Consider the following 124,891-nt stretch of genomic DNA (forward strand, 5'->3'; position numbering starts at 1 on the left):
ACGTGAGGGATTGCACTAGAGTGATGGCCCAGACTGAAAACCAGAAACCACCTTCTGACCAGCTCAGCTGAGGGGGAAGAGGCTGTGCTCAGGAGAGGGCAAGGTAAGGGATGATGCACTCTCTGACCAATAATTGCCACCTTCACTGGCAGAGTCAGCCCTGAGCAGGCACCCTGGGCTGCGCAGCTGTGTAGGTAGGACAGGGCTGCTAAGGGGCATGACAACCTGACTGCAGAGCTCCTCCTCTCTGAGTGTGGGTGAGGTTGCTCTTAAACACTCCATCCCCAAAAGGAAAGTGCTGCTTGCAATAAATCCTAGAAATGTTTGAAGCACCCCCTTCCCCAGGCAGCATGAACCCCTCTCAGACATGGGATCTGCCCTGCTGTGTGCAGCTCAGACACCAGCAGCACACAGATCTCCATAGCTCTCCCCACAGCACACCCTGAGGTGCTTTGCAAAGGAAGGGAAGGCACTATTTGATTTTACAAGCAGGAAAACCAAGACAAGAGGAAGCCCCATTGTTGTGCCCAGGGGTGCACAGGAGGAATGGGAAAGCACAGCTGTCCCACCACATAGAGGTACCCACTCCATCTTCAGCTGCCAGCTCGCTCAGAGCCAGTTGCATGGGTTTCCATCCCCTCCCATCATAAGAGGAGAACTATCCTTGAAGTGACCTGATACCCTCAACCTGCCAGGCCCAGGGTGGCTGGAGACCAGGACTCAGCCTGCTGCACCAGCCTTTGCTCTGATGGATGGGTAACCACAACTTCAGATCTGCCCTGTACCTCCTCAAAGGTCTCCTCCTCCCCAACCTGCTCACCCCCTGCCAGCTGGCAGTGCACCCTTGCCTCCCTTTTCACCTTCTCTTTTCTCATAGCACGTGTTGGTTTTTCCCATTATCTGGGTCTCCCCACCCTTTCCTCCCTTCCAGCCAGCTCTGACATGCCTGCAGAAGAGCCAGCCCAGAGCGGCAGGCTGCCAACCTCAGCCCATGCCAGGGCCACACTCCCTGGCAGCAGCAAGTCCTGGGCCCCACGATGCTTCCCTCACCCCTGAGACAGTGAGATACAAGGATTCAAGCCAAAATGAGTCCATTTCCCCCCCCTCCCCAGTCCAGCTTTTGGGAGAGGTCTGTCAGCATGACACCCTATGGGTGAATCCAAAATGTGCTCCTGCTTTACAAACACCAGAAGCTGCAGAGGCAGTCACTGGGATTTGTGCTGGAGACAGCAAACCCTGCAGCCCTCGCTGCCCAACTGGCTGTGCCACCTACAGGAGAAGCCACCACTGCCCTCACTTGTCCAGACCAATCTCACCTTTTAACACCTTTGCTAACAAAATGGGAGAAATGCTTCCCCCTTGGGCACAACGCCGCTGCCTCTTTGGCCAAGAGCTTGCCTATCCGATTGAGCACTGTTTGCAGAGGATTTCCTCCTAGGCTTTCGTATAATTTATTTTTTATGTTCACAGCTAACTTCTACTTAAGTAAACCTGTGACTTCTGACAGCAGCTCCACCAAAACTAATCACTAGTTAACATGACCAAACAGTCACCGAGACCGAGTTAACGAGACCCCACAGAACCATGAGGAGCTCCAGCTCCAGCAACCACAGCACCGCTCCCTCACCAAGCTCCCAGGGAAGAGGAGGCTGCTAGGAGCCTTCATCTTTGGAGTTACAAGCAGGGTGAGACATCCTCTGTTTCACAACATTCCCAGTGGGGGAGAGGATGAGGCAAGGGCAAATGGCTTAGGAGCCCAGTGCTGGCGATAAAGGTGGTCAGGAGGGAGGACTAGCAATGCTGGGGGAACATCTGTACTCTAACAGCTTCTCTGACTCTCACAGCAGCACTCATTATTGATCAGAGACCAAGGAGGATCACAGTACAAGGGCAGGCAGAGGACACACGGGTATGTGCCTGTTTGCTCCTGCTTTCCCTCCCTGCTTCCTCAGGGCAGCTGAGCCTGGTGCTGTGGGACGTGTGTTGTGACAGCAAACACCTCCAGTGCACAGGGCACAAGGACGGGAAGGACAAGGTCAGCCTGCAGGCACAGAGGAGCACATGCGGCTGCCCAAAATGATGCAACTCTGGGCAGGTCAGATAGAGAAGGGGGTAAGCAAACCACTGGTAACTTCTTAGAAGCAACAGCTTCCTGTCTTTGTGCTCCCACACACATGCTTCCCTTATCTGCATCACGCAGATCCCCATCCCGCAGGCTGCTAACCACGTTAGGAGACAAGGGCTCAGCCAAACGCCCTGCTCCATGGGATATGCTCATTTGCACCAGCCTGCAGGACACACTTAACAGATTACTTGGGGATCTCTGCTTCACAGGATTATGTATCTCATGTGTTAGCATGTTAATCTCACTCTTTTCTCTCCATTTATGCACCATGGCCTGTCTTTTCCCAACACATCCACCTTTCTTGTCACCAAACAGCAACTCACAATACTTAATTTTTCAGCAACCATGGAAAACAGTCTTGTATATATCACTAATGGCAAAAGGAGCAGGACCTCTCAAGGCATCTCTTAAAACATGCTGGGAACCCCAGGAATCAGGATGCTCGCCATGAGACTCATCCTGCTCCCCAGGTCCACAGGTCCGTCCCTGAGTCTCTCCCCTGCCCTATTTGGGCATCCCCATCCCTAGTTAAGGAGGGCTGAGACTTCCCCGGGCACTACTGATGCAAGCATCACAGTATGGGAAAAGCAGAGCCTGGTTTTCACAGACAGATGGATGGAAAGGTCATCCTTTCCAAGCACTAGCAACCAGGGGCAGAATCTCAGGGACAGTTTTATTTTTAGGTGAACTTCTCATCTGAAAAAAAAAAAGGGTCTTTAATCTCATACCCATTATCCAGAAAATAATGGGTTGAATTCTCGGCCTAAGTTGCAGGTTTTGGATTCTGAAGGTGGGAAATTTCCAATTACCACACACTTCATGTCTAAAAGGACATCAGCATCTCCCCAGGTAGAGAAGGTATGAGTAGGTGTAAATTCCACAGACTGCAAGGAATACTGGGCTGATTTTGAACTCAATGAAAATCCCTTTCACCACAATCCAAATCATGAACAATCACCATATGCTGAAATCACTATATTCCAAATTTTACCAAAGTTCCCTCTAACCATGGGGTCTTAAGAAGTACTGTGAAAGATTTCATGTCTGGAAGTTTCAAATATATTAATTTCAGATTTAGTCCATCAACCTTATCAATGAGCAATACAGAATATACTTGATTCATATTTCAAGCCAGGTGTCATAGGTTCTAATACTTTGTCTTAAATTCCTATCAGAAACAAGATATTTATTTAAGAACGTTCATCAAAACCTTTGATCCTCTTGCTTATCCGACCTGTCTAGCTCATCCAAAGCTTTACAGCAACTGGGTCATGTAAGAACACAGGCTTGGGAGGTTTCCTGGCTCATACATAACCAGATCAATAAACCACATGCCCAGCTCACTGGACACCAGGCTATATTGAAACAAAGCAAGTCACAAGGCTTTCAGCAAACTCAAATTTGCCTACATGCAGCCAAGCAGACCTTCTACATCAGCCATATTTTGGAGACAGCTGTGCACAATTACTGTTTTCTATTATAGTAAAAATTTCTTCCCAGTGGGCCAAGCCTCTTATAGATATTACTGGAAAATGAAAGTATAATTGTGTTTAAGGTTAAAATTACATGAATAAAAATATCTGTTGCTGAAGCTTCTAATATGATTCATAAAAAAAAAAAAAGGCAGGAAAAAACTTCTGTATTGAACTCTGTTCTCTCATTTCTGAAAGTAATTTCTGAGAGCCAGTACCATATCCTGTGGTTGTACACACAGCCTTGCAAAGGAACCTGCCCACCTCATACCCCCTGTGGAATATAGGCTGGGAAAAGAGAAAACAGGCTGGAAATGAGCTGAGGTTTCTAAAGCCACTCTAGAAGAGAGCCAGTGAAGCCCCAGAGGAAAACAGGTCAGTGGGCTCTCCCTCCTGGAGGTTAAATCTGCACCACCACAAACCCTCCCAGCAGCAATCCCCTCAGTACTTGGTGCTCGTCAGAGTTTCACAGCCTCCAGGAGCGAAAGTCCATGACTCCTTTCCATCATGGACCTATCTCCCATCTCAGGTTACCAGGCTCCAAGGACACCAAAAAACTGGGGAAAACCAAGCCCGGGAAAACCAAGCCCAAGAAAACCAAACCCAAGAATTTGCCATTGCCTAGAAGTCTAAACCAGCACACAGCCACAGCTGGGGTTCCCTGTCGAAGGCAGATTCTGCAGAGAAAACCTCGACAGGCGACCAGGAAGGGGAGAAAGAGGGATGGCCGGGTCATCGTGACCCAGGGGTCCCATCGTCGCCCAGCCGCGGACCCCATCCCGAGCGGCGGCGGTAGGTGAGGTCCTGGGGCCACCTTGTGGCTAATGGCGTGGATTGCTCTAATTTGCTTTAATTCGCTTTAAGTCGCGTCTTCCTCTGCCCGCGTCACCAGAAGCCTTGGCTGCAGCGTGGTGCCCACCCGTGTCCGTCTGTGCTTCGGGAAGCTGAGCGCCGCCGGCTGCTGGCTCAGCTCTGTCCATGCTCCAGCTTCCTCAGGGTTTCCTGGGAGCCATCCAGCTTCCCAGGGTTGCATGTCCTCTGGCTGCCCTCCTCGGATGCTGGGGCTACAGCACTTAAAACACAAGCTCTTTGATTTTTATGGTTTTTTTACCCAAACAGCCTGGAAACGAGGGGCCCTGTTTGTTGACATAACATGCAGATTCTGTTTCCACCACTCAGCTCTTCTTCCACGCGCAGGAAAACCGAAATGACTGGCCCTAGAGCACCTGGAAGGCAAGTCAGCATAAAAAAGACACAGACCTGAAGAGAGGAGGGAAAGCTTCCCATGATCCCTCACTTGCAAGAAGAAAACACCAATCCATGCTTCTCTCAGACCCCGGGAGTAGCCCAGTGACTCATCACATGGATGACACTTTTGTGTGGGAGCTGGCAAGGGCTCCATCAGAAGATGGCATTGCACTCTTCTCTTCACCTAGGGTACCCCAGGGCTGCCACATACAGGGGCTTACCAAGCTTCCTCTCCTCTGGCCACCCTCCCATTCCACTGTGCCAGTGCAACAGAGACCCAGACCTGAAAGCCCAGCACAGCTCCGTTGACACACATCTCACCTAACATGCCATGGGCAAGGGATGCTGGTGAGACAGAACTGAGACAGAGCGGATCTAGTGGGGAAAAACATGGATTTAATGGAATGAATGGAGAAGCTCCCAAAGTCCACACTGGAGCCATAACTCTGAGGCTCTTTGACACTCTCCATTCCAAGGTCAGTCCTTCCTTTCTGCCCACCAGAAGCCTGGGGATGCTCAGGAACACTGGTGCTTGATCTGCCCCTTCAAAGCCCTCTCCAGGGAGAGGATTAAGGTGCATTGCTAACTCCACACAGACCATCTCCATGGCAGACTGTTCCTCAGCCCTTCAAATCTTCCAGAGAGGGGAGCTCAGCCCAGAAATCCCTCTCTTCTCAGCAAGTGAAGAATCTTTGTGTTATCCAACAGGTGGTAAATGCTGTATAGAAACCATCCTGGGGGAAGGGAGGGAGAGCCACACCAGTCCTAGCAATTAGATTCGAGCTCTGTCAGCGTCAGGAGGCCAGATCTGGTGGCTGGAAGGGGCTGTCCCATGCCCGGCCTGGTAGGCAAGTCCTCAAGTGGGCAGGTGAGTTGGCAGAACCTCTGGAAGGCAAAGACAGGCACTAAACATAGCTGCAAGGACAAAAGGTCATGTGGGTCCTTCCCTTCCAGTCCTGGGTTTCATTCAGCCAGCCAGGCAGGGCTGCAGGTCTGATCCCTATGTGCTCAAGATGTCCAAAACAAGGACAGTCAACACTTCAGAAACTGAGGGGGTAAACTCATCTTCCAACCACTTGTTGCAAGACAAGCACTGAGCAGGTGAGAGATCTGAGACATGGCAGGACAGCTCTGTCCTCCATGTGCTCCAGGACAGAGCTACAAAGCAGTCCAAAGAAAGGCTGGTGACCAAGTACATCCAGGTCAACCCCTCCATCAGTACAGGCTGCAAAGGGTGAGCCTGTGCACACAGGTTTGGCTTTAACTGGGACAGCGACTGCATAAGGGGCTACTCTCATACCACATTACGCTGTGTGGCCCTTGCCAAGCCCCTGTACCTGTATCCACTCCTCCCTGTCTGTGATGGACACAGGGGTCAGAGGCCCATTGCTGTCACAACACATTCTTGAACACTTGCAGGATGCAGAGAATGGGTGGGATCCTGGGAGTTCAGGACTGTTTGTGAAATCTCTCCCTGAAACCATGAGCCATGGCAGGGATGGGATGCCCTTCTGGAGCAAGGTCTGACTTTCCAGATCCCTGCCCTCTCAAAGAGATCTAGTGCAGCCAGCAATGGATCCCAGCAGCTCTGGAAGCAGGGCAGATCCAGGGCACTGAGACTGTGATGGGAACTTCAAACCCTCAGTGATCCCCTCTACTCTGTCCCTATGGCCTCAGCCACAGACTGGTGAACTGAGATGATCACAATGCTCAGGGCATCTGGAGCTTTCTCAGAGCAAGTCCTCAAGCCTCAGTTAAGGACAACATGGAGATCATCTTTATCCTCTCCATCTAATGACCTTTTTCCTATTAGTACTTGCAAAGAGACAGAAGCAATAAAAAAAGGGCATAAAGAGGTAACAGCCAGCTTGGAGCAGCCCTCCAGCAACACAGAACTTAAAAACCCAAGTCTCTTATAGCAATGGACTCATTCAGTAGATTTATTCTGGGCTCCCTGCTAATTAACCAGCAACACACAAATGATCCCCCTGCAAGACTGGACTTCAACATGGAAGCACAGCCCATGCCCTGGTCCCAGAGCACCAACCTCACCTCTCTGAGGGAGCCTTTGATGGTGGAGAGTTTGTAGATGATCCAGAGAGGGATGCACACCATGGAGGAGAGTGCCAGGAGCCAGCCCAGGGTGTCACCCCACCACGGGTACACATACTTCTTGTTGTAAGTCAGCGGGGTGTATTTGATCAAAGAAAACAAGAAGGTTGCCTGGCAAGGTGAAGGAGTAAAAGAAAAAAAGAGAAAGAAAATCAACAGTATGAGCCAAGAGAGGTCTTCCTGGTGAGTACACACCTGCACAGTGTTGTGGTAATAAAGAGCAACCCAGGACAGCAACAGACAAGCTTTGCTGGGACAGCCCCCACAGGCAGCACCAGGCATAGCATCAAGAAGAGCATCCCACCAGCAAACACCTCTATCACAGCTGATTCAGGCCCCTCTCCCCCTTGTTCTGCACCTCACCTCCAAAGCTCCCCAAAGCTCCAAGCATATAGAACAAGAGGTTCCCATAGTACAGGCCGCATAACCCCCTCCATGTGTGCACATCCCTCTGCATGTATGCAGGTGTCTCTCAGAGGCACCCAGCTCTGCCCATCTTCCTCCCCACAGCTCCTCTTCCTGTGGGCCCTCACCATGCAGACAGCTGGGGTGATGAAAAGCCAGCAGTATTTGATGATGGGCCACGGCCGGTAGCCGATCATATCCTCAATGTTGTCGTAGAAACGCTCAGCACCTGCGGAAGAGGGGAAGGATGGGATACCTCACTGCTACCAGGGAAGTAGGGCAGTGGGGTCTGCAAGAGCAGGGCCCTGCTGCACCACTGTTGGGGTGCTCCCCAGAAGATGAGGCAGTAGCCTCAGCATTGCAAGCAGTCCTCTAGGGGAGTTCGTCAGGAGTGTGGCCAGGTTCAGGCTTTGTCCTGGACTAACTTCCTCTCTCCCCAGAACAGCCCAGTGGGTCAGCAGGGCCAGCCTCTCATCATCTCCAAGGCTAGGACCTGAACCCAGGTTTCACCTGTGCCTTGTGAACGTCAAGGCTCTCAAAAGTGTTTGAGGGTCTCTCTATATACAGGCCGGGAAAAGATTTTTCAGACAGTTCCAAGTCTCCAACGAAGGAAGGCCTCAAAAGCAGGAGCACGTAGGAACATGCAGGGGATGTCTGCCGAGCAGATGCCCCAGGGTGTTCCTGTGAGAAAGCCCCCTCAGATTGAGTCCAGGGGCACCAAAGCAAGGGTTTAGATGTCTGCCTTGCACTGCAAAGCAATTACCAAGTTGAGCGAGCTACAGACCAGCATTTTGAGATGAACCAGGCAAGAGCCTGAGAGACCAGAGCTGGGGATCCCCCCCTGGTTCATACTCACCATAGACCCAGGCGATGCAGAGAGTCTCGAAGATGGCCACAAAGAGCAGACACATGCCACTGGCAGCATAGTAATCAAAGAGCTGGAAGACATACATCCCACCCTGGGAAGGGCCAAGTGGGCAGCAAAGTGAGATAGGGAGGGAGAGAGGGAAGAGAAATCAGGCAAAGAGCAAGAGCCAGAGCAGGAAACAAACTCAGCATCTTCCCCAGAGGTGGAGGCATCTTCCTCTCTCTGGGGCAGGGTTTTAGCCAACTGCAAAGGGCATGTCCCTTGTGCTTGAGGCCTGATGGGGACATGCAGCCACCCTGCTCTCAGGAGTCTCTGCAACCCTTCATTTCAGGGCAGGGCAGGGCAACAGACTGCCAGAGATTGTAGGGATATTTTAGGAGAAGTCAAAACCAAAGCAGCTCTTGTAGCTGGAAGTGAGGATGGAAACCCCATTAAGATACACAATCCATCTGATTTACTTTAGACTCCTAATTTGCAGAGGGAAGTAACTGTGAGTGCAGCCTGGCTGTTTCACTGCCCAGGTCTGCAAGGCCACCTACAAAACAGGCAGGTGGGTAAGCCCAGGCAATGATGCTGCAGGTGCAACATCAGAAGCAGCTTTTTCAAAATTATGCCCAAATGAGAACAGAAAGTGCAAAGAGCATCAGGGCAGCATCAATACACACACACATACTGGTAGGCACAGTTAAAGGTTTTAAACCAGAACAGTTTGACTCCAAGGCAATTAATCACAAGGGTAATACAGAGGATATCAGTATAATAGATAAGGGGCATACTCAGGCCCATTGAGTTTCCTTACATCAAATGTTCGTGTAGCTCCGTTCAGAATAAAGACACTCTCCTTACCATGCAACAGGCTAGAGCTATAAAAGGTTTGGCTTGTGTAAAGATAAGTCTATAGCCAAAATATGGGCTGTCCAGAGCTCTAGCTATCAGCCTTGGCAGGAGAAGTGTCAGGACTGTGACTGGCACAAGGGGTGAGGGCTGGAAGGGAAAATGCAAATGGCATGGGCAGGGCAGCCTCCTTCAGACTGTGCAGCAGGGTGGGACTCACCAGCAAGCTCTCGGCCCCAGCATGGACCTCACCACCTGCCAGGACCCCCTCTGCTCTATCAAGTGCCATGCAGGTGGTCTGAGCCCAAAATACCTCTGTGAGCATCAACAATCCAACCAGATAGGAGATGATGGAGACCAGCAGGATGAGGGTCTCCCGGCGGTTCTTCTTGCGGAAGATGGTGGGGTACATGTCCACAAGAGCTGTGACCAGGCTCTCCACACAGACAAACTGCAAAGAGCAGAGATTCCATCTCTGTCAGCCCATCCTTACCAGCCTCCCAGTCCCGGTGGATCCCCCTCAGCCGAGTTGAAGCCTGTCCTGGAAAGACGGCAGCTTTTGTCTGGCAGGGAATCACTCTACACCTGCACCTTTACCTGGCTGTCCAGTCCCAGCAAAACAACCATCAGGAAGAAGAAGCACGCCCAGAGCGGGGAGAAGGGCAGCATGACCACAGCCCGAGGGTAGGCGATGAATGCCAGGCCAGGCCCTGCAGGGAGAAGGGCTTTCAGAGCGGGCAGTGGCAGGGCAGCGGCATGACACAGCTGGGGCAGACCTGCCTGAGCAGCCACCCAGCCAAGGCACAGCTTGTGGCCATGCAGCCTCTCACTCCAGTCACACCTGCATTGTGCATGGAACTCAGACTCCTGGAGGGATGGAGGAAAAGCAGGAAGGGAGCAGGAAGGGGACTGGCTCCATCACTGTCGCAAGGTCTGGGAGCCAGGGGAAGTCTCTGAGCCCAGGAAGCACAGCACAAGCCTGGGCATACGCCATGCAGTCACCTCACCACCCCCCCTACAAGGGACAGCAGTTGCCTAATCCCTTGCCCTTAGAGGCTGCTTAGATTAACCTCAAACCACAGCTGTTGTATCTCACTGTTTCATGAGGGTGCTTTTGTTTCTTCTTGGTTTTTGGAGGCAGAGAGCAAAGCTGCCCACCAAAGATGGGAACCTGCAGCTGTAGCAAGGAGGGTGCCCTGCAGGCATGTCCCTGTCACTGGGGGCTCCAGGGACAGCACCCCCACAGCCCCATCCCACCACAGTCCCCACTCACCCGATTCTGCCACCTCAGCGATGGGCACACCCTGCTCCTCTGCCATGAAGCCCAGGATGGAGAAGATGGCAAAGCCAGCCACGAAGCTGGTGCCACTGTTGAGGAAGCAGAGAGCCACGCAGTCCCTGGGAGAAGGGGGCAGAGCATCAGCCAGGTGGGGGTCCAGGTATGGGCCACACCCCAGGGAAGCCCCACAGCAGCACCCGCTCCTCTGCCCCAGCCACTGTGCCCACAGCAGGGCGTCTCTCCCAGCACACTCACAGCTCAGCTCAGCACCAGGAGCTGCAGGAAGCTGCCCGAGCATGGACAACACATCAGGATTTCCCCAGGGGAAAGTCTCACCCAAGGACAGCAGATGCATTCCACACCTTAGGTCCTTGCTCATGAGATTGTCTGAATCTGAATGCCAGGGGTTTTTTCTTTTTTTTTTCCCCTCTGCCTCCTGTGTACCAGAGTTTATTTTTAACTGAAAAGGGGACATGGTTTTTTTTCCTTAATAGCTTTCTCAGACCAGTTACAATCCTCTTGGTTCTCAGCACAACTAGGTATCTCCTGGTCTTTGCATTATGAGAAAAAGATAAACAGAGCCATCCAATTTATTTTCTCTGATCTATTCCCTTTTGTCTCTGTTTCATCTCATTCTCATCCATCTACTCTTTAAACTAAACAGCTCTTATCTATCCAATTCCTTTTCATGCTCCAGTCTCTCCAGTCCTCCTGCAACTGCAACCCTGGGGACAACAATAACATTTGCAGCATCATTCTGAGATATTCTGAACGTGCTCCTTCTGGCATCTCATGGCCCGCTCTGACTTTATTAAATGCTGCTCTGCAAACCTAGTGCGATTTTCTGTATCAGTCTTTAGGTATCTAGCATTCTTGGGGTTCCCTGCCCCTCCTTGAATGTTGACTGGATCTATTCTTGGTCTGCGACCTTTTCTAGAGAGAAAGTACAATTCATCCAGAGCTTCTACATCGTACAAATTCAGATTATTCCTTCCAAGGCGCAACTCTTTGCATTGTCAAGGACTGCACAGAACCTAACACCATTGCTCTGCCTTGGCATTTGATTTCTAAGGCGGGAGAGACTGAAAGAGGCCAATGAATCTCCAGCTGGAAAGAAGGGTCACACTCCACCAAGCCCAGCTAACCCAATGGGAAGCCATGCCAGAACCTCATTTCTCCAGTTCTATATACTGCCTGGTCTCCACTAAAATTATATTCTGAGTCATTTTTTACAAATTCCCACTTGTTTCAAGTAGTTCCTGTACCTTCCTGGTGTTTCTTTCTCTTTCCCCTGGATGTGTGCATGACAGGTCAAACCCTCCTTGGAAAAGCATGGACTGGAAGGTGTTTTCCAGCCATCCAGCAGGTTGGAAGAGGTGTCAAGACAGAGAGAAACATGCAGGAAATGGCCAGAGAAAAGAGTTCTCTGCAGATTTGCACTTGAAAAAGTGCAGAGCCAGGGAACATTGAAGAATTTCCTAAGGGTCCCAGAAAACAAGAAATGGTTTATGCTGTTCGGTACTTTCTTGGACCACTGCCACTTGAACAATGGTTCCTCCTGCCCACATCCTTTCCTGTTCCAGGTCACTGAAAGTTACCCTGGCCTGGCATAACAGAGTGGGCACTATGCTGCTGTCCCTCTGCCCTTTTATAGCCTGGTTCTGTCTGTCTGCCTATCCAAATCAAGTCTGGAGACCACAGGACTGACTCATTGAAACTGGGTCCATGCCTGGGAATAGGCATGTTCTAAAACTAAGAACAATTTTCCTAGAAAAGCCAAATAGCATAAAAGGTGTCTGCAAACAGACATCCCTCCCCTTACCACAGCATCTCCCAGCTGCAGTTACTGAAGCCCTTTACAACCTCGCTGCTGAGGAGCCCCTGTCATCATCCCCATGCTACACATTAGACTGGAGGTGCAAAGGGCTAATGTCCAAGGACATGTAGCAGGCCAGAGACAGATCCATTATCTCTTCTTTTCCTACAGCTTTTTCTCTCAAAACTGAATCTGGGAGATGGGACATGGAAAGAAAGAGGAGTCCCAGCCCACCTGCTTTTGGAAAGGCACCCCTGCAGCTGGAATCAACTTCTCCTAGGGTGAGGAGAGAGAAAGATGCCAAGCAAGGATCATGTAGCAGTGGTCTGCCTGGACCTTCCATGGCAACAACCACAGTTTTGAGTTTAAAAGATGGGGGGAGAACCCAGCACTGGGAGCAACAGAATCAGCAGAGAAACGGTGGGAGGAGAGGTGGGCAGGTCTATCTAGAGGTGTCCTCTTTCCTCTCACACTACCCTTTTACCCCTGGGGATGCAGCTCCAGGTGCTGAATACACCTACTGCAAAATGAGGGTATTTTCACCTGACCACTTCAACCTGGCAGCCTGATTCTATTTGGCAACCTGCCCATTTCTGTTCGTGCAGCCCAGCATGCAAGAGACAGAAGTCACCTCTGCAGGCTTATATGTAGACCACAGGTAGCGCATAGGAACCCAGAGCACTGACAACTGTGCAAGTCACTGGGTCCAAGTGAACCATGGAGGGATAAATCACAAGGTGAAAGGGCTCCAGTCTACAGCCATTTAAGATCTCACAGCTCTGCCTCCCCTACTGCTACTTGTGCATCCATGTAATAGGGGAGGTTGTCATTTGGGCTGGGGTCACAAAGCTGGCGAAGAAGATCTAACTTTGTTGGGTGTGGAAGAGGGAATTTGTCAAACATGGCACAGACAGAAAAGTCCCTTGGGTAGAAAGCACAGAGAACTGGCTTTGGGGCAAAAACACCTAGAAAGAGTCTTCCTACACCTTGAGTAGGAACAGAAATCATGACACTTCAGAAGGCCGGTAGCCTCCAGCTGTTCACCAGCCTCTGCACACTGGTGTTCAGGGAGGGGAAGGCTCTAGGCAGCAGAGCCATGCTCCAGTTACCTGTAGCAGTTGTTATGGTATTTGTTATAGCTGCCCAGAGCCGTCAGGCATCCCAGACAAATTGCATACGAAAAGAAGATTTGAGTGCCTGCATCCATCCAGACCTGCAAGGGAGATGCAAACAGAGGTGAGAAGACAAGGCCAGCGCAGACACTGCACAGATGCGAAGAGGCAGAGCCTGGAGGCTGCTGTAAGCAGCAGAAAGGCCAGGGATTGGGAGGTCAGCAGTACCCAGCACATAGACAAGCCTTCTCTAGAGGCAGGTTGTGTGCCAGGAGTTACAGTGCTCAGTGAGGCACCCAGGGGGCCTAAGACTGCCAGAGGGAAGGAATGCATCAGGAGCCTTGTCAACCCACATCCCATGTACCTCTTTACCACCTCTTTCTTTCTCTGACAAATCTGCAGAACCCTGCAACTGTGGAGAGCCTTCCAGCAGGGAGAGACTGGATAAACACTTTCCATGAGAGCTGAGGGAGCCCTCTGCTACCAGAGAAGGGGAACTTGATTTGGGTAAGCCTAGTCTCCCTCTGAGCAGCACGGATACAGCTTCTGGTGGTGGCCCTTTTCTCCAAGACCTAATGGAAAGGCTCCAATACTTAAAAGAAAATTAACTGGGGAGGAGAGGAGTACTAGAAATAAACGGAGTTGTTTAGAAAAGACAGCTCCTAAAAGAACATGCAAAACCACTGTTATTCCCATGAGGTGCTTTGCTCTCGCTGTCAATAACACATCCCAGTGCTCCAAGGCTGACATTTGTCAATGCCAGATTTGATCTGAAAGCCTAGCTGTGTGCAGTCACCAATGCAACCACTGTCATTGCCTTCTGCAGAGAACAGCAAAAGCAGGAACCAACAGTGAGGAATGAAGCAATGACAAACATTATTTAATAAACCTCTGTTTTCTAAGGTCTTTTTTTCCCAAGGGGTTTATAAAACAGAGATGAGACAATAATCCAACCACTGTTGAAGGGTAGCCACATTCTTTGGACAAAAGATAAGCTAGTCAGGAAAGAACAGCAGAAGAAAAGTATTACTGCGACAACTTTGAGAAAAGTCTCCATTTGGCTATACTGTCCTCTCCCAGCAGTGCCAGTGAACTATCAGACAAATGCAGGCCTTGCCCCAGGACCCCTCTGAGAAGAACAGGTGTTAATGGAAAGCACCACACTGGTTTTGATGACTTCAAATCACACTTGTATCTGTCAGCCAAGGCTTCATGTCCTGAGGCAATGGTCAACTTGGCAGCACCTGCCCAGCCACCCCTGTTGCTCAGGCCACCCCTACCAATGCACGGTTCTGACTTTCCTCATCCATACTGGCCAAAGTGCGATCGTGTGGCAAGAGGTTTTGTTTCCTATTTATCTCTTCCCCTTCCTGGGCTGATAGGCCTCATGGAGGCATGCTAGGGTACCATTAGCTGTCATTTTTCTGGAGGAAATTCCAGGTTTAGCTCAAGGCACAGACACACAGAATGAATCCTCTCCCTGCCCACTGATGCAAACCCCAGCAGGGCTGTCCATAGGGAGAGAAAGAGAAGCATTGCTAGGGCTGGATTTGGTGAAACTGCTCTCCCTGACTGTCCTGCAAGCAACCTGTCTAATGTTTGACCCCACATCCTCCACTTCGGTCCATGGAAACCCCGGACTTCGGGTTTCAGATCAAACAGGGAGTGAGATCAAATCTCTGACTTGTAGAATGGGATGAGTTGGGACTGGAACAGCTAGTTCAATACTGGGAAGTCAGAAAAGTGACTGACCTCAGTATATTTTACTCTTTTTGGAGGAGATAAATGGGAAGATGTGTTTAGAGAGCAGAGTATTAGTTATGTTTTTCATTTCAAAAATACTAGAAAAAGATCAAAGCCCTTTAAAAAATTGATTCCTAAAGCATCACTGGGCTTGTGGGCAGTAAGGGCACAGCTTTCACTCTGCAGCTACCTTTTAGGCACAGCAAGGCACTGAGGTGAGCTGGACCAGCTGACACCTTTGCATCAATAATTTAAACATCTTTGCACAGACTGGGGTGAAATGTTTTGTTAAGTTTGCTTTTTATTTTGCTCGTTATTGCTAGAGCTCTTGTTTTTCATCAAATTCCAGCTCAAAACACACCCTCTCATGGGGTTTGTAGCTCTTGTAGTTTAATTTGTCAAGATAAGACTTTTGTCATTAAGCTGCCTACCCCATGCTTGTTGTAACATTAGACCCAGCTGACAAGTTTCAACCAGATTTAAGAGTTGTTAGAAACCTCAAGAATATCAACTACCTATGAATTTCACAACAGTTAGGGAACAGGAAAAAGACAGGAACTCAGGGTCCCCACTGAGCAGAAAGCTACAGGGAGGAAGAGTCAACCAGTGTTAAATATCAGATAAATCACACAAACGAGAGACATGAGAAATATCCCTGGGGCAGGAAAAGAACTGCTGCTTTACCGTCCGTGGTAGAAGCCAAATATCAAGACACCAAGCTTCATTAGCTCCGTGGCTTATGAAGTGGTTCATTTCTAAAATCCCCGACTGTGTAGCAGAGACCAGCACGGGGTCTGTTGGCTCCCCACTTTGCTGCACACTCTGCCCAACACCACACCCATGGTATGCACACCGGGCTGTGTGGGAGTCCAGCCCCAAAGGGATAGCTTTAGGGAATACAGGACCTGCCTTAGCATATGCTCCCATTTGAAGCAAAGCAGCCTGTGGCTGAAACTGTAAATAAAGCTAAGCTTGACTTGCAGAGCTTATGATCCTACTTAGTCAGCATGACTGTGAGCACCAGCTCAGGCTGTGTGCACATTATTTCATGTTTTAAAAGATTACTACAGCTCTTGGGCCAAAAACCAAGACACATTTATGACCTTCCCAGCCTCCTTGCAGTTCCCAAATTGCATGGGGGTCAATGGGATGCAACAAGACATGCCACGGGTGCTCCTGACCCACTAGTGATGGAGTTGAGCAGCAGCAGCAATTCCCAGGACTGTAGGAGCAGTGGGGTTGGAAGAGAGTCCAGCCTCCTCCAGCCTCTCACCAAAGGCAGTGCTGCCCATCCAGCCCCATGGGCTCACGGGGGCTACACAGACCACTCACTTCAGCAAACAGCAACCCAAATCCTTCCTCCCCAACCTGCTGCCTCTGCTCATTTCCCTCCCTGCAGTGACTCAGAAAAATGTTTCTTTCAACTGTTCCCAGACCTCTCTGACTAAAGGGGCTCGCTGGGGTCAGACAGGGCTCTCTTTCCACTGCAGATAAAAACATCCTGCTGTTCTCTGGCTGCTGCTCCCAAAGAGACTGGTAAAGTTTATCCTTTTCAGATTTCACTGGCATATTGGCAGCATGGGTATTTTGATTTTATTCTTGTCTGCAGTTTTCTAAGCCATCCAGTTTATTTAATTCATAATTCAATTTCTTTGAACATGTTGTGGAGTTTGTAATAACCTCCTGCTCTCAGTTTTTAGCCAAAACCTTTACACCTGAGCTGCAGTTATCCAAGATGGTTATGGCTATTCCTTCGTCCCTTAATTTTCTCGGCAATATTTGCTTTATTACTTGTACTGAAATTTAATAGCCCCATATACTGAAACAGATCCTTCCTTAGGAAGATCTCAAAGCACTTACAACAGTAAAGACCATTTTCGAGCAAATGTTACTGAACCCCAGTGTATGCCATGCATCAAATACAGGTGCCATGCTGAGAGCATCCCCATCAGCAGGCAGAGATGATACAGCAGAGGGTGGGTACATGCTGTGTGGAGAGTCACACTCAGTGTAATGGAGAGCAGAGAGCAAAAACCACCCAGGTCTTGAGCTACAGTTCAACCAGCATTTCTTTTGCTCACAACACCACAACATCATGGCTCACAAGTCAGCCTGTGGTGCTGGCACTACCCACCAGCCACCCACTGCACCACAAAAACGTATCACCCAAGCCTTAAAAGGGCAGATCGTGATTCCTAAGGTTTTGCTGCAAGACTCCCGGAGCACCATTTCCAGATGATTGCCTTTCCCTCTTCACTCAGGACTAGCCCACAGGCCCCAGCCCCAAGACACAGCCCACACCCCACAGCACTGCAGCAGCACAGAGCTGCGCAGCCCTGGGGCCCTGCTGCACAGGCCAGGCTTTCCCTCATTCCCATTTATCCCAGGAGAGAGGAGGCAAGGAACAAGTCACTGCCATTTCTGTAAAGTGTTCCTGGTCCTTCTGTCCAGCCAACACCCAGCCAAGCATCATGTTCCCAGTCCCAAGCCCCAGCTCTGCTTAGAAAATACATCCTTAGGCTCCTTGGGAATGGGGGACGGGGGCTTTCTTTCCCACTTAATCTCCCTGTGTCAGCACTCAAGGCCCCCACAATCCCCATCGGAGACCACTGACCTCATGTCACTCCCACACTTCAGGGAACTGCAGACCCATAGGGACACTTTACAACCAGCAGGGCCCTTCCACCACTAGGGTTTCTTTAAACACCACAAGAAAACAAATAGGTTTCTGGTTCATCCCCAAAAATGCAGCTGCCTGCCCCAGGGAGGTGTGAAGGGGCAAGGAGTGCTCCGAGGGATGCTCCTTGCTGCCTGGGAAGCTGGGCTTTATGGTCCTCCGTGCCCTGCTGCTTGTGGGCAGACAGACAGACAGCTTTATTCCTTCCTGCTATGTCAGCGCTGAGATCAGACTCAGCAGGGCTGCACGGCTGTGGCCAGACAGCCACCCGGGTCCCATGCTGGCAGGGCTGGGAAGAGGCGTGGGAGGAGGAGGAGGAAGCCCTGCAAGGTAAATACAGCTGTGGTTCACCCCACGTGGATGCATTGCTCCAGCAAGGCAGAGATGATTCCATCCCTGAGCCTCTTTGGCACTGCTGTGCGGGCAACAGGCTCTTCCTCCCCATTGCCCAGTACCTGCCCTCTGTCCCCCAGGAAGAGTGTGAGCAGTGCCTGGTCTTGCAGACCCTCTGCCAGGACATGAGGGCACATGGTGGGAGCAAGAACAGCGTGCCAGGGCAGCCCAGCTGGTGCACGTGTCCACACGCAGGAACAGCGGTTTGTCCTCCGGCAGGAAAACAAACACTCCGGCCGCCAGGAAGGGGAGGCAGGGGGCCGGCAACAGCACAAACCCAGCACACGGGGCCAAGTCAAAGGCCTGCTGGGAAAACAATAAATAAGGGGAACAAATAATATTTAGCAGGCCCATAGTCGCCCTCCCCTCTCGCTGGGAAGCAGCAGCTCTTGCTGGCCACGGAGCAGCATCAGGAAGGGCCTGAATTTGGAGAGGATCTGGGGCTCTGACCCCTTCACCAGTATGGCTACAGGGGCCCTCAGTCACAGCCCTGCAAGATGCACACACCTCTCATCCTCCCTATGGTGGCCTAAGAGGCTTATCCTCAGCACAGCCTCGGCAGTAAGAGCTGCTCCAGTCCAAACCATGACCCAGCCATCAGCATTCTCCCTCTCCAGCCACAGGCAGAGTGGACAGACCCCCCCAAAAAACTGGGGGCATCTTCTTCTCTTGCTTCCCCTTCCTGTCATACTGTTGGGAAGCAAAACCCCTGGGGGAAAACTGCAGGGGCAAATGCTGCTCCAAAAAGGATAGGAAGGATATTTGAAAAGTAATGCACGCTTCTGCTGACCCTTGGCACCTCTGGTGCTTTCTTGCCCCCAGGACTGGGATACAGCCCCCGAATTCAAGGGCCTTCAGCACATCTGGGGCGGTTGGAAAACAGCTTGTCACAGAAAGTTCTTCCTTTATATAAAGACTGGATAAAGTATAAGCACATACAGCAAGGTGGAGGGTTTTCTGGAAATTTCAAGAGGAAAACAAGAGTGGGAGGTTTTGAGAAACATTTGCTTCTTTTCCAGAGACAGATATGCTCAGAGGCTGCTGAGTTTACCTCCTTCTCCATTCTCACTCATTAAATTTAATGAAATTTAGCTAAAATCACTTGAGATTTGATATGAGTGAAAGGAGACTATTACATTTCTTCTCTTAAAAGCAAACCCAAACACCCAGCTGGCACTTTCTGCATCAAGCCCATCAGTCCTCACTTTAAATCTGTCTATTTAAACAGTGCCTGGCAGTGGTATGAAAGCATCAAGCAACAGAGAGCCTGTCAGCATCTGAGAAAAGTTCTTTAAATGACAATTTTCACACACTTAAGCCTTATTCCTCTCTGAGTTCCTCTCATTTTAGCTTATCACTAGTGGATTGCACTGTGCATCCTTCTCCTTAATCATATTCATAAATTTCCAGCATTTTCTACTGAAATAGACAATTGATAAAACTGATAATTGCAAAGGGTAGAGTGAACAAAAGTAGAAATGGTAGATGATCCCATGAGTCCCTTTTGGTTAAAACACAACCTGTTCTATGAAATAAGAAGGAACCTTCTGGAGCATAGAAAATGCAATCAAGGTGGGGGAAAAAACTCTGGACTTAGTTATGCCTGACATGCTATTATCATAATATTAACTATTATACATATAAAAAACTAACTGTGGGGTTGTTTTTCTAGGTTTTTTTTGCTTGGAGGCACACAGTTCAAAATTGATGATCTCTTTGGTGGTTTTGCTGTTATCTGCTTGTATTTGAGTGGAACTGGACTTCATTATTCAAAACTTTTATTTGGTAGTTTCTCTGTATAGTCTGATCTACCTGTCAAATGCAATTCATTTACCATTTTAATTATAAGCATTTCATAGATTCAGAAAATGAAGGTGCAGGAAGATTTAGAGCACTGTAGACTTCATGGCCAGAAGAGACTACCATCAATCAGCTTGCCTGACTCTCATAGGCAGGATTTCCCGGTTCTGTCCAAGGTCACTTGGCAGGTGAAAAGCAATGATTTCCACACAACAGCCTGATACTCTGACACTTAATCACATCTGCTGCTGCTCCCTTGATAGAATCTGATAAATAATTCATCCCCTCTTTTCACCTAGTTTTTCATACAACTTAGAGGAGTTTTGAATTTGTCCCCTTGTATATTGTTTGTCCTTTGTTTAAACCTCTCCTTGAGAAGCCTTTATCATAAGGTTCAGATTGCAGAGGGTGTTCTTAATTTTTTTTTTTTAACTTCCAGAATCCCTTCCCAGGCACTAGAGAATCCTCCATTTTGCCAGGCAGTGCAGGACTGTGGGTAAACAATTACAGTTCACTGTCCTATGAGCACAAATCAATTACAATCGACTTGGTCCCAAGGGGCTGGCAGGACTCACACTGTCCCTGCCACAGACACAGGGGGGCACAGACACACACACGTGGGGCTTGGGGCGCTAAACCTTCCCTCTCTGATGGGAAAATGAAAGAGAAGCCTCAAGCCTTGCTACTCAGTTCAGTAGGGTGGTTAAAGCTCGCTGGAGGAAGGCAACCACTGCTGCCGACTCCCGCTTTTCCCACAGAAGCGAAGCATTCACTGGGGAATGATGGAGCTGCGGAGGGAGGGAGGAGCAAATTTTCCTTCCCTGGTTCATCAGAGTTTTCCTCTTGCTCTGAAGGGTTACTCTGCTTTTCCACCGACACATTAGCATTTTCCAGGCTGGAAGGAAACTGTGCTTCTAAAGCTCAGGCTGTAATTGAAAAAGTTTGCCAGGACAGACCTAATGAGGACACAACTAGCACCAACCGTGCCACGCCTGAGGTGGTTTAATTCAGTCCCCTGGGCAACGCAGCCACAGTAACAACAGGACTTTTCATAAGGGAAGGAGCACCATTTGAAAATATTATTTCATTTCAGAAGCCTCTTGCACCTCATCAGCATGAATGGAGACACAAACGCTGCAAACACAGACCTGTCCTAACCCCCTTCCAAGCCTTGCTGCACCTTCGTGCCGAGGGAACAGCTGTCCTACCCACCTCGGGTCCACAGACAAAATAGAGAAAGAGACGAGCTGGCACTGTAAAACAGGCTTCTCACCCCATGCTCAGGCACAGCCTTGACCAGAGAGCGACTTCCAGAAAGCTGAACAGGAACTCTGAGTCCTTCCCATGATAAAAACCAGACTGCCTGGAGCTGGAAACCGGACACTTGTGTTTACCTCCCCGGACCAGAAGCTGTAAGTCAAATTGACTTGCACGGAGCCACGATGCACCCTGGGCACAGGCAGAGCCCGGGGATGACCTGAAGCCTCTGACACACTGCCATGCCCCCCTGCCCCCAGGGAAGAGGCATCCTCTCTCCTCCATCAGGGAAGGCAGGATCAGCTGGAGCCGTACCTCCTCCAGCACTTATGTTCCCATTCACAAAATTAATAACCAAGGCAACAGTGGTGCTAGACCAGAAAGAGTTAATGAGGTTACCAAGGGTTTTGCTGGCCTATTTTCCAAGCAGGCACCCTTTAATCTCCTTTGGAAACACCTTCACACAAAGGCTGGTACAGCAGCTCAGCTGGAGCCAGGATTTAACGTGGAAGAACTTGTCCCAAAGAGATTAAAAGCAGCAGTCGGGCGCTGACCCTCCTGTCAAACAGGCAGGAATTTCTCACCAGGGATGGGAAGGCAAGGAAGGCAGCCAGATCCCGCGGACTGTTGCTGCAGCATGCCACGGCTCCCACCATCCATGCATCCGGCACGCTTCCCCAGGAGGCTGAAGCAAACCTGTCAGGAGCAGGGCTCAACCCCACAAGCACGGTGCAAAGTGGCGCTCTGTCTGCCTTCACAGCAGAGGAGCCTTCCCAGGAAAGGGGGGGGAAAGCTGGCACCACTTGTGATAGAGGGTTAAATCCCATGCTCCTGAGCAAGTCAGGCTCAACTGAGACAGGAAAATATGGTAACAGCACTGGAGGGCAAGAGAGCAGGGACTATCAGAGTATGCATCAATATCACAGCCCTGCCTTATGGCCACAGAGGGGGAAAAGAGGAGTCAGAAGGAAGAAATGGGAAGAAAGAAAGAGGGAAAACAAGAAGGAGAGAGTGAGGGTAGCCACAGGAATCCATGCAAGCACAGCTTATCCATTCAGTCCCCCCTCCACCTTACCTGGGGGTCCCCAAGGCGACTGATGTCTGGATAGAGGTAAAAGAGGATTCCCTGGAATGCCCCGGGCAGGGAGACTCCCCTGATCAGCAGAACAATCAGCATGATGTATGGGAACGTGGCTGTGAAATACACCACCTGGGAGGGGGATGAAGGGACAAGTGTGAGAGAGCAGCATGAGCCAGAGCACCCAGTGCTGGCAGCACTGCACCAACCCCCAGGCTGGGAGAGATGGCCAGGAGACACATCAGGCTGCTTCACCCAGCACCTTCCTGTCTCCAGCATTTTAAAATGCACCCAGAAAAATTGTGACATGCCATTACGTGTCTGGAGTCAGAGAAAACCTTTCTAGTCCCAAGAGCAATCCAGACCATGAGCCAGACTGTCACCAGGCTAGAGGCAGAGTAGCTCTACTGAAGCCAGGAGTGTGATATCTACATGCATCAGAGAAGGAGCTGCTCCCAGTATCTGTCTGCATATCCCTACTCCAAATAGTCTGAATCACACACAGACAGTCTCTTCTCCACAGGATTTAGTGGCAAGGGTAAAGGGATGTGCAGGTAAGAGATACACCCTGAAATGTGATTGCCACCAAAGGACCACCAGGGACAGTGGGGGGTGCCCAGCTCAGGGCTGGCACCCACCTCTGCCCACTGCAGGGACTCACAGAGGCTGCCTCTGACTGACCCCTGTACAATTACCCAACACGGGTATTTCAGGCAGAGTAGGGCAGCACATCTCAGAATTGCCATCACGGATGCAGACCCAAACAGAACCTCTGACCTGTGTCCTCCTGCTTTTTATGCCACCAGCCCCATGAGCAATGTAGATGTACTCAGGTAGGGTTGAAATTCCTTCCTCTAGCGAAGGAGCCACATCCCTCAGGGGAAAGCTGGAGGCCAGTATCCACTAATTCTTTCAGGGACTTGACCTCTGGTAAATGTAACACTCAATTTGGGGATTACCAGGGTACTTTCAGGACTGTTTAGGCTACTTTCTGTAGCATGCCACCACAACACAATGTTGTAGTCTATGTTTCCCATACAAGCAAACTCATATCAAGGGCTCACGCAGCCTCCCCAGAAATTCAAGTAATGTCATTAATCCCTTCGCATTGCTTCCGCACCTTCAAGAGTTATTGGCCACCCTGAAAAGAGGTCGTTCAGCCCATTGTATCATGCTAGGCCAAAAAAAGAAATGTTGCTCTTTCAGGTTTTTCCTGTGTGGACGTGCTGAGTGAGGACTTGCACCAGCATGCTTCACCTGGACACTACCCCACAGCTCTTTCCTCAGCCTCTGCAGTGGTGCACTGGAGAGCTAAGGCTCATCTCTGGAGGAAGTGCAAAATGTAATGATGTGAAATGATCCATTCATCACACCTGCCCATCCATCCAGAATAAGCTGTTTTGAAATCCACCTAAAGGCCACCATCCCTTAGCAGGAGTTACAGGCTGTGCCGCAGCTGCAGCAGTTTCTGCATTAGAGGAGGTCCTACTAAGAACAAGCGTATGACTTCCCGGGACAGTACGACCACTTTCACTCTGCCCTGAGTAATTTTTATGATCTGAGTGGTGATTCACAAAGATTTTTTCTGGATCCACTCTGATACACTCCGTGTGAATAAAGCAAGGTCCAAAGCTCCTCACTGCAACGTGAGTCCTCCTCTGAGTCAGGATACGCACTCTCCAGTGATTCAGTTTTGTATTGTAGGACAGAAGGATTTGAGAGATAGCCTGTCCTTGAAAAACCACAATACTAGATTATCATCTCTGCCTGCAGCTCCGTGTTTTCTGCACATTTCATGTGCCCTTCTCTATATATCACAGCAGTCTTGGGTAATACCACAGTGGTCAGTGAAAAATACTTCCTTGCTGCAGCTCAGGATTGCCTGAGATGTCTGTGGGAGCAGATCCATCCCCATCTGCACCCTAAACACTGAAGAAACCCAAGGACAGCATCCTTCAACACAGGCAAACACCATCATTCCTTTCATTCTCAAATGTTCAAGGAGCCTCTGATTTAGAGTTCTTCAGTGACAGTTTATCAAATCTGCAGGTCCTGCGAGTTTAACCATCATCACTGTATTTACCACACAACCAAAGGCTTCCGTCAGGAAATAACAGGATGCAAGTTTAATTTTTCTCAGCCTACGAAAGCCAGATTAAAAACAAAAATCATAGAAACAACTCATTGCTTTTGAACCCTAGTGCCCAATTCTTCCAGGTTGCCAGTTGCACATTCTCGCCTGGATCTCTAAATAACATCAATTTTAGGAGCTCAGAGTACAAACTGACATTATTTGGATTTCACATTTTGGTAGCATCTTATGTGCTTTACAGCTTGTGCAAATTAGTGTGTAAAGCTTTTCACTCAACAGTCACTCACATATCTCCACTGAGACCAGAGACCTGAATTTGGAGAATGTTTTGCTGTATTAAGAGTGCCAAACTTCTATCTAACAACAGGAACATCTGGATCCAATGAGATATTAGTCAGTGCTTGGATCAGACTCAATCTTTTTATTTCTTGGGCATTGCTAGCACTAACTACATCACTAGGAACCTTGCAGGGATCAGTGTGATTGTTCTGTCACATGCTGGTCAACAACATCCAGAGTTTTATTTGAATCTGATCCACACGCCTCAGCAAAGTGGTTCCATCTGTGACAACCTCCTGCATCTGTGAGCGCTCCTTGGGGTCAGGCAGGTCCTGCGTTGGAGGATGCAAACTGCTGCTGGTGTTCTGAGTAGGGTGATTTCAGCTTGTGTTGTTTGACCCTCCACAGGCAAATCCACACAAGGAAGGTGTATCTCTTCCCCAGTGGGGTTGTATTCCCACAGTCATCATTTTAGTCAGGTTATTAAATATGTGGAGGGTTGATCAGCCTATGGACACTGTTGCTTCACTGAAAGAAGGTTTCTGTTTTCAAGAAGATCTCACCATCACTAGTACTTCTGTCTGAAATAGATCAAATTTGTTCTCGGCACTTCCCACACTATGTTTGCTGTATCTTAGTATCATATTTGCTGTTATTAGACTGCCTCTGCTTTCTTTTAACAGGTCACCACAGCAAGTGGTTGCTCTTTTCTTCTAATTTTACTCCATGGAAACCAGAAAATATCATCTCTGCAAGATGCTTGATTTCCCTGCCATGTTTCATAACCCAGACTATTCTGGAAGCAGGAGAAACTGCTGACACCCATGCCATCAACTTGATAGAAATGGGTGCAGCTAAAATTTACACCCCATCACACATGATGTCTTGTTCAAGACTTGCAGAGAAGACACCATTTAGGAAACACACTAAACCTTTTCATTTTCATCTGTTCTTGCTGGCCCCAGACAAAGCTGGCTGGGAATGGGGTCAGGAGGCGGTAGCAGAAACTAAGTAATGGGGTCAGTGCAAATGAGAGTGGCACACTTTGTGACAGAGGGAGCATGGAATGGAGCTGGGCAGTCACACCAATCCTTCCTAAAAGCATTTAAATATATAACTCTTTGGTGACTAGTGTGGGGAATAAAAAAGGAAACCTTTATTGCTGGAGAATACGAGCAACTGTATGAAGAGTTGGGGCAAACAAAAAGAATAAAAGACAACCCCCATGGTGACAAGGCAGAGAGGGCTTTGAGGCCATCAGAGTTACCTTTGTTTATACCTAACGAATTTGAAGATTTTCCAGCTGCACTTGCCGTCAGAGGCAAAAACACGCTGCATGCTCACACTGTGGTGGGAGGGAAGTGAACATGCAACCACCTCACACATAGGAAGACTGCAGAGTCTCCTGGGCCTGGTGATGGAGAGGGACCAGATGGGTATATACATCTTGGAAGTTAATGCCCTGAGATGCCTCAGTTCTCCCATCCTTTCCTACCCAAAACACAGGGCCTGGCTCACATTCCTACTGCAAGTTGAGCCCTACAGACTCCTGGCAGCTTACACAGACAGGAGTGGTTCCCAGGGAGTCTCTAGGGCCTCTCTGAACCTGTAAAAGGTGATTAGAACAAGCACTCCAGCTGTGATAAAGGGAAGAGGCTTGACTTGAACCAAGGACTCACCTTGCCTGTGGACTTGACTCCTTTCCAAATGCAGAAGTAACAGATGATCCACGCCAGCAAGAGACACAGAGCCAGCTCCCAGCGGAGACCACCCAGGTGCTGGATGCCATCAGAGATCTTTAGCACTCGCCTCCTGCATTGGGAGGAAGCAAAGGAACATGCAATTGTCACTGATTTTGGCCACTAATGTTCCCAAAACCCCCTGATTCTCAGCACCTGATGGCTCTGGGGAGACAAGAACCTTGTCTTACTAACAGGGTTCAGGTCTGAGCTGCAAGCCTCCAAGGAATCAAGCAGTGGTCTCCCCTGGAAAACAGTCACTGGGACTGTGGAAGATGATGCACAGACACTTGCTTCTACATTCACTCTAGGGCTGACCTGTTGGGCCAAGATATTTCTTCTCCTGTCCTCTCCCACCCTTCATTTGTATTGTCCTCTGTGGTAAGAGCTGTTTCTCTGCAAGATCATGCAGCATTTTGAACACACAAGCTCTGCCCAGGCCTTTTTCATGCACATTACAAAGTTCATCTACACTTCTGACATGCTTCAAACCTCAAAGTGAAGGATACACCACACTTACCATGCAGAATCCATCAGGACCACCAAAGAAGCAATGCTGTCCAACCATTGTACACTTCTTCTGTCTTTAGAAGCAGCTATCTCAGGACACAGAGCAGCACAGCATCCCATTCTGTGACTAAGACCCAACCAAGACTGCCATAATCTCCACTGCACAGTCAGAAGAGGCCACCTTGGGCATCCTCTTTCAACCAGTGTGGAGATAAGGTCCTGGGCTAGACAGACCCTGGTTCAGATGAGGTCAGACAACAGCAGCTTTCCATGTCATGAGTATGTCAAATGTTCCTTATCACTTACAAAACTAAGGACTCACCCTCCTCCATCTCCTGCACCACACAGATGGATCTGAGTGGGAAACACCACAGTGTAGTCCTAAAACCCCAAGCCTGAGACAGCCAGAGAGGGACATGCACTACCTTGAAACCCAGTATCAATGCCCACCCTGCTGCAAAAGACAGTGATTATCCCAAAACGAAGGTCGTGCTGCAGGAGAACCACAGTCAAATACACACTGTTGCCCTTCCTACCCCACAGCCTTTTGGTGGATTGAAAGAATGAGAGAGGGGTTGGAAAAATCACACTGCTCTCCAAGATACATTTCGTCATGTTGCTCTTTGTCTGCTTCTAAGGACATGGACTATGTAACCAGTGGGCAAAGGATGCCAGTGGACCGTAACTAACTGGGAACTGTACTGCAGCCAAAAGAGGCCTCTGGAGCCTGTCAGCCCACTGGACAGGTCAGAGCTTCTTGAAGAAGCCTCCTACCACCCTGCCAAGGGAAGGCAGGAACAGATGCTGCATCGGAAGCGATGGACAGTGGAAATTTCCAATCTCGTGTGCTTATTCCCCAGTAAAACAGGGACGGTTGCAGCAGTGATGGAAACATCAACTTTTCCAGCATCCAACGTCCAGGAAAGTAGTCTAAGGTGGGCCATGTGTGTGCAGCAGGCAGAGGGAGAGCACAGGCTCAGGGAGCATGCAGGAGACAAAGAAAATTTAAAAACTTTAAGAGCAGCATGCCTTAAAGTGCTCAGCCGGGGATGCCCTGGAGGTACTGTGTGTGTGCTCCATGCACCAACAGCAGCCAGCAGTGCTGCTGAGGGCAGCAAGGGCAGAGCTCTCCGTCCAGCTAAACACACAAGGGAAATGCACAGTGGCAGCAGAGGGGTTACTGGCACAGTCCAGCAGCCAGGGCTCAGTGCTTAACTGGGCCTGCTCTCCCAGGGGATGCTGAGGACCATCAGAGATTCCTAGCCAGCAGGCCTATGCCTCTGTGCCAGAAATAAAGTTACTCTGTACCTCAGGGTAACTAACACAAGGGGAGAAATCAATGAAAATGAGGGACCAAATTTCAGTGTGAAATAAGTTGATCCTACAGCTTCATTTTGATTTTGGTGAGTTTTTCTCCTCGGGATAGCTTGCATATTAGTCACTCTATAGTGAAAACATCACTTCTTTTTCTATTTTTAAAATAAGACTAGCTCACATGCAAAAGTCACCACCCACCATGCCAGAGCCTCCTGGGAACATACTGGTATCACATAGCAGTATGGATTCAAAAGAAAGAGGTCAGTGAGACCAAGAAGGCCAAAAGGTCCAGAGGGACAGGAATACAGCATCAGTGAAGGACAAAGTCAGATGGCTCTGAGGCCTGCTAGCACAGTCCCAGATAAGCACCATGAGCCCAGCAAGGTTACCCTTGACTGACAGTGCTGCCCCTGAGAGCCTTCACTCTGACCTGCCCAGCTTCCCCTCGTGTCCTCTTCTGGCAAGGATGGGCTAATAGGATGTGCCGCTGCAGGGTTTGTCCCTTGCCCAGGGAAAATATGTCTGAGAGGAAAGGGGTCTACAGGGCTGTCCTTTACTTACTCCCAGAACTCAATGACAGGGGAGGTGGCATTTTCGCTGGTCACGTTGAGTGTTGAGTTCGCCTTCTGGAGCTCCATGCAGTTCTCTGCGGGAAAGGTCCAGGGAGAGAGAGAGTGTAAGCAGCAGTGCCTGGAGTACCAGAGGATCTGAAAAATCCCTCCCTTTTCATCCACAGTGCTGACACTGATTGACATTGACTCTGGGACAAATTTTGTACAATCCCAAAGATGCACAAAACAAGTCCACTCCAGGGACACTTAAGGTGATTGCATTTAATTTTTCTTCCAGTGGGCACAGTCCCAACCAGCACCGAGTCTGTGGCTAACACACAGAACAGGTTGACTGGAAGATCCAAGAAGGAAGGTGCTCCTGGTGGCTGGAGCCCAGGGAGGTCACCACTGCACTGCACTGGGTAAGTGCTGCAAGTGGCTGGGCAGTGGTGCTCTCTAGCAAAGACCCAGAACAACTGAGCCTCTTCCCCAAAAGTGCCAGCAGCACTTGCAGTGACCCAGCACCCTCCACCCCTATGTCCCACCTACACAGGGGCAAGACACTCTCCTGAGGTTTGGCCGCGGGCAGCAGCAGGTTTCCCTCAGCCAGGATGTGGTGGAGGACTGGGAGGGGGCTCCACACCCACCTGTGTTCCACTCATGGTCACAGCTGCCCCAGGGGAGGTCGATGGTGAACGAACTGAAGAGATAAAACAAGGCCCAGGCCAGGACAATGATGTAGTAGAAGTTCAGCAGTATGACGATGACCTGTGAGGCGTAGCCAATTCCTGCAGAAAGCGAGTCCCAAAGGCAGGTGACCCACATGCCAGAGGACAGGAACAGGACTCCCTTTGGGAGGTGCTCACCCAATGTTTGCATCTGCTGCTCTGCATTTTGAGCACACTGCTGGATGAGTGCCAGCGGGGCGGCCACCAGAGCCATCATCAACTGAGACTTTCAGAGAAATCATGGAAAGTGGCTCGATGCTGGATGACTGTGTTGAAATAGTGCTAGAAATGGAGGATCTGACTGCTAGCCATTTATTAAGAGAGCTGACACCTTTCACCACTAAGGTTTTAAGCCACCTGCAAACTCAGGAAAATGACATAGCATTGACTTAGAAAAAAAACAGCAGAATGTTTCAGGTTCCTCATAACCACCAGAAGCATTTTCCCCATTTAGCTCTTGGAGGACAACCTTGATTAGGCACTAAGCTCCTGGCCAGAGCTCTGGCCATGAAGAAGGAACCTGGGATGCAATGTAACGATGGGAACTGTTTGTTGGAAAAGGTGATCAGTTTTTCCAGGGTGACTTTGGAAAGGGGGCAGCCAGTGGCCCTCCCAGGATGGGGGGCAGGGGTGGGCAGCGTACGCGTGGAGGTGAGTAATGCTCCAGGCTGTGGGGAGAGACACCACCACTCATCTCCCCAGGGTCCAAGAGTCTCCCCACCTCTCCATGCCCTCCCAGGCTCACCCCACTCACCTTCAAAGAGGGGGCAGATCCTGCGCCAGGCCGTCACCCCTCCCTGACTGGTGTACTGTCCCAGCGCTGTCTCCAGGAAGAAGACAGGGATCCCACAGGTGAAGAGGAAGATGAGGTAGGGGATGAAGAAGGCACCTGGCAGATTCAAGTGGCAGATAGAAAAATAAGCCCCATAGGGTAACGGGGATCAGGCTGTCTCCAACCTGTCACCAGGCAGGTTCCTCCTGGGTGGGACAGACTGGGGAGGGATGGGGGCTGTGGGTGCAGGAAGATCATGGAAGGGATGTCAAGAAAAGAGGATTTTCCTCACATTTCATCTCTTGGAATGATGCAATTGCATGAGAAGTTCAATGTTTACAAAAGATCCAGAGGGAAGAAAAGCTTCCAGGCCTGATTTTTGTGTAAAAAGCAAGTTATCAATAGCTGCATGGAAATACAGAAGAACACCCTGTTGTAAAGCCATTGAGACTTTCAATCAAGTTGGTGACTCCTTTCACATTGATTATTCTGAATAAGCTGACAAACCCATGGATGACAACACTAAGGCACTCAGGAGCACAGAGAGACTGACATCTTCACCCAGTCTGTGGGTTTGCTCAGTCTTTGCTCACAGAAAAGCAGCAGACATGCAGACAAAAAGCAAGTAGTTCAGGAAAGTATGTACCTCATGCCAGCAGCCAGGGCTGCCTTCCTGTTCAAACCCTGTCACAAAATGGGCAGGGAGAGATAAAATGCATTAGGCTTTTGATTTCCCCAGGCTCACGTTAAATGCAGCAATGGCCTTTACCCCACAGAGCACAGGAGACAGGCCTGCAAGACGGTCCATAACAACCCTGGTGCACAAGTAGACTCCAAACCCAAGAGATTTCCCTAAGAAGCTTAGCTGGCATGCAGGGGCGGGAAGAGGGAAGAGGGGCCTTAGGGACTGGCCAGGATTCCCATCCTGCTGCTCGTCCCAGCTGGGTTCAGACCCACAGCCCTCCTGTTCTTGCAAAAAGAATACATGAGCAAAATAAATAGGGAAGGCATCTTGGCAGCTCCCTGTGGACAAACAGAAGTTGAAGGGGTGCAGGGTTAACAGATGGACTCCATGACCTTATAGGTCTTTTCCAATCTTAATAGTTCTATGATACCTGCTAGCCCCAGGTAGCATCTGTCCACATGCTGTCCCCCTGCCAATAATTGATGAGGGCAAATGGAAGGGGAAATGGTTGTTTCAACACCATCCCCTTAATTCCCATCTTGCATGAAATCATATCATCATAAAAGTCAAGCCTATTTCCAAGAGACATTGTTGTTCATAAAAAAGTTTGTATTTAACTAAACTGCACCCAGGGTATCCAGGTAGAGGTCTCTGAGATGGCAGGTAGAGCTTTCCAGCCCAGATTTCCCTTATTTGCAGCCTGCAATCTGGCCTGTCACCTTCCTCAGCACCTCTGGTTATCTCAGGTTTCAAGTTTCGGAAGTCTAACTGGAGGGTCCTGATGTGTGGGTCCTGATGTGAAATAATGCAGAATTATGGTGGAGAGAAGGAAGGAATTGCAGAGACAGGTCTGGGCTAAAGTCTGTGATCTGCCCCACTCCCCTCACATTGCAGGTGGAGGGACACCAGAGTGGGATGGCCCCAGCACCAGCCCCAGTGCCCTCCCCATCTCATTTCAGCTGGCAGAGGAGAAAAAGTTGAGGAGAGGAGCCCAGCAGATCTGCCCTGCTCAGTGACTCTGAGGAGGGGGTGACAGGGAGGGCAGCACACCGTGGGGGCTGTGCTGCAGACAGGGGGCCATCAGCGTGCCCAAGCAGCTCCCCAGCGCTGAGCTGACATCTCTCCAGTCCAGCCTTGTCCACCCTCCCTGCAGCTGAACCCCGTTGACAGCAGAAGGGGAAACACTGGCACATGTGTCCTGCACGTCCCCCTCCCCATGTGCAGGGATGGCAGTAGTGGTGGGCCTTGGGAATGTCGGGTTTGGGGAGCTCTGGTGGGGGATGTGGTGCCGGCAGCCACACCACCAGACAGGCTGCCCTGGTATTTCCCAATCAGCCTGCCCAGGGAGGGCCTGACCCCGCCACAGGAGGTGAAAGCAAGAGCAAACAAGAGCAAAAAGAACAATTTTTTGCTCTTCTTTGTCTTTCCTCCACTATGGAGGGCCTTGGTATCAGGTGCTGAGCCCTAAATATGTAAGGGACTCCTCTTTCTTTGTTGTGTGAAAATATCCCTAAAGAGAGGAAAAGTGACTGGCTCTTTGCATAATTCAGATTTTGCAGATACCTTTTTCATGAAGAGGCTCATATTTAGGCAAGCAAAGCAAGAGCTGAGAGCAGTTATCCCCACTGTCTACACGCAGTTCAGCGTGGAGAGAAAGAGTCACCCAGCGGGGCAGACGAAGGGCAGTGCTGGTACAAGAGCTGTAGGCTGGCCATGATTGACTTGGGGCTGGAAATTAAATAAAGGCCCTACACCTTTATCGAAGAATGACAGAAGCAAATGCCTGGACGAGCCTTCTCAAAGGAGTAAAGGACTAAACCTCTGGCAGCTTTTAAAATTAAACTTGAGGTATTACAAGGGATTTGACACAGCAGTGCCTGGGATAGGCTGGGTTCTGTGAGGCAGGAGAGATCCTTGTGTCCTGCACAGCCTTGTCACACTGCTCTGCCCCTGGAGAAGACTTTTAGGAAACTCTTTCCTCTCCGCACAAGAGTCGTGTGCCCCATCCTTGCTCTAATCTCATGGAAAGGGGACTGGAGATGAAAAATCTGCCTGAGACTTCAAACTCCCCATGGTCTCTGCTGCTTTATAGGGCTTTGCTTCAGGCCCATTTCTCCAAGAAAAAAGGCTGAGAAATCCCTTTGTGTCTTGACTCTGCTGTCCAACCACACACAGCAACTCCCCTTTCTGCAGAGCTCTCCCCTGGCACCCAGGGCAACAGGTGCCAGGACAGGATTCCAGGTCCCTCTCCCATTGATGGAATAGTATCCAAGAGGGGTGCAGCAGTGGGAAAAGACATAGCTCAGCAAGCAACCAAGAAACATTTCCCATAGAAAAAGAAAATGAGGAAAACTATCTTTTTTACGACAGGGAAAGAAACTGCCTGACCACCTGGTGAAAAGAAACAAGCACTGAGCAAAGCACGGCGTGAAAGTAGCTGAACAGCGTTTAATCCTCTTTTATGCCACTGGGATGAAAGCAGTTTAGTGAGGCCCATGAGACTACCCCAAGCTCAAGCCAAGGGATTTCAGCCCCAAGTCCCCAGCACTCACTCCCCGCCAGTTCCCAGCCAAGTGCCATTTCCCCTCTCTCCCCTGCCCTTCCGGAGGGCCCAATTAGCAATTAATCACCAGACAGGGAGAGCAGCTCCCTCTCTCTACATTTCACCAAGCCAAATTTGAGAAAGAAGGTTTTTGGTTTTTTAAACAATTTTCTCCCTTAAAGTCAGCCTCAAGCTAAAAGCAGGCACAAAGACCTGTCAAAGCCCACAGCTCACCTGCAAAGTGATCCCAGCTCCACTGCCAAGCTGCAGTACAGCCCAGCATCATGGGGGATCAGCCACTGGTCACTACCAAGCACAGCCTGAGCAGCACTGGTGTGCTGGCACCTTGGTGCCAGCAGCAACGCCCTGTTCCATGTCTGTGCATCAGGTACATCCATCCACACACCTCACAGCCCTGCCATGGGGATCAGAGGCAGGGGTCCCCTCTCTCACACACTTGCATCTCTGGCAGATGCCAATTGGGTACCTTGGGATGCAGGAGGGATGTAATATTTCTCAACTGAGATGGGGAAAACTCCTTCACCCTCCCCTGTCCCTGACACCTGCCTCCAGCACCCCAGGGACACCCCTCTACAGACACAACCAGGACCTGTGACCAAGAGCTCCTTGGAATCCCCAGAGCCTCCTGGAAATGCTGCAGCTCCTCACAGAGCAGGCCTCCAGTGCCCCATGGCCTCCCATACCACTCCCTGGTCTGCCACCAGGACCCACCATCTGATTTGCACAGGATGTCTGGTGCTCCTCAAGGAAGCAGTGCCTGGGGTGAGACACACTGTTTCAGAGAGCCAAGCCCCTTCCCTGCTCTTCCTGCCTCCCTCTGCAGATAGTCACCCACCTCACCAGCAGAACCAGAGCTCCACACACCCCAGAAAAACACGGCTACAGCCATCAGAGACCCTAGAACGTTGCTGCCCAGTTATCCATGTCCCACTGGGTCAAAACAGCCCCCGCTGGGGGCCCGGATGGTGGCACCATGTTGGCAGGTTGGCACCCTCTCTTCAGACTCGTGACTTGGGCATTGCTGAGAAGCTGCTGCCAGCACTGGGCAGGGCCAGACACAGATGTCACAGAGGCAGGAGGGATCGTGGAGAGACGCTGGTGACCAGGTGCCCCTCGGGGCAGTCACGGCCAGGGCTGCACTTACCTCCACCGTTCTTGTAGCAGAGGTAGGGGAAGCGCCAGACATTTCCCAAGCCGATAATCTCCCCAGCCACAGACAGGACATACTCCAGCTTGTTGTTCCATTGACCACGCTCCAGGGTCTGGTCCTCCTCCTCCTCCTCTTCCTCCTTCTCCTTTTCCATGCCAAGGTGTGCGGGCACCATTTCACCATTGCTGACAGCGCCGGGGACTGTGTAATCCATCCCACCTACAGAAGGAGTTTCCTTTGTTACATTCAGCACAAGCCACGCAATAAGGCAGAAATTTGGGCTATGGGAGGCAAGAGATGGGCAAGGACACATGCACAAACACATGTCAAACTGTTCCTTTCTTGCTCCTCATAATGATTCCTGCTGGCACAAGACACTAAGGAGATGTGTACACTTTCACTACTGAGTCCAAAACCAGTTCTTAAAAGCCACTATTAGTTTCCTTATTTTAAATTGACTCATCTCAAAACACTACTGCTTCTGGAACCCCATCCTCTAAGCACAGTATTACACAAAGGACTCAGCAGCTCAGCCAGGGTGAAGCTTCCACCATAGCAAGAATAGAGAACAGACTTAGGGCTGGAGGGGGATGACAGCAGGATAAAATACTTGACAAGGTATTTTATAAGGGTTTATCTTCTCTCCTGTTGCTGCTTACCAAGGTCTAGTTTGACAGACCATTCAATGAAAGCCACAAAACACACAGAAGTCTCAGACACAGGAAGAGGACAAACTGAAATAAGAGAAACTAGTTTCTCTTTTCAGTGGTAGCAACTGTTGCTGACAATCCACGAGGCTGAGTGAAAAGGTGATTTTCAGAATGATGCTATCCTTCTAATAGCAGGAAGAGAAAGGGTGCAGAAGTCATGACCACCTGGGATCTCACCTTTCCCAGGATCTGCTCCTCCAAACATCTGCCCTTTGCCCTTTGCCCGCCAAGGCTCCCCACAGGAGAGCTTCCTGCTCTCAGGAAGCTTTGGCACCATCTCTAAACAGATCTGTGCTGAGAGAAGATCAGCAGAGAGTAGGTGGGCACCACTCCCACTGTCCCACCTTCCCCCAAAAACCTCCAAGAGGACACCTGTCCTCCCAAGAAAGCCAGGGCACAGCCTACATGACTGTTGATGCACAGCTGGTGCCCCAGGTCACAGGTATGGGCAGCACAGGTGGCACCAGCTCTGCTGCAGCCATTTAGTAGGATCAGGAGGTGTTTGAGCCTGTTCCTCCCGGGCAGGATGCCCTGCTGGCCGCCGAGTCCCACGGGACAAAGGGTGAGGATTGTGGTTCCTTACCCATGCCCAGTTGTCAAAGCTGGGATTGCTGAGGACCTCTTGCCAAGGAGGGCACCTTCCTCCACACAGTGCCAGCCCTCGAGCCTGCTCCTGCCCTGCAGAGGCAGCTCCCCCAGCCCCAGCCCTGCGCTGCCATTGATCCCCGCCCGCACCTCCCTCGCCAGGAGAGCAGGAAAAGGCACTGGCAGCAAATGACACTCTCCCCCATCCGGGGAGAATTAAAAAAGGGCAAAGCAGCACTTACAGCCTCTCCCCTCCGTCTGCATAGTCCCCTATAAAACACTTGGAGACATGAAGAGGAGCAAGAAACACTGGCAAGCGTTTGACAGCGGCCGAAAGGAGGGACTGGGAGGACCCCTCCACGCTAGAAAATTATTAAACAGGCAGAAAATGCTCCGTGACCTCTCCTCCACGGCAGCCCCGGGAGGGTGCGGGGCGCAGGGGGAACAGGGCAGAAGGAAGCGGGGGCAGAGGTGTTACCTTGCGGACGGCGCTGTCGGGGCGAGAGCCGACGGGAGAGGCGAGGGCAGGACCGAAAGGTGCTGGCTATTTAAAGTGTTGGAAAGAAAAAATTCAGCGGTGGTGTAATCCTAGACTTCGCCCAACCCACATTCCTTCCCCCACCCCCCAGGGCTGGACAAAAACCTACACATGACTGATTTCATGGCCAGTGCAAAGGGGCTCGTTCCCCCCGCCTGTGAGAAGGGCTCACGCCGCCTCCGTCGGAGCGCTCCCTTCCCGGGCCGGGACCGCTGGGCTCCCGCTCTCCATCGCCTCTCCGCCCAGCACCGTCCCTGGAGAAAGGGGAGACCACCACACACAGGTGCCTCAACAGCACTGTCTGAGGGAGTGCAAGCCCCGAGACCTGCTGGGAAGAGGTAAGAGATGAAACACGAATTCACGGTGAATTCACATCACGGGGTCTTTCCTTGGCAGGGAGGTCATGGGCACAGGGAAAGGTCCTGCACCGCAGCCCGACCCGCAATTTCCAGGGCTGTGCTGTGGCCAGGAGCAGTGGCAGGCAGCAAAGCTGGAAATAAACTCAGCTAAACTCTCTGCTGCTTCTCACTAAGGGCCCAAAACAGCCTCATTCAGAAACTTGGCAGGTTGCAAACTCTCTTCCCTCTCGCGCAGGGATCTCTGCCACTGGTCTTTCCCAGGAGCAGTACTGCCCCATCGCTCCAGAAGCTGCAATGGGAATATGGGCAATCAGGCAGTAGATGAAAAAATCATGCAGCAGGGAGACAACCTGCCCCAGTTGTGCAAACCCAGCACTGGGCTGCAAAATGAGCTGTGTTGGGATTACAGCAGGTAGTTACCTGATGTCATTAGCTCCGTGCTTAGAGGCCATAAAAGAGGCAAAGAGAACAGGACATCGTTCATTGTAGATGTGTTACAGATGTGATGGTCCGAGGATGCATGTGGGGCAAGGTTTTAAAATATTTTTATTACATCTATTGGTAAATATCTGAGGCAAGATAGAACAGGGGGCAAAAAAATAATGCTTTTGGGTTCAGTGTCCTTGCATAAAGCACGTAAAGCAGCAGCAATACCTGAGCTGTGTACAGGCAGTCTGGGAAGGCAGTAGGAGAACAACAGGAATGAACCAGAAAACACTGTGGTGTCACCACATTAATCTATGGTGTAACCACACAGCACTAGAATTCCCACAGGAAAAACAGGGAAATGGAAGAGGGACAGGCAGACATAAGGACTGAATTCAACCAAGGAGTGATCAAATACGCAGTGACTCCTCATTTTGGGAACAGATGCCTTGGATGAAAACAGGGTGACAACAGAGGTCTAGGAAAAAGGAAAAGACAGAGAAGATGAATATATTGTTCACTACAGCGTAACAATTAATGTCATTCAATTAATAACTCAGATTTAAAACAAAATGAAATACTTTTTCCTCCCACTGTGCATAATTAACTAAACATTATACCTGTGGCCATTACCACAGAATATCATCTGGAAAGGAACTAATCAAGTTCACACAGATCTGCTCCTCTTCTGCAGCGATTAAACAGGATGGTCCAACAAAACCAGCTCCAGTCCTCAAATCGGTCATTCTTGAAAACCAGGGAAGATATTCCAGAGGAGGAATTACACGGTACAGGGAGAAATGGAGAACAACCCTGTGCAGAAACCATCTCACAGTGAATAGTGTAGCTGTTAAATAGTTATGGTAAGAATGTAGGGATTAAAAACAACAGCAAAAACAAATAATATCTTGCCTTGTGCAACAGATTGGTGCAAGGAGAGAGGAGATTGATTAAGGAAACATTTCTAGATATTCTCAAAACTATTGTGCTCAACAGCATCGCTGCATGAATATCCCTGGGTAAGCAGAATTACTACAGCATACAGATAGCAATAATCTTATCAACAAGGAGACAAGCTAATTGGCAGGAACTAATAGACTATGATAGGAAAATGTGCAATCAATTACAAACTATTTGGCTTCCACCCAGTGAGATAAGACTGCACTGAACACAACAATAACTTGAAAATGAAAACAAATGTTCAGTGTAAACATAAGCAGCGAGGGGAAATATTAAATCTACAAGTGCAAAAGCAAGCCGGAAAACCCTGAGGAAAGCATTTTTAAAGTAAAACATCACTTTATATATCTTCTAGAGTAAAATAAGAAGAAGTCTATGTGGTTTTGGGAGATTTTACCTGAGAGATGCAAAAAAAAAAAAAAAAAAGTAGAAAGAGAAAAAAACAACGAATACCATAAAGAATCAGTTAAGACTACAGAAAAAAAACAAGATGCTTTCAATACATATTTTTTGAAATAGCAGAAGGCAAAGAATCTGAGAAGGACTTTAATAACCCATCAGAGACAATTAAAAAAAATCTAAAGGGAAAAATGCAAAGGATGAAATCTCAATGTCTAAGATTTTGAGTCTATAACCATATCTAAAGCAAGTGGAAGAATGGGGACAGGCAGAAACAAGGCCTTAGCAAACAGATTTTCGAAGAAATAAGAGAAATGGAAGAATGTGAATCTAAAAAAAAAAAAAGGAACAAGCCTAGATAACATGCACTCTATAGTAACAGGAAAACAACCTTAACCACAGATCTACCAAGGTAATGCCATTTAAAAATATTTGGATAGATACACACACAAATATTTATATGAATAAGGAGAACACCAGGGAAGAGCTTTTGTTGCAGTGTGTCTCACCTGGAATTGTGCAAGCTGAACCTCTCTGGAAGGCTGCAGAGCACCTTCCTCCCAATGCTACAAGTGCTGGCAAGTGGCAGCCCCGATGCTGTGCCTGTCCCACGTGCATTGCTCTCATGCCACCCCCCAGGAAGGCACAGGGGGGTTATTCTGTGGGTGGCCTGCCCTGAAAGAGGTGTGAAATGAGAGGCTGCCCATTCAGTAACCCCCTCAGAGCACAGGGCTGACAATGGCACCAGCCAGAGCAGCCACACTCCTCCCAGTCCCATCTCAGGAAGCCAGGCCATCACCCACTGTTTACTGGGACAGCCCATGCTGGAGTGATGCCTCCTGGAGCGGGTCCTGAAGCAGCTTCCAGGTCCAGGCAGGCTGCCAAGGGGCAGAGCAGCACAATGCTGGTACATGGGGCATGAGTGGGGCACAGCTGGCTTAGCCACCTCTCCCCAACACCCACTTTTGGAGAAGAGCCAGAGCACCGGGCCAGGGGTGTCACTGTTAGCGTGCCTCACACCTCAGGCAGGACAAGGGCTGGAAAATCCTGATCCTAAAGGCTGTTGATTTATGTTGCATTTTTCTTATATCTTTCTCTTTATCTTAAAACATTTGCCAAGATTTCTGACTTCAGCTTGATCCCAGTCTTCCACCAGCAGCTGAGGCGGCGCTCCCGGGGAAGTGCTTACAGCCCGAACAACATAAAGCTGGAACAAGCTTCCTCTGGAGATAATAAGGCACTTTGACATTCTCTGGGTCAGACGTGCATAAGAACTGGCCCCAACCCACCGCATTGTGCACGGCTCACACACAGGAGTGCTGGCCCTGCGTGCTGTGGTAGGAACCACAGAACCTACTCTCCCAGGTCTGGTCTTGCTTCATGTCTATGTCCAGCTTAGCAGAGGATGACTGTTAATTAGATTTCTCTCCTTGAGTGCACCAAGCCACTTCCAGCCACCTGGAGAGGTAGTTCAAACCTAAAAGGAGGAGGATTTCAAAAGGCACCCACTTAGAGGAATGATGACGGGGAAAGAGGAAAGGGAAATATTTAATAGGAGACAAGCTTACTGCTTACTGCTCTCCAAGTAGCAGCTACTCTCCAATGAATTATGCTCCAAACCCACCAAACTCCATTTAGGAGAGTGGCCTGGGAACAACTGCTGCTGCTTCTCACTCCCAGTGTGAAAAAGCCACCAGCCACATCTGGCCTTTGCCGAGCACTGAGATCAACTGTGCTCCCCTCTTCCACCTCCCCCTCCACTGCTCTGTCACATGTGACAAACTGCCTTCATGTGTTTTGAGGCCATGTAATCTTGCAAGCCACCTCCCAGCTTCCAGGAACACAATTTGCCGTTATATTATCTGGGAACCAAAGGCCAGAGCAAATACGATGCATTTCCTCTATCTGATAACCACCCTGCTACTGGCCTGCTCAGCCTGAAAATGTTATTCAGCTTAAGCGACCGTGGCTGTACCAAGCAAAATTGTCACAAATATGCACAGAAAGGGGATAAATAGAGGCTGATACCGGCTGGCACATTACAGGAACCTGGAGACTGCTCAGCGGAGAAAGAAGCCAAAGTAAGCACAAAGGAGTGACTCCTGCCTGAGCCACTAAGCTCTCTCCCAGAAAGGCACATATATTTTGAAACTACAGTGGCAGAAACCAAAAGCCATTGCAAGAGCCTGCAGTTCCCACATGACGGAAGATCCTGCTGCAGCCATTTGGACAGCCTCCATCAGACACAGCCTCCCTAGCGAATAACTGCTTCCAAATAATGACTTGGAAGACCAGAATCCTGAGGCGAGAAAACTCCTGTCCTCCCCAGATGCTTGCAGAGGAGCAGAGGCCTCACTTTTGTGCCCAGGTTTGTGGTACAAGATATGTCTGTCTGTGGACACCGTGCTCTGCACACTGGAGATAAACAGGTGACACTCTGGGGCAAGCCAGAGCTCAGGGACCAGTCTGAATGTGGGATGGCACACTCACAGCACTGGAGAACCCTCTCCTGCAGATAGCACTGCCATACCCTCTGCTCCTCTGCAGGCAGGAGCTGTGGGCGAACTGTGCTTGGCATGTAGGCTGATGGGGTGCTGGTGAGTCCCTCTCCAGGCATCTCTGACCAAAAGCTGTAGAGCACAGGAGGAGGTAAGTTGAGACCAAAAGAACTGTGCTCCTAGACCTGCTTTGGCTGTAACATGAATTCCCAGCAGAAACAGAGCTGCAGATTCCTGTCACCACTGTCTCGGCTATGTCCAGTGCCAGTGGTTTCCCTCCAGAGCAGAAAGAAAACAGCAGTGCTCTTTGGGTGTGCACTTGCCTGTCAGGGACACAAAAGAAGGAATACACAGATATTTGTATGGCATGCACAAGCACAGGCACAGCAGGAGTGCCCAGGCAGGCAGATCCACTTCACATCTCACCTCTGCTTTGACTTCTCCCTTGTACCTCGTCTCTGTTAAACACTCTGGCCCTTTGCACAGTTGAGCAGAGAACAGTGTTTTTTCTGCTCAGGATTCAAAAGTATCCTCATTTCGTTTATGGGCCAAAATAAAAGCACTACAAGGTTATACAGTTATAAACACATGTATAGATACCTATGTATATGCTTATAATATAATAAAATACAGTATAATACAAACAAGAGCTGAGCAGCAAGCAAATGCTCCAGGGCCTGGAGACTTCAATCTTTTTTAGCATCTCCTTCTACTTTCCCTTCAATTCCATCAGGTAACTCCAGTTCCTCAGGGCTCTTCCCTGGTTACAGTTTGCCAGCAGCTGGGCAACCTGAACAATCCCAGGCAGAGTAACTGTGGCAACAGAACCTGAGCACATTTTAGGGACAGGGCAGGAGACACCGCCCTTCTAAAGTCTAGTCATGGACCTCCTGATGTGAAAATTGATAGCTGCATCAAGAAATTAAGTCACCAGTTCGTTGTTGCAGCCAAGGAACCAACTGGAGGACATTTTCATATCAAGAACCATATGCCAAAGTGTCCTGGTTAGAACGGCTGGGACCAATTCATCACTGGATGGGTGTAACCCAAAACTGTGTATTCTATAGCCTTCCGTGCCATTTCCCAAAAACTGTTGTCAGTAGAGGCCTGCGAGGTGGGAAGGTGTTCCTGTCCTCATACCCTTTTATGGAATTCCCCTCTCTGAGGGAGGGACTGAGCACTCCTCATGCCCTTTTATGGAATTCCCCGCTCTGAGGGAGGGACTGAGCACTCCCGCCTGAACTGGAGAATATATAAACTGGGAGTTTCGGAACCTTGGCACCACTCGTGGGATCCAGAGGAAGACTGCAGACCACCGCTCTCAACCAGACTGAGACCACCACCCTCGACTGGACTGCAATCACCACTCTCTGACCAGACTGCAGCAGCTCTCCCACCAGCAGGTTTTTTCCCCTCTCCCTTTACTTTGGACTCGGGGGGAGCCAAGGAACACCACTTTTGTTCATACCCCAGGGTGCTGGGTTATACATTTGGGTTTTGTGGGTTAAAACCAATTGTCTGTCTGTATAATTGTACTTACTGTATTATTTTAATAAATTGTTATTCTGACTTATAATCTCCCTTTTGAGTTGAGTTCATTTCCCCTGCTGGTTAACTTTTAAACCAGCACACAAAGGAAATCATAACTTTAGGCTAGTAATGATAGGAGTGTTGCTTAAGTGGCCCAGAAGTGAGAAGCATAGGATCAGCAGATTGATTATGTACAGGGTAAACTGGGGGGTAGAGAAGGACATGTATATTGGGACCATTGGGATGATGGTCTTTCCTTATGCTCTGCACATCCTACTCCTCTGAGGTGAAGGTCTAAGTCTGTAACCGACTGTCTGCAGAAAGAATGACATCAAAACCATTGATAGTGTTGGGATTTGCATGCCCCTGCACCCTGTCTGCCTGCAAGGGGGATGTTCTGGTAGGAAATAGGGAAAACTTTTCTCAGAGGCGAGACTGGGTTGTACCCGCTTAACTGACTCCTCCCCAGAAAACCCATAATCTGGTTTTAAACAAGCAAGATTTGGGCAGAGTTCTCAGGGCATCTGTTCATACTTATTTAAACACTCTAACAGAAAAACCCAAAAAACAAAACAAAAAAAACCCCACCCAAACAAACAAACAAAAAAACCTTTTTCATTCAGGAGTACTGGGCTGGTAACAGCCAAGTTTCCGTTCTGGGAGAAAATCCAATAATCAGCTAGTCACCAATGGACAGAATGAGAGAAGGTTTTTAGAAGTTTCTCAAAAAGAAAGCTCTCTATGCAAGAGTTGACAAAGTGAAAACTTGGGCATTTCAAAAACGGTCAATAAGAAATAAAGTACAGGTTCAGTTTTTCCAGCTTCCAAATATTAGAATTACAGCAGATTTTAGAAAGCCCCTGCAGTGTTTCTCTTAAAAACATCCCAGGCAGCCCTCACATCAGCACAAGGAGTGCCTGGCTGAGCTCCTGGGCCACTGAGCCCAGCACCCAGGGATGTTGGGCTTGGAGAAGCATCACTGGGGAGTCCAAAGCCCATCCCTGAAATGCTGCCTGGTCACAAGCCCCCCTGCAAGGCTCTGCAGAGTGTGCCAGCTCCTGGCCACTGCTCATCAGAAGCAGTTTGTGTCTCTTGCTTTGCTCCTCTGGTCACCAGCAGCCCAAGGCAGGGCAGGAGGAAGCAGAGGGACTTGGTCTTCTCTACCCTTCCCCTGGGCTGCCCTGCTGAGGTCCCTGCAAGGTAGTGTAGCCAGACACTCAGAGCTTAGAGTAACCTCTGCAGACAGAGAAAAAAGGAGCTCACACACTGGAGATGCATTCCCTATCACTCACCTGCTGAACTGGCTCACTGCCTAGTGGGGTTTTGAGACATAACATGAGCCAGACCTAGAGCTTTTAGCTTCCCTGGTAGATTGAATTCTGCCTGAAGCAAGAATCACAAGGCTTCACACCAAGGCTGATCTTCTGTCTACAGGTCATTCCTGTTCTGGTAGTCAGTTGCAACATATGGCACAAAACCTCTCTCTCTCAGGCTTAAGATATTTTCTGTCCAAAAAGAAAAGGAAAGAAAAAAGTAATTTGTGAGTTTTGATAACTTAAAGCAATCTTATTCTTCTGTTGATGAGCCCCGGAGATGAAAATGCTAAGCTTCAAATTAGGTGCAGCTGATGTCTGAAGAAAGCTAACCCTTCCAGCCGAGAGGAGGAGTGGCAGTGGATCAGGGGCTTGGTGTCCAGGCACTAGGCATATAGGTTTTAGCAAAACCACATGTGGATTGGGTCTACCCCAGTCAACCCACCACACACATGGTAAATGGAGAAGGTAGCTTCTTGGCACTGCTTGAGACCAGCCTTCTCCAGAGGGAACAAAAGGGCTGCTCATGTGCTTCACTCTTTGTCATTTTTGAATGTCAAATTCCAAGCCACATTACCCTTTTGCCACCATGAATTCAAACACTGATGCTCACCTGAAATAAAACATGCAGGGGCTGACCTGACCAAGAGGTCAGAGGGAGAAATACACCCAAGCACAAGGTATTTCCATCATGAACACTAATTTACTACTTTCCTTTAGCCAGACAGGCTCAGAGCACTACTGCTCTTTTTGATAAGGACACTTCATTCTTGGCCCCTGCAAGCTAAGGCAGAGGGTCAGGAACTGCTTGCCATTCATCTGACAAGTGCTGGGAATGTGCTTTCATTAAGTCTCTCACAGCCCAGATCTGAAGGTTTCATGGTGATCAGGTGGGGGCAGGAGGGGGGGAAGACATGGTGGTATGTTCAGATTGGGGAAATAATTAAAAACATGGAGCCAATAAAACCTTTAATCTTGGTATTCATCATAACTGAGATCTAGGGGAAAAAGGAGAATGGCCTTTGATATCCTTGTTTACCCTAAAAGTTTCTTACCACAAGGTTGGAACTGCGTAGCAGTACCAGCATCCACCCTACTGCTAGAACAGAACCTGTGGATTTACACCAGAGCAAACCAGGAAGCAGCCCTTTTTCATTGCTGTCCAAATCTGATCCTAATGATGCCAATGGGCATGGACACTTGGCTCACTGTGGAGGAAAGATAGAGGCTAATGGGACTTCAGGAGGGAGGAACTTGCTGGAAAGGTAAGACCAAACTTGGTCCGTGCAGCCACAGTGAGGAACCCAAGCAATGCCCCACACAGCCACACAGGCAACAGCTCAGAGACTGTCAAAAGTAGTCTGAAGATGCACATGCCCTCAGCACCATTTCCACACTCAGCCCGGGGCTTCCTGGAAGGCTGAGCCGCAGAGCCTCTCTGCTTCCAGCAACTGGCTGGTGGAAAAGCTGAGGGATCAGCCAGGGCTGAGAGGACAGCATCAAAGTGCCAACTTGTGTGGAGGACGCTCCATGTTGGAGGTAGGGAATGGCAGCTCCATGCTTCCTGCAGTTTGCAGTCTCACAGCTCCTCTGGAAGTAGTCAGGCAGCCCTAGAGGGGTGGGAGGCAAGGCCTCCACTGCTGGGAAGGGAAAGCGGTTTGGGAAGAGCAAAAAGGAGTCTGCAAAGACAATTTGTCCTGATTTCCTTTGGCCACACTTTCCCGAGAGCAGGGATTGCCCAAGGTGTAACGGGAGGGATGAAAGCAAAAAGCACGGGAAACAATTGTGTTTCTTTGAGATCACCAGAGCTGAGAGAGAAACAGGGATGTAGAACAGCTGCTTTTAAGGACAAAGCAAAGCAAGTTCCTTTTTGCAGAAATCTCAGGTGTTGCTTTGTGCAGCAGCAGTCCCTGCACACTTTGTAAATGGGAGTTACACAAAGATCACGTCTGCTTTTTGTTCCAAACAGGAATCTGACCCATCAGCTTCCTAGAATTGCCTTAGCAAGAAGAAACCCAACCTCTAAGTTTTGGACAGTTTTTCTGTTGCTGTGTACTCTTCCATTATTTATTTGTTCAGCTTTGTGTACTGTCTAACACGCCTAAATCCTGGGGTTTGATCATTCCAAGCGTATTCATACCAGAAGCCAGGGGAAACCAGTGCCATGACATATGGTGAGGCCCAGAAAGCCAGCGACCCCAGCTGTTTTCAAACCTCACCAGTATGGATACAAACCTGGATAATGGCTTGCAGCTGCACCAGTAGATCACCTCCTTCCAGCAACAGGTGAAGAGCAGAAGCACCACACACTCACCTGGGGGTTGGTTCATCAGCACTAGGCAGGGTTGCTACCAGGTGATCCCACTTCTTCACCAGGTGTTCTCAGACACTGGTGTGCAGCAATTGTCTCTCCCAAGACTGTTCCTAGGGAAAGCTAAAGCATCAAACTCCTGCCTCTCTCCTGTTTGAGAGACTGTCCAGAAAGAAAATAACAGGATGCAACACTACCAATGCACTGGAAATGTCTAGATTTTGATCTCTGCAATGGCATTATCAGAGCAAAATACTGTAGAGACACACACAAGACCTGGCTAACTAAATTTCCAGCTCTATAAAGGGAAAAGTTAAATCATTAGCTGACAGAATTAAACAGAATATGTTCACCTGAGCTGTTTCTCAAATTCATAGTACAGATTTGCGTGGGCCCCACTGCTATCGCAGAACAGCAGTTGCAAACACCTCATTTCTCTGGGGAGCAACAAGTGTGCCCACTGCCCGGGGGGTGAGCTGAGCTGCTGCAAGGCTGAGCACAGACTGCATCAACCTGGAAAAGGAAGCAGCAGTTCGATCAGCTGGCACATCACCCATTCATTAAAAACAGATGCCAGGCTGGCTAGAGACATCAACCATCATCTCAGGACCTGTGTGTTCAGAGGTGGTTGCTCTCCTCGGGTATTAACACCCATAGCAGTTCCCTCTGGCACTTGTCTTTAAATGACTTTTGGGAGGAGGTGTGGGGTGATGCACACGCACAGACTGCCAAAAATTGACCTCTGGAAAGCCTCCAATTAAGACACAATGCCCCACCTAGGATTACAACTATTCACTGCAGAAGGGCTTTTGTTTCAAAGGCATTCAATGCATGTCTCCTTACAGGTATCTCTGTTTTTCAATAAACCCTTGCTGCTTTTATTTCCTTTACCTTGCAACTTAACACTCATTTGTACTGAGCCGTCTCATTACATAAGGCTCGATGCTCTCAATGTCTTGCTGTGCAGTTTCCAGCTGTCCTACGCATTTATCACCCTCCCAAAGCCAGCATGGCTAGAATTCCAATAAGGTCTGGATTTATAGCACCTCCCCCCTGCCTTGGTGCTCCAAGTAGAGTTCCTGTTTGGTTCAGGCAGGCTGACCAAACACATTCTCAGGGACCACAGCTGGAGAGGATGTGAAGTTCTCTGCTTTTCATTTTCATCTAACCAGAGTAAGGCTCAAATCTTGCTTTTAGCAGACCAGTTCTCAACATCTTACAGGGGTTTTGAGAAGTTATTTCGGGAATGACTGTAAGAAACTTTTTCCACCCTTTTAAAACCTTCCGTTTCCAACACACAAAATGACTGCTATTGTACAGCAGTTCTCTCAATCAGTCATTATTTCTAAAGATATGCAAAATGTACCTAGGATGACAGCAAGACATGTCTTAAAAGCAACTAGTGAATATCTGATTACTTTTTGCTTTCTTTTGCTACAACTCTATGTTGTGTTTACTCTAATAAGTGTTATTAGAACAACAGAAAAATGAAAGTGATAGCTCTCCTCAGACACCTGCCTAGTACACACACTACTGTTGAATGAAGGCTGCAGATCGTGTTGTTTCTCCTAGAAGAGGAGACGCCCCTGTTCATGATCCTTGTATTATGTCTTTCTTCCAGTGCAAAAAACTGCGTAAAAAAGGACCATGCATCAGTAACACTGAGAAACTTCAACCAGAGCAGCTTGGACGTGTATCTACATGTAAGGGACTGACATACCTGCTCACAGGCCCACATGGAGTTAGGTATGAGCAGCCCACTGAGAAACCTCTGGTTCTGCCACTTAGTTTTCCATGCATCTTAAAAACTGCAGTTCAGATAGGCTGTAGTTTTTTTCTTCAAATTTGATAAGCCACAATGATGAATGAAGCCTAGGAAAACATCTGTATGGAAGATCATTTTATTGATGGATTGTGATGAACCCTTCTGTACATCGTGCCCATTCAATGAAGGGGAGAAAGATTATGGAATCCTCCTCAAAGCCACATCCCGGCCCACAAGGGTTAAGGTGACTGGTAACAGTCACCAGTATAACCCCAGCCAAATCTGGGTGTCTTCTGTGATGAACTATAAGGACAAGGGGAAAGCAGTGGGCATTTACCCAGACTTACTGCAAAAACGTACCTGTGGAATGAATGGACAACATACAATGGGGGTGGAAAATGGGGTGGACTTCTGTGCTTAGACTTCAGTAGTCAACAATTTGAAATCTAGGAGGTGGCCAGCTGCAAGTGCAGTACCTCATGAGTTGGTACTGGAGACTACTGGTTTATGTCTTACCCACCTGGGTGGTGGGATAGAGCACGCTCATGTTTGCACATGACACAAAACAATGCTGGTGGAGGACAGAAGCAGGACACCCCAAAACATGGGAGGAGAGAACTCCCATTCAATTGGATCTTGACTGGCTGAAGTGATGTGCTGATGGAAAGTTTGTTAAGTCCATTAGCCCTGCACATAAGAAATAAGAAACCAAAAGACCTGGGGCTAACAGTGGCCACAATGATAAGAGTCAGCAGTACTTGCAGCTATAAAGGGCAGCACTGTACCAGCCTGCACAGTAAAAGCACGGGCAGCAAATTCAAAGAAGTTATTTTCCCCACATATTCAACACTTGTAAGATGCACCTGGAATATGATTATCCAGTCTGGGGCTCCTCATTACAAAACCAGACATGACCAACCTGTAGGAAGTCCAGTTGAGGACCACCAAGTCTGTTAGAAGGCTGCAGCTCATGACACGGCTCAAGGCAGCTGAGCTGGGTTTGTTCAGCTTGGAAATTACGGCTGCAGGACCTGCAGTCTTCAACTACCTAATGCATGGTTGAAGAAAATATGGAGCCAGACTCTTTTAAGTGGCAACAGGCGAGCTACAGCAAGGGAGACTCTGTACATTAGATAAAAGTTTGCGCTGAAGATACTACAAAACCAAACAGGAAGTCAGAGGTTGTTAAATGCTCATTTCTGGAAATACTCAAAATTTTATTGGACACAGCCCTGAAAAACTTCACCCCCTTTCAAAGTCAGCACTGCTCTAGTCAGGAGGTTGACCCATATGACCTCCAGAAGTACCCTCCAACCTAAATTTACTCTGTGGTTCTAAAAACTGAAAAGATCAATGCAAGCTTCACAGTGTGGCTAATGTAACAGACAACTGTCTGTTATCTTATGTTGTGTGACTGTATTCCAATCCCTCAAGATAATTTCCATAATATCATCAATATTACCTTAAGCCCTCATTATCAAATAGTCCAGGCTGCACAAGCATTCAGCTACAGATGATCTGTCAAACCAATAAATCCTAAAAGCAATGGTACTGAAGGTCAGGAGTGACATTTCTCTCTCTGCAAGTAAAGCTGCCAAATTCCAGGCTCTGGGTTTTACAAAGAAAGCTTGAAACCACACAGTTTGTATAAGACACACAACTCAAGTCCTGACCATTTTCAGCCCCTCACAACACCTTAGGTGATTTTTTTGACCTTATGTGTCAGACACATGGAAAAAAACAACATAAACAGTGGCTAGTAGCCTTTGTAGGCATTAAGACGTACCTTTCTATATACACACAAGCTAATGTTTTTTATATACTGAGATTTTGTCCCCAAAGCGTGAGAGATTTTTTTCTACAGCAGTAGTAGACCTGTAAGAACATTATTACCTTAGCTCAAGTTTGGGTTGCTTCTTTACATATGTTTCTATAAAAATTCAAACCCCTAAGATCTGGAGACAATACCACAGCTGTAGCTTTAGGTTTTTCAACCACTAACTACATATCTACAGATTTTTCCAAAAGTTAACATTTATTCATAAGTTCATACTATCAGCAATCCTTTGATAGGAATTATGCTCTTAAAAAACAAGCTTAAAACAATAAGATGTGAAGCTAATAATGGTCTTCAATTTATGAACACCTTATCCAAAATCAGACGAGACACCTGTAACAAGAAAAAGTGTGGCAACCTCCTTTCAACAGCGAAATAGAGGCTCTATGAAAAGGCTATACGAAAAACAGCTACTAAAAATGTGACTTTTGCACATGATTTGCACATTTCTTTCTGTTGTTTACTCCTTTCTATGCTTGTTACAAGCAGAATGAGGACAGTTGCATCATACAGCTGTTTGTTTCCATCTTGTTGTAACCGGTGCTACTGTTAACATTCTCCACCACACCTTCTACGCAGAGAAACAGGAACATGCAATGCAGATTTACTCAAAAGATCTCTTTTCCAGTTGATGGTGATTACACATAACAACGACTTTATCGCGACAGAGAATGCAGGAATGGTTAAGAGGATATGCTCAGTGGCTAACAGGATATGCTAACCATATTTTCCCTGTTGTGTCACGGATTCTAGGAGTCAGGAAAGAATACAGAACACTGGGATTCCTTAAGAAATCTTGTACTAGTCTACTTCTGGAACGATTAAACATCTGTGACAGATAGTCTATCCACTCCATATAGGGAAACATTTATGTAGTACCATCAGTTAAAGCTTGAAGGAAAGTAACAACTGTTTAAACCAGTTTACCAAAACTAAGTGTACATTGAGAAGAAAAAAATTTAACTGGAGGCAAAAAGAGGGTATGTCTAGCTATAGCATAGACTCCTTCATAAATAAGTAAACAAATAATACTCTTAAGTTTGCTAGGGTGCCCGTTCAGCCACATGCTTAACCAGAGCTTGCTTTTGCTTTTAACACCATTTTAGTCTTTAAGGAGCAGGAATTAAAAGTCTGTGCCCAATTTGCACTTAAAGCCCCCAAGACCCCATATCTTCTGCCCTCCATCTTATTTTTCTTTTGCACATCTTCCTCTTCTCAGGTAGCAGGCACAAAGAAAAGAAAGCAATAAAGTTCCATCTACCTGAGCTGAGTATTTTTTTTTTGGATGGATAATTCTGCCAGATAAATAAACTTCCAAATATTAGAGAACAAGAGAAGGGACACAGAATAGTCAAGACAGCACACTTTTGTTTTTGTCAATATTTCTTTAAATCCCAATCCAGCTCCTAGTAAGACTGGACACTACTTACAACACTCCTAGAACTGCAGAAGAATGGAAACACAATAGGGAGCGAGTGGAGGGGGGAGACAGCTCAGTGGCTGACTTCAGACATTCACATACACAAAGCCAGCATCCACTGGACTCCTTAAGGCCCAGATGCCCCACTAATAGGAACAAACCCAAACACAAAGGTAGCACATGAAATGTATTTACCTATTTAAACACAGGCAGCTGGTCAAGCTACAATGGGGAAGGTAACTGCTAATTCCTTGTACTACAAGGAAGGAATGGAGTAAAAAAACCCAAGCCCACGGGCAGGTTTTTGCTTTGTGAACCTCTGTCTGTGCTGCTGGTTAACAGTGGTAAGTATAAAAAAATCAAAGAAAAATAATCTATTTATAGAACAAGTCAGTAGTCTGAGACATTTAGAAAAAAGTAAAAACAAGTCCTTCTTTAAAAATGGATTTACTAAAACAACTGTCACCCAGGATGACCCCAAGCCCCTCTGGTCCTCTGGCAAAGCCAGGGGCGACTTCAAACAAGAACTGTTGCTGATTGTACACTGGTGCACATCCAGCAAAGCCAGCAGGGAGGGGGATTTGCACTGTGAACAGTATCTGCAGACTGCTTGTGGTATCACAGGAGGCCATGCCCGTAGCCTGGTGATACTGGAAATAGTTGTGAGTGAAACTTTTCACAGAAGCACATGTGCTCAAGCCCTCTGAGGTAAGTGGGCTGTCTTCTTTCCTTCCCATCCCTGGGTACAGATCTCAGAAGCTGGTGCCCTGGGTGCTGTACCTCCTCGCCAGCTCCATCCTGCGCGAGACAACTTTAATGTGCAGGAGTGCAGAACTCTAAGCAAAGCCTAGAAAAGGAGAGGGCATCCCCACGGAAAGGGAAGCACTCTGCTCTTCCCAAGTTCTGGTCTAGCTAGACATTATCAATGTTTTCTGGCCCTCCTCAGGACAGGAAGATCGACTGTTTCCCACCGAGGAAAAAGTTTTGCCTAGTGGAGTAGAGTTGGGTTTCTTTTTTGGTAAACACAACCTTTGCTGATTTCTGAGATTATGAGCTCCTGTGCCCTTTAGCTACAAAAGAGAAATGAAAAGAAATTCATCCACTTGCTCCCATCCTTATAGTGTAGTGTTAGCTGCCTGGATATGGAGGCAATTTAACTCTCCCAATACATTACTCAGTGCTCTGGGCTGGCATGGAGAGGCAAAAGATAACTTCTGAAGTCACCTCCTTAGGATAACCTGATAGGCCCAAAAGCTCCAGCCTGTGCCCACCAATTCCAGGCCAGCTCCACTGCCAACATGTACTTCTAACACCCTGAAGTGTCTAATCTAACAGCCTTGAGTTTGCTCAGTCTCTAAGAGCAACAGCCACACTCAAAGATGGAAACACTCAAGTCAGAAAACACTGGCTGGAGCTCCTAATCAGGCGGTGTCTGCATAGATGAGTCGGTACCACTGTGCCTTGACATTCCCATTGTATGAAGGAAGCCAGCTGTAAGGAACGGACCAACTCTGCTGCAGGTCTGTACATCCTTGGAAGTGAAGCTCAGTGGCTACATTAGCTTCAAACCCTCTCTTCCTGTAGGGTTTCAGTGGTCCATTTCCCAACAAGTTCTGGGCATCGAGTAGTTGCTAACTTGTCTCCTTAAGATCTTCCATTGGTAGTTTGTAGCTCAACAAGAAGGGAGGAGGTGGTGCGTGAGCAGGGCTGCTCGGTCCCTGCATGGGTTTCTTTGCACAGTTTATACAGATGTAATCCTCATTCTCAGCCATTTCGGGAGAGACACCGACACAGACTTGATGGAACCACTCATCGCAGCCACCGTCACACTGCACCCAGTCCACCTGCAAGAGAGCACAGCAGCAACACGTGGCACGTTACAAGGAAGGACAGACAGGCACAGTTTACATGGAGAAAATACCTTCCATTAAACCCAACTGAGGTGCCTACACATAACAGCTTTTGGGCACAAATTAATGCCCTACAGAGCTTGTTTTAATAACTGCTTCAGTTTAATAAAAAATAACTCTTCCAACAAACCTCTTGCATCCTTAGACCACAACAATACAAATATACACTGCTACTATTGAGGAAGATGACTCAGCTCTCCTCAAATGAAAGCAGGTGTGCTAGAACACATTTAAAACAAGAGGACGCTCAGGGACGTTACTTCAGCATAGATGAAAGTCTACAAATACACATTCTAAATTATATACATCCCCTTAGATGCATTATCAAATGGCAGCTTTTGAAGCCTAAAAATTACAGAAAACAAAAGGATTGATGATTTTTGGGGGGAGAGAAATAGCCATGTGACATCAATAGCTTTAATACTTTTCTACCAGCTAGATATTGGGTATACAGCTGGCTACCAAATGCCAAAAAATGCACACACAACTCCAGCTCCTAAACATCATAACATCTAACCTAGAATATTTCAGACTTTGAGTTGAACTTGCTATAGAACAATTGGGAAAAACATAAAAAAGTAAATTAAAACTTAGGAAGGAAAAAAGATTCATTATTTGATTTCTGCAATTCCCTGAATAAAAGTCCATGTTCATTTGAGCCAGTGGGTGGAAACTGTGATCTGCAGGATAAGAAACACAGATTCTCCATTCTAATGGCATGCATTGGTACAGCTATAAAAATGGCTACTGCTGTAGTTCTGCTTTCACCTCACAGAGGAACGTGAGGTGAAAATTATTCTATTTTCGTATATTAGCAAAACAGCACTAGTGCCAACCTATCAAAATGAAGAAACATTATCATCTCAAGATTTTTACTTTAGTTTGTAGCAAACTACTCCTGAACATATTTTCAAAGTGACTAGTAATGGTCACCAACAGCTGCGGCTTCAGTCATTATATTCCTGTATCTGCCATGTTTCAACTTGTCACACAAGTACGTATGTATGGTGTTCACCTGCCAAATGTACTAAAGTACATCCAACCTTATGGCAAGGTGGTCATTCCATTAAAAACTTCGATTATACAATCAGGAATTTTACTCAGTTTCATTCATGGAAGTTTGACAAATTTAGTACAACCTTATTTATAATAGGAGCTTAAAGGCACTCTCCTCCTGCTTACAATCTCAATTTCCATAAAAATGTACTAATATGAGGTACATATCACCTGTGAAGTAAAGAGAATAAAAAGACTATTGTATTTTGAGTGACTGAGTGTAATTTCTAACCTTGATCTAAGTTTAAGACTTCAAAACTGGTCTTTTAACTGGTCTTTTTGACTGTTCCAATGAAGACTTGAACTCAACGTTTCAATTCTGCACAACAAGAAATAAGTTCTTTCTATTTGCACTTACTCCTACTCTCCCTTGTGCAGGTCAGTGCAGTATAATCTCAATTCCACAGTTATTTGGGGTGTGTTTTTTCTACTTTCTAGAAAGCAGAAAAAAACATTTTGAAAAACATTTATCTGATCATCAATTAGTCAGTGTTAAAAGCTGACAATTAGGATAGGCAGTACCACAGAGACAAGCAGATCAAGTTTCTTTTGTAATAATCCAATCAGGTCTAAAATCACTGATTATTCATCTCCAACAAGAAAAACGAAGCACTGAAGTTGGTAGATCACTCAGCCTGCAACATCACTGTTCCCAGACTGTATGCAAGAAATACAGAAAATTTACTCCATTTAGGAACATCGCACATCCCACTCCTGCTCAGAAACACAGGAACATTTCTATCTGAGTCAAAGAATTAATCCTTTGAATCAGCCAATGCATGTTGCACATAGTCAACAAAATATTACACAGCTTGAAGAAGTTAAACTTCCCAACCAAGACCTTTACCCGGATTCTGATTTTCCATCTTTTCCTGTTTTAAAGTACCCAAGAGAGGAAGGAAGATCCACAGTTTAATCTGCTACATCTACACCTGTGTACCTACCCAAGTACTACTCCATCCTCTCTTATTTCTAATCACACCACTTTGGTTTCTCATGCTGTTCAACCTAAATAAGGCACAGAGGGGGTTTGACTTTGCATGGAATTGCCTGTGACAGAACTAAAGGAAAACTCACTTTGTCCTTGCAGGGCCTTTGGCAGTTCTGTGCAGCACACACGGCATTCTCGTCATCCGACTCTTCTGCTCCTGACCAGTCGTACTTAGAAGGAATATCTAGAATCTTCTTCTCTCTTTTTTTCTCTGTGCTCTCCTTTACTAGTTCTACCTTGGCAACAACTGCCTTCTCTCTCTTCTTCTTCCGCTCCTCTTCCTTAGCCAGTTTCTTCGCCAGCTTGTTCAGCTCCTTTGTCTTATCCATGGTGAGTTTTAGCTTCTTCTTCTTAGGTTTTTCCAGTTTTTTCAGCTCTTTAGATTTTTGCTTCATATCTCCAAAGAATTGCTCTGCTCTCTCCAGTTTTCGTTTCCGCTTCCTCTCAGAAGAGTCTCTCCCTCTCATTTTCAGCGGTTTTTCATCCATGCTGTCATCCTTCATGGAAAGAGTGAAGAGAGATTTTTATTCAAATGCAAATTTCCTGCAAACCTGACATCTGAGAGATGTACTTACCTCTACCATTATGCTGACATAGTATGAAGAAACCTATTCAACAACATACAGTTACAAATTCTAAGTAAAAAGGCACTTAACTTTATTTTCACCATATTTGAAAAAATTCAGTGTTATCAACTGTGTCAAAGTACAATCAATCAAAAATACCCAGCGGAAAAAGTAAATCATCAGCAAGAGTAAGGAGGCAAAATAAGCAATAATTACAACTCCCTTCTCACATTGTTTTTTAACAGAAGTTGAGAAGATTAATAATTTGTTAGATGCTCTTGCTTATTTTTCATCCGAGGTCAGTCTTGCCTGTAATTATTTTTGAGAGAAAGCAACTGCTATTTTGGAGATTAACATAGCATAATTGGTGAATTCTTAAAATGGATCATCAACTCAAGCAAGAGAAAAAAGTAACATCAGTTATTTGAAAAGCTTCCAAACTGGCAGACATTGTAAATATCCTGGCGTCATCGACAGCTCTTAAATAACAGATTCAGATCAGAAGTGAGGCTTAAAACTGGCCAACTCTGTCCCTGCAGGTAGCATTCACAGTGACAAGTCCTATTTATATCTGAAAGATTCACATGTATAGCTCCTCTGTAGAAACAGGATTGACTCAATTTCAGTTAATCCAGCTATACACTTAAATAATTATTAATAGATTAAGAACATACTACAGGTGAGTAAAGACACTCTGTTTACTGTACATTACTTAATATAGCTACTCCACCCAAAACCAAATCCTCTCAAGATTATTTTACAAAAGTCTGCTTATTTTGTATGTAAACGGACATGGAAAATATTCAATTCAAAATGAGTAGTTCTGGTCAAACAAGTATTCATAAGGGTTAACCAGAAAGTGTCATAACACATACACATCCCACACCCCTTATCCCACTCCCCTGAAAAAAAGCTTTGCTTAACTATTAATATAACAGTCTGGAATACTATTTATAAATTGTTATTTACTGGCATTCAAACTGTTCCTCAATCAACTCCATGCCAAAACTATTATATTAAAAGAACATTAAGCTTAGGAAGTACTCAGGTTGAAAAGTGGTAAAGCAGCAGTACTTGGGAGGCAGGGTCAGTTTTATACTACTGCCCTAACTGATGGCAGTTTGGCAACACTTTTAACTCATCCATTGTATATGGAAGGCACTCAGAAAATGAGACACCAATTAACGTGCTCATCTGACCTTCACAGCATGCAACCTTCCATCTTGTATTACTGTACACCACCAAGAAATCAAGAAAGAGCCATCTTCCATGTGCTTCCTGTGCATAACCCAAAAAGCAATCACATACTCCATAGCCACACATGGTCAAACTAACCCCTAACTGCTGCTGGCAGATGATAAAGAATGGTTTCCAGTCGAGTTCTTCAACACAAGAGTTGACCTCTTCCAGCACACACCCCTTGCCCACTGCACAAACGTGGCCAAGTCATTTTGACTCGACCTCAGAATCAGCAGATAAACCCATCTGATTCACTGTCAGCTGAGCAAAGCTATCAGGACATCTTCAAAGTATATGAATAAAAAAATTTCTATGTCTATGTTATTCTGAGGAAGGACAGGAATCTTATTACCTGCACGACCAAACCACGTTTTACTAAAAAATAAATGTTCTTTCCCCAGTAACAAAGTCCAGTAACATTTAAGTATAAAGTTATATAAGCTATGTGTAGACTTTCTATCTTTCTAAATGTTTTTTTGTAACTCTTTTGCAGATTAGTTCTGTTTCCAAGCATAATCAAGAACAGTGTTTCCTTTCCTAACCCCATATTTTCTAAAATAAGGTTTGCATATGGAACTGCTTGAGAGAACTGTTCTAAATATGGTTAATTGTGGAGGACAGTGCTACGGCATGAGTGAACAAGAAATAAAATTCTGGGTTTCTTATTCTGTTATTTTCTGGAATCTACTACTCCCCCGAGTTGAAATCCAAACATGTCAAGAAAGTAAGCACGCAACTACCCAAGACTATATTAAAAAAAACCCAGCAACATAATGTGGTGGGATTTTTGTTCCACACCAGAGTATTTCTTCAAGTTCCATACCTCCATGACATGAAGAAACCTCTCCTCAGAGGGTGGGTGAGTCGCCTGTAAAATCCGCCAGATGTGCTGAGTTTCATCCAGCGATACCTCCAGTAGATCTCCCACCATCATTAGATCTTCCAGCTGAGCTTTTGCTCCAGGTGACAGCTCCAATACAGGGGGCTCCAAACTGCGAGGTACCAGTGGACTCTTCCGAGGCTGCTTCCTTGGAGTGCTAGAACCTTTCAGACAGGAGGCAGATCATAGAATCATTAAGGCTGGAAAACACCTCTAAGACCATTGAATCCAACTGTTAACCTGGCACTGCCAAGCCCACCACTAAACCATGTCCCCAAGTGCCACACCCGCATGTTTTTCGAATGCTTCCAGGGATGGTGATTGCACCATTTCCCTGGGCAGTCTGTTCCAATGTCTGACTGCCCTTCCAGCAAAGAAATTTTTCCTAAAAGCCAATCTAAACCTCCCCTTGGCAAAGTCATATAAAATAAAAGGAAGAGATGAAAACTAAAAGAAATTATATACTTTTTACAACACTGTAAAGAGGCAGACAATCCCAAGCAAAACGCATTGACACAGGTCTATATATGAGACATCAGGAAACTAACTGCAATGTAACTCTACTGTACCTTTTTACAGATATATTCTGTACAACTAGCAGGGGTAACAGAGCAGTTCCCTTCCTTACTGACTGCTCATCCCAGTTACCTATTTTATTTTATCTCAACGTGCACAAAAGGGAATACCTTGAGAGCAGCTTTTAGAAGCAGACGAATACGCGTGTTCGGCACAGAAGGAGGGAGCAGTCCACATGTGTGTCACCACTTCCTCTGATTTAATAGGGATTTCCTCATCACAAAACAAATTAGGTTCCAAGCTGCTAGAAGATTTTACACTGGCATTGTCCTGAAAGAGACCCACAGAAAACATGCAACATCTGGATCCAGAAAATACCTACTTCAAAGGAAATTCTACTAAGACTGAGCTGTTCCTAAAACCCGACTCTGAAACACCCCACCAGAGACACCGAGACCATGTGCAAAAGCTACAAATTATATCCCTACTTAAAAAATGGAGGAATACAGGAACTATGGAGATAGGTCAGTAGATTTATAGTTACTGCAAGAGAAACACTTGACAAGTTTCCTCACTCAGCAGTCCCTCCAGTATGATCTTCAGAAGTCAACATAACCAAAGGATGCTTACTCTTAGCCTACATAATTTATTATTTTGCTTGAAAAAACTGACTGCAAAACCACAAAGACAGGCATCTGTAGTAAAGCAGGGGTGTGCTGAGTGACTGTAGAAAGATCTTACAGGTGAGGTCCAGCACAGTCACAAATATCAAAATCCAGTGTTGTCCTAGGATTGGGACTTCTATGTCAGTCTCGAATCATTTTAAGACAGGACCAAACACTGAAAGAAGAGGGCTGTAATAGCTAAGACTGTTGTGAATATTTCCACAAACAGAGAACTTGGCTTGTGTTCAGCAAAATGAGTTATGTAAGATGCTGAACGCATTCAAGGTATTGGGTAAGATGGATGTTTGACTGTTTAGATACATCACACTGAATTGGGACATACGCCTTCAGGTGCAGCTGGACCCATCAGGACAAGAGACATTAGGAATCTCTTGGCAGTGGGAGCAGCTTTGTTTGGCTCCGCATTACATGAGGCAGAGAAACCAGAGAAGCACTAGCCCACCTGAGTAGATTCCCTGATGCTCCCTAGCACTAATTTATCCCTCTTCTTACTCGCCCCTGGAGGTGAAATTAGCTAGGACAATCTCCTCAACCAACCATTTATTTTCACAGCACTTTCCAGAATTCAGCTGTTTCATCATGTGTGTGATGAAACTGGACAACAGGTTTAACATTCTTAGCATACAACTGAAATCTTTCAGAAAACATTAAAAACAAGAAGCTGGCTTAAAAAAAGAGAAAGGCTACAGAGGAGTTATTGACAATATTTACCTGAAGATTAGTTGTGTGGGTCCCAAAATGGCCAACTCAGGAAATTGTAACACCCAGACACTGTCATTTCATGACATAAAAAGGGAGTTTAAGAATGGTAATCTCTCTCTCTGGCTTTCAGTTACAAGTTTAAAAGGAAGTGAAGTGCACACTAATGATTTCTGTACAGAACTACAAGTGGGAAATTCAAATTTAAATTGCCCAGATGAAAAGGCAGAATAAATATACTCAGAAAGAAGATATTTCTCCCTATACCATAAAGTTTATATCTCGTACAGTATCTTGTTATGGGTATCTCATTATACTACATTAAAGAAAGTTCAGGACTAATATGTAAATTGATTTTTTAAAAAATCACCATTTAGTGGCCATAGGCAACACAGGTGCAAAGAAATGAGAAAAATACGAGACAAAAAAATGAAAATAACAGGTGAAGAAAATTCACACTGAATTATCGTGATTGAAACAAATCTTAAAACAAATCTAGCTATCGCACTCATAATGAAGTATTTATTGGCAAGAACAATGATTTAATTAGAAGACACACTATGATCAAACAGGCCTTTTTCCACATCTATTTCCATAACAACTGTGCACTTGAGAAGCCAGAGAATGTGGGTTTCGAAATACAGTCTATGGACCCTTGGGGATACAGGGATTACTTCCACAAGAAGTTAAGAGCAAATTCCTACACAATGCATCATGATCTGCATTTTTCTTAAACACACTGGAAAATGTTTATGCATCATGATCTGAAAAAACTCAACCCTTAAAAGCCAAAAGTCTAAAAGTAATTAATTTCTGAACAACTTTGCTATTTCTTTGAACTTTGCTTCTCCTAGTTTAAACCTAAAAAATTTGGTTGTCTGAAAATTTGTTTTCTATTCCAAACATGTTAGTTGACCTAACAAAAGACATTTCTGGTCCCTAGCAGCTTTGCTTCAACGGTTTTTTACTTTTAGGTTTCTATAATTACATAGAGTGATGGACATCCAAATCAAAAGGGTTAAGTAACAGATTTTTAAATGATGACAACAGAATCATTAAACAAATGAAATGATGCTCCTGCAAAACCCTCAGATCCTGACAAGCATATGCCATCTTTCTTGACATATGCTTTATCACAGCCTCAGAAAATACCACATCTTTCAGAAATGCCTTATTATGACTCCTGATGCAAAGAACATTTTGGAAATTATTTTTGTATATACAACGAATTTAATTAAAAGCTGTAGCACCCAACTGCAATGTACTCTTGTTGGCATTTCACATGGGACTATAAGAAAAATCTGAGTATATGCACAAAGCTGCAGAGAAACAAAACACTAAAAATAGGAGATTGCAGCAAATCATACCTAGAGAATGTGCTGTCCAGGTCTTTATAAACCAGAATATCTGCCTTAGAAGAATTTACATGACCACACTGTCTCTTAAGATAGCGTCTTTTAAGGTAGAAATGACACTATCGCTAAAAAGAAAACACTGCTCAAGAAGAACCAGTGGCATTGCTTTTGTCTCTACATTTATCAAAAGGACATTTCAACACATGGAAAACACTTGGTTATCTCCACAATTGCCTTTTCTCATGGAAGTTCTCCTCCAGTTAAAATACTTGAAAAATTTGACTGCAGGTACAATTTCTGAACTGAATCCAGACACTAATTTTACAACACGATCCAGAGATCCAGTATCGAATATTTCCACACGTCCAAAATGGAACACATGTAACTCCTTTATATGAAGGTTGAATGAAGAGAAAGGTATGAAAACATGAAAGAAGCTCTGACATCAGGAAACTTCTTACATAGCATGCAGGTTTCAAAGACTAATTTTTTTGCTGTAGCAAAAACTTTTGAAGAGCTCTCCACATAGACACTTTTATGACTCATGATATCTTTGAATGGGGCATAAAGACAATGTTCATCCTCCACGGTATTATAAATACAAATACCTTTGTAAGTTTATCTTTTTCCTTAGCACTAAAAAGCGCCTTTTGAAATTCACACAGGTCTGGAAGTTTTGAATGAAAACATTAAAAACTTCCCTCAGAACTGAGACATTCAGATAAAAATCAAGAAGTTGTTCTTCTGCAACAAGAGCCAGGGCAGAATATACGTAAATAGCTTAATATACAAAATATACTCCGAAATAAATGAATTAATAGAAGACAGGTGTTCTGGATTAATTCCACACAGATAAACCACACCTACCTTTATGTCATAGCCATACGTCTCCCTGATGTCTTCATCAGAGTCTGTCTCTTCATCATCATAATCCAAAGTCTGCCGTGGGGATGAGGACACACTCCCTATCACTCTGTTAAAGGCTGACTGCTGAAAACTAGTCAGGTGTCCCTAAAAGAAAAATGAAATATGGGAATGAAACAATAAAATTTCCAGAAAAATCTGCAGAAAAGCTACAGAGTTACTGACAAAGAAGTGCTTCTTTTGGCCTAAGGGCAACTACCTGGGCAGTCACAGAAAAGACTAATTACAGCAAGATGTGAAGAAAAACAGGGAGATATCCAAGGCAAAGCTTCCATTAGGTTTTGATTCCATGTTTTTGAATAATAGGGACTAGAAAGATCTAGATACCGCTGTTCAGTGCTACCAAATTACAGCTTGTGGTTGTACAAACTTCTTCACCACACCATCATGTGACCCGAGTCTCAAGGTGAAGAGGTCAGCTGTGAAAGCACCATTGCCTTCCTACAGGCCTCACTAAAACTTACTAACAAGACACTAAATGCCTAGGAATGACAATCCATCAGAAATTATAAACACTGAGACCTTGGATTCTGTCAAGAGGGAAATGGAATTTGGACACCAAAGTAGCAACTGCTTTACGCACCTTCATGCCCATACCCAGCTGTTATGACTGATGTGATGTTTCTTACAGGCACCTTCAGCAGTTGCTACTGACAGTGAGCACAAAGCCACAGAGCTGTTCCTGCAGCAGCATGTAGCTGACAGAAGCAGCCAGAGCCTGAGGAGCTCCAAACTAAGTAGTTTCAACACATCTAATCCTCAGCTTTTAACTCTCCCCCTCTCTCCCCAAGCTTCTCCAAGACAGACAAGGCATTTTGACACACTGAATTAGGACAGGCACAGTAAAGAGCAAGACACTCCCATCCCTACCTGCAGGTCAGGGTTAGCCGCTGCTTTCTGTAGCTCTGCACTGATGATTTTCTCTGTTTTCTCCCGTGCTGCCTGCTCCACCATTCTCTGGCTGAGCACAGAAAGCTTGGCCAGAGCAGAGGACAACTCGTCAGTGGCCAGCGCCTGCCGTGCTCGGTCCTGCCAGCTCATGGCCCGTTCCGTCAGGCACTGCAGGGCCTCCCCCTCCGGCAGCCGCACCGGCAGCTTCTGCAGGGACACCAGCAGGGACAGGATCGTCTCCAGCCGTGGCCTTCGGGAACGCATGCAGAGGGGACACAGGAACTTCACTTCTTTGGCCTGCCAGCTAGAGCCCTTCTTCTGAGAACTTGTTTTGGGAAGGGGCACGCAGCCGCTGTGGAACCAGTCTTTGCACAGCTCGCACTGCAGCATGAATCCACTCGCTGTTTTGCGACAGATACAGAATTTGACTTCTTCGATTCGGTCCACCATAGTCATCTTGGCCAGGTTAGCTGCCCTGAGAGCATGCATGGCTTCAATCTCCTTCTGTTCCCGGTCCTTGAATACAGCCACCTACCCAAAAAGGACAAAAAGCAAGTCGTGACATTCACAGCTAAGAGAGATTTCATTTTATTACCAACACAGGAAAAGAAAAAAAACCAAAACAACCAAACATACCAAGATATCTTCCTATTTAAACTAGCCCAAAACTTAGTTGTGTGATCTAATCAAAACTTTAGCTAAGATGCCTCCTCCTCAATTACTCACTACTCCCTGAGTCCTTCTGACAGAGATACTATGTAAACTTAAGATAACCTTCTCAATATGTACAAAGTTTCTGAAGTTTATAATTATATCTGTCAAAAGACCACCAGAAGAACAGGTTTTGACTCCAGGGAAGAAGTCAGAATCTGTTCCACCTATTTGCCTACTGAGACAATGCAGCTGAGCATTGTTTCAATGTTGGCTCAGCACCAGAAGCATCTGAGTGACCATATATCTTCTGAAGCAACTTGCATTTCCCCAGTGTTTCCATTCAAGTAACTATAACAAAGCATACTACAGTAAAACAGACTGTGTATAAGCCATATTAATGAGCCTGCACATATTTTCTTTGTTCTCAGAGAAAGGGCAGCCAGATGACAGCAAATTCATCTGATAAGCTGCATGAATATCCTCCTAAAAAGGAGGAATCAAAACAAAACACTCCCTCCAGCCCAGTGTCCATGACCAAGCGTTTACAGGCTGCCCTCAAAGTTGACCTAACCAAATATGTCTTGGTACTGGTTAAGGCAGAGCTGCACCTCACTGCACATTACTGCAATGTGATTTCAGTAAATGTTAATATTAGATGAGCAGCCACAGATATTAAGCCAAGAGCATTTAAGAGTTGCACACAGCTCAACTCATACTAAATACCAGCACTTACACTCTGAACTGTGCTTCCCCTACTTTCACTGCAACTAAAGCTGAACCATATTCTTGTGTCAAACATCATATTATGAGAGACCTGTTTTACTGAGATTCATTTATCAGTTCTTCTATAAGATTTCTACACAGATTAGAGATAATGTATCAGAAGATACTACCTTTCATTGCTCCTTACCACAGCTGCAGTGTCTCTGGCCTCCTCCAGCCCATCCTCCAGTTCACTTAGGGATTCCAAGTCAAGATCTTTTTCCTTTTCCTTCTCCATCAACTCCTTTGCCCTCTTCCGCCTATTCTTACTGCTCCCATAAACACCAATATCAGTCCGAGGGCTCAGAACCTGTAACGCCAAGAAAACTTATACTGTCAGAGCCAAGGATGCCAAGAACAGAAAAAAGTTCTAATCTATAATCTTGTGATATCAGGGACACCATATGAGAACATCTAATAGAGGAATTACAACAATGTCACCAGAGAGCAAGAAATACTCAGCAATCTAACACCTTTGATATCTGTCAACTAATGCTACAAGAGAATAAACAGAAAAGGATAAAAGTATTTCATACTTATGAACTTTGAATGTAATCAGTACCACCATAACGTGGCAGGTCAAAGTGAAAGCCACTATGTTTTCACGATTAAGCTACCATACAAATAGCCAACCAAAATACTGTATGCAGTTAGATATCAGTAGTTTAAATTTCCTTCAAAGGCCTTTATTAATGACACGTCTTAAAAATCTGCCATTATTTCATATTTACATCAGCAATTTGGTGACTGAAAGAAAACTAAAAATATGCTATAAACCTTTTAATATCAGTATTACGAGAGTCTGCAAAGCACTTTAAGGACAAGAATAAAATTTTAAGTTATCTTGACTAGCTGGAATGCATACTTAAATATGAAATCTAGCAATTAAATTCAACATAGGAAAGTTCAAATTGCTACATTTAGGAAAATGCAAAACCAGAACATATTAAATAACTAGTTAGGCAGAAGAATATAGAGAAAAAAATTGTATCTAGAGTGTACGACAAATCAAACAGAAATCAGTGTGATGTTGTGGCAATAGGGGCAGATCCTACTGGGAACATTAAACATCAGTATCCCCTTTGAGACACAAGATGTAATTATTGCACTTCATGTGGCACTCAGGAAGCCAGAGAGAGAAGATGCTGTCTGGTTTTGGACATCTCACTAAAAGTGAAGACAAACTGCAGAGAATTAACAACAATATAAGAGAATGAAAAATACAGCAGTTGACCAAACTTGAATTATTTTCCCTAGAAAAGGGGAGCCTGTCAAGTAGATATGATAGATCTTCAAACACGATTGATTTTCACTAAAACAAAGACAGTGACTAGATTCATTGAAGTGAAATAAACAGTAGCTGACTTAATTTTTCTTAAACAGTTTATAAAATATGGAATCTATTTTCTTAGCATTTAAGCAGTAAGGCAAGTTAAAACACTCATCAATTTAAGACAGAGTCTGTGTCTGTTTCAGGCCTACACTTCTACAATGACACAAAAAGAAATCCTTTGCTTTCCCTCTGTCTTCAAAAGTAACAGATGAGGCTGTCCATACATAAACCAAGACTAACCAAACAGAACTTTTTGCCTTTTTCTTTCTCTTCACGCTTTTCATTCTTTTCACCTGAGAACAGCTGAAATTCTATTTTCTTCTGAAAAGGAGCTGTAATCCACCGTAGCTGAAGCAGCTGTTCGCTCTGAACCACTGAGGGCCATCAAGGTGAGTTTCTGAAGGCTGACAGAAGTGCTGCTCACCTGTAACAGACTGTAGCTCGAGTTCTTCTTCAGGAAGGTCCTTCCTGTGCGCTCTCTCCAGGCACGTGCTGCAGCTACCTGAGACTCCAGCTGTGGCAGGGCATCCAGACGCACCGGTATTGGGCGGCCTTTGGCAGACAAGCTCTCCAGTTGCTCCAGGTAGGCATAGTTGCTCCCATTCTGGGATGAAAGAAATTTTTCTAAGCCAATATTTCCACCATTATATATATCAGTTGCCAGCTTACTTTCAAGCCATACGTTATTTTGTCACTGACTAAAATAGAGTTCCATATTAAAGGAAAGGAGGGCAACATTTCAATCTTACTGTTATTTTACAAATCCATCTCATACAGCTTTTATTTTAACAGTCACGGCCAGCTGGCTTAGGGAATAAGACAACACTCCATTTCTATACCATTGTCTTAAATGCTGTCTGCTTAACAGTGAGCTATTACGTGTGAGTTGTACATGGGCTGATGTGAAATCCATTGGGATTATCAGTTCAATTTCCAACAAATACCCAACATAAGACTAGCAGTTGTAGTCCAGAGATAAACACTTAGAAATATCACAGATGTCTGGATCAAGTTCTGTGGGTAGACTAATAGAAGGGAAGGCTACTGAGCTAATTGGTCTATTTCAGAAAGAAAATTCTAGCCACCAGTGCCATTAAACCTTACACCATTTTGGGGAAAAAACACAAATAAAATGCATTTCCATAGCCAGATTCAAAACTGAAGACCTGTGAGCAGAGCACCTTCTGCTGCAGCTAAATATTTCCACTGACAGTATGCCAAACAGTTTCAACACCAAATACCACACCATAATGAACTTGCCAGCTTTTACATCCCCCTAAAATGCATAAAAGGAAGGGAAACAGAAATTGGGATAGCCAAGGGGGAAACGAGCACAAAACCAAAATGAAATTCAAGCACACCAGCTATATATTTAACAGCTATAGCAAAGCTTTCCTTCAGGTCACCTTTGTGGGTAGAGGTGCTAGGAATAAAGGATATGTCTAAATATATGCAAGCAGAAGATTCCAGTCCCTGCTGAAACCCCTACCTGAATGGCCTCCACTTTGGCTGTCCAGTCTCTAGCCCGCTGCAGGGCTTCTTTCAGTGCCAGCACATTGGGCAGGTAAGCAGGGATGTTCTTTGCTTCATTCACGATGCCCTCCAGAGCCATCATACTTTGGCGTGGTCTAGAGTAAGAAAAACCCAGTTCCAGCCTTCTCTCAAAATGCCAGTTAACTACAGCCATAAATCTGACAGGCTGGTGATGCAACTCCATCACTACACTGCAGTGTAGGACACCATGGCTCTATGCTTGGAGGGTGCTACCACCTACCAAAGAACAGGAGGTGAGAAAGCTGATGGACTTTGCACAGTCAAGTTCAAAAGGGCACAGCATCACAGCTCCCTAGCATCAAGAAAGCTGTCCTGGGTAGCATACTCAGGGTTCTTTGTTGAGGGGGATGAATAGCAAAGACAGCAGCAACACTCATAGCCTCTGGTCACTGTGCAACACCATAGGGAATCAACACTTCTGCAATTCATCAACAACCTCAAATCCCACTCTTGAGCAATCCAACTGCTGGGAGGTAAAAAAACACCCCAAAAGAACAAAGGCACTACAGCTGCAAAGACCCGACTTCACCACACTCCTCAAAAGAGGATGAGAAACACGGAAGTGCGTGACCTGTAAGAACAGTTTGCAAAGGAACACTCACCTGGCCTGCAGGCAGACCTTGGCCTTCTCCTCCCACCTCTCTGAGACTGTGAGCAGCTCCTGCAGCTCAGCCATGGCTTTCTCTACAGCATGGTGTGGTGCCAAGCCCACACCCGAGTCAATCAGCTTCTTCATCACATCCAGGGTGACTCTCTGGGGATCCAAGAGGGTGGACCTCACCTCATCCAGCCACCGTGCCTGCTGCAGTTCTTGCTTCAGCCTTGGCAGCTCGGGAAGTTCTACATAAAGGCCAGAGCCCATGTCTATTAACTCCTGCAGCTTGGAAGAGTCTGGGATCTCATCCATCATAGCTTCTTGAGCACGCTCATGAAATTCTTCCACATCATCAAGCAGATTCTGAAGTAACATACAGTACAAATCAATTAGGGAAAAACGCCCACAGAATCAAAAGGGAAATCTGACTGAGGGATCAGTCAGCTGTGAATTTGTTTGTGATCATCACATCATCAGTCAGAGCTTCTAGAGACCATGCCAGCTAGCTGTCACAAGCCATCAAGTCTGACACATATTAAGTAACAGACCATCTAACTTATTTGATGGCCTAATGTTTCATACCCGAGGCATATTAGCTGCATTGAACTCTACACCCAAAATAGTATGACTGCAAATGACTACAGATCCCAACAAAACAGAATATTTAGCACTGCCCAGTCAACATAATTTTAAAAGAGTGGGAAGAAAGGGGACTTCTGCAAACAGACCATCATTTCAATACAGTGTTGGGGCATTACAGTAATGATGGCAATACACAGCAAAACAAGATATGCTGAGGAGAAATAACAAGCCAGAGATGTAAGAGAACATGAATTCCAAAAGATCGCTACAGTAACAGTGATTATATTTTCATTATTTCCTAAAACAGGCCCACCACTTAAAAGCATCAGGGGTTTACTGCACAAAGGAAAGAAATGAAAATGCAAAACCCTCTTATTAAAGGAGACAATTTCACAGAAAGCCAACTGCACTGCTGCAGTTGTCCTCATCTCATCCTCATGTCTTGGCACTGCAATGAAAAAAACCAAAGCCAGCAGATAGGAAAGAATCTCTGCAGGAGATTCATTCAAGGACATTCAACCAGTATACTCAATTGATTCACTCCCAAGTCTCTTAAAAAAAGACAGGTATTTCTGACAGCAAGTCGATGGCACTATGAGGAGCAAAACCTGCATTTCCTAACCCTTAGCTTCCTGCCCTTTCTGGTTGATGATTCTTCTCATGACTGTCTGGAAACCAGAAAGCATTTATAAGAAAGAACAAGACCCACATTATAAAGATTTTGATTTAGGGAACATACGTTGAATGCTGCATAGTGACAACAGTAAATTATTACAGTTTAATAATTACAATGCCTTTTGTGTTAGAAAATACTCATCATCCAACATGACAATTATTTTGCTATTCATTATGATGGATAATTGACTTCAAATGCCATGCTGAAAGCTAGTGAGTGCTTAGGCATAAGTGATCATTATGGGACTTCATTCATAAACTAAGAGACTACAGTTTGTAACCAGTAAAATGATAATATTTATTTATTGGCTAGTGATGATGTTGAAGCTTCAAGAACATGCACATGCACAGGCAGAGTACTTGAACTAGAACTAGTTTCCTAATGCTGGGGTTTGGGGGAAGAAAGACTAGTTGGGAAAAAGTATTTAGACAAAAATACAAATTAAAACTGTTAAGAGTTTATTGTACGCCTCCACTTCTGTCATCTATGAATTAAGTTTTAATTAGAAGCAGGTTTTAAACACATTACAAACAAAAAAACCCTTTGAGAACAATTTTACAGGTCTATTAATACATGATGATAACATTTCATTACTAAATATTAGTATAAATAAATATTTTGGGGGTTTATGTGGAAAGAAGGGTAGTAAAACCATCCTATCCTAAGAGGATGAGAATACACTTTCCACTCTCTACTGGCTGCTGGGAAACTCATTAAAGAACACCTCTGAATGATAAAAATGTTGATTAGCATCAACAGGTCTGGCTAAACTGCATCCTGGAGCCCTATAGTTTTCTGAAGGAACCTGTTTTCAGCAAATACATGTCAATATCATAAAAACAAGAAGAAAGTCCAATATAAAGTCTCTCTTATCAAACACTGAACTACCATGAAAAAGTTAATATGAAATTAATGAATGAAGGACACAACAAACATTAGCAAACACTTATGGAAAAGAGGCCATCTCAAACAAAACTAATTTATCTTTAAACTGTTTGGTTATGTAGTAGTAGCTGCACATATGGTCATGTTTAGAATTTTAGGCCCTCGATCTAGTAATATACAACACTTAAAACAGTATCAACAGAACATGCAGGTTAATAAGTGGTTAACATACATCTCATACATTTCTCAAGGCGAAAAATCTTTATGAAGGCTGCTTCTTGAAGGAGTTTTCTGGAACTTGGTTAGTAGGTGAAACACTATTTAACACTTCATCATCAGTGACAGAGAAACAAATTAAGATTGCTGCTGAAAACACTTGCTATGATGCAGACTGCCAGAATGATAAATGCCAGGGGAATCAGTATGATCTGGATTGCTTATTAGTCTAGATTCATTCACAGACAGGTGCAAAGATATATATGAAGGGTAAGAAATGCAGGCCATGCATACAGATTAAGAGGGTTGTAACCTGGAAAGCAAAGCTGAGAAGTATTTACAGAATAACTGACAGTGTGGCACTGCTTTCCCTCTTCCCTAAAAAAGCACACCAATGTAACCTTCACAGATTTCTACAAAAACAAACAAAAGGTAGGACTTAGCCAGAAATTTCACCTCTACAGATAGCATTAATGATGCTGGAATAAGAGTAACTGGTTCAGAGAGCTAAAACTGGGCCATCTGGACCAGTGACAGGTGAGGGTGGTCCTTTATCTGCAGTGAGACCACTACATCTGGCAACGCCAACTGCAACAGGCACCCTAAAAAGTGCACACACAGTCATGTAAAGGGCTCTGTTCATTTGCCCAAATGCTGATCACCATGTGCAACACCCCACCCTGTGTCAGACTGCTGCACAAGAGCATAGGTATTCTTCCAGAATGCAAGGGAGGCCAGGTGGAATTAGAGTATCTCACAGGGCATTACATATCCATGCTCAGGCTATCAATTTGAGAGTTGCTATGATTACAGTAGCATAAAAATACAAACACTGTCACATTGTTCACTTAGAGACATGCTTACAAATGAACAGGAAATATATGCTACATTCCATGCTGGACAGACAGCAACATGTCATCAGCAAAACTTCAACGACAACAGCAACATTTCCCAGTAATGCAGGAAGACACTGTACTTCCTTTCTTGAGGCCACAGACATCATGCAAAGCAGTCATATGCTTTACATCAAAAGCTAGAAATGAAACACCCCACTCAATCCACCTCTGACAGTGCAGGACTAATTTTCAAAAAAAAAAAAAAGAAAAAAAAAAGAAAAAAGCTTTTCATCCTTTACACCAGGCAACCTTATCTGTTTAAAAAAATACCACCACAAAACCAGAACAAAGTAAAAAGCACAACATTATCTAAGGAACAGATGCAAACTTACCTTTACTTGTCGGGCCTGGCTGATAACACATGGCAAGCTAAAAAGCTGCTGTACAAATGCTTTCAGCTCCTCCATAGTCAGCTTGGTCCGTGTCCTTCCGCTGTCCTGGCTCACTCTGCTGCATGAACATATAGAATTAAACAACAGTGGGTGAGACATAACAGAGATCCCTGGATTTACTCCCAGTGACAGAAAGCTAACATAATTACAGAGAAGTTACCAAAAACATTTAATCACCTGAGAACTCAAAATGAATTCCAAAATCTTGAAAACAAAATTTAATGCAATTCCCCTAAGTATCTCCAAGGGAATTACCCTGCTCTTTCAGAGGTATAATTCTCTAGATGACTTTCAAGTCGAGTTTGTTACAAATATGTAAAAGAATATAGCCCCACACAGCCTGCTTTAGGCAGCTCAAGAAGTTGAGTGTTGTGACAGACACTGACAAGAAGTCTGAGATATGTAACAGCAACGAACCCTGAAAACAAGTAATTTTCTGGTGCATTCTCTCATAGCCAGAGAACTGCTGAAAGTGGTCTTGCAACAGAGGACTGCTATTGAGTAGGACATGTTCTGCAAAGACACTTCCATTAAATATCACTCGAAGCAAGTCAAACAAGCCCTGAATGTAGTAAAAGACTTTGAAGTGACACACAGCACAAATTAAACACTTGGTACACATATCACTGGCAGGCACAATTTCACAAGCAGGACAGATTTCAAACACTTAAAACCTGTTCCCTGCTAATGCTAACCTTTTATTACTATAAAAATAATAAAGAAAAATATTCAATCTCTCAACCTGTGGACTTACATATAATGGTAAGTGTAAAATTTAGGTTAATGATCAAACATAATTACACACCAGCTAAACCTCAGGGGGGAAAAAATACTGCAGGCTTTGACTTGCTACAACAGACAGTGAAGGGGAGTGGTGGCTGCACCAGACCTGCTGTGCCCCCAAAATCCCTGCCCAAGAGCAAATGGGGTGCTGGGCTCCAAGAGACAGCACTATGGGAGGGGACACTGAAACATCCCACTGGCATTCTGCCCCTAGTCCAACCACGGACTGGTGCAGCATGAGATGCTGCACAAAAAGATACAACTATCCCTGCCTATGGAAACTCAAAGCTCCCAAAAGAAGGGAGATATCTAGGATTAGAATATTGATCACAGCTTCACAACTGTGAACATATCAACTGTTTTTTGGGTTTATACATAAAGAGACAGGTAATGCACAGATTTTCTTTTACTACATTTGACTATGAGTTTATAGCTGCATCAACCCCTGCCAATTTTTTCTGTTTGAGCACTTAATTTGCTTTTTTAATAACCTTATCCTTCATGTGTGATCCTTCTCAATGTGTTAAATATCAATATAAATGTTAAAGAAGCAGCTAAATGTGACACCTTTGTAATTACATTTCCTAATACTGTTCAAAGAAGTTTTAAAATCTTTCTCAAACCTGAATATTGTAAAATATTGTTATTTAGCACACAACAGCCCCCGACATATATAGGAGTCCTTTTTTTGTCCCATAGATTTCTTTCAGCTTTAGATCAGACACACCATTCCAAGTTGCCAAATAGTTCTAGACTTTCTTGGGATAGGGCTGGAAACCCACCAAATAATTAAATGAAGAGTTATTTCTTCTCATATCTCGTATTGGCCTTTTTAGCCACCAACGCGCTTGCAAAAAACGTGGGTAGAGCCCTTCCCAAATCTTCGTTCACGAAGCCTAGCCATAATTTCTTCTCATATATATGTGTGTGTGTGTGTGTGTGTGTATTGATGGATAGATAGATAGATCGATCAATCAGCAACTGAAGGTCTGTTGAGAGAAGGCTGATATACTCCAACAGCAGGAGAAAGAGGAGGAAGCAACAACACACCAGGAACACCTGGAAGCTACCAAAATTATTGAACTAGAACTGGGCAATACAACCCCCTGTCATGTTGCTTCCCTTACCTAGACCAGAGTTCTAAGTGACTAATGCTTCTGTGGCAGTGGGATGCTACAAGCAATAAAACAAAACAGGAGAGCCTTCTTTCCCCTCCAATACAGCAAAAATGCTTCTCTATTTTGTAATAGCTTTCCAATTAAAATAATACACTTGGATCTGTGGTGTAACTCTAACATTTCAGTGTTCAAATTCAAGCAATTATGATATGCATTATGTTTTGTGTAGCAAAGTTGGACACTATAATTAAAGTATTTACTTTTTACTCCCTCTTAAAGTCCTAAGTTATACACAAAAACTACACACACAAAAAACCCCAACCAACTGCAAAGCCAAATCTTATGATCAACAGAGGAACTGCAAGCCATAGAAGTTTACCATACAACTGCTGGCACAAGAACTACAGTCACCTGATGGAATTATTTCCTGTGGGACTTTTATTCAGTGCACAGAACACATGGGAGAGAAGGACAAATCTGTTGCTGAAAGCTCATGAGAGCAGAACAAGGAACACAACCAGCAGACTGCTGAGGCAAGGCCAGGGGACAGAGTAACACTGAAGCAGCCACAGGCAAAGCAGGCAACACAGAGAACCAAGGAAGTTAAACTGCCAGAAGTCACTGAGGCAAGCTACTACTTTTTAGCCACACATCACTGCCTCCCATGGTCCTTCCCAAGAAGCAAAAGATTGGCTCAAACTATGGACTGCTTTTGCTGTGCTCTGCTGCGGTCCCCAAAATGGTTTTGCCCCAGTCACAAACACCTATGTCAAAACTTACTTTCATTACTTTTTTAGTTCTAGTTGTCTTTCCCTACAACTCTCCCATACATTCAGAGAAATACTTAATCAGCAATCAAACACAACTTCTCCAAGGGATTTCACATTTCAGTATATAAGTCAGCTGGAAACACGATGTTTATCACATTCCAACCAAGTCCAATTTTTTTGTCCCCTTGTGTCACTGTATCTGCTTCCTCCCCTGCCCACCTCTCAGTGAGTCACAGCACTAAGGACAGGAACCACTGAAAGAAGTTAGTGCACAGTGAGACCTCAGCATTCTTCACATTTCCAGGTCAAACTGAGTAACAAGAGACAGATGGAAACTGTTGAAAAAATGCCTGTCCTACCTGTGTTTTTGCTTTTTGCTCAGAAGCAGCTGTGCTACTGAAGCACAGGTCTCTGCTTCTTTCACAGCATCTCGGAGCCTGCGGAAAAGATCATTCTCTGGATATTTCCTGTCTTCAGCATCCTCCAACATTACTCTCAGCTCAATCACATCTGTAATAAGAGTACACAAATAATTTGTATGCAAATACAAGAGAGACTTTTGATTGCTTCAAAGGTCTCCAATCAAGGTTCCAATAGGGTAGTTCAATTTGAAATGCACAATGATAAGCTGCATAACAGTCTTGCATTAGCTCATCTCTTTTTTTCCAGTAAGCAAAACAGTGTTGCTCTCATTAAATGAGAGCACAGAACAAATGTAGGAGTTTCAGGACATCCTACTATGAATGATAGAAGTCTGACCTTTCTTGTGGTTGAGATTGGCAGACAGAGCCTCTGTAACTCTACTGACCCAAGTGTCATAAGACTGTGCTCTGACTTTCACTCCGTACAGCAAGGAAGGAAGGTCTTCTAGGGGATACCGGTACCTGGAGATATGGAAGGAAAACAAAAAAAAAAAAGTATTAATGCCCATACAAAAGCCAGGATATTGCTAATATTGAGTTTTTCCAGCTACAACAAGGCCAGAAAAACAAAACAATACCTGTTTGCCACAGGACCAAGAAACAAAGAAGACAAAAACACTCCTTTAATAAATGAGAAGTGTGGCCAAATGTATTTGGTCACTGGTCTGCAGTAAATATTAGATATGAAAGAAAAGCAGGTAGGAAAAAAAAGATCCTGTGTACCTTAGACACTTCTTCTGCATGGGGCAGGGACATAAATCAGACGGATGGTACAAGCACACCAGACGCTCAGAATTACAGGAACACGTAAGAGCTGACAAGAAGCACGTGGTTCTGCAAGCTGTGCATTGACGTTCATCATCTGGAACCAGTTCAAACACCTCTTCTTCAGACATCAACACTCCCTAACAAAAAAAATTAGACACTTGCTCAAAAACTCTAATGCAGGCAGGGGGAGGGGGAAGCAAAAGTTCTTTTGCAAGCATAGAATCGTCTTTTATTACTCACCATCTGTACAACAGTCTCCCTTAACCGTGTCTCTTCCTCTATCAACAGAGTCATCTCCTTGCAGACCATGGCAGCCAGCCCAACATCCAAGCACTCTGGATCTGCAGCCATCTTGAAGATCAGCTCTTCATGGGAGAAAACACAGTGACGTCCCAGCCTTCGGTAGTGACTCACACACTGACGTCCAATGGGAAGCTACAAAAAACCACGACATCCATCATTCTGGGAAAAGACGAGCAAAATCATCTCTTCGCTCCCACTTCCCTTCCTCTGACAAAAACTGGGAAAAGACTGAGGCTAAGAGAATTGGTTTTGACAGGACAGAGCCAATTATAACAACCTTAAATCACATCACAGATGAGAACAAAGATAATATCCCTGGTGGGGGGCAGGGAGGTATCTTCCACAATCTTATGTGCCTAACTTAGAGAGACAGGTTTAAGAGTTATCCTAAGCTCTTTTTACTTCCAGTGGAAAGAAACTGGCACCACAGAGAAGTCCTCTGGTCTATGCTAAGGTGAGTGCATTGCCCTCTGGATACTACTATGCTTGGACATAAACATTTAACACAAGATGCCTAGAGTTAACCAAAATTGCTATCACTCATTTTGTGCCTTTTAAAGCAAAAAAAGTAAGATGCTAGATGAATCTGCCAAACAGATTCCTGGTTACATTTCCATAAGCACAGGAAATTTCATATGGCTGGTATGAGTTTAGCTGTTTTTCACAGAGGCTACACACCATGATTACATCATGAGTAAGGGAGGAAAAAAAAAAAAGAACACAGACACACTGCCAGTCCTGCAGACAATTTTTCTGATATTGCATAGAGTTTTCTGATCAAGGGTTAAAATTCCTATTTGTAATTAACAAAAAAGAAGCTAGAGATAGATAAACTAAGGTGAGATCATAACTTCCAACTGTAAATCCTGAATAGTAATAGAACATACTTTTTACAATTTACTGAACAATCCACATAAGCTATGCACTGATGTGGCACAGCTATTACAACTTAGAACAAGCACTAAAATAACTAAAAGGTGCAGTGAGCTGGCACAAAAGAGGCACAAAAGACTGTTATATGCCTATCTCCAACATCCAAATGACAACAGCTGTTCAAGACAGTACATTAATCTGTATCAAATTTAGAAAGAGGCATCACAGAAATACTAGGTAAAAGTACTCCAAAATGTCATTTTTTGGTTGGATCAAGACTTAAAAAGGAAGAACATGTGCCAAAGTTTCAGTTTGAAGCTCCTTAAAGTTATGTGCTCAACAAAATTACTTTGTCTAATGGAAACATATCAGTTTTTACCTGCTGTACCAAGAACTTTAAACATAAAATACACTATATAACTTGAAAGACTATTCTTCAGATAGTTAGGTTACTAACACACTCCTTGCAGAGGTCACTGAGCAGAGACACAGCAAATATACACAAAAGAACAGACCCAGTCAGCAGTGCAGAAGTTCACAGCTTCAGCAAAGTTATATCCCTGGTTAAATCCAGAATGATAGGCACGAGGAAAGGTCACAACAAACTCGCCAGCACACTGATTGGTCCTGAAAACCTAATAGGACAAAGGAAAGAAAAACAATACGTAACATGCAACAGAGTTTAAGACACAAAACTACACGATGTTTGCACACCATTTTCTGTACCTACAGAACATCACAGGCAACACAGTTATTACCAACTGGTAAGGACTGGTTCTATCTTCTCAAAATGAATACTCAATTTACAGTCTTACTCAAAAAAGCTGAATATATAAGCCAACAGTTGAAAATTCTCTTTATGAATCCCAAAAGGGATGTTCCTCTCTCATCGTTTAATCCATTGTACCACAAAGTGCAAAAGCTTCTGGAAGCAGTTTATGGTTTGCTTTGTTGGGGTATTTGCCAGAGAAGTAATTTATCCTAAGACAAAAGCAAATGATAGTGACTGCTGCTTAGAGGTCTGCAGTCAATTATGTTTGGTCAAAAAAGCATTTTGTAATGCTGAGACTTCCACTGAACATAAGAAAAGTATTTTACTGTCAAGAGATACTAAAAACATTTCAGAGAAATTTGCTGTTATACAAGGGAAGTGATTTTTTAATTAAAAAGTAAGTGTAATACACAATGTACACTTGTTCTATAAGGTATTTTATGTAGGAAGCTTGGCACACTCACTTCTTTTACAAGATAATTTAAATTTCCTGGTAAGTCTACAGAAGATTCTAGAAAATAGCTTTAAAAAACACCCCATAAGTAACAAATTGAATATGCAAATGTCCACCATAAAAATTCTTCAGAGTTATGCCAAACTATTGTTACACAAAACTGGCAGAGAATGAAAAAAAGAGAGCACATAGGAGTACTTATGTAAAAAACGCTTGTGTGCTACTCACTGGTACACCATGTTCCATCAGCACATTGGGGTTCATAATAGTGACCAGCTGATGCAGGAGATCAGGCTGGGATTCAAACAGCTCAGGAGCCAATTCCTTCATCACATCTTCCAGCTGCTCTGCTGCATGAGAGGGCACACCATACCATGTCTTCGGCTCTCCCCTACCAAAACACAACCACAGTAATCAACACGACTTACAGGGAAGTAATGGTGCCACCCAACTGCAAACTACACCTCACATCCAGCAGCACCGTCCTCATAAGCCAAATATTTTGCACCTAGATACAAAAAATGTCTTTAATCAATGAGCATCCTCTTCAGGATGTACTGTTTTAATCTGAAAAATCAGTTACACTACAACACAATTCTCAAAACACCTGACAGTAGATTTGCCTTGACAAAGCAAGCCTAACATGGAAGATAACTGTCACTTATCATGCTCTAAAGGGGTAAAATGGGCAATTACTTTCCTTCAGGAAGGAGGAATTAAGTTTAGTAAACAAAACCTTGGCTGTCACAGCTAAGGTTTAGGAGAAAAGAGATCATGATAGTCCTCCACTCAATTACGCTTGGAGTAGTCACATTCCTGAAACCAATGGAAGAGTATAGCAGCCAGCAGAATGAAATACAAGCAATCCTTCTAATATACACAACTAACTACTAAAAACCTATGGTACACTGGTTTCAAGATAAAAAATGCCACATAACATGAATTAGTTAAGTATGATGGAAGAAAGATTAACAAGACCAAAACTAAACAAATACGTACTCAAGCACTACTCCAGTCCTTCCAGTATTGTCTTAACCAAAATAAACTGTAGTGATCTAATGTCTGCAGTGTTGAGGTTTATTTTTAAATTACACTTTATTAAAAAATACAAGCAGTAGTCCACTGAAATATCTGAAAGAGTTTACGTAGCACTCTAAATGTATTAATAATCCTGTCACCCACCATCCCAGACAATGCCTGAAGCAGTATTTCCTGCGGCTCCTGCGGGCTGCAGTGGCACCTGCTGGCAGCACACAGCCAGGACACCCCAGTAAATCCGCTCCTCGGGATATGTGCTGCTGGAATTCAGCAGCAACAAACCCCTCACACACTGACCCACTTAACAGCATGCTGAGGAAAGCAACTGAACTCAAAACAAAACTAATTCCCTTCCTGAGTCTGTGGATCCGACCTTTCTATCAAACATGCTTCTCCAGAGATGTGCAATCATGATCTGAAGGCTGTCAACTCATCTGTACCAGACATACAGCAAATTTTCTAAAGGGTTGCTTCCCACAGCTTTTCACTCCTTTCCCCCTGCTCCATGCACTGTGATTGAGTCTGATCAACTGAGAAGAGTGCAATGCAAATAGTTTATCTATCACGAGTCTTCTTGTCAAACACAAAAGCTGAACACCAGAACACTTCTAGGATTGTTCTGAAAGTCAGAATTACTTTCAAGTTTCTCTTCTCTTGAGCAGGAGTATTTCTGCTGCTGAAGAGTCAGTTCTGATGCCTCTGTAAGCCATGGGACAGCAGACTCAATTTCCAGCACAGAGACATCCCAACTTCAAATCATAAAGCAGTGAAATAGTGAACTGTAACTCAGTTCAAAAGGAAAAGCTTTCTAAGAAAAGATGTGACCTCGTAAAGCATGATTTTACAGGGACACTGGAATGTTGGCCACACAAGAATATTTAATCGGTTAATGAAAAATGCTAATATGGTTAAAAGAGTATCTGTATTTTCTTCTAATCAGCCAAAGTTAAGGATATGAACCACTCACCACACGTAGCTTTTTATTTAAAAATGTCATCATGTGCAGAGGCACTTTCAAATAGAACTACAAATTTCCTAAAGCAAACAGGGCAGTGTAAGGTAGATGCACGAAGGACAGCCCATACCAGTGCAGGTAGTTGATGGAATAGCTCCAGTGATCTTCAATGTGCCAGCAAAACGAGGAGAAGCACATCCCTACGTACAGCCAAGGTACCTTCATGCCAGAGATATCTGCATTGATGTGAGCAAGGACTGATTGTTCTAGAATTGGCATGTTGTTCAAGTTCCAACCAGAGAGCGCATAATCCTGGTCAAAAAAAGGAGAAAGTTTGAAAAAGGTCAAAAGAATATGAGGATGCCAACTACAGAAAAGGAAAGTACAAAGGAAAAGATCAGCCCACCCATTTCTATTAGTAGACAGTGGGATATTTTCTGCAACAATGAAACATCAAAACCAGAAATAATTCCTTAAATACCTTAGTCATCAAATAATAAGACTAAGATTTTAAGGCCAGTCCTAGTAATTCAACATACATGGCCCACCTTCTTTAGATCAAGGCTTTGCTTTCCTCCCCACCTCAAGATTGCAGGTTTAATGCTTTTCTGGTGGAACGAAATAAAAGCAACACCAGCAGAAGAACTATAGACTGAAATCTTCAATAATGTAGGACAACTTGAAATTGTAAACAATGCAGTGAATCTTATGTTATTATTTCAGCTTTTTTAACACCTGTTTTACTTCACTGCAGTTTATGTTGATCTACTTTATAGATTCCTTTAGGAAGTTATCTCCAGGGAAGAAATTCCTGCTCATTCATTCTTGAGAAGACAGCATCACCCACTAAGCACTCCCACCTTTACTTTCAAATACACACAATTTGTACAAAAAATTATACTTCAGACAGCCTTAAAAGCTCACTACTGTGCTTTAACACAGTCTACTTTCCACCTCTAGAAGAACTGTAAGCACAGATCCACAGGCATTTTAGACATATGCCACGGCTGCTGAAAGGACTGGTCAAACCCTCAGCTCAGCCACACGTTTCTGCTGTTCCCTTTGCTCTGACACTACAAAGGCAATGCAGTGAGTCAGATGACTTAAGTGATCCGGCTAAAAAAATTTTTTAAAGTGACTACCTTCATACAAACAGATCAACCATCAGTTCTGACTCACTCAGCAGCTGCACAATCACTGCACACCCAACAAAGGTACACACAGGAAGGTGCAGGTATGGGTGGAAGACAACAGTGAGCAGGATTACCTCTTACAGTGAGCAGTATAAATTGATTTGGGGCTGTGTAATCAGCAAACCACACCTTTACCCTCATTTTGTCTGAACGTAGGCATATAAGCAGCAAGAAAATTGATATGCTATGCTAAGGTCTGAGGGAAAATAGGTAATATACTTACTAGATAAAATTTTCTATAATAAGATGCTGTATCTACATCTTTTCATTCTTACAGTATGCACGGTCAGAGAAACAAGCTAAATCCAATTAGTTTTACCCATTAAGAACCTCCTAAGGAGGTTAGAATCATGTTTCTATAGCTAAGTCTATAATGAAAAGGTGTGGAACAAGAAAGAAAAAGATACTATTAGTCTCCTCATACTCAGACATACAGCAACAACTTGCACATCTTCACCTGCTAAGATTAAGAGACAGAAAAGAGGTGTGACTTAAATCATGAAAAGGAGCTTATTTATCAGCAACCGGATCTGTAAAAGAACCTCAATTATCAGATTAATGCCCTGCTCAAAAGGAATGTTAAATACATGCAAAAACCTTAAGCATATTTCATGAAAAAAATCCATGCTGATTTCTGACCTAAATTCTTAATGTGAAATCTTATGCAGAGCAAAGAATGGAGTCAGTTTGCATATCCTGTTCCTCACCTCCTCCTCTGGCATCAGCTTTCGTCGGCCATCCTTCACGGGGAAGCCACTTCCGAAGTCCTTGGATGAGATGTCAGCCCCATATTCCACAATGACATCTTCCTCTATGCTGCTCACTAATCGCCAGAATTCTTTTTCTACGAGCTCAGTGGGAACCATCTGAAAGCAGAAGAGATGTTTGGGTATGTGCACGCAAGACCCAATGTAAAAATTATCTTTCAAGCAGTAAATGACTATTAATTCTCCATGAATTTTCAAACACCAGGGTCACTGCCTCTCTCCCCTCCATCTCTTCAAAGTCATAGTTTGGTCTGTATTCCTCTGTAGTGCCTGCAATGTTCCAGAAATAGGATACCGCAGCATGAGGGAAGGAATAAACAAGAGAGATGGAATCACCAGAAGTACAGCAAAAAAGAAGGGGAAGAGGAGACAGCCAACACAAGTCAAGCAGCAAACAGAATGAACAGCATGCAAATTCCTAACTATTTCAGAGGATAATGACCAGAACTTTCAAATAAGAGTAAGAAAATTCAGATACAAAATCATGTTCAAAGTTTGATGGTCATATAGCTCATTATGATTCTTACTTATATGCATTTACTTATGAAGCTTATTTGTAAAATAAGCTTCCTTGCTTTGTTCCATGTCCCAAAGTTGTATCATAAATTGGAGTCCTTAAAAGGTAGAGGCTTTAGCAAGAATGCCCCATAGGTTACCAAAGAACTGTGAGAGGAGAAAGATCTTGGTGCTGCAGGCAGTCTACAAGACAGTGGAATTGTGGCAGTGTGCCAAGGTAGAAATGCTAGTTTTAAAAATATTAAAATCTTTAAAATGTTTGATTTTAAAATGTTGCTGAAATGTAGAACCAAAAAAAAAAACAACAACAACCAACCCTGTCATTATCAGACACACTCAGTCAATTGACTTGACTACAAGACTATAATAGTAAGGAAAACAATGATTTATCCTCTGGATGAACCAAACCAAGACAAAAGCCATAGGAAGGGCAGGAGAAAGACCCCTTTGCCAAACAAGAACAAGATACTTCAATTTATCAAAAAGGGCAAGGACTTTAAACTAGAGCCTGACCAATACAGTATAATCTAACAAGCAATAAAGCAGTCTGTCCATCACAGGAAAAGGGTGAAATGAAGTTGAAATGAGACCAGATGCCAGAAAGCTAAATCATTTGTTTACATATTGGAAGCTTATGGTGCCTCTTCAAACAAAGCTAAGATGCCTTAGCAAAAATCAAGGATCAGCTGAAACCTCTTCTCTTTTTCCCTTACAAGGAATCACAACAAAAGTTGAAACTCACATGGACTGGCATGTTGAAATAATCAGACTTGAAGTTATCAGCCATTTCACCAAAGCTCTGGAGAGTATATTCCCTGACAGCTTGTTCAAATCCAAAGGCCTCACGGGGTTTGTTGCATTCCTAGGAGACAGAACATAAAAATATTGTTCCCTGCAGCAGACTATGACACAGTTACATTTTTAGCAAAAAGCCCTAATGCCTGAGTCCTTACCAAACACAATAAGCTACCACTTCTGAGTGCTTTCCTCAGCTGAGGAAGTCCTACCACAACGGAAACAGCACAGAATTTACAGTACAGAAGCTAATCTAACACCATAAACCCCATGCTACACACTTCTGCTTTCCTGTCCAAAACTACATTTCCTCATCTACCACTGCCAGCCACAGAGAGAGACTGTGCACAAGATGTTTAGGCAGCCATAAGGCATTTCTTAGACACACTGGATTCAAGCACCCGCAGAATAACAGCACAGGAACAAACCCCCCATAGTGTTTCAGTCTTATCAAGTCAGCAAATCATCAACAGATTTGGCAGTGTGAAAATATATAGGAGTAAAGAGGAAGAAGAAAATTAGAACAGTGCAACACAGCCAGCAACAGATACGGTCCATGTGATAGAAAGCCTCCAAGTCTTCACTGTTCTATTCCCATTCATACTAAGAGTGTGCATTTCAACTACTCTCCCCACCCATTACTAGTGTGTCTTTCTCAGCTCTTTTGGAACTGACACAACGTTCATATATACACAGGACATATTTGAACACAAAGATGATGTATCACTATCTGATTGTCAGCTATTCAGTCATAAAGAAACAGGACTAGAAAGGAATTCATCACTAGTTCCTTTTTTTTTATTCAAAGAGGAACTATCCTTAGTCTATGCCCAACATGTATCAAAGTAGTTCTTAAAAGGAGCCTGCAACAGAGCATCTACAACATCTGTGAACACTGTCACACAACGTTGACCTAAATACATATAAAGAGCTCCTACCCTATTCTTCCCAGCTTCTGTTCCAGCACCCCGCTGTTAAAATTACATTAAGCATCTGTGCACAATTAACATCTAAAGTAAAAACTGAGGCAAAAAGCACTACTAGCACTTCAAACATGTTTGTACTGTTATTTGTTTACTCACCATTACATAATATAGCTATGTTTTTTTCCCCTTCTTCCTGTTACTTTCAATATATTTCCAGAATTTTTCAAGTATTTGCTGTACCATTTGCTAAGTAACAACTTACTCAGCACCTGGTCTTTCTGGGTTTTGTATGGACATGCACATTTTTCCTTGGTAACAGTGTATCCCTGTTTTTACCAGCAGTAGCAAAGTTTCTTCCAAGTTTCCTCATTCTTAAACTACTGCAGCCACTGTTTACTACTATATCCTCTAAATTAACCCCACATTAGATTGCTGCACTTTGCTGGTACTTCTTTATTGCTCTCTCTCTTAAGAGAACAATAAACAAGCAGCTTAATCCACTCTGTGAGCAGCAGCCCAAAGGGAAAGCTGTATCTTTTCCCTCCCCTGTAACTATGAATTTCCACCTCTCTCACAACAGCATTTGCCTCCCTTCATCTGACAGCTTCATCTCTGGGTGAGAGCAGCAAGCTGATCCACCTCATCACGTGGCTGCACAGCGATCCATTCACCACCACCAGGAAACCAGCAGAAGCCACACAGAAGGGTGTGAGGGATTGGGGGCATGCAGGCACATACACACCTGTGCACAACTGCCCTCTCTGAAAAAAAACACAGCCTAAAAAAGTTAAAGCCAGTCTCAAAATTACAGATTTAGGAACACAAAGCTTCTTCCTCTGAATCCCGAATCTACCAACTTCCTGAGCTTGCGAAATTTGTTCGCTTAAGACAAATACCGAGCCAGTCAAGAGATGTTTGCTGCCTTTAGGCTGTTGATCAGTCATCTCCTGGAACTTGGTAGCTTTTCTTTTCTGTGTCATGAAATTCAACTAGCTTCCACTTTCAGAGCCTGAACAGTTCCTTTTTCAGTCTAAACCAAATCTACATAGCTACAAAATTTTAAATTAGTTCTTTCACTTTCTGCTACAAGCTATTCTGAACAATGCTATCATGACTTCCCAATAATCAAAGCTACCTTTTGCACAAATCGCATATTTTGGTTACTTCATAGTTTACAAAATGTCTCATCATTATGCTGAAACATCTACCACAACCCTACTTCTCACCCTAATTTCCCACTGCACATTGTCAAATTGAATTTTAGCTCTTAACATACCAAGGCCAAAGTTTTAGCTGTCACATGGCCACATAATAAACAAAGGTTATGCCCAAGCTCTAGAAGGAATGTTTCTCTCTCCTTACGGCTCATCAACCAAGATTCATGGCTCATCTTGACAATATTCCAAAACAAACTACATCCTCTACGAAGATGGATGGGCACTGAGCTGAACTGCTCTTCTGGCCTTTCCAGGTACACGGGTGTACACACAAAGCTTGAGTAGTTCTTGAACTGTACCTCAGCAACGCACTTTGGACACCTCCAGTCACCCTTGGGTACATCAGGCAGAGGAGGAATCAAGCAAAAAGTGTGATAGCTGTCATCACATCCATCACACAGGAGCAGTTTGTCCTCGTTATTTCCTCTACCACAGAATAAGCAAACATAGAGATCAACCTGTGGAGAAAAAAAAAAAAGAAAAAGAAAAAAAACAGAAGTTACAAAAAGTTTCTCATCTAGAAGCTGCTTCCTTAAACAAAGGCTCTTCAGGCCTCTTATCATGGAAAACAATTCAAACTAAATCCCTACAAAGTGTGCATGGCTGAGGAAAATCTCAAAAAAAACCATTTCAGAAATATTTATGTCATTGCTTGCAACAGTCTAGGGATATCTTTGCAATGAAAAAGAAGAGATAACAAAACCCACAAACCTACAGATTTCAATCTAAAAATCCAAGAGGAAGGGAAGGAAACTGCACGTAAAGGTACCAACTTCTTTTGTATTTTCTCCACAGCAAAGGATAAAAACTTCAAATGTTAAGAGAGAAGTATTAATCCCAATACAATAGCAAACAATTTTCACAAGTATCTGTTCAAGGTAGTCGCTGGGACCAGAGAGAAAACCATATCAACAGGTTTCAAGTTTTCTTTGCTGTTCCCTCCTGTACTGTCCAAAGGGCTTTAATTAAATATAAACTGTAACATAATCTGAATGAAAAAAACTGTGTCTTACTTTATCACAGCTAAAAAATTACTTTACATATAAATTTCTACTAACAACATGAACTTCATGAATGACACCTGCTCCAAACTCTGCTACTACTCCCCCCCGTGACCAGCAACTCAGGCTACGCATATTTCCTCCACGCAGCTCAAAGTAACACCAGAAGTAGTGGGGTTGTTTTTCTGGAGGGTTTAATTTCATCCAGATGTGAAACACATGTGCCTTTCAGTTGACAAGGTTCAGTTGTGTTAAATACTTGATGTCAACCCCATCTTTAGTTACACCAGCCTAGTTAAGCATGCAACGTCCTAGCTAATGCAATAATACACTTCTCAAGAAGACTGCTCAGGTTTCTTAAAGAACTATTTTAAAAAATAATGCAGTTCTATCAACAGGCATATTATTCTTCCCTTTTTAAAAAAAAATCCACGCACTCACCCTCATGGAATATCCTGTCTGTCTAAAACATCAACCCAGTGGCTTTCATTGCAAGTATAGAGAAGGGAGGGAGGGTACCTTAGCAGATATTTTCAGGTTCTCTTCCCAAAACTAACAGTGCATTAAAATGGTGATCCTAGGAGGAGGCTTTTCTACAGTACTCACTGGCTACCTATCACTGACAACACCTTCTTTTCTCCAAATTCCTATTAACATATACAGTCTCTATGTTAGCATAAATGGTGATCTGTCAGTAAAAAAACTGCGCTAAAATAGATATTCACAATAAGTAGATCTGTGATTATGCATAACCACAAACAAGCCTCCTAGCCATGTAACAAAACCGAGTAAGACTATGATGATATATAACTATATGCATCAGGGGCAGAGGAGGGGATAAAGAGGTGTATTTTATCTCCCAGTTACCAATTCATGTAAATAAAATCAATTTCGCAGTTAGAATTTTACAAAAAGATCAATAAATGATGGAGAAGCATAAACAAACCTGCTCCACAGTATTTTTCAGACCACAGTCATATAAGGCAAATGCATCACCCATGCATTTCAGACTGTTCTACTTGAAGATCCAAGTATAAAAAAAGTGTGGAACCAAATAGTACTAAGTCACAGAATCGCATAAAGATTAGTTACACCAACACAGTTCTAAAACAACAGTTCTGTTGCTACAGTATTTTCATTTTCGCTTACAAATAGAAGTAAATGAAAAGAGTAAACAAATGCTAGTTTTCCATAGAAAACCCAAGAGTCTAGACAAAATATTTTAAAACTGAAGCATACTTAAAATTGTCACAATGTTTACATGGTCTAAGAACATGATATACTCAGAAGTAGTAGCACAATTAAAAAAAAAATTCAAGTTGCACAAATTATGACTTAGCTGCAATGGTACAACGACCTGTTTTTTAAATATCCAACTTCTCTCACACTTTTTCCACCCCAGGAGGCATTTCCAAACATAAAAATATGATTACTAGAGTCTTACATTGCCTTGGCTTTTTGTGGTTGAAATTTAAAATAAGCTCTTCTAAGTGTTCTCAGGCTAAGAAAAAAAAGAACAGCTGAATTGTAAGTGAAGACTCTAATTCTTTAGACATTAAATGCATGTATCTTCTTTCATGGTTGTGTACACATGCTAAATATGACACTTTAAAAGTAGAAAATGATGTGCTATGAAAGATATCAAGAACAACAATCCACTGCTTTTCCATGGCAAAACATCAGAGCATTGAACATTTTATTTTTCTCCTTAGGGGTTTCTCTTGAGCAGACTTGTATAATGACTATTTTAAACTCAAAACAGAAAAGACAAAAAAGGTGGAATTGCTAAAAACAAAATCCTAAGTACTGGAGCACCTCAAAATTTCTTCTAAGGAAGAGAATTGTTCTACAAAGGGGAGTTCAAACAGAAAATGAACTACTGAAGACATTCAAGCATGGGGCAAGTGTGAACAGCAAAAAGCTTCACATTGCAACAAAAAGATTAAAACGAAAACCTAGAGCACAGATGATTTTTCAAAATACTGTTCTCTCTTCCCATAACAGTATCATCTGCTGCAGTGTGTATTGGTTCATCTATTTGGAGGGGTGGAGGCTGTTTCAGGGAAAAAAAATAATCTTAGTAAATCAACCAAGTCCTTTTTATCGGAAATCACTGCAGAGGAATCAAACTTACAAAGTTGACAGAAAGAGTTCCTTTGCGTTGCCTCATCTGCATTCCAAATGCTTCTGATCTGGTTCCTTTGCGTCTTCGTGTCACCTCATCTTAAAATAAAGTTAAATGTTATTAATGTCACATCCAGACAGACTTAACTTTCAGAAACACCACAGATATATAGCCTGGTACTCTGCACTTCAGATCAGAAACTACCTGAGAGTCCAAAGAAGGTAAAACTGTTGTGTTTTACCCGCCTCACCTAAAATCAGCAGGGATTAGGAAAACCATATTTTGCTTATCCTCACAGGTGATCCCAATTGCCTCATGAAACAGAGTGAATTACACTCATAATTTGTGCAATTTTAGCTGGCAGGATCAGTTTCAGTATTGTCAAATCCTGTTTTCCTTTCCAGTCACTCAGTTCATGGAACAGCTGCTTAATTGTTATTGTTACTATGTAATACATAAAGAGTTGAAACTCTGCCAAGTTATATGAAGCACCCTGTAAATCTTTCTCATGAATGAAACCCTAGAACACTCAGCTTTCTCTTTCAAGTTTTGATTTGCTTACTTCTTAATGCTGCCTCTAGAGACATTCAGAAAGATTTAACAGTCTCACTACTTTACAAAGCAAAGAGCCCAAGATTTAATTACCCTCTTTATCCTTTGCTCCCAATGTCAGTCCCATCATCTTGGGTCCAGCTCCAAAGATCTGCAGCTTTTTTAGTTCAGTGTTTCTACTCACTTCTCCTCCCTCTGTCTAAAAATAAAAACAAGACCACATCAGCACAAACCACCAATATTTCCCCTCCAGGTTTCTTCATAATTTGTTTATATTCCACTCTCCCACAACATCTGCTCATCAAAAGAAAGGAAACAAGAGGCATGAAAAGACATGATTTTCTGTTCCTAAAGTAAATGAACATATGCAAATGGAATAAAAGACAGCAGTTTTGTCTCAAATTTCCAAATTATTTCGCATCTAGTATTACAGACCAACTACAGAAAGTTGTCTATACAGCAAGTAAAAGAACCAGGTTGGACATTTAGCAAAAAAATAAGAATGCCACGGCAACATTTTACGAAATCACCATGATTCAGCCGAGTGCCTGGATTTTAACACATCCACTGCTTCAATGGGATTTTGTTATCTGCTTCCTTGAGTAGAAACATCCACAGGACACTAATGAGTTCCAACCAACTTCCTTGAGCTTGGCTGCTCCTGGGTTTATTTGCGATGAAACGTTATGAGTACAACTCAGATCATGGCTACTTGAGTTGCAAACTCAAAATCTGAGGTGAAAAGACCCATTCGGTGACAACTCCATGCTCCTGCCAGTGTTGTTTCCTGAACTGTTCTGTTCAACTGAACTTCTTCCTGTTTCCCATTACTGAACTGCCTCATTTTCCCACATCACTGCTGCTAACCTAACAATAAAAAGAACAAAACGAAGAATATATCCTGCTGTCATCTGCAACACAATCACCTTGGAATTCTTCTTCATGTTGCCTCCTTATACTTTGAAAACCCTTTCTGACCTGATATAGAAGGCCATTAAACTGTCACTGTTTAAAATCTTCTTCCAGAAATTCACTGATCTTAAAAGATATCAGCAAATCTATCAATTTTGAAGGTGGTATCTAATTTTCAAAAGGTTATTATTCAAGTAACTTTCTGATGATACTTCATCTGTTATTTTTCCAAATTATGGCCTGATATGATATACATGTCCCTCAGGGTGATAGACTTTCACAGTTTTTAATCAATAAACAAAAACAACTCTTCCAAAAAGTGTTTAAAATAAGTTCAAATACATTTGCAATAAAGATAAAAAAAGAAAGATGATTTCCATTTATTCAGCCTAAATGAGTTGTTTTCCTTGCTTCCGGACGACATTCGAAGAGATTTCGTTTCCTAGGCATTATTACTCTATGGAATTTTTTGTGATATTTAAAGTCCCTGTTCCCGCTGAACTGTGTATGCAGTGTGCTAACGGGCATCTTTCCAAACTAATTATTGCTGATATTCTAATTTTGAACATTTATATGTTGCTATTAAATTATTTTCACTGGAGATACATGTTACCAACTTTGTTAAGCCCACTGTGAACCTGCGTGCTAACTGGAAAATTTTTCCTCATCAATTCCTCACTTTTTGGATAATAAGCCATAAGGAAACACACCTGGAGACTTCCCAGTCCCTCATTTTCCATTTGAAATTCATTAACTCAACCATTCTCTCAACTAATAGAACCTTCCACAATCAACCTACATTATATTTTTCAGCATAGCCATCATTTCACCAGCGTTTATGAACAATCTCCACAACTTCTGCTATTTTGACCTAAGATAGTTTTCTCAATGACACATGAAAAATAATTTTCTTATCATATTTACTAAAAATAAATCATTAACATGCAGCAACATCTCTTCAGATTTACAGCTGAGTTTAAAAATGCATTGCCTAAATATATTTTCATAACTCCATTGCCCACATTTGCTGGGATTCCACTAAACCCAGGTGGATGAAATCCATTCATGCTCAGGTGGAAAAAGCTACAGTCTTGAAAGAAAAAAGTTTGCTTTTTGAAATGGAAATGTTTTTTAAAAATCCAGATTCCTACATAACCTCGTGAACACTGCCAGGATATTGATAGCTTAAGGTGTGAATACCCAAAGCATTGAGAAGCCTCACTGAGCAGTTTTTCAGTGGTGTCCTTTAAGATTGTAAAAAAACCAACTCAAAACTGTGAGCACATGGAAGTGGCAATGGTGCATTCCTTGCCATTTTCTCACTGCTAACAACACAACCTCACTTTTGCATTATATGTTCTCCACATCAGTGAAATGAACTTGATTAAACTGTGATTCTATTCTCATCTCCTCTTTGTGCTGAAGAATACAGATATAATTTTGTTTCTTTCACCTTCTCAACTGAAAGTACAACTCAAGGGCTTTCCTTGTATATAGGCCAACCCTAATAACATGATCCAGTTACACTGGATTCACACACACTGTCTTTTTCCACTCTCCCACCCCCCTTAACTTTAAAACATTTGCATCCCCACTCCTCCACCCCCAGTATGCAAGAACACAATAGATACGACCAAGAACCAAAATATTTACATGTTTGGGGCATTTTGTCAGCATATCCCAGAGCTCTTTTGTTTCACTATTTTGTTTCACAGCTATTTCCATGGACGGAAATATTTCAAACTAAAAAAATTGAAGCTTATTTTATTATGTTATTCTCCAATCAACCAAACTTCTTCTAAGAGAAACCTGAAAGCAAATATACTGCTTAGAATTGGTTTTAAGTTAAGAAAATTCTCTGGACATTAAGTTAACATCCTTTGAAAAGACAGCACTTTTTGTTCCAGTACTGCATTTCTTTACCAGAAATCACCATGACGTAACCTCATTAGACAAATCCCTTGTCAGTTAAAATACACCCTAACAGATCATCTATGAAGATACACTACTCTTTTCTAAGGAAGTACTCTCTGAAATTTAATCTTTCCTTAAAGATGTTCTCTTTTCTTAATCTGAATTAATCCTACTCTTTTTCTTTACAAGCCCTTCGGAACTCAGTTGTCCTTCTCCAATTTTTATTTGTGAAAGCTTTCTTCACAGAAAAGCAAAAGAGAATAAAGCGTTCAGTTTATTTTCTGAACAGAATCTCTTATCATCAAATTATTCTCTTCCTATTCAAAGTTTTCAACTGACATTGGATTGTGGTGTTCAGATTCTCAACTCACCCTATCCACAGAATACCCATTCTCTATTTTCTTTCATTTTTTACATTCTCTAAAAACCCTGAAATTTGTTTTTTTGAAGTCTGACATCCTCTGCTGAGGATGTTTATTTAAGTAATTTCTCATTACTATCTTTATGCTTTCTTATTCATTCTTAGGCAAGTTATCTGCAAGAAGATGCAGAGGATTTTTGGAAAGTACTTTCAGCACTTGAAAAAGATCTACAGAGATGCAGGGGCCTGTGGAGTTATCCATGCTCACTATCCAGGCATTGGACTACTTGGCACACTACACATAAATCATTCAGATGTTTCAGCTAGAGCAGAATGACATTTATTTAGCAGTCTTTACATTACTTGCATATTACCTGTTCTCTGAAGACTATTTAGACAATCTCTGGTACAATTCCAGGTCTGCAGTTCAAACAGTAAACAGCGTCCTGTCTACACTAAGGGGGTGCACTGACATCTGGAACAATTTCTCCATGTTCTCTGATATTTACCCTCTACCATTTAGGGCTACTGAGGAAAAAAAACCTGTCTCTAAATGCTGTTCCAGAGATGACTTATGATAGTTACACACAGCTTCCAACACAGCCAGAAACTAATTCTCCTGGCTACACAAGTAGGTTGAGTTTTTCCTCTATTACACAAGTCATTTCAGCCATTTTAATAACTGTAATGCTTAAAAGACAGCTTGGCTACAAGCCTAACAAAAGGCATTTAAATATATATATATATATATATATGTATTTACTTTTTGCAGATGATCCAAATAAAATAATCTTTGATTTCTGAAATGCAGCCCCTTTAAACAAAATAAAGCAGCTACACAGTGCCAGGACCACCCCAGAATCATTTTTCCAACAAGGACAAATGAGGAGTACCATTATTCTGTTGAAATCAGTAGGAGAAAAGGTCACCCAGGATCTTAATACCATAGTGATGCTTCTACACCATGTATGAGGAGAAGGTCATACTGGCATTTTCCTGTAAGATTCAGTAAAATCCTAAAAAGAATTCCACATAGTGAATGACCACAGTTCATGCAGTGTTCTCAGTTTTTCTGGACAGCTCACCAACAATGCTTTATTTGAGAAATCTGGTAAGATCACAGCCTGAGACCGCTTATGTGATACCTTGTTATATGGCTACAATAAATTACATCAAGTCAGCTTCAGTCAGCTAAGAAAACAGACTAAAAAAAACCAATTCAGCCTAAATCAATCGTGACACAAAAAAAAATGTGAAAGTTTATAAGGGATACTCAAGTATATCAGTGACAAGAACGATGCATTTGAAAAAAGGCAGTTTAGGAGCATTTGAAAAAATTTGGTGGTGCTGAAACTAAGTCTAGAATGGCGTGAAGCAAGTAGGAAGTTGGTTGCATATAAATCCAGCTTTCGCCCACGCTCTGCTGATGAGCCAGCAGGGAGCCACCAGATTTCAAGTGAAGAGCCTTGCAATGGATATCTTTGTCAAAAGGTGAAGGCCCGCTTTAAATAGTGCAATAGAGCCATCAGGACAAGACCCCAGAGTTGTTTCTAATGAGACAGCATTTAAAATAGTGGTGATTCAGTCTGAATTGACATTTACTGCAGGGTACTCCCAGGATACAGTATCACCTGGTAGAATACCAGAAGTTCCTATAACACCAGTAATTCAGAAGAAAAAAGTTTTGGTTTTCAGTAGCAAAACTGTAGAAATCCTATACAGTTCCAGCCATCACTGATCATCTCCTCACATACTTGTTTTACTTCTTCAGAGAAATAGTCTGCCCAGCTTGAGATATTTGTGCAATTCCACAAAGACTTACCTACATATATTTGTGTCACTAAGGGGCACATTTGAAAAGGTTTTAAAAAACTTTTAGAACTTTGCACAAGCAAAAGCTTTAACATAATTCACAAACAGCTTTCTATCTGTTTAGTGTTCACAGAAGTATTCATTACCAAGGTACTTAGGCCTCTCATCAGTAAACAAAAAGCAGCTTTTAGAAGTTTTGATATAAACAGTGCATCTACCACATCAAACCAGGTCTCAGAAAGACAACCTTCTCTGGATTTTATTTAGGTGGAGACTGCTTCCTGGTGGTGCTTTTGAGCAGGCTCCCACAGCCAAAGGCTGCTGCACTGGTCTCTGTAGGAGCGGGTTAACAGGTACCTGGGATTTGACACGTCTGGTTCTCTTCAGCACAACATTCATTCTTGAAGCCTGCTTTGGGGAAGCTTGGGCATCTGAGCTGAGGTCCTCAGCCTCCACTTTTTCCTTAAGATCCAAGTTAGGCTTTTGGATGCCCTAGGGGATCAGAGCACAGGACACCGTGATGATTGGTCAGGCAGTGCCAGTCATTCCACAGCCTGTGAATCATTCTGTTTGCTAAGAAACAGGACAAGTGAAGTCACACAGCATTACACACACCATTTGGACAAGAGGCCAATTAATCCACACACCCTTCAAATACGGAAACCCATTCTCAACTACCAACTTCTCAAGAGAAAAAGAGATCTTTGCAATTAATCATTTTTGCCTTGTTTTCCTTCCCAATAGGGTTGACTTCAGTCCTATAAAGAAATACCCAACAATAACTACACAAGGTGACATTATTATAAGTTCTAGCACTATTCTGTCACAGGTGAGTGTGAGGGTGGTTGTAGCTATGTATGCAGAGCTGAACCTTCTAAAAGCACAGGCTCTATGTCCTACTTTTGGGACCCCTGGTGGCCTAGTGGTTAGCATGCAGGACTTTCACTGCTGCGACCCCCCGGTTCGATTCCTCGGTCCCCCGGGCAGATGGAGCTCGTTAGCCCTGTGAGGCCATCCATCTGTGAGAAGGTCACTCTAACAAACCTACGTCCTGAGGACCTCACTGCCATTGTCCAAGCTTGCTTGGCCCCGGCAGATGAACCTTAGGATTAAAGGGTGGGCTCAGTTCAGCGCAGGCTGTGTCTCACCTAAAAAAAATCCATTGCGCAGGCTGGAAAGGTAAAAGACCTTTCCCCAAATCTTCGTTCGCGAAGACTGGCCATTATATATATTATATGTCCTACTTTTGTATGCAGTAACACAGCACTCTCTGCGCTGTTTGGGTCCCCTCTTCATATAGTGAAAGACAAGCATCTCACCATAAGGCTGACTCCGGACTGGAAGAGCTCATAGGGATACAAGATCCGTTCATAATGAGACTTGAGTAAGGACCCTGTGCCTTTCCCTGGAAGGTAGCCAAGCCGACTTGCCACTTTAGACCACTTCTTCTCTTTAGTGACTACTTCAAAGCCTCCTTTGCTGGCAACAATCTGAAATGCATAAATAAAAAGTTAAGGGTTTTGAGCTGCTCTCACCAAGTTGCATAAATCAAGAATCAATTAAACCAACCAAATGCTAAAAGGTTCTACGGAAAAGTGACAGAATCCTGGATTTAGTTTTTGTTTCCCAAAAGACTAGTACTTTAATAACTAAGCACTTCCTTAGTCTCATTACTTCATACATTTAACGTAACAATTTATCTAGGAAGTGTAAATTGCATACTGTCCTAGACAGGAGGAGTCCAACAGTTAAGATTTATGATGTGTTGGAAAAAATACAAACCCTACCATCAGAACAAACTGAAAAGTTAACTCTCACCAGACTTGTACTCTGATGCAAAACACAAGTCTGCCCAGAAATAAAGCCTATTCTAACAGACCCCAGGCAGAAGGGAGTGTTGGAGCTCAGAACTTCAGAGTTAGAGAAACTCCCACAAAACCCTGAATGGAAGAGAGACAACTATAAAAAGAGGAAAAAGGGAATTTACCTTCCAATTAACTTAGTCCAGTTTTTACACTGGTTTGAGACCAGTAATTCACATACAGAACTATCACTGCTTACATATAAAAAACAAGACCATTTGCCTCCAAGTAATGATCATAACAGCATATGAGTTGCTTCCTCAGAAACATTGGCAACATTTCCACTGCCTCCATTCCTTTTAAAGTTTCACTGCCAAGTAGCTAAAAACACCAAGGGATTATAATTTCATTTATATTACTGCAGGACTGGTACCATTTCTGCAGTAATGTAGTTTTGCATTGCATTTCTTTACACAAGGACCATGAGGACCAAATTTCATGCTTAATGTTTCACAGACTGTTAAAAACCTCAATGCAAAAACATTTTGTTACTGGAGTGAAATTCTCAGCTTTTGAGGCTGAGGTAAATTCAGAAGTCTAATTGTGACAGTGACAAGCAAATTTGTTAATTCTAGTTCCTCCTATAATCATAGTTAAATAAAACACTAATATTATTGATCATTATTTTTCCTCATATTTACAGAAAAGTTCCCGAAAAGCATTTTAAAATGAAGCCAGCCCTAAATTTCAACTTATCTTCAAAATTTCCATTAAAATTTGTTTTCCAAAATTATCTATACATGAACAACGGCTAGAGAAGCCATTAACGAACTATACGAGCTTAGACCTGCAAATCTGCAGCCAACTAAAATGTTCCAGCTCATAACAGTGACCCAGATATTCCCCAGCACCCCTGACACTTTGCATATCCCAGTAAACCACCACAGACACAAAAACAAAAAAAAATACTGAAAGGCGTTTTATCAGCTTTTCTCTGCACCTTATCGGCACTTCCAGACTTTCCAAAGTACTTGACTTCTCTTTCTTTAAAAATAAAACCTATTCAGATCTTTGCATTTTTACTTACCTGCGAGAAAGGAATCTTGATGGGGAATGGAAACTGATGCTCTAACCTAGAAGCACTAGAACTACCAGAACTTCAGTCTTTACCCTGTAAGAAGAAATCTACCTATGTATATTAACAAGCCATCCTTAGCAGCTAAGTTTATAATGATACATATATTTTGCCAGTGCAAAAGCAAATTCCAACAATTCATTTGTGTGTAAGCTTTGAAAGACAACACACCAAATATAACTACAGTAGAACAGATTTCTAGCCAGCCTTAAAGCCAAGTTTGTTTTTAAAATTAAAATAATAGTTCCAGAAACTGACATCATAAATTGTCAAAGATGCATGTTTATAAAAACCCCTGCTGGAAGAGAGGAGGGAGCAAGTACAACAATTAACTACAGAATTGCTAGTTCAGAGCTGAACTGCACACAAGCACAGTGCTGCCTTCCCCAAAGAACACCTCAAACTCCTGCAGCTCCACCACATGTGAAAAAGGAGAACTGAAAAGCAAGTGGCCAGCTGACACCAGGATATTCAAGCTATACAAGTTAATGAATACTTGCTGTATAGAACCCAACCAAAGGCTACTGATTTAACTATGCTATGACATGTCTGCCATAACCATTCAAATTAGAAATGTTGTTTCACTGTGGTTTTTTCCCCACTTATTTCATCTCCACATTAATGGGATTAGTACAGTAAAACAAGCCCTCCCTGTTAGTTGGCTTCTTGAGCTTGAATGAAAAACCAAGTCCCTGCCTGACTAAGGCCTACAAACACTTACCTTGCTCAGACCATAGAGATCCAGTATCTTTCTCTCAACCACAGGGATTTTTAAATTGGATCCTTGAAGTTCCCAGAATTTTGCTAACTGATCTAAGAAGTCCAGCTTCACTCTTGTCATTGCCTGCAATCAACAAAAGTAGACTATCATGCACGTCCCAAAACAAATGTGACAAAACCTTACAGTCCTGAGAGAAAACAAGGTAAGTTTTTATAACGTTCTCATTTTCAACATGCAACTTGGCAAGGGAGGTATTTCTCAGTCATGTTAAAAAACCCTAAAAATAGAAACACTAATAAAAATAAAATCTTTACAAACAGAAAATTGCATATGCTTTTCTCTCTGCATTTAAGATCCTATAAACCAAACTCCTAACTAATAGTTTCTTGGTTTGAAACCAAAACGCAAACTTATGAAAAAAACCAGCATTCCAGAGAGAAACACAAGAGCAATTATTAAAATATACATTGGTGGGGAGGGGGAGAGTTACAAACAGTTTTTATATATGCCTCAACCATGCAGAGGGGCCTCCTCCCCTGAGTATTTTAGGAGTACTCAAATCACTTTCCATAAGGAGACCCATTTACAAGCCAAACGATACACGACGTTTTGGCATGTGAACAGAGCAGGGCTTTGAGAAGTGTTGTAGAGAAAAGCAAAAACCAGGGCAGAATGGAACTCATGCTGTTTTCAAGAAAGCTCACATAGATTTCTAAATCATAAAATTAACCAACTATAATAAGGCCATAAAAAAAAATCAGTTCATTTTAAGGCTTAAAAGGCATTATCAAGATAGTATGAGGTAACCAGAGGCTTCAGAACAGCAGTAAATATTTCAAGAGAAAAAAAAATCCTTGCCTGTGGAGCTCTGAAGGCTACATACTGGCTGCTCTTACTACACACATGGTATTTGGAATTCATTTTAGACATTTCCAGTTGAATGTGAAAAACTCTTGTGGTTATTTTGGGTAATAAAATAAAAAACAGACTTTTCTCAAAGCCATGGAGAGTTATTTTATATGAACTCTGCCACTGCCAAGTAGAAACATTGATGTGGTCTATGGGTTTCTAAAGTATCCCCCATCCAGAAACCTGCCAAGATGCAAATCTCAAGCAGGGAGACCTCCTGCTTTCAGTGCAAACACAAAATTATATCAACAGTGGGAAAGCTCACCTCCAGTTCATTCAGGCGCTGAATTCGTGGAGTGAAACGAAAACTTTGTACTTCACATGCAAATGGAGGCTGCCAGTCCTAAACAGAGACAGAAAGACACTTTATTGCTTCCAGAAACTTTTCAGAAAAATGCACAAAACCAGCAGACCCCAATAATGTCTGAGTAAACAGGCTTCCAACAGTAAATGAGTTTCTCAGTACAACCGGTGATATCATTTTCCCATTTTAAGCCATTCTTGTGCTTATACAATAACGTTCCTCCCACAATATTTTACTTAGAGGAAAAGATCTTCACAGAAGTAAAAATGTAAAAGAAAATAAGGTTTAAAACATTTCAGTATGCATTGCTTCACACTAAATTTAAATCAGTGGTACACCCTGTAGCTTGCTGGTTAGTTACTCTAAAAAAGGTTCCACATATCTTGCACACTGAAAAATTCTCACTGTCAACAGCAACAAAGACTAAATAAAGCACATTATAACACATCTAACGTTTTCATGTATAAAGATAAGACCACCAGTCAGGAGCCCAGCTCTTTAACAGAAATGGAGCCTTAAACAATGACCTTCTCAGCACCACCAGCCGTCGGTTCAACCACAAGTGCCTCCCAGCCCTATCTCCCACAACTATGTTACAACATCAAAACAAGTCATTCAGTTTTTTAGTACTTTTTTTTAAACAAAATCTTTGGTTACAGTAGATTATCTACCTGGCAGCAAACATAAGAGAGCAAGGACACCCCATTCCAGGTGGACGAGCCACACTAAATATTTATTATTTGCCCTGCTGCAGCACATAAATGCCTCAAGTCCGACTGTAAAATATTTACAGCTTCCAATAATGGAAAAGAGCAATAAATCAGTAAGGTTAATGTGAAGCGTCTGATTTAGTCCTTCTTGCAGGCTGCAAATAACTCGTGCACCCCGTGAAACCCTGCAGTGCAAACAGCTCAGCAATCGTGGCGAAACACAAACACATTCCACGGTCAGGAAAGTTCTCGTTATTCTCAATGAACAGGACCTGGATCGGTTTCTTGTGGCCTCTCAACCTGAGCCATTCTGCTTATTTTAGAAAGGGCAGCCCCGCGGAGGTCAAGTTTTCACCGTGCCATTAAACCAACTAAACAGATTCCGGGAACCAAAACAGGCCGGGAGAGGGATCATGAAATCCAATCGGCAAACCCCGTATCTCGGTTCATGCTTTCTTTTCAGGTTTTTACTTCTCTCAGTGTTTTCAAGCCTCTTACTTAACTGCCACATTTAAAGTCCATTGGTACTTTAATAATTTAGGGATCTAACTGCCTTCTGTCTTGTCGAGATAGTTTTCGCAGGTCACTGGGCAAGTGATCGTGAAGTAATGACCGAGTCATCGGAGCGATCAAGCTTCTGCCTCCTAAACGGCCTCGAATAAACATAATTCCCCTGCACAAACAGGGTGGCCGCGCTCCTCTTAACAGTTGACAGACTATGCTTATAAACAGCAATCCGTCAAAAACAAACCCTCTTTTCTCTCTCCTCCCCTCCCGGAGCAAACGCCCGATTTCACCCACGAAGCCCTCGCAGCTTTCACAAGTCGGATGGTGGGGTTTTTTTATTGAAGCGACAAGACCGTGAAGTCCCGGACACGTCCCCACACTGTTCGCTTCTCGCCTTCTGCAGAGGAACCTCCAAACACCCCGCTCCGAGGTCAGAGACTCCACAGGTCCCTCGGTGCCCCCGGCACGGGCACCGCGGCCTGTCGGAAGGGACACACGGCACCCCGGGCGAACTGGGAGTGGGGGAAGGCGCTGCCCGGCCCCTCACGCCCCCCGCGGAGCCCTCGAGCCGCGCTCAGCCTCCCCGGGAGCCCCCGGGCGCGGTACCTTGGGGGGCCGGATCTTGCAGATGCCGGTTTTCTCGGCCAGGCCGCGGATGCGGCCGATGAACCCGAGCGGGTCGCTGAACTCCTCCCAGCTGGGCTCGAACACGGGGCACTCGGGCGGCGGCACGAACTCGGCCGCGTAGCGCGACCCACCGCCCCCCGCCATGGCCGCAGGGGGAGGGGGGCGCCGGCGCCGCCGGGAGCGCAGGGCGGAGCGGGGCGGGTGGGGCGCTCAGGGGCCGGGCCGGGGGCCGAGGCGCATCCCCGGCGGAGCGGACGAGCGGCGGTGCCGAGGTGACGGTGGCGATCGCTGTCCCGGCCCGGGCCGCTCTCCCCGCCCGAGCCCCACTCCTCGCGTCCGGCCCGCCGGAAGTGACGGGCCACTTCAGCCCTCTCCCGGAACTGCAAGGCACGTTGCCTTCCGATCCGAAAAGTAGTCCCCCCGCCACCCCTCTCCTGGAGAGGGACCTCCCGCCCCCGCCGCCCCCGGGGACGCCCCTCCGGCAGGCCCCGGCGCGGACACGCTCCGCCCACCACCCCTCAGGGCACCGCGCAGGGCAAGAAGGCGCCGGGGAGCGGGAGGGCGGGGCCGGCGCCACTTCCGCCGCGGAGGAATGTGCGAGGAAACCCGAGCCATTCAGTTCCGGTGCGGAGCGGCCGCGTCGCCCATTGTCTGGGCCGGACGTCAGGCCACGCCCACAAACAGAACACGCCCCCTCATAGGACCCTCCCTCCCATAGGCCCCGCCCCCATGGGTGGGAGGGTCTGTCTGTCTGTCCGTGACCGCGGGACCCTCCTGAGCTGGAAGAGACTCACAGGGATCATCCAGTCCAGCTCCTGTCCCTGCACAGGACCATCCCCAGCAATCCCACCATGTGTCTGAGAGCGTTGTCCAAACGCTCCTTGAACTCTGACTGCCTTGGCGCTTCCCTGGGGAGCCTGTTCCAGTGCCCAACCACCCTTTAGGGGAAAGAACCTTTTCCTAATATCCAACCTAAACCTCCGCTTAACACGACTACAGGCTATTCCCTCGGGTCCTGTCCCTGGTCACCACAGAGAAGAGATCAGTGCCTGCTCTGCTCTTCCCGTCACAAGGGAGTTGAGTACTGCGATGAGGGCTCCCCTCCATCTCCTCCAGGCTGAACTTCTTCAGGTTGTGCCAAGTACTCCACCGTCACACCCCAACCCCTGTGCTATGGATGGATATTCTGCTGATCTCCCCCAATGCCATGTTTTATTTCCTAAGTCAAGTAATCACAACTTAGGACTTGTTAAGTACTTTTTGGGACTCATTAAGTACCTCTTTTGCCTATCCATTGCAACATAGCCTTTCAAAATAAATTGTATGTTGTTGTTTTTTTCTTTTTAACCATAACCCTGTCTTCAGTGTTCACCAAATGCCACATTTCACTTTATTCTCTGTGAATATTTATTCTCCTCTGATTATTCAAACCTTGGTCCTGGTGTTCTATTTCAGGCTCACAAAAAGTTAATTTCCTCTCCCCCCTCCCCACCATGAGGCTTACAAGATCTGCTTCAGACCAAATACATTTACCTATGAACTCCTTCCATTTTGTTTCTGTTATTATTTGGTTATGTCTCTCTCCTAATGAGCTGTACCAGAGTCCTTTGAGGAAATACATGTGTATTGTATTCCCATCAGCAGAATCAATAACGTTCCCAGTTTGAAGATAAGCAATGATTTAGCCAGGAATACCAAAGGTAAAAATCTCCATGCTCAAAAGCTTTGTTTTGAGAACCACTCTTTTGCTGATTTTCCTGTAGACTGACTCTTCAAGGTTGTTTCAGCTTTGTGTTAATATGTTTGGGTTAGTGGAAGGCTCTGGAAGGCATTGGTGGGAATTGTGCAGGTTTTCCTAACAGCGAAAACCTAAATATCCCAAATAACCCAAGGGGGCATTTTTTAAATCATATCAGTTCTGCAAGGTATCCTTTCAGAAACAGAATTTTACGCTTTTCTCTGTTACCTGCTCCAGTTTAGGGGCTGTTGGCTTATGAAACACTGGTCCATGCTGGGACTTGTGTACCCTCTGTCAGTCTTTATTCTTCTTGGTTATTTGGAGGTATTTATCACTTTCCTGAGAGAAGACTTCAGCGCTTTGTACAATGTATTCAGCTGCTCTCTGGAGAGAGCACCCAGTCTAATAGACTAAGGGGAATCATTGAATATGGAAGGGACCAACAAGGATCATCAAGTCCAAATCCCTAATAGCAGTCTTTCTTTTGGACTTTGCCAAGACAAATTATCTACCCTCCTCTTTTCTCTATTTCATGAGAAAACCAATTTGAAGAAGAATCACAGAATATTCTGACTTGGAAGGGACTGACAAGGACCATCAAACTCCAACTCCTGGCCCTGCACAGGACACCCCAAGAATCACATCATGTGTCCAGGAGTGTTGTCCAAACTCTCCTTGAACTCTGTCAGGCTCAGTGCTGTGACCACTTCCCTGGGGAGCCTGTTCAGTGCCCAACCACCCTCTGGGGGAAGAACCTTTTCCTAATATCTGACCTAAACCTCCCCTGACACAACTTCAGGTCATTCCCTTGGGTCCTGTCACTGGTCACCACAGAGAACAGATCAGTGCCTGCTCCTGCTCTTCTTCTCATGAGGAAGTTGTAACTGCAATGAATAACTTCATAGCTTTGTAAGTATGTAAGTAAGCATTTTTTTTTTTGTCATACAGAAAGTCAGTTTCTTTAAACAAAGTGTTAAGAAAAAAACTGCCAAATTAGTGCATAGGCTTTTTTTTCCAGAACACTTAATGAATTAGGAGATCATGTGTTGCATAAATGGTAAGACCACTAGTAGGTACTTCTGGGTGTACGAGGGGGATTGGAGAGGCTAAAAGGCATTGAGATGATCCGAAGAATACATTAAATTCAGGCAGAATTCAAGCCGGTAACTTATTGTGACTGCACAACGTCACGTTTTGTCCAAACACAAACGGGTGTTTGAGTAGCAGTTTTTACTGCTGTGGATGTAAAGAGTCCCCTCTGCCAGGTTTGCATTTATTTGGCCCATAGGCCTGACGGCTACCCTCGTAAAACCGGGGTTAAATACGGGCAGGCCCTACGTTCCCTCCCTCAGACCCTCCCTGTGCCACCGCCACGGCCGCGCACGCGCCATGACCCCCGCAGCCGCCCAAGGACTACAACTCCCAGAGGCGCCGGCGCGGAATCCCCACGGCCCGTGTCGCGATCGCTGGTTGGCGCAGACTGTCGGAGCCGCATGGAAGGCCGTCTGTGATTGGAGGAGGCGGAGAGGGGCGTGGCGCTACGAGGTTTAAGCCGCGGCGGGCGGATGGTGGCGGTTGTTTGGACGTTGGGGCTGTGAGGCGGCGGCGGGACCCCCATCCCGGGACCCCTCATCCCGGGAACCCCCGTCCCGGGGCTTTCCCGGCGGGTTTCTCGCCGGGTACTCCCCGCCGCCAGCCTCTCGGAGTGCCCGAAGCTCTGCTATCCCCCACCCGCGGAGAGCCCGGCGCTCCGCAGGGGCGCGATGAGCGGGGCGGGGACCCCGCGCTGCTCAAGGTAGTGAGTGTGGGGGAGCTGCTCCTTCCGGGACACCGGAGGTCCCGGAGCCCTTTCCTTCCTGCTCGGTGGCCTGGTTTAACGTAGGGCACCCTCTGGCCCGCTCCTGTGCCTGCTGTGCTTCCTGCCTTTTACACTTTTCCATTTCTGCTGTTCTTCCTCAATAAAGCGCTCACCTCGTGCCTGGGTTACTTCCTTCCTTCTGGTGTTACTTATTTTTCTAAGTGTGTTAAGGCATTTTTGATCGTGCAGCAAGTTCCTACGTGGAAAAAAAAATTCATACTTTTGTATATTTAATGCTTTTCTATACTGCCAGGAGTTAAGGAGCTTGGCACATTTTCATGGATGTGCATTGGGGTTCTGATCTAAGCAGCTTTGGTGAGTGGCTCCATAAAGGTCACCACTGCCTCAGTGCCATCCATCAAATCACTTTATCATCAACATTCTGGCACTGGCCCCAGGGTCAGATTCTGGACTGTGTTTTCATTAAGCAGATCTTTAATAAAGAGGCTTCTGTTATTCATGGTATCATTTAAAAAATGAGCATTTTGGATCAACATAAATAACAAAAATAATGCTTTCCAAGGTAACTGTGAGCCGTGCAGCTCTATTTGCAAATTTGGTGCTTGTTTGAGCAGATTAAATGTTTGAATGTCATAATTATTGTTTATAAGAAAATACATGTAATCATGCATGTCCTTAATTTGATTTGCATAATATTGACTTGTTTTCCATCTAGCATTTCAATGTAAGATACAAGAACTTGGCAGGCTCTACTTCACTATGGAGGATGGACAAGCTATGTGGATAAGATCAAGTACACCAGAAAGGAAAGCACATAGATTCCTCTACCTACACCTTAAATTGTAGTGGCTGGTGCATCAGTTATCTTGAATTATTGCCTTTATTCAATGGTCTGTCTCTAGAAAGTGTTTTCTTTGTTTGGGTATCAGATAGTGACTGTCACAGATTGTTTTCCTGCTCATTTTACAGTGGCTTCTAATTGCACAACAATGGATGTTTTGTTCTCTGTGTTCTGTCCTTCTGTTCTTTCTTCCTCCTCTTTTCACATTCACCCTCCCTAAATAACCTATGAGACTTTGCTTCATAACATTTTTTTCTTCTTATTCCATAAGTTAGCCCCTTCTCCACAGTATTATAAACTTGCAAGCCATTCTATATCAAAGGTTTTGGTTCTCCATAATGCTTTGACCTCCTGTTATGCCCATAGCACAGTCAAGCTAATCTGTGTTTTAAATTGAATCTGTGTAAAAATTGGAAATCTGGTCAGCTATTTTAAAAAGTGTTTGAATTTTCTTGTCTGAAGCTTACACGTCTCTCTTTCTGTCCAGGGTGCCAAACCCCCATGTCTCATCCAGACATGCTGACTGCCAATCTCCAAACCAGGAGGACTTTACTCCTCTCCCCTCTATCAGTGAGCGCTTGGCCCGTCTCCATCCTTCCCGGGAGCTGCTGGAATACTACCGCAAGAAGATTGCTGACTTTGATGAGGAACAGGAGGATTTGGTAAAAAGGCTGGAGAGATACAAAGAAACATATGATGATCAGGTAGGGAACGAGTTTTTGAGCAATGATGGATTATATATCCTTCCACTAACTTAGTATTTTTCCTCGGTTGAAAACTCAGCGTAGGTGTCTCCAGATTTACCAGTAATGTGGTAGAACTGAGCTATGAAATAAGTAGATTTTGACTGTCAAAGCAGACAGAAACATGCCTCCTTCTAAAGTTATCATAGTTTGGTTATATCTTCTCAGTGGGGTTTTTGCTTCTGTTTGTTTTTTTTTTATTAAGACCTGAATTTAGATGCTCGTTCTCCATGTTGTCCAGTATCTTTCCCTTTTTTCTCATAGTAAAGGAGTGCTCTTTTGTCCAAATTTCATAGGCTTGGAGATATGGATATAATCTGTATTTACCACAGTGGAATTCATAAGCATAGCAGTAAACTACACAGCAAATAAATGAGAGTTTAAAAGAAACTCCAAATCCTACAAATCTGCCTTTTAAGAGGAAGAAATCTTACAGAATATCTGTAAGGTATTCAGTGTTCTGATATGCCTTACAGCATGTATCTTTCTAGCAGTCATCTTGATAATTGTGGATGGTCCTTTAGGAATAGAATGATCACTTCTGAGGTGACTAAGGTGTCTCCTCAAGTACTGGCCATGCTCGAATCAGCTTGGGGAAATATGTGCTGTTCAAATTACTTTCATATGGGAAAAAGAGGGGCAGGTTCCAAAATAGTGCTTTCTTTCGTACAGGAATGATTTTCTAAAAGGTTTCTAAGTTTTCCACACCAGGTAGAAAATAATTAATGTAACTTAGTAACTAGCCAGATTTCTCACTGCTAAACCATACAGATACTTTAATGTGTATTCTTCAGTAATTTATTTTAAAACTAAGTGCTATTGCAGAGGCTTTGCTATGTTTTTGTTGATGTCACACTCCCCATACCTGTGCTGCTCTGACCACCAGTGTGGAAGTGCAATCACTGGAAACTGGAGACCCTTGCTGAGGCCTTATTAAACTGTTGTGTGGTGACAGTGATTCCTGGGGCTCTGAACTCCCTGCTGAAACATTTTAAAATCATTTTTCCAATACTGCCCTCAGCTGGTCAAATATTATAAGAGAATAAAATAATTCACTTGAGCTGGCTGTTGTTCTATACCAGTTATAGGCTCAGAGCACAGGCAGTTTGAAGTTCGTAAGTGTTGCCCAATGCTCTGTATCATTTCAAGTACTTCATTCTCTCCACTCAGCACAAGTTGCAATGGGAAGTCCGTCAGCTAGAAGAGGAGGTTTCGAAGTTGCAGAAGGCTTTGAGTGATATGCAAGTCTACCTTTTCCAGGAGAGGGAACACGTCCTTCGTCTTCACTCAGAGAATGACCGGCTGAAAATCAGGTGTGCTGTCTTAGGTGGTGTGGGCTGGGTCACAGGCAGCAGCAATTGCATACACTGTGTGCTAGTTCTCAGCCAGATCTGGAGTCTTCAGAAAAGCAATTATGCCACACTTCCCAGGGTGGGCTCTGTTGGGATGCTAAATATGTTTCCACTTATTATTCCTCCTATTCTGGTAGTAGAAGAAAGAGCAGGAGTTTAACATAGGTTCACATTTTGATTGCATGCTATCAGTTTGAATGTGGGAGTTCTGATTGAAGCTGACTTTGGTGGGTTGACCTTGGCTGGATGCCAGGTGTCCCCCAAGACTCTGTATCACTCACCTCCTCCTCTGGACAGGGGAGAAAAATATAACAAAAGGCTCATGGGTCAAGATAAGAACAAAGAGAGATCACTCACCAGTTACTGTCATGGGCAAAATAGACTTGACTTGGGGAAATTATTACCAATCAAATGATCTCAGGGCTGGAGCACCTCTCCTATAAAGACAGGCTGAGATAGTAAAGGCTGTTCAACCTGGAGAGGAGAAGTCTTCAGGGAACCCTTATAGCACCTTCCAGCACTTAAGGGGCCTACAAGAGAGCTGGAGAGGGAGTTTTACCAGGAGCATGTAGTGACAGGACACGAGTGATGTCTTTAAATTGAAAGAGGCTAAGTTTAGATTAGATGTTAGCAGAAAATTCTTCACTATGAGGGTGGTGAGGTGCTGGAACAGGTTGCCTAGAGAAGTTGTGGATGCCCTATCCCTGGAAGTGTTCAAGGCCAGGTTGGATGGTGCTCTGAGCCCCCCTTCTTAAATATCCCAGAGGTGCTACCACCATTGTGAAGGGCTTGGCCTTGGCCAGTGGCAGCTCCATTTTGGAGCTGGCTGACATTGTCTCTTGAACATGGGGGAATAGCTTCTAGCACCTTCTTACAGAAGCCACCCCTGTAGCCCCCTGCTACCAAAACCCAGATACAGATCTTGCATCTGCCTGGCAAAAGTTCCTCAGCCCTAAAGATACTTAAGTTGGAGTAGAAAATACAGACCAAAGCAAATAGTTTTCCCTCACTCTGAGATCATGATGTCAGCCACTCATTTTTAATGCCATTTAGTTGGGGAACTGTAATATAACCCATCATACCAGACAAGCTGCCAGTGGCAAAGGAGCTCCCAACCTTCTTCAGAATATTTGTGAGTGATAGTATCAAGTTTTCTCTTAAAGATTTAAGAACTTAAGTCAAAACATGTGTTGCTGTTCTTTGGCACACAAGAGTGTGATGAAAAGTCTGGCACAGTCCTTAATGTAGTTTGCTTTAAAAACAATGGATACTTACAATCTAAAAGTTCATAACTTTATAATGAAAATTCTTTACCACGTGCTATTGTTGTATCAACCCATGTAGTATTGTCATATTTGAAAATAGGCTCTCCAATCCCAGCAGAATTGGTGGTGTTCTTATTATATTGGCCACATCAGTAATGTGTTCAGGAAGCTGTTTTTAAAGCAATATTCTCAAGAACTGCAACAGTTTAGAAAACTTGCAAGCATTAACAAGTAATGTCTTAAAGTATTTTAAAAAAAAAAGTGCTTTCTTTGAATTCCAGGGAATTGGAGGACAGAAAAAAAATTCAGCATCTCCTGACTGTAATGGGAGCAGATGAAGAAGTTACATATTTTCACAAGGAGCCTCCACATATGGCAAGTTCCCATTTTTCTGTAGAACTCTGCTTTGGATTGTAACATCTGTACCCTAGAGTGACCACAGACCAGATCTGTCCCACAAGTCAAAAGTTACTAAATGAGCCCAGTACAGGAGGGATCTGTAGCAACATCAGGTTTTAGTATAAATGCTGAAAGGTAAGTGCAAACAAGCACACTGAAAGTAGCATCAACCTCCTTCTACCTTCAAAACGTACCTCCATGTCAGCCTCCTGAATGTCAGATAGGAGTCTGAAGTCATCTGGCAAATGATCATTGAGAAGATGGAGAGAACACCACAAGAAGGAAAAAAAAGTGCTGAAAGCAACCAGGTGCAGTGTTTGAAGATCAGCTATCTAGGAGTGCCTCTCTTAGGGCCTCACTAAAGAAGAAAGTGGCAAGGTTGCTGCAGCATTTTACTGGGCAGAAGAGCCATCCCCTCTAGGCAACATTGTGTCACATATTTCAGAATTATGGTTAAATTGACTAAATTGCAGTGCATGTGAAGTGCAGTGTAGCTGAACCTTTATAAAGTCATAAATGTTTCGGACATGGAGAGTATATGATGGGAATATAGAATTTATCTTGGAATAAGGTGCAGAAAAAGGCTGAAATATGCTGCATTGTTCATGGTTGCTCTGCACCACCCAAGTACTTAAAAAATCTTGAAGCTTTAAAATTCCTTGGTTTAGGGTAGCTCTAAAATTAGTGCTATTATGTAGTATTGACCTAAAGATAAGCATTGGGGTTATAACCTGCTGTCATGGCCTTTTTTTTTTTCTGTTAAGCAAGTTTCAGTTCAACAGTTGAGTTGTTTCAATATTCTTGACACTTAGCTTTTATCCCAGGCTTGTTCAGTGGCTTGAATGAATGTGCTGATAAATGAAGCTCCATCTTTCTCTGTCTTGCTGAGACAAGAAGAAGTATGAAAGAAGGAAATAACATCATCTTCACCTTCCTCTTTACCTCTCTACCCCAAAATGCTCCTTTCCTGCTGAGGGTGCTGACTTTCATCCTAATGAAGCCAGAAAAGGCAGAATTACTTTCCACTTGTTTTGGTGAAAAAAATAGAGGCAGAAATGGCAAAACTCACCCATGATAAAGGAAACTTTTCAACATGGGCATTACACTTGTGAATGTCTTCCTTGTCTTGTGGTAGGAGTAAGGTAATGCTGTTCTTTTGGATATCTCACTTTAACTTTTTAAGATTTGTTCTTGACCATTGCTTTGGAGAATTCAGATGTTCAGTGCAGATATCTTGTTTCTCTAGGTTACTGTTCTGCAAAGGCCAGCAGAGTCACATGAACGAGATGATGCTTCTAGCCCAGGTACCACACCAAGCTGGCTGAAAGCAGCTCAGCTACTGATACTTGTTTCTCTGTGTCTGTCTCCAGTACACTGGAGTAATTCCTTCCTGAGAATGCTTTGGTAAATCTCTATCAAGTTCCCTAAATGTCCATGTGTACATACATATACATGCGGTGCTCTTGGCTTCCCTTCAAAACCTTTTCAAACAACCTCTCGTGTCCATGATCTGCCCAGCTAAGGAAGAGGCTGGTATGACCATCAGATGGCTGTTCTGGAAGTATACAGGTACCAACTGGGCAGGCACCTTTGCCACAGTCATTCCAAGGTGTGAGGTTCTGCCTTTCTGTAGACAGTAGTGTGTATTTGTATGCCTACATACTAATTTTCTCCTTTGCCTCATCTAAATTGACTGAAATTAGCCAACGAGCTCAAAACTCATTCAAGGCTTGATGTTTGTGCAGCTGTGACATCTGCCTGTTCATCATTTATTTAAGAAAATGTGTCAAGTTTGCTTTCTGTATATGCCAAGATAATTAGTATGTTGCCTAAATACTAAACACTGTGATGTGATGGACTGGGATAAAGTTATGTGATGACCTTAAGTTGTGAAATTCTTTTCTTTCAGCTAGCCCTCCTAGAAGTCCTCGTGACTGTAGCAGTGGCAAGCTTTTTTCTGTTCCTGTCGGCCCACCAGAACATACAATATGTCATGCTTGGAAGGGTATTGCAAGTAGATTGGAAAACCCTTTTCTACTTTTGTTACATTTCTGCAATAGGTATCGAGAGGAGCACTTCAAAAGAAACAGTACAAGGAGAAAAAACAGAAAGTCCTGAGAGATATCAGCGTGATAATCAAACACTTCTACTACAGGTAAAAGCATTTGCTAACCAGTGGACATAATTCCTGGCTTGCAGAAAAATGTGATAAAAAATATGCTCTCTGCTTAGATAAGATGTAGATGAACCAGTTTTATCAGTCCTTGATTCTTAGTATAGATTCACATTTTCTGTCAGTTTACTTAGCTGTTTCTTTGCAGTGAATGTAGATTTAAGAACTCTGGAAGCTTTATGTAAGCAGATGTTCCGCTAATGTCAACTGAAATATATTGCCCTTAAGTATAGAATGTGTAATTGATGTTATCTCCCACAATTTGATAGTGGCTATGAATTCACATTAAACCTCCTGAAGATCTGCAGGGTTGGGTGTTTTATGGTAATCTGACAAAAGCAATGTGTCGGAGACAGTATTAGGCAGCCCCATTAAGATGCACCTGTACAATGAAATGTTCCCTTTGTTAGACTTCAATGAAAGGTAGCATGACAGAATGAAAGATAAAATGTGCAGTATCATGAATTGGGGAAGGTACCAGAAGCTGTGTGTAAAGTATGAGGAAGGATGAATCAAGAAAAGCAAATAAAGGACTGACTTATACAGCAGATATTGGTGGTGGTGGTTGTTATTGTTATTAATATTTGTTCAAGGGTGATGGTGACTGACCTGATGGCCAGTTAGCTATCTAACAACATTTATTCTGTAACAAAAGCATCATTCAGAAGTGACATAAAAATAAGCAATCTAAATACACACCGAAGTTTTTTTCCAGATAGTTTCTAACGTAAAGGTCAGATGCACCATTTTCAATTACTTGCTCCAATGTATCTCACTGACTATGTGCCCTAGATCAGGATTCTTTGCATTCCTCTCCTTCACTCTTTATCTTGTTTACATTTGGTAATTAATTCTGGTTGAGTAATTTCTTTTGTTCAATATATGTGGACTTGCTGCCTTCCTAGAATTTAGGTATTTTCATATCACCATTTCATTGGAAGATGGTAGCAGAGGAATGGAAGTGTCTCTGCATATTTCACAGGATTTGTCATATGTAATTTAATCATGTTCAATTTAAATCTTTCCAATATCTTCAACCTATTGTTGCTGTTTATGGTATGCCTCTCTTGCCTATAGCATGATTTTTTAAAAAATGATTCAGCTGTTTGAAATCCTTAGCATTAAAACAAAAAGGAAACTTGAGAAATCAGAACTGCTAAAGATGTTATCAGGTAGAGTCTTTGATCTGAATCTTGAAATTTAAGAGACTTGCAAGGACAGGAGCAGAGGTGGTTTGAGGTCTTGTTCAGCAATGTTTGCCTCTGCTTATCCAGATCCAGGCCTTGCAAGCTCAGATAGAAGAACAGACACGGTTATCCAAGGAACAGATCGAGGCACTACTAGAGGACAGGCGAATTCACATGGAGGAAGCCGAAGTCCAGCATCAGAGGGACCAGGAGAAGATCAAAGCTATAACAGATAAGTGAGTGTGAGAGAATGACCACGATGTAGTCATGAGATGAGAAGAGATGGAACAATAGAAATGTTATGACTTTGAGTGTGTTGCTCCTGCAGCAGGCAGAAAAGCTAATTATGTAGCCATCTGGTAGTGTGTGTGGAAGATGATGAGTAGAGTAATCTACATATTAAAAATCCCATTTCACATAGGAAGAATAGCACTTCTTTCATTAGATGATAAGAGCTAAGCTGAGTAGGAGAGCACCTATCTTTTTCTTCCATGCTGCTTCCAACTTGCAGTGATGACTGCGGAAATTAAGGTAAGAACTAGGAAAGAAGTTAATTAACTCCACTGGGATCCCTTTTTGCAGGCTCCAAAAGACACAAAATCTCTTATATGAGAGTACCCGTGACTATCTCCAGCTCAAGTTTGATGCCAGAGCCCATGAGAAAGCATGGATGGCAGAGAGGGACTGTCTGTTGAGGCAACTTGGCAAAGGTCTGGATCAACTTGTTTTCAGTAGTCCGTCAGGACAAAAGAAGCATAAAGGTACCAAGAAGATGCATCGAGCTGATGATGGAGCTTCAAAAGTCCAAAGCAGAGAAATAAAGGTAATTTTTTTGTCCTAGATAGAGGCTCTTTTAACTAGAAAATTGCAAGCATCTGGGCTCTGGCTCAACAGGCAGTAGCTAGCAGCTGTTTCAAAGCTGTACTGGCTTGCCATAAGTTACATTGCTTTTGGCACTAATCTAAACCAAAACTTCTCCTGCCTCAACCTCAGCATTGCTTGCAAATTTCAGATAAAATGTGTAGTTAGGATTTATAGTTGTGTGTCACTGGCAGTTTCTTTCATGCCCAGAACAAATCCCTAGTTCTGTAAGTCACTTGATATGTGGGGCCAACAGTTTTCAACCTGCTGGTTGCACGTGGCTTTCTGTTGGTGCAAGTGCTCTGAGGTAATGGACTTAGAATGCCATGTCTGGATCTTCCTTGCTGCTCTCAGGGGAGAAGGAGTCCTTTCAGTTGATGTACTCCAGCTCTTTTACAGTAGTCAGGATTTTTCTACTTCTACTATACTCCCAGTGAGAATCTGGGAGATCTGAAGTGGGTAAACAGGCAATAAGGAAGTGGAAAGTAAACAGGCAATAGGGAATGGTTTTCATCTACCACTGAATGCAGATGCTTCTGAAATGCAGTACTGGGAAACAGCTGTGAAGAGGAGAGTTACAGCATTAGTTGAATATTATTTTTAAAGGGAAGAGGAGAGAGTTCTTTAACTGATGATGAGCAGTCATATACAATTTAACTTAATTAAAAGGTTTTGGTAATGGAAGTAACGGTAGAATATTGTCCACAAGTACTTATTTCATTAGCTGCAGCTCCAGTTGTTAGTTTTTATTTGCCTATCATACTGGCAATTTTATCACACTTGCTTTCCCAGAGCAGGGGAGATTTTGTAAGCACAGTCTTTTGAGTTGATTCTTTCTGTTTCTCCTATGTCCTAGTCACTGCAGGAAAAGCTAGTGCAGGAACAACACCTATCCCACATGTACAGAGAGCAGTGTGTCACCCTGGAAGGAGAGCTGGCTAGGATTCGTGAGGAGAGAGATGCTGGGAAAGAACTCTTTAAGGTAATTAGTCTGTAATCATCTGCTAGCTATGTGATGATCTTCAGCCTTTATTTTGTATATCTTATTGAGTTTTCATCTCCATAGGAACGCTCAGAAAAGATGGGGAAGCGCCTGAAGCTGATGACTCAGCGATGTGAGGCCCTGGAAAAACGTCGTAGTATGGAAGTAGAAGGCTTCAAGAATGACATTAAACAGCTTCAGCAGAAACTGAAAGATGTAGAGAAGCACATTTACAAGGTTGCAGTTAAGCATTTCTGAGGCAGGCTATTATGGGCTTACCCTATAGAGCTGTATGCTCAGTATTTAAATGCACTATTTCTCTAGAGTTTAGGAAATAATTTCTTTCCTAAGTGCTCCTTTAGATATCAGTATTTGACAAAACTTGCCTCTTATGTATTTTACAAAGTAAAAAACATGTCTTGGTTAATCAGTCAGGCATTGAGCTTGCCAGGAAGTGTCCTGACTATGCATTAACTAAGTATTATTGTTTCCACTCTGAAAGTTCTTATGTGATAGCTGTAGCTCACTTTACTCTCTCAAAATCGCAAGGCAGTAAAGTAGTTTGATTCAGAAGTTTATCCTGCAAAGAAAATAGTGATTTGTTTTCCTTCTGGGAGCCATAGTGTTTGGTTTGGGTCTAGTAAGAGCTAGATCATTGACTGAAGTATTGTGAGTATTCTATTTGTTACTTCGTTAATATGTCATTTGTAACTGCAGAAATCACTGCAGAAGCAATGGCTGGAAGTTGACTCTGTGTACTCTGTAGTAGCTTCCAGATGTGTAGATGAACATCAGAACAGCTTAGAAGGGAAGCCACAGCCTTGATGTTGCTGGGAGTTTAGGAGAGATATTTATCTCAAGCATATGCTTGAGAGGATGATCCAGGCATAGCGTGGACTCATTTTTTTCCTGTACTTTTGGTGCACAGTTCAGTTTCCTTAGACTAATGCATTTATTTTGACTAAAGGCCTTGGGTTTTTTATATTTATTTTTTTTGTTGGGCTGTGGGTTTTTAAACTTTATTCTGTAAGGACCAAACAGCATATGGAAAAGGGCAGAAAATAGTCGGTGATACCCTTACTACAGACCTGTATGTTTTATATCTGTAGGTGTGCTTTTAATTGTACTCTCCATTTCATTACACTGTTAACCACAAGAGGGCAGGGGAACAAAATATTTGCTAGAATTCTCCAGATTGATTGTTAAATCCTTCTCATCACTTGAGGTCTGATGACTACATTTCTTGATTTGCATATTAAAATCTTTGACCAAGAACTACATGGTGACAATAAGAAACCCTGGGAGGTCAAGAAAATAAAGGGGTTTGAGAGTAGTTTCCGAGCCCGTGCCCTTGAAAGTGACTGGGCTGGCATGCTATCCAGTTCCAGGGTGACAGGAAATGTCAGCCCTGGCCAGCTTGCCATGAGGAATTCTGATTATCCAGCAGCCTTTGTTCAGCTCAGTACAGGCCATGTGTCACTGCCTGAAACAAGGCGTTGTACTTGAACTGCTCTTGAACTCTGTGCAGTTTGGGAGGCAGCAGGTCTGGCACAGCAGTTAGCTCACCTCTAGTTTTAGTAGGAAAAGAGGATAAAATGTCATCATATCAGGTGAGGTACTTAGAACTAGGTACAAGTTACTTGATAAATATTTTAACCTGCCTCTTTTTGTGGGTCTCTAAATAATACAGGAATTAGAAAGGAGTCAACAGGCTATGGGTAAACTTGATTATATTCTATCCAGATTTCTTCCTTGCCTGTAATATAACACCATAATGTTGTGAAAGCTTTGCTCTTTATTTTTGGTTCTAAAGCACCTTTCTATTGGTGATGTGCATTATCAAAGTGCCATTAACTTACACATCTTCTTTGGTAGCTGCAAAGGGTCTCCTTTGGAGTTCTCTCCCTCATGCACTCATCATAATACTCTCTAAATTGTATTCTGTACAGCTTTGTTTATATTAATCTGCTTTTCTTTCCCTTTTTAGGTGACTCTGAATATGGGACCAGAGCAGGATCTTGCAATTCTACGTGAGGTCCGCCAAGGAAACAGACTAACACGTAAAATTCAAGGACAACTGAAAGACTTAAAAGTAAAAATCTTCTGTTTAGAGGATGAACTACGGGTCTGCTGAGGCTGAATTGTTAGCTGACATCCTAGTTTTGGGAATGAGACATTGCTAAGTGGAATAGTCATATGCAAGAGTAGCTCTTGCTTGTCTGTTTCCTGGCATCCATCAACAGAAGGTTTGAGGAAATCTGCAGTTAATGTCACAACAGTGTATGAGCCGTTCCCAGAGTGCCAGATTATATGGCTGTTTCAGTTGAGAGATGGCACCTGGTAAGACTGACATAGAAAGTACATGATGACTGATATATCAGGAGTGTGTGTATGACTTCTTTCCTTCATATCTGTGGTAGGGATCAGTGTATACTGGCCTTCACCTTTATTTGGAGCATATTATAAACCATATATGTGGTTATAAAGAAATTAATAATCATAGAAGGATCTAGTTCAGGATCTGAATTTTGGCTGACCTTTTCCTATGTGAGAAGCAGCTTTTAAAATAGTTTAAATGGTTACTGTTTTGGTGCTTAGCACTTCAGGATGTAACTGGAGATTTTCATTGGAAAAGACTACATATAGAAGCCTGTACTAAAATGTATTACATCTGACTCTCCCCTTGACAGCATAACTACTTTAAAATGGCTCCCCTTGCTTGGTTCTACGTAATTGGAACAAACCTGACTGATTTAATATGGTGGGAAAAGATAACCCATTATAGAACTCATCTGCAAGAACCAGCAGCATAGAACTTGTTTTGAATGCTTGGTGGGGAGGGAGGTACTGCACTATCAAGTTTCATCTTCTTGTCCCCTTCCTCCCAGTGTATCTTAACACACAGAGGGTGTCCATAATAAAAGGGATCAAGTATCTTCCTTAGCCACCACATTATCTGTTGTTGTAGCTCTAAACAATATCATGGTTATGTACAAGGAAATCATGATCAACTTCTGCTACAGCACTTGTTGCTACTGAACAGTAACAAACTGTGGTGGAAGAGCAGGTGCCTAGTTGCTCCATGAGAACTGTAACTCTAGCTGTGTAATGATTCTCTAGCCATATGATGATTATCTCCATACCAGACATCAAGACATCGCAATTCCAGAAAACAGATGGAATCATGAAAAGGGTTACAACAGGCCTTCAGCCAAGTTCATAATTGCAGGTATTCATGCTTTTAGTGTAGTGTCAGCAAATCTTGTCCACCTTGTAGTCGGAGAGCAGATCTGTGTTGGAAAAGGGATTTCAATGCCTCTGTTTCCTACTTTACCTTTTCCTACCTTGTTTCTGAAGTATACACCTTTTAGGCTACCAGCACTCCCTTTCCCATTGAAAAGAACTTGGTGTGTGAAAGCAGGCGATTTCTTTTTGACATGGAAGTGGCCATGGAGATCATCATTCAGTGTTTGAGAGGTAGATATGCCAAAGATGTTTTTGTGCTGTCAGGATTTGGAGAAGAAAGAATCATTTCTATAGTACCAGCTAAAACAATGTGGGAGGGGAAATGCCCTAAAGAAGTCAAGACTTGCTTCAGTTGTCTAACCTATTTTTGACAAGCTTGCTGTCTCTTAGGGTCCTGGACTGCAGCTTTTATTTTGTCTGTGTTCTTGAGGTCAGTTCATCACAGGTTTTCTGACAGTCTGTGTCTGGCTGCTCAGCACTGCAGCTTACAAGAGGCTGTTTTAAGGTATGTTGCACTGGTTAGTTTAGCTGAAAATGCTGAACTGCTCAGAAACTGGTTCCTAAACAACTTGAGTGCCAATGCGATGTGGACAGTTGAGGAAGGTTATTTAATGCTATCCATCTTTTAGTCTCACTCTCTCTTAGTTGACTAGTTCTTTCTTAGAGAAGTCAAGCTAATTAAAGTGAGTTTGTATGCGAAATAACATACTGCTGGTTTGAAGATTAGATATCAAAGTTATCTCAGGTCCTGGAAGGCTGCTTCTGGAAATTGCTACATAATGAACTATTAGCCATTTATTCAGCAGGATCCATCTACTTAAATTCAGCTAATGGGAAACTACCAAAAAGTCTCTTTAAGCTGTAGAAATCAATGGGTTCCTGTTTAGTTTCAACTCTTTCAAGCTAAAGAATTGCCTTTGAAATTACATTTTGCTCACTTGAAAACCATGAAGTGTGAATGGCTAAAGACTTCAGGCTTTGACAATTTAGGTTTGTAAGACTGGGAGGAAGTATTGGGGGAAGAAGGATGTAAATGTTTAATTTCCTGCCTTCCTTACCAATATTCTTTATTACCTGAAAGACTGAACAGAATAAGATGACAATATTCCTAATATATTTGCTGATGTGTCAAAACCAAAGTGCAGCTTGAACTTGATTCCTAATTTGTTTCTAGGCTATGAACACTTCCTATTTGAGGCAGAGGGAAATTACGGTATTGCTACTCAGTAAATCCATTTTATTTGGAGGCTTGAATATTTGTCCAAGTGCAGGAAGTGCAAAGTATTGTACGTGCTCTTTGTGTGACATCATGTGATCATGTGAAATGTTGCCAAAATAAATGTGGACCTTCATGCCAAGAACTGCTTTAAAAAGCTAAGTGCTTCCTACCACTGACAACTACCCTTTAAGATGTCCATAAAGAATTATTGGCATTTTCAAAAGGGTTTCCTGGGAGAGGTTCCACTACCTAGTTTAGTCAATTTTTTCCCACAATTTTTGGGTAGAAATCGAAAAATTTACTCCAAAGATTAATGAGCTTTTTTTGCTAGTTAGTTAAGTTAGTAATGTGTGACTTGTATCATTCCAATACAGCTAAATGCCAGGTTATGAATGTAGGGGCACAGAATTTTGAAAGATCTCCAAAATGTCTGCTTCTAAGAATATGGAGACTATACTACAGGACTAAAGGTTAGAACTGGACAAATGCTCTTACTGTGAGCCAAGATATGAAAACGTCTCTTGCCCAAATGGGAGAAAAATGAATAGAGGAAAACCTTATTGTTGTGCAGCTTTATTTAGGTACGGAAGGAGCGCATACGTTTTGGAAGGAATTTTGGAATATTGGCTAAGGCACAGAACCACAGATGATTCAGTGGTAGAGAAAAGGTTGTGCAAGAGCTCATTTTGTATTACATTAAGAAGCCTGATTAATATACATGTCTCTTGAAGACAAAAATCTGCCCAAGACCTCTCTATCCTAGCAGAGCAACGCTGAGCAAGAACAAGTAACCTGAATCTGAAGTTAATTTTAAAAAGTGTACATTTTTAACAGGAAGATTGTGCTTTTCCCCCTCATTATAACTAGTTGTGGAGGTAACAAATTCTCTGTCTCTATCTTCAAATCAAAAAATTATTTCACTTCTGGAGAAGGTACCTTGTTTTAATAAGTTACTGGGTTTGACACATTAGAACTTAATGAAATATAATGACATGAACTAACAGGAAACCATTTAGTGGTTCCTCCTGGCTTCAAACCTATGATGTATTTATATGCAATATTTATAGGAGTTTTTTAGTATTCATGCAGTTCTCTTAATTATAGGACTGTCTGCTGTGTCAGCTAACCCTACACAGCAAGGTTACACAAGGTAAAAAACCCCAAAATTAAAGAAAATCCCTTGTGATCTTCCTGTACCACAATCTGCAGTAATTTGTGACTACACTTAGAAAGGCAGATTAACAGCTCTCATGGGTGTCAGAATAAATCTAAACAGTAGTATAGTATGTGCTGTATTTAAATTGCCTATGTAAGCAGGAGTATCAGTTCAGAAACACACACACTTTACCAGTATGGATGGACTCTCCAGGCAGCCCGATATTCTGGAATTGAAATGTCTCTGTATGTGGGGCAAGAAGTAATTCTTTGATAACTAGATACTTCTTCTGAGGCTAGCTGGGAGCAACATGCCTGTGTACTTTGTTCTGTTTATACTCATGAAAAGCGATGTCGTTCAGACTTTTAATGACAGCTCACTAACACATTCAGTCTGATACACTAGAATGTATTTGTGCCTACTTGGTCAAAATCTTAATAAAGATGTCCCATTTGTCCCCATTCAAAGTGGCATCATAGATCATTTGTAGACAAGGGACACTTCAAGATTTTTCTTTAATTTTTCTGCAGTATTTTGCATTTATGTTCTCAAGTTGCTTTAAATTGTACAAAAATATCCCTTTTACTCCCTACACAGTTATTCCTAAATTTGCAAGTCTACCTGTAGAATTATATACATTTTTTAGCCTGTGGACTGGGATTATGCACCAAAACATGATTGGATACGGTGTAGAAAGTGTGAGAGGTGGAAGCTGCAATGATCCTTTCTGGCTCTTCGTAAGGTTTCAGGCACAAAGAGCAAAGTTTGTTTTGATTCTTAGGTTGCATCTAAAGTTAAGGACTTTCTGTCTGAAACTGGCCATCAGAGGTAACTGGAATTTAACTCACTAGCAGGAAACATTTCTGTGGTGACTCAAGTATTTGAGAAGAGTGGACTTCTGGTATTTCCCATTTAGCACCAAATGAACTGTTGGAGAAAGGGCATCTTTGAATATGGGTTAGAGTGGCTGCCCTTCAAGTAAGCTCCAGAAATCCAGCTTTAAAAACAGAGCCTTCAATGGGGTTGGCTGTTCACTTACACTGACTGAATTGCATTTTTTAAGAATTGCGATGCTGTTGGACTGGGGACAGATTACAAATGTGTAAATACAGATTATTTGGTTTTATTCAGAAAACTCAGAAAGGCTTTTAACACAGAAATGCTTCAATGTTAAAGCAAGACAATGATTTTACTGCACAGGCATGAAGGGATTTGTTGTTGAAATGGGTTTGATTTTAATAAAAAGCTCTGGATTTATCCAGGAGGTGCTTGATTCTCATTCAGAGATTGAATTGCCTTTCTTTCACTGTAAGTCCTTCTAAACCATCCAGTAAAACAGTTTTTCCTCTTCAATCCTAGCTTGGGTAGACAGATATCTACAGGGGATGCTGTTCATCAACCATGTTCTGTAATGTCCTTAATAACATGACTGTGGAACTTCTTGAGAAGTAAGGATGATGAGCACAGTCACTTAAAATACAAACCAAGCACTAGTTTTTAAGACAGGGAAAGGAGGAAATTTAGGCAAGACTTCAGATTTGAAAACATGTATTTCCAAAATGATGGAATACATAGATACATTCTTCATTATGGTCAATATATAAACCATGGAAAGTCTTTTGAAAGTTCTCAGCTTAAAGTATATAAAAACTTTTTTCTGCAAGTGAAAACATGCTCTAGATATCAAGAGATTGTTCTGGTGTACAGGAAGTAATTCAGGTCTACTCCTGGGACAGGACCTGCAATCAGAAGGTGCTCCTAGAGGTACTGGGTGAAGTTCATGTGAAAATGTGCCCTCCTTACTGAGGGAAAGGAAGGGCAGCCATTGCTACGTGACTTTTTCTGGACAGTTGGGGCTTGAGACCTATGGAGAGTTACACAGTGAAAAGAGAGGATCATGAATGAGGCTTTCCACCCAGACAGGCAAGTTGTAGGAGAGCAATGTCAGTCAAAGTCAGCACTGAGGGAGCACAGCCATGTGTACAGCAAAAGGAAGTCTCAAAAGCCAACTCAGGTCAGCTCATACAAATGTTGACAGTGTAACTGTACTGGTGAAATAGAACTACATTAGCAAAACTCACTGTATCAGCACAACTTAACTGGGCAAGGAGGTCCTTTTGCTAATGGGTTGTTGATTGTGGGACCACACTGATTCCCTTACAGTGATGTTCAACTGTGGCATTAACGGGGGTTTTTCCGGGATTGCTCCACCAGTAATGCCTTTTAGAGCCCAGTCCATTCCTGAGGAGTCAAAAAGGGAGATAATGGGGAACTGTGTCTTCAGAGACTGCCTTTTCTTCTTAGAAACACTTCTGCCTTTGAGCCATTTCCATGAGGAGTGTTGAGATGAAATCATTGTTTGTGCTTCAGAGCATGGCTGAGGCCAGGAAAAGGGGTGTGGAGCCACTGGGATGGTGAAGTCTAGGGACAGTTGGGTATCTTTGGTGTGGAGCTTGTAATTAGTGTTGAAAATCACACAAGAAAAAAGAAGAGAAGGAGCAAGTGGCAGATAATTGAACCTTTGGGGAGCCTACAGAGAAAGGATTGTTGGCATGGAGCTAAAAGTGATTTATAGAATAGAAAAACAGTTGTTAGATAACTAGAAGCAAAAGTATAACAAGGAGAGGCAGGGATGTACAGAGATGGATCTAGAGAGGGGAGCCGGGAGGAACAGGAGATGTGCATTAAGTGCTGCACTTGTATCAAAGGCTGCTTTTATCATGAGGAAACAGCTAAAATGGAAAACAAACAGCAGTTCAAACAAAGCAAAAAAAATACTCCAGTTGACTCCTTTGGCAAAGAGTCAGGTTCTTTGAAATGGGTATTCAGGGTAGGCTGGGAGAGGTGTGTTCTGAAGCCAGCAGTGATCTGTTATATCCAAGGGTGGCCCATCAGGAGAGCCAGCTCCCCGCGTCACCTCCATACAACACAGACCCTATTCCTGCATCACTGATTCCAACTGTTTCTTTCCCTGATGGGGTTAATCACACCATACAGGATTATTATAAACTGTGGTTTCCACTGCTACCATATTGCACACAGTGAAGATGAGAGGTGTGGCCATCTGGGGACGCACTCATGTGTCTTGGGGTGCTTGAGGTGGTTTTTAAACACTACTGTCAGTGGTAATGTTACTCCTGGACATCAGTGCTTTCTGCAATGAATAAGTGGTCCAAAAATAGTTATTTTAAGTACAGTGTAGAGCTATTCAAATTCCTGACTTCACTGTTTATTACACATTCAGATTAATTTTGTTCCTTTATATTGTAACAGATAGAAATCACCATGCCATAGTCATTTTCTTCATTTTTTCTCCAGAGACAAGAGCTTTTCTCTTTCTTCATTATAGCATAGTTCTATCAGGAAAAAGACTTTGTTTCTTTAGAATTCAACAATACTACTGTTAGCCTTTAATTTTGCTTTTTTCTTCCCTCCATTTTAGTACCATGTTCAGTAGAAAGAAATGTGCTTACTTATTTTAATATGCAATAAACTTCCAACAAAGTGCAGTTGTAATTTTTCAAGCATAAGGTTGTTCATTTAAGAAATGCAGACAACTTCCTGCTAAGAATACATCATTCAATTCTCATTATTTAAATGGCAAATAAATTTTAATTTAGATCTGTATTTATTACACATTTTTCTTAGTATTTTTTCTCTTTTTTGGAACAAATATAAAAACTTGGTTTATTTCTCTCATGTCGGATAAAACGCAAACCAACACTCTACCAAAAAACTCCAGGAGTGAGTGTCATGCCCTCATGAGATTCCTGCCTTCCAATGATTAAACTGGTGCACAGCTCCCTGTTTTCAGTTGTGGGGGTACCGGTGGCCTGGCTGTGGGCAGCCCTTTCTGTTTGTACTGGAGGAAGTACCCCCATGATTCAAGCTTGGATGGTGGATGTACATCTGTGGCCTTGAGTGAGGTAGGAAGGAGGAACACAAGTTCCAAACCTGCAGAATGGACCTTGTCCCAGGGAGGCTGGGAAGCCCAAGGACGGAGGCACTCAGCAGCCTCCCTCACCATGGGGTTTGTTTCCAACTTCAGAAAAATCATGTCTATCCAGCTCTGCATTGAGATGTAAAACTCTGAATGTGCTTTCCCTAATCAAGAGAAGGGAGATAGCTCTGCAACCTTTGTGAGACTTTCATAAAAAGGAAACCCATCATCTGTTGGTCCATCCCAGTGTGTGACAGGTAACAGCAGCATCTCTCAGTGCTGCCTGGATGCTGGGAACAGAGTGTACAGCACTTGATGCCAGGGACTATGGATGCTGCTTCAGTTCCCGGTCTGTGCAACACTTGAGATGCTGGCACTCTGCCAATGTCAGCCTGTCCCTACTGGGACTCACACCACAGTTCCGTGTCCCTCAATGCCATTTAAAATGCCTTTGGCACGTTTTCTAAGCCAAATAACAGCAAGCGTTCTTTTGAGCAGCCTCCCACTTTAGAAGGCTCCAGTGGAAAAAAGTCACCAAAAAAAAAAAAAGTTCTGTCATTATTGCATGCGTTTTCAAATCTAACTTTAGCCAAAGGGTTTCTTTTCATGGTTCCACGCAGCACAGGAGCTGCATCTCTGCAGGAGCAGAGCTGTAAAGGGAAACGGTTGTTGCCAATGGCCCAACACTCACATCGTACATATTTGGAAAGGGGGAGTTCTGGACTGGCTCCCCTGCTGGCCGCATGATGTACATCCCAGACAGCATCTCCCGCTTTCACTTCACCCAGGAGGAATCAGTTTGCATCCTCCGAGACACCTTGGTGATGTGAACGAAACCAACAGCATGGGAGGGACTCTGACAGAGTCACTTCGAAAGCGTGCTCGAGATGTGTAACGAAACACAACGTTCAGCCAGGGAAGGTCCTGTCCTTCCTATGGGCCTCCGACATCCTCCCTCCGGGGGCTCTGAACAGTGTAACATCGCGTCCAGTCAGCTGCTTCGGAAAGCGGGTCTGGAGACTTCACGAGCCCCGTTCCTCCTCACCGAGCAAAGCGCTTCCAAGCAAATACACTTGTTGCACCAGCTGAAAGACGCTTTAAGATGGATTCAGCTGCGCGTAATAACTGTGTGAATTTGAATTGCCCTCTCTCATCCTGCTTCGCTGCGGTGGGAGGACGGGAAATGATAACGCCTCTGCCCGGAGGGATCCCCCAGTGCTCCCGCCGGCACTGAGGGAGGGTTTGGAGCCCCCTCCGCTACCGAGGCGACTTTCCCGTGGCCCTGGCAGGAGGGGAGACCTCGGGCAGGGTGTCCCCGCTCCCGGCCCCCAACGCGGCCCCGCGCGCAGCCCCCGGCCCGGCCCCCGCGGGGCGGAGGCAGGTGCGGGGGGGGG

General features: G+C 44.0%; 3 protein-coding genes across 6 annotated transcripts; 1 reads left to right on the forward strand and 2 right to left on the reverse strand.

Annotated features, from left to right (window-relative positions):
• Positions 1-5,221: 5,221 nt before the first annotated feature.
• On the reverse strand, positions 5,222-43,988 carry LOC113966244 (sodium- and chloride-dependent GABA transporter 2). Of its 3 annotated transcripts, none has more exons than XM_027680668.1 (17): positions 43,903-43,988; positions 36,548-36,692; positions 36,379-36,444; positions 34,600-34,824; positions 30,190-30,324; positions 29,355-29,495; positions 28,718-28,802; positions 26,270-26,402; positions 22,217-22,351; positions 13,269-13,372; positions 10,338-10,462; positions 9,662-9,774; positions 9,378-9,515; positions 8,219-8,321; positions 7,491-7,591; positions 6,898-7,068; positions 5,222-5,730 (listed from the first exon to the last, which is right to left on the reverse strand). In XM_027680668.1, exons 1-17 carry the CDS (start codon positions 43,945-43,947, stop codon positions 5,611-5,613), a joined length of 2,085 nt encoding a protein of 694 aa, XP_027536469.1. In that variant the 5' UTR covers positions 43,948-43,988; the 3' UTR covers positions 5,222-5,610. The 3 variants fall into 3 exon arrangements, with proteins under 3 accessions (XP_027536469.1, XP_027536467.1, XP_027536470.1); XM_027680666.1 differs by lacking the exon at positions 43,903-43,988 and adding an exon at positions 37,857-38,036 and having other exon boundaries at positions 36,548-36,763; XM_027680669.1 differs by lacking the exons at positions 36,379-36,444; positions 36,548-36,692; positions 43,903-43,988 and adding an exon at positions 36,143-36,236.
• A 6,027-nt stretch (positions 43,989-50,015) lies between these two features.
• On the reverse strand, positions 50,016-100,814 carry KDM5A (lysine demethylase 5A). Its single transcript, XM_027680665.1, has 28 exons — positions 100,556-100,814; positions 98,694-98,771; positions 97,520-97,642; positions 95,181-95,351; positions 94,219-94,353; positions 88,956-89,061; positions 88,320-88,408; positions 85,484-85,642; positions 82,989-83,108; positions 81,671-81,829; positions 79,901-80,082; positions 78,006-78,168; positions 77,067-77,186; positions 75,616-75,810; positions 75,331-75,512; positions 74,945-75,069; positions 74,545-74,695; positions 71,455-71,572; positions 67,875-68,230; positions 67,208-67,346; positions 66,143-66,322; positions 64,534-64,695; positions 62,949-63,500; positions 62,022-62,165; positions 58,585-58,744; positions 57,842-58,062; positions 55,300-55,710; positions 50,016-53,100 (listed from the first exon to the last, which is right to left on the reverse strand). Exons 1-28 carry the CDS (start codon positions 100,718-100,720, stop codon positions 52,888-52,890), a joined length of 5,079 nt encoding a protein of 1,692 aa, XP_027536466.1. The 5' UTR covers positions 100,721-100,814; the 3' UTR covers positions 50,016-52,887.
• Positions 100,815-103,861: 3,047 nt separating this feature from the next.
• Positions 103,862-116,316, forward strand: CCDC77 (coiled-coil domain containing 77). 2 transcript variants are annotated; one of them, XM_027680670.1, is made up of 11 exons: positions 103,862-104,109; positions 105,462-105,678; positions 106,888-107,030; positions 108,616-108,709; positions 109,980-110,037; positions 110,794-110,888; positions 112,181-112,329; positions 112,676-112,916; positions 113,811-113,936; positions 114,021-114,179; positions 115,924-116,316. In XM_027680670.1, the coding sequence occupies exons 1-11, from the start codon at positions 104,078-104,080 to the stop codon at positions 116,068-116,070; spliced, it is 1,461 nt and encodes a 486-aa protein (XP_027536471.1). In that variant the 5' UTR covers positions 103,862-104,077; the 3' UTR covers positions 116,071-116,316. The 2 variants fall into 2 exon arrangements, with proteins under 2 accessions (XP_027536471.1, XP_027536472.1); XM_027680671.1 differs by having other exon boundaries at positions 103,863-104,109; positions 114,021-114,173.
• The last annotated feature ends 8,575 nt before the right edge of the window (positions 116,317-124,891 follow it).

This window comes from Neopelma chrysocephalum, unplaced genomic scaffold (assembly GCF_003984885.1).
Source record: "Neopelma chrysocephalum unplaced genomic scaffold, ASM398488v2 Primary Assembly neopelma1_59, whole genome shotgun sequence".
In the NCBI taxonomy this organism is placed as follows: Eukaryota; Metazoa; Chordata; class Aves; order Passeriformes; family Pipridae; genus Neopelma; species Neopelma chrysocephalum.

What these genes read in the sequence shown, in the direction of transcription:
- LOC113966244 (XM_027680666.1), bottom strand. An exon ending in CCTGTCATTGAGTTCTGGGA is followed by an intron (nt 26,403 to 28,717) that starts GTAAGTAAAGGA and finishes CTCCCAATGCAG; the next exon opens with GAGGCGAGTGCTAAAGATCT. An exon ending in CGCTGAGGTGGCAGAATCGG is followed by an intron (nt 9,775 to 10,337) that starts GTGAGTGGGGAC and finishes TTCTCCCTGCAG; the next exon opens with GGCCTGGCCTGGCATTCATC.
- KDM5A (XM_027680665.1), bottom strand. Translation starts at nt 100,720, where the DNA reads ATGGCGGGGGGCGGTGGGTCGCGCTACGCGGCCGAGTTCGTGCCGCCG. An exon ending in TCCATCAACTACCTGCACTG is followed by an intron (nt 78,169 to 79,900) that starts GTATGGGCTGTC and finishes GTGTTTTGGTAG; the next exon opens with GGGAGAGCCGAAGACATGGT. An exon ending in CCAGAGACACTGCAGCTGTG is followed by an intron (nt 63,501 to 64,533) that starts GTAAGGAGCAAT and finishes CTTTTTGGGTAG; the next exon opens with GTGGCTGTATTCAAGGACCG.
- CCDC77 (XM_027680670.1), top strand. Translation starts at nt 104,078, where the DNA reads ATGAGCGGGGCGGGGACCCCGCGCTGCTCAAG. An exon ending in AAGAAACATATGATGATCAG is followed by an intron (nt 105,679 to 106,887) that starts GTAGGGAACGAG and finishes CTCTCCACTCAG; the next exon opens with CACAAGTTGCAATGGGAAGT. An exon ending in AATGACCGGCTGAAAATCAG is followed by an intron (nt 107,031 to 108,615) that starts GTGTGCTGTCTT and finishes TTTGAATTCCAG; the next exon opens with GGAATTGGAGGACAGAAAAA.